Raw genomic sequence first — 141,515 nt, 5'->3', positions numbered from 1 at the left:
CTCAGGGATGGGTTTGGCCCGTGTCCCTGGAAGGAGCCACTGCCCAAGCAGCTGTGCTGTCCCCCGGGCTCTGCTCCCGGCCTTCTGGGCTTTGCTGGGTGGCACAGCCTGTGCCAAGGGCCAACAAGGTGCCTGCAGGCCCCAGCTCTGGGGGAAACAGAGAACATCCTGGACATACCCACCATGCTGCCAGCTCAGCAGCGCAGCACAGCACGGGCTCTCACTGCCCATTGCTCCCACAGATGCAGCCAGCACCACAACACGTGTTCCCAATTCCCAGAAGGACATCAGAAGAGGTTTCTGTCAGGGAACACGCTGTTGGCCAGAATTAATGGCAGGCCTGATTTGTTTGGTGCATGTACTCGTTTTATGTGGTGTTGGAATCTGGTATTGCTGGAAGACAAAACGGTGAGTGTTTTGTTCATCTTTCCCTCAAACAGCTTCTTTTGAAAGTCTATTGTAGAATAGAAACATTCCCAGTGAGGCTGCTGTGGACCTGTAGATAGTCAGTGGTTGTCCAAATAACTCTGCCAAAAGTTCTGCTGCTGCCCAGGCTTTTAATTGGTCTCTTAATTGCTGGGCCTTGTCCTGGGGAGCCCGCTGGGGCTGCAGCCAGTGCTGGCTCCCACTGAGGCTGCCTGGCCAAGAGCAGCCCCAGGAGCAGCGGGCAGAGGCAAAGCAAGGTGGGCAGGAGAAAGAGCGGGGACGAGATTGCCCTTGAAAGGCAGAGGCGCTCTGGGGCCCGCTCCTGGCCAGGGACCCTGCCCAGAGCCATCCCCTGCTCGCCGGGGCCTTGAGGGGCAGCTGTCCAGCTGGGCCAAGCTGTGCCAGCAGCTCCAGCCGTGCTGGGGAGCCTTGGCCGCTCTGGGCCCTGCTGTGCAGGAGGGTCCCTGCGTGCCAGCGGCAGCTGGGGGCCTCAGCCACCTCCTCTCTCCACAGGAGCACCTCTGCACCTCCAGATGTCCTGCCAAACACGTTAGTCTGGGAGACCTGCACCTGTCATTCTCCATCTCCAAGCCAGTGTCCGTTGTCCCTGCCACAGTTGCATTATCAGTTTATTGCTGTGCCGCCACCACCCAGAACAGGACCCTCTGTCCCTGCAGGTGCTGGCCCTGGTGCCTGGCCAGGCCTGAATGTGGGCCCCTCCTGCCAGGGAAGGGCTTGAGCAACACCTTTGGGCTTCTGCTCTGGGCTCTGGCTGGTACCACCAGCACTGGCACAGCTGCTTGGCTGGCCACAGCCTTGGCTGGGCAGGCAGCAGCCGGGCATGGGGCACCATGTTGACTTTGTTTTTCATTTGTAGAAATTAGAAATTTTTAGAACCCTTTAGAGATATTGTTGGTAGCAAGTAATCCCCAAATGTTTCTTCCCAATATTCACAGTTGTTTAGGATTCTTCAAATTAGTTTTAGAATTCTGAAAAGGCGACCTCGTTTTGCCTTTGCTTTTCATTTTTAGAAATTTGAAATTTTTAGAAATATTTAGAAATATTTTTTGTAGAAAGAAATCTACAATTATAGATTATTATTTCCATAGTAGTTCTGTATTTTTCAAGGTAGTTTTAGAATTCAGAAAATCTCGGAACATTTTTACACATCTAGAATAAAAACTGAAATTGCAGTCAATTGGTAATCTTTATTCTAGGAAGAACTAAGACACCCCAAAACACCCAGCCTACTGGAGAGGCTCTTTTCCCGCTGGAGATTTGTACCTCGTCTCAACAACTAACCTAAGACCTTTCCCCAGATATTTTTCGGGACTTCTGACAAGCTCCCCTCCTAGTCTTCAGAGGGAATCTTTGAGCACAGTGAGAATCTCCCGCTGTGCAGGAGGGTCCCTGTGTGCCAGCTGCAGCTGGGACCTCAGCCATCTCCTCTCTCAATAGGTGCCCCTCTGCAGCTTCACAAGAACGACCAAGCACCTCCCTCAGGGACACCTGCACCACACATTTCACATCTCCATGCCCATGCCCACTGTCCCTGGCACAGCTGCATTACCAGCTTGCTGCTGTGCAGATGCTGCCACCACCCACAGCAAGGCCCTGTGTCCCTGAAGGGACCCGCCCTGCTCTGTGGCCTGGACTGAAGGTGGGTCCCTCCTGCCAGGGCAGGGCCCAGCACAGCTCTTCTGCTCCAATAAAGAGATGGAGCTCTCACCCCAGTGTCCGGCTGGTACCACCAGCAAAGCCCACACAGCACCAGCCCTGGCTGAGCCCCATGTCCAGGAGCAGGCAGGGCTGACCAGAGTGTGGGTGGCAGGAGCCAGGCAGGGGCTGCTGTGACCAGCAGCGGGGCACTGAGGGGCTGGGGGAGTCCGTGTTGAGCGTCCCTGGGATGAGGGCACATTTCCTTCAGTGGCATCACCTGGGCCTGGACCTCCTCCAGTGCCATGACCAGGAAAAGGGGAAACCATCAAGAGCATCTCCCGGGACACTGCCTGACCAGCAATGTCAGCAGGCAAAACCAAGGTTTTGTTTAGCAATGACCCTTTGAAGAAGTCAAAGATTGACAGTCAGGGCAGTCCAGTAGTACAGATGGGAGTACCTCCCTCTGGGAAGGGGCTCCTGTCATTTCATAGTCTCCATCCCCCGCTGGGAACCGCAGAATTCTGGCCAGCCCTGCTCCCCCTGTGCCCTTGTCAGACCTGGGGGGAGGAGGCTGAACCGGAGCCCTGTGACCTCTTCAAAAGCCAGAAACCAAAGAGAAAGAGAAATTCCCGGGATTAAGTTTTAAAGGGTGGTGTTCACAGGTTGATGTCACTTTTCAATGGGCAAAACTACTGTCAGAATTTCGAAGTCTTAAACAGCAGATGAACTGAAGAACCTGCCCTAGCCCTTCCAAACAGGGAAAAAGAATTTGAATTTTATGTGGGTGTTGAACAGAAGCAGGCCAAAGGAGTTCTAGTGCAAAACACTACAGGGCAGTTCTTGAAGACCAATGGCCCCTTTTTCTAAAATGTTAGACCACTTGGCGAGAGGTGGCCCCATTGTTTACAAACTTGTGCAGCCACGGCTTTAATGGTAAGTGAGGAGAGTAGGGGAGGCTCTCTAATCCTTAAAGCCTCACAGCAAGTTAAGGCTGTGGCAACCAAGAAAGTCCCTCACAGAATGGGATGATCCAGATTTAACAAGTGGGAAAGAGTTTAACCCCACTGTCTTTTAACTGGTCCTGAGGGTGAAGACCTGAAGGAAACTCATGACTGGATTCAGGTAATAGATCTCCAGATGCCAAGGAGATATTAAATTATCCTCCCTGGAATTAAAGTTGGGAATTTTTTCTTTCCCTAGAGCAGTAAATTAGGATGTTGGTGGAGGTTTCTGGTTCTGTTCCCAACAGGGCAGCCATTTGGCACAGCCCATGAACACAGCATTGCAGTCCACGTGGCTGTAGGACAGATCCTTGTGTTCCGCTTCTTTCCTCTCCCACTCCCCACTGCCACCAGCTCCCCCCGGGCAATGAGGGGGTTCCCGGCTGAGAGAGGGCAGCACAAACGTGCAGCAGCTCAAGGATCCGCTCCCTGCCCACTTGCTGGGACAGGGCTGCCCTGGGCCCTGCCATGGACAGAAGCTCCCCGTTCTCTGCTCGCTCTGACCCTGCTGCCCCAGCCTCGCTCACTTCCATTCACGTTCCTCCTGTCAGGGACACTCTCCACACGGATCATGGCTCTGATTCCTTGGATCCTCAGCACTGTTTATCCTGGATTTTAGCCAGGGCTTCCCCTGGGTTTGGGGCTGGGCTATGAAGGCTGCAGTGTGTGGAGCTTTCCCCAGCCACCGTTCGGGGTGCATGTCTCCCTTTTCCCCAACAATTTCACTCTGTCTTCTCCTTCCCAACGTTTCCCCTCAGCAGGGCTGAGCCTTTTGCCGCCCTTTTTCCCCTCAGCGCTGGCCCCGCCCCCCGCTCAGGCCTCGCCCCCTCGGCTCGGAGCGGCTCCCCGCCCTCCCCTCCCTAATGAACGCCGTTCCTTCCTCCCTCATTAAAACCTCGCTAATTAATGTCCTGGCGGGCAGGAGCAGGGCTTTGCAGGAGCTCTGTGGGACAGCCTGGCTGCGTGGGGCAGGGCAGAGATGCCCGCTCTAGGCCCTCCCCTTTCAGGGCAGGGATCCAGGGCACCGTGAGCTCCCCCAGAAAAATGCTCCGTCCCGGCCCACAGCTACACGAAAGGGAGAGGAGGAAAGCAGGGTGCCAGTGACACAGCAGCCCTCAAGAGTTCCCCAGCTGTGTGTTCTGCCCCCGCCCCACCTCTTCCAGCTCCATGCCATGAGGACAGGAGCTCAGAAAGAGCAGGAAAACAGAAACAAGCTCCACAGCGAATTCCTGGGAGAAAAATCCATGGATGGCCAGGAGGCTGCTGTGGCTCCTTCCTGAAAATCGGGGCTGTTGGGAGCACGGCACAGGGTGAACCAGGACTTAGAGCTGGACACTGAACCCTCCTGGATCTCCTTGACACCCGTCCCAGGCAAGGACTGTCCTGGATATCCTCCTGCATCTGCCCCAGGAAGGTCCCCGCTCCCTGGTGCGGGATGGGACGGGTAGAGGACAAGGAATGAAGGTCAGAAGAAGAATACAGAGATGCTTCTTGCCACTGTAGCAAGAAATTTGGTGCAGTGAAAGCTCAGCTGGAGACGAAGGTGGCCAAAAATGTGAGGCACAAGAAAAATTGACTTGTTAAATGCATTTATTAAAAAAATACAGAAATTACGTCATCCCCTTCCTGGATGTGGATGGTCACCTGATAAACACAGACACCGTACAGGTTTTCTAATGCATTCTTTCCATCCCTCTTTGCATCTCACCCATCCCTTCCCAGTGGAAAACATGCATTATACCAAGGGACACTGCAAAGTCCTGGAAAAGGGCAAGCCCTCCTCAGCAGAAAACAAACCACCCCTGACTGAACCACAGCATTCCCATCTTGAATCCAAACGCAGCATGTGCCAGCTATTGGGAAGAAAGGAACCCTATGGCAGTCAAAACCAGAGCAGTGGGACAAGAATGAGTGCTCTTTGGAATATCCTGATTGATTTACAACAGAGGCTCTGCAGAAGTTGGTGAGCTGCTAAGAAAAAACTCTTGCAGTCCTCGCCAGCCATTTCAGGAGATCTCCCCAGAGACAGAGGAACTTCACCTCCCTTTGTCTCTGGGGGATCTTCTCTGGCACAGGGTAGTGGTTGTTTGAAGTTGGTGCCGCTGCAGCATTCTGGGAGCTGGGGCTTGACACAGGTGGCAGCAGCACTCTTCCTGATGTGCTGCCACTTGCTCCAGGGAAGGATTCATTGCAAGGGGCTGAGCTCCGGTTCTTATTTCCAGGCTTTTCCCGGCCATGTTCATGTTCAGGGATGAGCCGGTTGTGTGATCCCTGAATTGGGTGGGGCATTGATGTCACAAAGGGGCTGAGCGCTGGGGTGATGCAGGGCCATGATGTCACACAGCTGTCCTGGCCACAGCATTGTGACATCACCACGCCAGCCCTATATAAACAGGGCCAGCCCCTGCAGCTGCCAGTGCAGTCACCATGGGACGTGCCGTAGCCATGTGTGACGGTGGCATCCTGATGCCTGCACTTGTCCTGCTGCTGGTTGCTGTGGCTGGTGGGCCATTGGCCACTGGAAACCACGGAGGCAGCAGATGAGGAGGAGATGGAAGCGCCCCAGGGTTAGGCCCAGAGGCTCATGGAGGAACCGAGCAGCCCCTGCAGCTCCCAGGTTCTCCAGGCCTTGGGCGACCCTTCACAAGTGGCCAGGTGCTCCCGCAAGCCCTCTGGAGAGCTCCTGCAGCTGCAGTCCCTGCGTGGCAGTGGCCCAAGAGCTGCAGGAAGTGATGATCCAGCACTGGGCACACAATGGGACATTAGTGCCGCTCTTCTTTGGGATGTGGCAGGCGATGTAGAAAGAACTGGAGAAGCTAATGAAGAGAGGCCACATGTCCTGCTGTGGCTCGCCCAGCTTCTCCAGAAGCCGCCATCCCTTCAGGAGGCTGCTCCCAGCAAGATTCACCATCCCTGGGAGAGCATCAACCCTTGCAAGGATGGCACAGCAGAAAACACCTGCCACCCATGCAAGAAGCTCAGGCTGTCAGAGAATGCCCATCGTGCACGGAGCCTCCGCTATCTCTGACAGCCTCCATCCCTCGGAGAGGCTCAGCCAGACCTGTCAGCCTGCAGAAGGTGCAGAGCCCAGGGACAGGTCTCCCAGCTCACTTGGACCCTTGGACCTCAAGAACACGGGTGCAGCCCTGACCACTGACATGGCCAGGGAAAGCCCACAGGTCGAAGTGGGAGCCCAGCTCGATCCAGGGGAGCCATCTCAGGAGCAGGTGGAGGAGCAGCAAGTGTCCTGGAGCCAGGCTTGAGCTCAGCCCCCCTCTCTCCATGGCTTGCAGGTGGCCATCAAGTGCGTGGCCCAGGACACGGTCCTGCCGTGGGACGAGCTGGTGAGTGAGCGGGGACAGCGGGACAGAGCGGGCCGTGGCAAGCAGGGATATGGCCGGGGCTGAGGGTGGGATGTGGCTGTGGGCAGCGGGCGTGGGCTCAGCGTGCGAGGCCCAGCACGGCGGGCCCGGATATGCCAAACAGTGGTGGTGGGTCCAGGCAGGGGCCACCTCCCAATCAAGGCCACGGCTTATCCTGCCGTGCCGCTCTCCCGCCCAGGGCAGCTCCCAGCACACACAGCGTGGCCCGGCTTCTGCAGGCGCCGGGAGCAGCTGGGCAGGAGCCTTCTGCAAGTGAGCGCTGCTTTCTGCCTTCTCTCCCCAGAGTGCCAACACCTGATCCACTGGTGTTTGTCCAAGCACCCCATGGACCGGCCAGTGCTGGAGCAGATCTTCTACCACCCTTGGGTGTTGGGTGGGCATTTCTGATGCCTTGCCGCAGCCTCTGCAGCACCCAGTTCCCGTGTCCCACGCAGCACTGAGGGCCCAGGAAATAAAACAACCCAAAAGCCACTGTGGGCTGGCGAGTCTGGTCCTTGTTAGCAACTTCAGCTAAGGGAACCTCTTGGCAAATGGGGTAATCAGAGCATTCCCTTCAGCCTTTGTCAAGCTTTTGATGCCTTTCCTCCAGGTTGTCCCTCAAAATCAGAGGGGGGTGGAGCCTGCACCAGTCCCCCCAAATCGGTGAGAGGCAGAGACTACTCCCAGGCCCCTCAAAACTGGAGGAGGATGGAGACGATCCCTGGGCCCCCCAAACTGAAGGGAGATAAATACCCAGCCCCCCCAAAATAAGAGATTAATGGAGCCCAGAGTAGCCCCCAAGTGCGAGTGGGAAGGGGAGACTGCCAGCCCCCCCAAAGAGGAGGGGAATTGTGCCTGTGCCAGCCCCGCAAATTGCAACGGGACAGAGAACACCCTTGGTCTGGAAAAGGTCAAAGAGTGGTTTGGGGCTGCCAGGATGGTGACAACACTGGCACCCCCCAAATCAGAGGGGGACAAAGAGCCCGCACAGGCTTCCCAGAAGCAGAAAGGGGGCAGCAAATATCCCCTGTCCCCCTAAGTCGGAGGGGCACAGACACAACTCGAGCCCCCCCATAGTGGAGGGGGACAGACACAAAAGGCCCCACAAAAAGAGCATGGGGAACCAAGACCTCTACCGGCCCTGCAAAGGTAAGGAAGATGGAGAAACTCCCCATCTGTCTTTGTTTTGGAAGACAGGTGTGTCATGGGGTGACTTTACCTTTAAGACAGCTTTGGGAGCTGGGAGGAAGTTGGAGCTGCGAGAGGCTGATGGGAGTCTTTTCTTGTGACCAATTATTGGTCATTTCTAAGAACTGAGAGCAGTTTTGACCATTGAAAAGTGAGATCAACAACACCTTGAGATGTAAAGCCGGGGCTCTCTTGTTCTCTTTGGTTTCTGGCTTCTGACGAGGTAACAGGCTCTGTCTCGGCCTCCTCCCCCCTCCAGGCCGGACAAGGCCGCAGAGGGCGGGGGGGGAGAAACGGAGCCAGCCGGCCTGGCTTGGTTTGCAGTTTCTGCTGCTGAACTGAAACCTGACACCATCAACATCTGCAGCTTTCCAAGACTTTAACTCTTTTACTACCTGGATGAGACTTGCAGATGACTCTTTTTCTGAGAGAGAGAGAAGGATGAGAGAGAGAGAGAGATAACATGAAGAAGACATGATAAAACCATCAAAAACAGTGAAGAAAAGAGTTAAGTTTTAGATGGGGAAGAGAGAATAAGGAGATGCTTTAATTAAACTGAAATATTTTTCTGTTAAAGCTATGGAGATGGACAATAGTGTTCTGAAAAAGAGCTCCTTTAATTCATGACAGAGTATATTGGGAGGAATGGAGTGTTCAAAGTGTGGATTTTGAGCAAAAGGTGGAGTAATTGTGATGCTGTGAGATACTGAAACAGAGGGAAAAGTAATAGTTGAAGATTTGTAGCCTTTTGAGAGGCAAAGAGCAAACTTCTCTTTCCAGAGAAGCTCACAGAGACAGATGAAGAGAACTTTTGCCCTTGAATAACTCATCCTTAAAAATGACACCGCTAGACTCATTGACCCATACACACCTCAGAGTGATGTGAAATGGGAGGAGTGAACTGGTGACAGATTTCTGGGCAGCTGGCATCAGGAAAATAGAAAACTATAACAGAAATGGTTTTCGTGTGAAAAACTCCATAGATTAGCAGAAGAAGACTTCTGTTTCTCTACAAGTTCTGATGAAAAGACTCTAACAAGAATTGGGACTGATTTAAACACCAAAGTTCCAAGTTTTTTGTCTCTATGTGATGAGTTCGGTGGGAGAAATGCAGCACTCAATATGAATGATCAGCAAGTCTCGTTTATTGATAACTCTAACACCACTTATATAGCATCAATAATTAGGCTCATACATAGTGCAAAAAGCAAGCTCATTATTGGATACTTCATTTAAGGTCAACTCCACCTAATTCTACATTCCTGTGATCGCTCATCTATGCTGAATTCACATTCTTCTGATCACAGCGTCCTGCTCTCAGTTAACAGCTATCACCAAGGCCTTCCTGACTTTGCAACATCTCACACCAACTGTACTCTATTGTCTAATTCTTTCCCAGCTAACTGCTGCATGGGAATATGACCTTTGCTCTCTAGCCATTCCTCTATAATTCCCCTGTTTTCTTTTTGTACTAACAAAACTGTAGAAGTAGCCTTTTTTACCATGTTTTGCAAGCATTGCAGTATGCAAGGAATAAACAATAACACAATCACAATGATCAATATAACAACAATTGCCATTTGTGCCAAATTTTTTAACCATCCTGTGAGACCTAGGGATTGAAACCATTCCTCTAAAGGATTTGTTTCTATGGTTAATTTTTTCATATTGCTCTGTAGTTGTTGAAGACGAGCATAAATAGACATTGAATGGTCAGAAAGATTCATGCAACACATCCCATCAAAATCCTCACAGCCATGGCCTTGTGCTAATAGCAAAAAATCAATAGCAGCTCTATTCTGCAATACAGCATGCCTAACACTGTTCATATCCGAAAGCAAATCAGACAAAACCTTTGATGTAATATTAAACTGTTTTCCTGTCCAGCATGCCAGTCGTCGTAACTGTGTTAAGGCTTGAGCACTAGATACTCCAGGTGTAAAAATAGATGACACAATCACTGTAGGACGTTCCCAAAGTTCAACCTTATCTTTGCATTCTGGTCCCAATTGAAACACACTTCTCTTTGTTCGTAACTTGGTTCTATTGGTTTCTAAGAGCTGCTGTATAGTGGGTGCAAACAATGTCAATTTCCCAAAATAACAAGGCCCACCATAAAGGTTTGCTGGCAATCCTTGCCATGCACGATCTCCACAGATTAGAAAAATACCAGGTGGTAATTGTAGAGGTGAACTGCTAGAATTTACCTTGTGAGACTAATTACCACAGTATGCATCATTATTTTGCAAATATAGCAAATTTTGTGGAGAAACATTTGTACCATTTGGCCCATGAAACCTTTTTGCATAATTGTTCCTAGCCCAATTGACAAAAACCAAACAGTAGTTGCTAGGGGCTGAACCTAACAGTCTTAACTCTTGTGGTTCTGACCCAGTAACATTTAAACCTGTAGCAATGTACCAATTTTGAGCACCAATGGGATTTGCTGAGATTAAACCTGTGTCACAGATATTGATCATTAATTTACCTGATGGAATTTCACATAATGTTTTGTTAGCTTCCTTGGGTGTTTTCCAATTCTTTGTCCAGTTTTTAAACATTGTGGCATTGAATGAATTATCCAAAGGTGCGCCCACTAAACAAGTTCGAAAAGGATCCGAAGGGGTAGCCATTGAAAGGCAAAAAGTATCCTGTCCAGTTTGATTAGCCCACGTTACCCACATATTTTGTCTTTCATCCATGTCAATCAAAAATCCTTCATTTCCCTCTATTATAGTAAACCACAACAACAACCTGATCAGAGGTAGTCCTTTAAGGACTTCAAAAGGATTGCGGCAGTTCAGCCAGCATCTTGGCTGGATCCCATGTGAGATCTTGCTTCCCTTTTCTTTTACCCCTCTGCCTCGCCCGTCGATTCGGTTGCTTCGAACCACGGGGTGTTCCATCTTCTCGGCAGCAGGGATAACTTTCAGGGAAAGACCCCTTTTCTCGAGACTGCCGTTTTAAGAATTGCTCCCAATTTTTATTTTTTACCCCTGGAATATCACACCTCACCTGTGTCAGTGTCTTGCGACAACGTATTGTGATTATCTCAATAATATATGGTAAAGGGGTATTAGGATGATAACAATAATTTTCTGGATTTATGCCAAAAGCAAAAATCTCCCACCATCTATCAGATCCTTAAACTGCACCAAAACCCAAACAACAGCAACTAATTCCAGAGTTTGTAATGTGTCCTCCTTTTGAGCTGGAATAATGTGATGATTCCATTGTCCTTCTGAATTTTGCCATGTAGCAGCAGCTGTACGAGATTTCTTTCCAGCATCAGTGAACACAGTTGATGCCTCTGGTAATGGCACAAATGATCGTTTGGGCTTTTCGATCCAATTCTGCTGGCCTATCCATCGTAGTGGTATTCGAGGCACTTCCTCAGTACTGACCACACTACTATTGTTAAGCAATGCTTCCTGCAGTGTGGAGCTGTGAATTAAGTACCAATCCAAAGTGTCCTTTTTTATTGGTATCTGAATTTCAGCTGGATCTGTGCCCATAATTTGCCACAATCGCTTCCGACCTTGTTTTATCAAGTTTGCTAAAATTTCAATTTTTTGAATCAAGGTATGTCTCTGATGTAGTGGTGGCAACAACCACTCTAATACCCATATCTCCCCTGTTTTCTTTTGTTGCTGCGTTAAGGCACCGATAAGATATTGAGGGCCAAACCATACAGTAAGATTAATGTCCAAGTCTGGATCTCGCCTACGAATAACACCTGTTTGGATACAGTCTATTATTTTATTGAGAGCTTCTTGTTGTTCACTGGTGACCTGTATAGGTGCTGTAGGATCAGTTCCTTTTAACAAAGGTCGTAAGTATTGTAAAAGTTCATTAGGAATACCCACAACAGGTTTAAGCCATTGTAAATCTCCAAGCAATCGCTGAGCATCATGAACAGTATGAAGTGACATGTTAAGTGACAGTTTCTGAGGGGCAACATACTGTTCAGTTAAAGTCCACCCGAGATATTTCCATGGGGATGACTGCTGTATTTTCTCAGGTGCAACAACCAGTCCATTCTGAAATAGTTGTGTTTGAATGTCCTTAACTTGTTTATCTGCAAAAGGTTGTGACTGAGCAAAAAGAATATCATCCATATAGTGATAAATAATAGTTGTAGGCCATCGAGCACGTAGTGGCTGCAAAGCGTTATCAACATAAAGTTGACACAAGGTAGGAGAATTACGCATACCTTGTGGTAAAACTGTCCATTCAAACCTCTTGTCTGGTTCTGCTCGATTTAATGAAGGCAAGGTAAAAGCAAATCTGCAAGTATCCTGTTCATGCAGTGAGATAGTGAAAAAACAGTCCTTTAAATCAATTATTAACAAGGGCCAATCTTTTGGTAACATTGCAGGATTGGGCAAACCAGGTTGTAGCGCCCCCATTGGCTCCATTTGTTCATTTACTGCACGTAAGTCATGCAGCAATCGATATTTCCCAGATTTCTTTTTTATAACAAAAATAGGAGTATTCCAAGGACTTGTTGACAACTTTAAATGCCCTTGTTGATATTGTTCTAGCACTAATTGATGAGCTTGTTGCAGACTTTCCCTTTTTAAAGGCCACTGTTCAACCCATACTGGTTCCTGGATTATCCATTTGAGTGGGATTGGGAAAGTCCAAACAATGGCCTCTATTCTAAAGGGTGCTCATTAGTCAAAACAACACCAAGTTGTGACAAAATATCTCGTCCAATTAGACATTGAACCTTGTCTGGTAATGGAACAATTGACAAAATAGAGCTGATGACCTTCCCATCTAATTGAATCTGGACTTGTGGAGACCTTTTTGCTAAAGTTAAACCTCCCACCCCTGTAACAGTAACCATACTAGGCAACATAGGCCATTCCTGGGGCCAATATTGTGGAGCAACAATACTTGAGTCTGCCCCAGTATCCAATAGTCCTTCTAATTGGTGGGATTCTCCATTATAATTGAGAACAACAGTTCGCTTGGGTCGAGTGTTTAAGTCTAGAGTAAGTAATGTAAGTCCTCCTGTAGAACCAAATCCACCCGTACCCCGTGATTGATTTTTCAATGGTGTCAATTGATGGGTATATTGCGGCAGCGGTACCAATTGTGCAATTCGCTGTCCCTTATCAATTCTGGCTGGTGGTGCCAGTGTATATGCCATGACATATATTTCACCAGAATAGTCCACATCAATTACTCCAGGTAAAATAAACAATCCAATTAAACTAGCAGATGAACGTCCCAACACTATTGCACCCATAGCTTTTCCATTTATTATCAGTGGTCCAATAATTCCTGTGGGAATCTTGTAGGGCTGTGATGTCAATAAATCCACAGTCACTGAGGCTGCCAGGTCAAGGCCGAGGCTCCCTGCTGTGGCAGGCTGGAGGGAAGTTGCACTGATGTTCCAGCAGCTGCTATTTGTGTCTTGGCGCGGCGGCTTCTCGCGCTGGCTTTCCCGTTTCCCGATCGCCGGTGGCAAGCACTATCAGCATGAGTATTGGACCGACACTGATTGCACCAAACAGATGACACAGTACATTCCTTTCGAACATGTCCAAGGTTGCCACAGCGAAAACATTTGAATCGGGAGGCTGGAATCCTGCCATTATTGGTTGTAGCCGCTTGTAGGGGTGCAAGAGCTGCTAAAACCTGACTCTGATTAGATGCAGCCTGCTTTTCCAACCCTTGTCCTAGTTCTTTAATTGCCTGGACTAACATTGCCTGTGAGCCCACTGGTATATTGGACATCCTCTCTAATGCCTCTTCAATAGTCCAGTTAGCATTTAGGGAATTTAGAACTGACCTGGTTGCTAGATTACAATTTTGTAATGCACATTGTTTTAACAATGCTCCCCTCATATATTCAGGAACACCTGCCCGCTCTATAGCTGAAGCTGCTTTATCAATAAATGCTCCAAATGGTTCATCTCGCCCTTGCTTAATACCCATATAAGATGGAATACCTCCTGGCTCCTTAATCCGATCAAATGCAGCTCGCGCTAACCGCATACCCTCTCTCAATTTATTTGGTCCCAAAATAGCTTGTGCTTCCACTGGACTATATGGTCCTAGTCCCATAAGTTCCTCCAAAGTTAGTCCATGCAGTGGATCACCTGCCTGTCTCTGCACATTTACACTTTCTTGACAATAAGCTTGCCAGTGTGCATTAAACAACAACTGCTGATGCTGACTAAGGATCAATTTCATAATACTCTTACAATCTGCAGGCAACAAAATCTGTGTACCCCACAAATAATCAATCATCTGTCTAACCGGTTCACTGGTCACTCCAAACTGACTGACTGTAGATCGCAACTGTGATAACCATTTCCAATCTAAAGCTGTAATTTGAGCTTGTATTCCTCCCCCTTGCATTGGTGCAAAGGTTACAGGACATGCTACTTCTAATACAGCGTCTGCTATTTCCTTATCTCCCTCTTGCAAAATATTCCGTGCTAGCGTAACCCATGTTTCTCTCCTTTCCCGTGCAATAGCCTCACTTAACTCACACCCCACCCCAGAGACAGATTTATTTCCCGTAGGGGAGGATGGTAACGGTGCTGAAGGCTCCGTTCCAGAATCAGGGTAAGTAGGTGAGGGAATTTGGGATAATACAAAAGAATCAGCAGCTGGAGCAGGAGTCAGTGGCTGAGCGGGGGAAGTCAGTGGTTGCGCGGGGGGGTTCAAAATTACTGTATTTGTGGCGGGTGGCAATGGACACTCATTTATTCCCTGTAAAAGTCTGTTTTTTGACATAGCTGTAGATGCTTGTGTGGCAGCTGCCTGTTCAGCCTGATACTGCAAAAGAACATTATGAACTGTCCGCCACAGTTTTCCCAGTTTTTTAGCAGCTTTATCATCATCTAAAGTAGCGTCCCACAATTTATCTCCAAGTTTTCGCCACTCACTTAATTCATGAACTGTATGGGGATTCTGAAAACAACCCTGAGCATACCCATAAGCAAGAAGTCCAGGAAGCTCCTTGCGCAAATCAAAATCTTTAACCTGTCGCTTTTCTAAAAAGCAGGTAAATAAATCATATGCTGCTTGCCTTTCCATCTTACCGTCAGCGCTGTTGCAGCCCCTACAAGGTTTCGGCAGCACGTTACGGCAGGACTCTCCTTTGAGGTCGCCTGGGCGCGGCAACCCTACTGTGTGATCAGGACCCTCCTCCGAGGTTGCCTGGAATGCAGCACAGCTGTTGCTTTTCGCCGTCCTTGCTGCGGAGGACCCGTCCCCTGTCACCGACTCTCGTGGCCAACTCCTTTAAAAGGTCCCAAAGGTTCCAAAGGTCCCAAAAAGCTCTGAATGTTCCAAAAAGTCCTTAAGGTCCCAAAGGTCCCAAAGGGGGTCCCTGTTCGGGCGCCATTTGATGAGTTCGGTGGGAGAAATGCAGCACTCAATATGAATGATCAGCAAGTCTCGTTTATTGATAACTCTAACACCACTTATATAGCATCAATAATTAGGCTCATACATAGTGCAAAAAGCAAGCTCATTATTGGATACTTCATTTAAGGTCAACTCCACCTAATTCTACATTCCTGTGATCGCTCATCTATGCTGAATTCACATTCTTCTGATCACAGCGTCCTGTTCTCAGTTAACAGCTATCACCAAGGCCTTCCTGACTTTGCAACATCTCACACCAACTGTACTCTATTGTCTAATTCTTTCCCAGCTAACTGCTGCATGGGAATATGACCTTTGCTCTCTAGCCATTCCTCTATATCTATGTTGTCATGTGAACAAAGGAATGGTTGGGTAGTGGGGGAGAAAGAGGTTTTCTGGAAGTTCTTCTGGTGTTCTTATTCTTGTAGTTCTGTTAATAAACTTTCTTTATTCCTTTTAAGTTTTAAGCCTGTTTTGACCTTGTTCTAATCCACATCTCACAGCAAGAAGTAAGTAAGTTTTCTAGTAATTTTTTAGCTACTGCTTTAAAACCATGACATTTATTTGGTGCGTTGGCCGGGAAACGAAATTAGCAAATCTAAACCACAACATTGTGCTGCACCCCAGGGCCAGGCTCTGCCTCTCTTGGCTCTGGCTGCTGCTTCCAAGCTGTCCTTTGTGATTTTTATTTGCAAGCCACCTCTCTGACCAGCTTCCACTTTGCTTGAAAAATTCAGCACCATGTTGGTGGCTGAACAAGTCCCAGAGCTGGGGAGAAGGATTTGAGATGCAATTTGCATCCCAGAGTTGTTACAGTGGGGAAAATGTCGCATCCCTCCTGTGCCTGGAGCTGCTAATCTTGTTGCAAACATTGAAAACCTCTTCAGCTTCTCTCATTCTACCTAAATTTGATGACTGCTTTGATTTCACACCTCTTCCATGCAGGTTTTTCCTCTGTCCTTGGCTAGAATTGTCAGGCCTGAGAAATTTTGTTGAGCCTTGGGACAGCTCCCATCATCTATCCCTGCTCCTAATGCTGCTTTGAATTCTCTTGGGAATGTGAGCATGAGGGAAACTGGGGGGACTTTAGTGAGAGGAAAAGTGAGGCACAGAGGCTGAAGTGCAAATGCAGAGTGTGCAGGGTCAGCACAGTCTGCAGTGTTGTGGGGATTTGGGCCATGCAAACAGATGTTTCTTCTCTGGGAATGGCTGATTCCTTTGGTGTGTCTCCTCCTGAAATTGCTGTGCACCAGGGCTGGTGCTGGAGCTGCAGCAGCACAAAGTTGCCAGGGAGCCGTGTGGGAGCCAGTGGGAATCATTTCTTTGCTGCTTTGGATGAAAAGTTGTGACATGAATCTCAGTGTCAGGGAGGTGCCACGTTCATGCTGCTGCAGTGCCCACACACTGTGTCTGGAGACAGCTCAGGAGAAAAGGAAGAAAAGCCAGGATGAAATCCCATGTGCCACTGAACTCTATCAGAAAGTGCTTGGAGTGAAGTGTGTGAAGTGACTGGGGAGAGCTGGATAGAAGGGACAGCTCTGAGCAGTGTGTGGTACATCATGACATCCTTGCAGTGATCTTTGCACAGAGATGAAAAAGTATCAGTTTGCATGGCCTGAATCTGTGGGTCTGGAAATTCTGCGTGTTGCACAAGCTGTGCTGAGCTCACCTGGCTCTGAAATAGCTGAAATATCATCTCTGCACCTTAGGCAGGAAGAGCATCACAGTTCTGAACAGATTAGTGAAAATCAGTCATAACTCAGAAGCAAACCTTGGCAATAGACGTGTGGCAGGTGAGGAGACAAAGCTTTCATTCTTGTCCTGGGAGAATGAATTCAGCAATAAAAAGTCCTCTCTCTTGGCATTAAAATACTTTAGTTTCAGCTCTGCCCCAGCCCATCAATGTCCCTGTGTGGTTGGGGGTTGTTCTCCCCCTGTAGCTCTCTGCAGGTTGGTGCTAATTCAAGATGTTCTGGCAGGTTCCAATGTTTTGGTGCCCGAGCAGGGAGTGCAGAACAGGGATTACAAGTGCTGACATTTGCTGGGCTAGAAAGTCCAAGGGACAAATTTGTGCCAATTAAGGTCTCCCCTTTAACTAGGAGGAACGATTGATGTTGTGCTTGTAGCAGAGTGTGGTGAGAGAGGGGGTTTCCAAAGGAAATCTTGGTGCATGTGGGCCAGAGGCCCCTGTGCTGAGGCTCCCTCCAGGCTGGCTCCAGCCGCTCAGGGTGCCCAGGAAGCAGGCTGCCCGCAGCCCAGTGCAGCCTCCTTAGCCCTGGGGCGAGCCAGGGTAGAGCCATGGATGAGGCTGAGCCCTGCTCCCATGTGGGATGCCATGGGTCAGGGCCCACTGGGATTTGCCCCTCCAGCTACTAAGTGTGTGCAGAGAAACTGCAAGGAGAGGGTGAGCTCTGACAGTGGGACCCCTGTGCACAGGGAGCCCACTCCTGGGGTGGCTGTGCCAGCTCCCGCAGGGACATCCAAGCCTTTGTAACAACAACAACAACAATGAACTATAGAACCTATTTACCTAAGAACATATCTAACAAAACTACATGAAACGTATTTACAGAACACTTAAGCAAACTCTAAAACGTCTATCAGAACACAACAACTGTAAAACGTATATACAGCAGGGTGGCATCTGTGTCTGGGATGTGCCTCAGTCCTGGAAGAAAAACAAGTAGCACGGTCAGTGCAGTCAGGCATGGAGGGGTGTTCCATGTGCTGCCAGGCTGGGACACTGGCACAGTGGGACTCTGCTGCCAGAAGTGAGGCTGGCTGGGGCTGGGGGCTGTGGCCCAGGCACTGGAACAGGGCTTGTGTGGCCCAAAGCAAGCCCAGGCCAAGCCAGGGATGGCCAGCAGAATCCAGTGCATGGGCTAGCGTGTCCCTGAGCAGGGAGTGCCCAGCCCAGCCCCAGCGTGGCAGCAGGGGACCCACTCTGCTTGTGGGGAGCACCTGCCTGTTCTGCTGCTGGCATCGCTCTTCATCCCAACACCATGTCCTCCTCCTCGTCTTCTACATCAATATCCCTCTCCTCAATATTGTCTTCCACGTCCACCTCCATTTCTTCCTCTCCCGTCTCCTGTCCATCCACTTCCATGTCCTCTTCTGTATCAATCTGTGTATCCACTTCCATCTCTTCCTCCATCTCTTTCACATCCATCTCCATCTCCTCCTCTGTGTCTGTGCCAGCCTGCAGAGGTAGCAAAATCTCCCAGTGGGTCCCTTTCCCACACTATCCCACAGAGCTCCAGCCCAGCCAGGCAGCTGCGGGGTGTCCACCTCCGTGGAATGGTACCATACCTTCTTTGGAGCAAATGCAGACATCCTGCAGGGATGGAGAGCAAAATGCACTCAACGGGGAGCTTTTGGGACTGCTGGGGGTATGAGGGAGCAGGTGACAACAAGGTGACAGGGGTAGGCCTGGAGCAGGGTGAAGAGCGTGCTGACACAAGGAGCCAAGGGTTGTGTTGTGGCCGTTGCTGGATGCTGGAAGTTCTAGCTGGAGCGTGCACTGTGACATCAGTGCCAGGAGCCCAGGCCCAGGCTGAAGTGGACAAGGGAGATGCTAGAATGATGGAATCCCTGGGTGCTTGGGCTTGGAAGGGAGCCTAAAGACCATCTTGTTCCAAGCTGAGCAATCTTCCCCCAGAACAGGTTGCTCAGAGCCCTGCTCCCAGCTGGCCTTGGATGTTGCCAAGGATGGAGCATCCCCAGCCTCTGTGCCCAGCCTGGGCCAGTGGCCCAGCAGCCTGAGTGGAAAAGAGCAGCTGCATTAGATCCAACTTCAAGCTCACTCCTGCAGTTGAAAGCCTTCTCCTCTCTGTGCCCATCTTTCCTAGAGCTGCAGGGAGGCCTCCCCAGCCCCTTCTCTTTCCAGGCTGAGCATCCCCAGCCCCACATGGACAGCACTCAGATCCGTGGGGGTCGAGGCTAAAGGGTGGCAAACGGCATCAGGAAGTGAGAGATGGAAGCTCTTGGAGATGGAAGGTTTGCCTCTAAATGGAGAAAAGAAATGAAAGTGGAGGGGAAAATGGTGGGACTGTGGCTCTGTTCTAACTGGGGAAGATTTTCTTTTCCTCTTTTCTGTCTTGCTGCCCCAAGTTTTGTTGTTTGAAAGGAGACTTGGCAAAATATCCATTCTCTTCTCCATTAATAAAAAAATACCACAGAATTCCAGTAAAATCTGACAAAATATCTACAAAAATCCCACAAAATGGCAGAAAAACACCACAAAATTCCCTAAATTTTTTATTATTATTAAATGTTTTAATCCCACAAATTGCAGAAAAAATTCCACAAAACTGCAGAAAAAATTCACAAAATTCCAGAAAAATTCCACAAAAATTAATGAAAAATCTCATAATTCTTTAATTTTTCTTTAAATCCCACAACATTCTAGAAAAAATGCACAAAATTCCACAAAAAACCCAACAAAATTCCCTGAATCTCCTCAAATTCCCACAACTAAACTCCAAACTCCATCCAACAAAAATCCCTCAAAATTCTTGATATCTCCTGAAAATCCCACTAAATTTCAGAAATTTCCACAAATTTTCTGAAAACTTTCAAAAAATTCCACAAATAATCCACAAAATTCTACAAAAAGTAACTAAATTCTCTAAATTACCTCAAATTCCCACAAAATTGCAGAAAAGCTCCACAAAATTCCCTAAATCTACTCAAAATCTTACCAAATTCCAGAACTATACCACAAAATCTCCTCCAGTTTTCAAAGGCAGCCAGAAATAACCCTCAAAATTCCAGAAAAAATCCACAAAATTTCAGAAAAATCCCACGGTTTCCCAAATCACTTCAAAATTCCTCAAAATTCCCTAAATTTTCTCAAAATTGCTTAAAATTTAAAAAAAAATCCTACAAAATTCGACAAGAACTCCTCAAAAATATTAAATTTTCTCAAAATTCCACAAAATTCCAGAAAAATTCCACAAAAATCCCACAAAAGTCCACAAAAATCCAGGAAAATCTCACAGAATTCCTTAAGTCTCTTCAAAATCCCACAAAATTCCACAAAAAATGTTCAAAATTCCACCAAAAATTCACAAAACTCCAGTAAAATCTGATAAAATTCTACAAAAATCTCACAGAATTCAAGAAAAATTCCACAACATTGCAGTAAATTCTGATAAAATGACACAAAAATCCCAAGAATTCCACAAAATCCCATGTAATTCTACAAAAATGCCACAGAATTCTTCAAATTTTCTTAAAATCTACAAAAATCCAGAAAAAATCCCACAAAATACTTTACATTTTCTCAATATCCCACAAAATTCCAGAAAAAATCCACAAAATTCCATCAAAATCCAAAATAATTCCAGAGAAATTCCACAAAATTCCACAAAAATCCCACAAAATCATTTAAATATCCTCAAAATTTCCACAAAAATCTAGAAAATTTCCACAAAAATCTAGAAAAATTCCCAAAATCCCATAAGATTCCACAAAAATCTTACAAAATTCCCTAAACCTCTTCAAAATCCCACAAAATTATTTAAATCTCCCCAAAATCCTGCAAAATTCCAGATGGATCCCACAAAATTCCACAAAACTTCTACAAAATGCCATACACCTCCTCAAAATTCCAGAAAATTCCAGAATAATCCCACAAAATTATTTAAATCTCCTCAAAATCCTCTAGAATTCCAGAAAAATTCTACAAAATTACCTAAATCTCATCAAAATCCCACAAAATTCCAGAAAAAATCCACAAAATTCCACCAAAATCCCACAAAATTTCCTACATTTTCTCAAAATGCCACGTCTGATGAGTTGACGTTTCAGAAAACAAAGAGAAGCACCTAAGGAAGTTGAAGCTGCTGGAGGCTGAGAGGAGTTTTTCTCCTGGCCCATAAGAGGCCATTGCTGAGAATTGACAGCAGTTTTGACTCTGTCAAAAATCTCCAAAAATCCCACAAAATTCCACAAAAATCACACAAAATCATTTAAATCTCCACAAAATTTTACAAAAAATCTAGAAAATTTCCACAAAATTCTAGAAAAATTCCAAAAATGCCATACATTTCCTCAAAATCCCATAAGATTCCACAAAAATCTTACAAAATTCCCTAAACCTTTTCAAAATCACACAAAATTATTTAAATCACCCCAAAATCCTGCAAAATTCCCGATGGATCCCACAAAATTCCACAAAACTTCTACAAAATTCCATACATCTCCTCAAAATTCCAGAAAATTCCAGAATAATCCCACAAAATTATTTAAATCTCCTCAAAATCCTCTAGAATTCCAGAAAAATTCTACAAAATTACCTAAATCTCATCAAAATCCCACAAAATTCCACAAAAAATACACAAAATTCCAGAAAAATCCCACAAAATTTCCTACATTTTCCCAAAATGCCACGTCTGATGGGTTGACGTTTCAGGAAAGAAAGAGAAGCACCTAAGGAAGTTGAAGCTGCTGGAGGCTGAGAGGAGTTTTTCTCCTGGCCCATAAGAGGCCATTGCTGAGAAGTGCCAGCAGTTTTGCCCATTGCAAAGTGCCATCAAGCTGGGAACAGCACTTGAAGCCCTAAGGCCGGCAATTTCTCTTGGCTCTCTTTGCTTTGCGCCTTTTGAAGAGGTAGCAGGGCTCGGCTTCAGCCTCCTTCCCCCCAGGCCAGCCAAGGCCACGGGAGGGGAGCGGGGCTGGCCGCAGCTCTGCGCTTCCCGGGGAGGATGGAGACTGGCAAGTGCCAGGAGCCCCTTCTCAGAGGCTTGGCTGGGCCTTGCACAGCGGGGCTGCCGGGCCAGGCCGCTCCCTGCCTGGCCTGCACTTTGTGCCGCTGCTCAGTTTCACCACAGGCTGCCACTAAAGGCAGGGAAAGATAGCAGCTTGCAGCTTTGTGCTCAGATAATGGCCACACTCCCCACAGCAGCCATGGGGAAAAATCATCTGTGTTCCTGAATGCCAACAATTTCATCCGATTTTACTGGAATTTTGTGGGATTCTCTGGAATTTTGTGGGATTTGGAGGAGACTTAAAGAATTTTATGAGATTTTTCTTAGATTTTGTGGAAATTTGTTGAGCTTTTGTGGGATGTTTCTAGAATTTGGTAGGGTTTTGAGAAGATTTCAGGAATTTTGTGGGATTATTCTGGAGATTTGTGGGATTTTGAGAAAATTTAAAGAATTTTCTGGGATGCTTCTGGAATTTTGTGGGATTTTTTGGAATTTTGTGAAATTTTCTGAAATTTTGTAGGATTTTGAGGAAACTTGAAGATTTTTGAGAGATTTTTCTTAGATTTTGAAAAAATTGGAGATTTTGTGAGATTTTTCTGGAATTTTGTTTGATGTTTCTGGAATTTTGTGGGATATTGAGTAGATTTTGTAAGATAGTTACAGAATTTTGTGAGATTTTTTGTGGTATTTGTGGGATTTTGAGAAGACATGAAGAATTTTGAGGGATTTTTCTTAGATTTTGTGGAAATTGGTGGAGATTTTGTGGGATGTTTCTGGATTTTTGTGGGATACTGAGGAGATTTAGGGAACTTTGTGGGATTTTTCTGGAATTTTGTGGGGATTTTCAAGAATTTTGTGGGATTTTGAGGAGCTGTGGGAATTTCATGGGATTTTTATGGGATTTTGTGGTCATTTGTGTAGATTTTGTGGGATGTTTCTGGAATTTGGTAGGGGTTTGGGAAGATTTAGGGAATTTTGTGGGATTTTTTGTGGAATTTTGTGGGACGTTTGAAAAATTTTTTGGGGTTTTGAGGGAACTTGAAGAATTCTGAGGGATTTTTCTTGAATTTTGTGGAAATTTCTGGAGATTTTGCGGGATATTTCTGGAATTTGGTAGAATTTTGAAAAGATTTAAGGAATATTGTGGCATGTTTCTGGAATTTTGTGGGATAGTGAGAAAATTTAGGGAATTTTGTGGGATGTTTTTTGAATTTTGTGGAGATTTGTGTAGATTTTGTGGAATGTTTCTGGAATTTGGTAGTGTTGTGAGAAGATTTAGGGAATTTTGTGGGATTTTGAGGAGACTTGAAGAATTTTGACAGACTTAGATTTTGTGGAAATTTGTTGAGATTTTGTGAGATGTTTCTGGAATTTGTTTGATGTTTTCTGGAATTTTGTAGGATATTGAGTAGATTTTGTGGGATATTTATGGAATTTTGTGGAAATTTCTGTGGGATTTCTGAGATTTTGAGGAGACTTGAAAAATTTTGAGGGATTTTTCTTAGATTTTCTGGAAATTTGTGGACATTTTGTGGAATTTTGAGAAGAATTAGTGAATTTTGTGGGATTTTTCTGGAATTTTGTAGGAATTGGTGGAGATTTGGTGGGATGTCTCTGGAATTTGGTAGGGACTTCAGAACATTTAGGGAATAGTGTGGGATTTTTCTTCAATTTTCTGGAATTTTCTTAGATTTTTTGGAAATTGGAGGAGATTTTGTGGGATGTTTCTGGAATTTGGTAGGGTTTTGAGAAGATTTAGGGAATTTGGTGGGATTTTTCTGGAATTTTGAGGGATTTTTCTAAAATTTTGCGGGTTATTGGATATATTTTGTGGGATTTTTCTGTTCGATTTTGTGGGAATTGGTGGACATTTTATGAGATGTTGCTGGAATTTTGTGGGATATTGAGGAGATGTGAGGAAATTTGTGGGATTTTTTCCATAATTTTGTGGACATTTTTGGACATTTTGTAGGACGTTGCTGGAATTTGGAAGGGTTTTGAGAAGATTTAGGGAATTCTAAGGGATATTTCCCTAGATTTTTGTGTGGCTTTTCAATAATTTTGAGGGATTTTTCTTAGATTTTGTGAAAATTGGTGGAATTTTTGTGAGATGTTTCTAGAATTTTGAGCGATATTGAAAAGATTTAGGGAAATTTGTGGGATTTTTCCGAAATTGTGTGGACATTTGTGGACTTTTGTGGACATTTTGTGGGATGTTGCTGGAATTCGGCAGGGTTTTGAGAAGATTTAGGGAATTTTGTGGGATATTTTTTGTACTTTTGTGGGTCTTTTTAAGAATTTTGAGGGTTATTGTGGAAATTTGTGGACATTTTGTGAGAAATTGCAGGAATTTGGTAGGGTTTTGAGAAGATTTCAGGAATTCTGTGCTATTTTTTTAGAATGTTGTGGAATTTTCAGGAATTCTGTGGGATTTTGAGGAGATTTGAAGAATTTGAGGGATTCTTCCTAGTTTTTGTGGAAATTGGTGGAGATTTTCTGGGATATTTGTAGAATTTTGTGGATTTTTGTGGAATTTTGTGGGATTTTGATGAGACATTGACATGGTTTTAAAGCTGAAATTAAATAACTACTAGAAAACGTAGTTACTTTTTGCTGTGAGATAGGGATTAGAACAAGAGCAAAACAGGCTTAAAACTTCAAAGGAATAAAGAAAGTTTATTAACAAAACTACAAGAATAAGAACACCAGAATAAACCTCCAGAAAACCCCTTTATCCCCCACTACCCAACCATTCTCTTGTTCACATGATAACATAGGGACAAAAAACTTTGGAGCTTTGGTGTTTAAAACACTCCCAATTCCTGTTAGAGTCTTTTCATCAGACTTTGTAGAGAAACAGAAGTCTTCTGCTAATCTATGGAGTTTTTCACAAGAAAACCATTTCTGTTACAGTTTTCTATTTTCCTGATGCCAGCTGCCCAGAAATCTGTCACCAGTTCACTCCTCCCATTTCACATCACTCTTAGGTGTGTATGGGTCAATGAGTCTAGGGGTGTCATCTTAAGGATGAGTTATTCAAAGGCAAAAGTTCTCTTCATCTGTCTCTGTGAGCTTCCCTGGAAACAGAAGTTTTCCCTTTGCCTCTCAAGGCCTCAAATCTTCAACTATTACTTCTCCCCCCTCTGTTCTAGCACTTCACAGTATTGCAATTACTCCACCTTTTGCTCAAAATCCACCCTTTGAACACTCCATTCCTCACAATATACTCTATCATGAATTAAAGGAGTTTTTTTCAGATCACTATTGTCCATCTCCATAGCTTTAACAGAAAAATATTTCAGCTTAATTAAAGCATCTCCTTATTCTCTACCTCTTCTGAAGCTTAATTCTTTTCTTTACTGTCTCTTATAGTTTATGAAGTCTCTTTACATGTTGATTCCTCTCTTTTTCTCTCTCTGGGTAAAAGGATTAATCTGCAAGTCTCATCTGGGTAATGAAAAGGTTAAAATCTTGCCCAGGCTTTGTAGATGGTTCTGTGATCTCTGCCGGAGCAGCGGCTGGAGCTGTGTGCGCTGGAAGATTCTTCATGGCTGCTCTGGAGAGTGTGGTCACTGTCTCAGCCCGCCGCAGCTCAGGAGCTTTTTCTTTCTTTCCTGGGCAGTCTGTGGTGAATTCAGTCGCAGCAAAAAGTGCAGCCGAGCCAGGGAGCGGCCTGGCCCGGCCAGAGCCCGGGGCAAGCCCCGCAGGCCCCATCTCCCGGCCGGGAGCCGTGGCAGGCCCAGCCCAGCCCCTGCCCGGGCCGCATGGGCTGGGCCGGGGACGGGAAGCCAGCTGGAGCTCAGTTACCTTTCACAGCCAGCAAACCAAGAGACAAAGAAATTCCCAGCCTTAGGGCTTAAGCTGCTGTTCACAGCTTGATCTCACTTTGCAGTGCTTAAAACTGCTGTCAATTCTTAGAAATGGCCAGCTGTTGGCGAGGAGACAAACTCCCATCAGCCGCCAGCAGTTTGAACTTCCTTAGGTGTTTCTTTGTTTTCTTCAATGCCAGTCTATCACAAAACCCTACCAAATTCCAGAAACATCCCACAAAATCCCCACAAATGCCACAAAATGCCAGAAAAATCCCTCAAAATTCTTCAGCTCTTCTCAAAATCCCACAAAATCCCATAAAAATCCCACAAAATTCCCTAAATCTTCTCAAAAGTCTACCAAATTCCAGCAACATCCACCAAAATGTCCTCAAATGTCAAAAAAATTCAACAAAAATGCCCTAAAATTCCCTAAATATCCTCCTTATCCCCCAAAATTCATGAAACATCTCACAAAAACTCTTCAATTTTCCACAAAATTCCAGAAAAATCCCACAAAATTCTTGAAACATCCCACAAAATTCCCAAAGAACCCCAAAAAATTACCTAAATCTTTTCAAAACCCTTCCAAATTCCAGAGACATTCCACAAAACCTACACAAAAATCCACAAAATTTCAGAAAAATCCTACAAAATTCCCTAAATTTTCCCAATACCCTAACAAATTCAAAAAACATCCCACAAAATCTACACAAATGCCAACATTTTTGAAAAATCCTACAAAATTCCCACAGCTCCTCAAAATCCCAAGAAATTCTTGAAAAGTCTTAGAATATTCCAGAAAATCCTACAAAATTCCCTAAATCATCTCAATATCCCAGAAAATTCCAGAAACAACCCAGAAAATCTCCACAAATGTCAGAAAAATTCAAGAAAAATCCTACAAAATTCCTTAAATCTTCCCAGAACCATACCAAACTCCAGAAACATCCCACAAAATCTAAACCAACTCCCACCAAATCTAAGAAAAATGCCTCAAAAATCTTCAAGCCTCCTCAAAATCTCACAAAATTCTTGAAAAGCCCCCAAAAATTCCAGAAACATCCCACAAAACTCCCTAAATCATCGCAAAACCCAACCAAATTCCAGAAACATCCCACCCAATCTCCACAAATTTCCACAAAATCTAAGAAAATAGCACAAAATTCTTCATGTCTCCTCAAAATCCCTCAAGATTCCAGAAAAAGTCCCACAAAATTCCCTAAATCTTCTAAAAAACTTTCCAAATTCCAGAAACATCCCACAAAATCCCAACAAATTTCCACAAAATTCAACAAAAATCCCAGAAAATTTTTCAAGTCTCCTCAAAATCCCACAAAATAGCAGAAAATTACACAACATTACAAAAAAAATCCCACAAAATTCCAGCAACATCTCACAAAATCTCCACCAATTTCCACAATATTCAAGAAAAATCCCTCAAATTCTTCAAGTCTCCTCAAAATCCTACAAAATTTTGGAAAAGCCCCACAAAATTCCAGAAACATCCCACCCAATCTCCACAAATTTCCACAAAATCTAAGAAAATACCTCAAAATTCTTCATGTCTCCCCAAAAACCCTGAAAATTCCAGAAACATCCCACAAAATCTCCTCCATTTTCCAAAAAATCTAAGAAAATCCTACAAAATTGAGGAAAAAACCCACACTATTCTCTAAATGTTCTGAAGTCCCTACCAAATTCCAGAGACATCCCACAAAATCCCCACAAATTTCCACCAAATCTAAGAAAAATCCCACAAAATGCTTCAAGTCTCCTCAAAATGTTTCAAGATTCCAGAAAAAGTCCCACAAAATTCCCTAAATCTTCTCAAAACCCTGCCAAATTCCAGAAACATCCCACAAAATCTCCACAAATCTCCAGAAAATTCAAGGTAATCCATCAAAAATCTTCACGTCTCCTCAAAATCCCACAAACATCCCACCAAAATCCCACAAAATCTCCTCAGTATCCCACAAAATTTTAGAAAAATTCCACAAAATTCCAGAAAAATCCCACAAAATTCCCTCAATCTTCTCAAAACCCAACCAAATCCCTGCAACATCTCACAAAATCTCCACCAGTTTCCACAAAATTCAAGAAAAATCAATCAAAATTCTTCACATCTCCTCCAAATTCCACAAAATTAAAAAGAAATTCTGCAAAATCTAAGAAAAATCCCACAGAATTCTTCAAGTCTCCTCAAAATCTCACAAAATAGCAGAAAATTCCACAACATTAGAATAAAATATCACACAAAATTCAAGAAACATCCCACCAGCACTCCACAAAATTCCACAAAATCTAAGAAAAATCCCACAAAATTCTTCGTCTCCACAAAATCCTTCAAGATTCCAGAAAATTCACACAAAATTTTCTAAATCTTCTCAAAACCCTTCCAAATTTTAGGAACATCCCACAAAATCCCCACAAATTTCCACAAAATTCAAGGAAAATTCATCAAAATTCTTAAAGTCTCCTCAAAATCCCACAAACATCCCAAAAACATCCTACCAAAATCTGACAAAATATATCCAATAACCCACAAAATTTTTTCCTGCAATCTTCTCAAAACCCTACCAAATTCCAGAAACGTCCCACAAAATTTCCTCCAATTTCCAAAAAATCTAAGAAAATTCCAGAAAATTGAAGAAAAACCCCACACTATTCCCTAAATGTTCTGAAGTCCCTAGCAAATTCCAGAAACATCCCACAAAATCCCCACAAATCTCCACAAAATTCACAGAAAATCCATCAAAATTCTTCACATCTCCTCCAAATCGCACAAAATAGCAGAAAATTGCACAGCATTACAAAAAAAAATTCCACAAAATTCCAGAGACATCCCACAAAATCTCCACAAAATCTAAGAAAATAGCACAAAATTCTTCATGTCTCCTCAAAATCCCAGAAAATTCCAGAAACATCCCACAAAATCTCCTCCAATTTCCAAAAAATCTAAGAAAATTCCAGAAAATTGAAGAAAAATCCCACACTATTCCCTAAATGTTCTGAAGTCCCTACCAAATTCCAGAGTCATCCCACAAAATCTCCACCAATTCCTACAAAATTCCAGAAAAATCCCACAAAATTCACTAATTTTTCTCAAAATTCCACAAAATGTCCCCAAATTTCCACAAAATCTAAGAAAAATCCCTCAAAATTTTTCAAGTCTCCTCAAAATCCCAGAAATCCCACAGAAATTTCCACAAAATTCCATAAATATCCCACAAAATCTACTCAATATCCTACAAAATTCCAGAAAACATCAAACAAATTCCAGAAACATCTCACAAAATCTCCACAAATTTCCACAAAATCTAAGAAAAGTCCGTCAAAATTCTTCAGGTGTCCTCCAAATCCCACAGAATTCCAGAGAATCCCACAAAATTCCAGTAAAATCGGATGAAATTGTTGGCATTCAGGAACACAGATGATTTTTCCCCATGGCTGCTGTGGGGAGTGTGGCCATTATCTGAGCACAAAGCTGCAAGCTGCTATCTTTCCCTGCCTTTAGTGGCAGCCTGTGGTGAAACTGAGCAGCGGCACAAAGTGCAGGCCAGGCAGGGAGCGGCCTGGCCCGGCAGCCCCGCTGTGCAAGGCCCAGCCAAGCCTCTGAGAAGGGGCTCCTGGCACTTGCCAGTCTCCATCCTCCCCGGGAAGCGCAGAGCTGCGGCCAGCCCCGCTCCCCTCCCGTGGCCTTGGCTGGCCTGGGGGGAAGGAGGCTGAAGCCGAGCCCTGCTACCTCTTCAAAAGGCGCAAAGCAAAGAGAGCCAAGAGAAATTGCCGGCCTTAGGGCTTCAAGTGCTGTTCCCAGCTTGATGGCACTTTGCAATGGGCAAAACTGCTGGCACTTCTCAGCAATGGCCTCTTATGGGCCAGGAGAAAAACTCCTCTCGGCCTCCAGCAGCTTCAACTTCCTTAGGTGCTTCTCTTGGTTTTCTGAAACGTCAACCCATCAGACGTGGCATTTTGGGAAAATGTAGGAAATTTTGTGGGATTTTGGTGGAATTTTGTGGATTTTTTCTGGAATTTTGTGGGATTTTGATGAGATTTAGGTAATTTTGTAGAATTTTTCTGGAATTCTAGAGGATTTTGAGGAGATTTAAATAATTTTGTGGGATTATTCTGGAATTTTCTGGAATTTTGAGGAGATGTATGGAATTTTGTAGAAGTTTTGCGGAATTTTGTGGGATCCATCTGGAATTTTGCAGGATTTTGGGGAGATTTAAATCATTTTGTGTGATTTTGAAGAGGTTTAGAGAATTTTGTAAGATTTTTGTGGAATCTTATGGGATATTGAGGAAATGTATGGAATTTTGGGAATTTTTCCAGATTTTTGTGGAAATTTTCTAGATTTTTGTGGAAATTCTGAGGATATTTCAATGATTTTGTGGGATTTTTGTGGAATTTTGTGGAATTTCTCTGGAATTATTTCGGATTTTGATGGAATTTTGTGGATTTTTTCTGGAATTTTGTGAGATATTGAGAAAATGTAAAGTATTTTGTTGGATTTTTTCTGGATTTTTGTAGATTTTATGAAAATTTGAAGAATTCTGTGGCATTTTTGTAGAATTACGTGGGATTTTGTGGAATTCTTGGGATTTTTGTGTCATTTTATCAGATTTTACTGTAATTTTTGTGCAATTTTTCTTGAATTCTGTGGGATTTTTGTGTATTTCTGTCAGATTTTACTGCAATTTTGTGGATTTTTTTGTGGAATTTTGAACAATTTTTGTGGAATTTTGTCGGAATTTGAAGAGACTTAAGGAATTCTGTGAGATTTTCCTGGATTTTTGTGGACTTTTGTGGGATTTTTGTGGAATTTTTCTGGAATTTTGTGGAATTTTGAGAAAATTTAAATATTTTTGTGGAATTCTTTTGGAATTTTGTAGGGTTTTTTTGAATTTTATGCAATTTTGAGAAAATTTAGGGAATATCAAGGAATTTTGAAGTGATTTGGGAAACCGTGAGATTTTTCTGAAATTTTGTAAGGATTTTGAGGAGATTTAGGGAATTTCATGGAATTTTTTCTGGAATTTTGTGGGATTTTGTAAAGATTTGGGGAATTTAGTGGGATTTTTGTGGGATTTTTGTGAAACTTTGAAGGATTTTTCAGGAATTTTGTGGAATTTTCTGGAATTTTGTGGGTTATTTCTGGCCATCTGTGGAAACTGGAGGAGATTTTGTGGTATAGTTTTGTGGAATTTGGTGGAATTTTGAGTAGATTTAGGGAATTTTGTGGGATTTTTTCTAGATTTTGGTAGATTTTATGAAAATTTGAGGAATTCTGTGGGATTTTTGTAGAATTACATGGGATTATTGGGATTTTTGTGTCATTTTATCAGAATTTACTGCAATCTTGTGGAATTTTTCTTGAATTCAGTGAGATTTTTGTAGAATTTTCTCAGATTTTACTGGAGTTTTGTGAATTTTTGGTGGAATTTGGAACATTTTTTGTGGAATTTTGTGGGATTTTGAAGAGACTTAAGGAATTCTGTGAGATTTTCCTGGATTTTTGTGGACTTTGGTGGGATTTTTGTGGAATTTTTCTGGAATTTTGTGGATTTTTGAGAGAATTTCAATATTTTTGTGGAATTCTTTTGGAATTTTGTAGGGTTTTTTTGAATTTTATGCGATTTTGAGAAAATTTAGGGAATTTTGAGGAATTTTGAAGTGATTTGGGAAACCGTGGGATTTTTCTGAAATTTTGTGGATTTTTTCTGGAATTTTGAGGGTTATTTCTGGCTGTCTTTGAAAACTGGAGGAGATTTTGTGGTATAGTTCTGGAATTTGGTGGAATTTTGAGTAGATTTAGGGAATTTTGTGGGATTTTTTCTAGATTTTGGTAGATTTTATGAAAATTTGAGGAATTCTGTGGGATTTTTGTAGAATTACGTGGGATTATTGGGATTTTTGTGTCACTTTAGCAATTTTTACTGCAATTTTGTGGAATTTTTCTTGAATTCTCTGAGATTTTTGTAGAATTTTATCAGATTTTACTGGAGTTTTGTGAATTTTTGGTGGAATTTTGAACATTTTTTGTGGAATTTTGTGGGATTTTGAAGAGACTTAAGGAATTCTGTGAGATTTTCCTGGATTTTTGTGGACTTTTGTGGGATTTTTGTGGAATTTTTCTGGAATTTTGTAGAATTTTGAGAAAATTTCAATATTTTTGTGGAATTCTTTTGGAATCTTGTAGGGGTTTTTTGAATTTTATGCAATTTTGAGAAAATTTAGGGAATTTCCAGGCAATTTGGGAAACCGTGAGATTTTTCTGAAATTTTGTAAGGATTTTGAGGAGATTTAGGGAATTTCATGGAATTTTTTCTGGAATTTTGTGGGATTTTGTAAAGATTTGGGGAATTTAGTGGGATTTTTGTGGGATTTTTGTGGAACTTTGAAGGATTTTTCTGAAATTTGGTGGATTTTTTTCTGGAATTTTGTGGGTTATTTCTGGCCATCTGTGGAAACTGGAGGAGATTTTGTGATATAGTTCTGGAATTTGCTGGGATTTTGAATTGATTTATGGAATTTTGTGGGATTTTTTCTGGATTTTTGTCAGATTTTATGAAAATTTGAAGAATTCTGTGGCATTTTTGTAGAATTACGTGGGATTTTGTGGAATTCTTGGGATTTTTGTGTCATTTTATCAGATTTTACTGCAATTTTGTGCAATTTTTCTTGAATTCTGTGAGATTTTTGTAGAATTTTATCAGATTTTACTGGAGTTTTGTAAATTTTTGGTGGAATTTTGAACATTTTTTTGTGGAATTTTGTGGGATTTTGAAGAGACTTAAGGAATTCTGTGAGATTTTCCTGGATTTTTGTGGACTTTTGTGAGATTTTTGTGGAATTTTTCTGGAATTCTGTGGAATTTTGAGAAAATTTAAATATTTTTGTGGAATTTATTGGAATTTTGTAGGGTTTTTTTGAATTTTAAGCAATTTTGAGAAAATTTAGGGAATTTTGAGGAATTTTGAAGTGATTTGGGAAACCGTGAGATTTTTCTGAAATTTTGTAGGATTTTGAGGAGATTTAGGGAATTTCATGGAATTTTTTCTGGAATTTTGTGGGATTTTGTAAAGATTTGGGGAATTTAGTGGGATTTTTGTGGGATTTTTCTGGAACTTTGAAGGATTTTTCTGCAATTTTGTGGTTTTTTTCTGGAATATTGAGGGTTATTTCTGGCCGTCTGTGGAAACTGGAGGAGATTTTGTGGTATAGTTCTGGAATTTGGTGGGATTTTGAGTAGATTTAGGGAATTTTGTGGGATTTTTTCTGGATTTTTGTAGATTTTATGAAAATTTGAAGAATTCTGTGGGATTTTTGTAGAATTACGTGGGATTATTGGGATTTTTGTGTCACTTTATCAATTTTTACTGCAATTTTGTGGAATTTTTCTTTAATTCTGTGAGATTTTTGTGTAATTTTATCAGATTTTACAGGAGTTTTGTGGATTTTTTTTGTGGAATTTTGAACATTTTTTGTGGAATTTTGTGGGCTTTTGAAGTGACTTGAGGAATTCTGTGAGATTTTCCTGGATTTTTGTGGACTTTTGTGGGATTTTTGCGGAATTTTTCTGGAATTTTGTGGAATTTTGAGAAAATTTAAATATTTTTGAGGAGTTCTTGTAGAATTTTGTAGGATTTTTTTTTTAAATTTTAAGCAATTTTGAGAAAATTTAGGGAATTTTGAGGAATTTTGAAGTGATTTGGGAAACCGTGGGATTTTTCTGGAATTTTGTGGATTTTTTCTGGAATTTTGAGGGTTATTTCTGGCTGTCTTTGAAAACTGGAGAAGATTTTGTGGTATAGTTCTGGAATTTGCTGGGATTTTGAGTAGATTTAGGGAATTTTGTGGGATTTTTTCTGGATTTTTGTAGATTTTATGAAAATTTGAAGAATTCTGTGGGATTTTTGTAGAATTACGTGGGATTTTTGTGGAATTCTTGGGATTTTTGTGTCATTTTATCAGATTTTACTGATATTGTGTGGAATTTTTCTTGAATTCAGTGAGATTTTTGTAGAATTTTATCAGATTTTACTGGAGTTTTGTGAATTTTTGGTGGAATTTTGAACATTTTTTGTGGAATTTTGTGGGATTTTGAAGAGACTTAAGGAATTCTGTGAGATTTTCCTAGATTTTTGTGGACTTTTGTGGGATTTTTGTGGCATTTTTCTGGAATTTTGTGGAATTTTGAGAAAATTTAAATATTTTTGTGGAATTCTTGTGGAATTTTGCAGGGGTTTTTTTAATTTTACGCAATTTTGAGAAAATTTAGGGAATATCGAGGAATTTTGAGGTGATTTGGGAAACCGTGAGATTTTTCTGAAATTTTGTGGATTTTTTCTGGAATTTTGTGAGATTTTGAGAAAATGTAAAGTATTTTGTGGGATTTTTTCTGGATTTTTGTAGATTTTATGAAAATTTGAAGAATTCTGTGGCATTTTTGTAGAATTATGTGGGATTTTTGTGGAATGCTTGGGATTTTGGTGTCATTTTATCAGATTTTGCTGCAATTTTGTAAAATTTTTCTTGAATTCTGTGGGATTTTTGAGTAATTCTGTCAGATTTTACTGCAATTTTGTGGATTTTTTGTGGAATTTTGAACAATTTTTGTGGAATTTTGTCGGAATTTGAAGAGACTTAAGGAATTCTGTGAGATTTTCCTGGATTTTTGTGGACTTTTGTGGGATTTTTGTGGAATTTCTCTGGAATTTTGTGGAATTTTGAGAAAATTTCAATATTTTTGTGGAATTCTTTTGGAATTTTGTAGGGTTTTTTTGAATTTTATGCAATTTTGAGAAAATTTAGGGAATATCGAGAAATTTTGAGGTGATTTGGGAAACCGTGAGATTTTTCTGAAATTTTGTAAGGACTTAGAGGAGATTTAGGGAATTTCATGGAATTTTTTCTGGAATTTTGTGGGATTTTGTAAAGATTTGGGGAATTTAGTGGGATTTTTGTGGGATTTTTGTGGGATTTTTGTGGAACTTTGAAGGATTTTTCTGGAATATTGAGGGTTATTTCTGGCCGTATGTGGATACTGGAGGAGATTTTGTGGTATAGTTCTGGAATTTGCTGGGATTTTGAGTAGATTTAGGGAATTTTGTGGAGTTTTTCTGGGATTCTGTAGTATTTTGAGGAGATTTCAAGAATTTTGAGGGATTTCGGTTCGATTTTGTGGGAATTTGAGGAGATTTACGGAATTTTCTTGGGTTTTTTGTGGAATTTTGTGCATTTTTTCTAGAATGTTGAGGGATTTAAAGAAAAATTAAAGAATAGTGGGATTTTCCAGTACTTTTTGTGGAATTCTTCTGGAATTTTGTGGATTTTTTCTGCAGTTCTGTGCATTTTTTCTGCAATTTGTGGGATTTTTGTAGGAATTTTATCAGATTTTACTGGAATTTTGTGGGTTTTCTTTATTAATGGAGAAGACAGTGAATATTTTGCCAAACCTCCTTTCAAACAACAAAACTTGGGGCAGCACGACAGAAAAGTAGAAGAGAAAATCTTCCCCAGTTAGAACAGAGCCAGAGTCCCACCATTTTCCCCTCCACTTTTATTTCTTTTCTACATTTAGAGGCAAACCTTCCATCTCCAAAAGCTTCCATCTCTCACTTCCTGATGCCGTTTGCCACCCTTTAGCCTCAACCCCCACGGATCTGAGTGCTGTCCATGTGGGGCTGGGGATGCTCAGCCTGGAAAGAGAAGGGGCTGGGGAGGCCTCCCTGCAGCTCTAGGAAAGATGGGCACAGAGAGGAGAAGGCTTTCAACTGCAGGAGTGAGCTTGAAGTTGGATCTAATGCAGCTGCTCTTTTCCACTCAGGCTGCTGGGCCACTGGCCCAGGCTGGGCACAGAGGCTGGGGATGCTCCATCCTTGGCAACATCCAAGGCCAGCTGGGAGCAGGGCTCTGAGCAACCTGTTCTGGGGGAAGATTGCTCAGCTTGGAACAAGATGGTCTTTAGGGTCCCTTCCAAGCCCAAGCACCCAGGGATTCCATCATTCTGGCATCTCCCTTGTCCACTTCAGCCTGGGCCTGGGCTCCTGGCACTGATGTCACAGTGCACGCTCCAGCTAGAACTTCCAGCATCCAGCAACGGCCACAACACAACCCTTGGCTCCTTGTGTCAGCACGCTCTTCACCCTGCTCCAGGCCTACCCCTGTCACCTTGTTGTCACCTGCTCCCTCATACCCCCAGCAGTCCCAAAAGCTCCCCAGTGTGTGCATTTTGCTCTCCATCCCTGCAGGATGTCTGCATTTGCTCCAAAGAAGGTATGCTACTATTCCACGGAGGTGGACACCCCGCAGCTGCATGGCTGGGCTGGAGCTCTGTGGGATAGTGTGAGAAAGGGACCCCACTGGGAGATTTTGCTACCTCTGCAGGCTGGCACAGACACAGAAGAGGAGATGGAGGTGGATACACAGATGGATACCGAAGAGAAAATGGAAGTGGATGGAGAGGAGACGGGAGAGGAAGAGATGGATGTGGATGTGACAGAGGAAGAAATGGAGGTGGATGTGGAAGACAGTATTGAGGAGATGGAGATTGATATGGAAGATGAGGAGGAGGACATGGTGTTGGGATGAAGACCCATGCCAGCAGCAGAACAGGCAGGTGCTCCCCACAGGCAGAGTGGGTCCCCTGCTGCCAGCCTGGGGCTGGGCTGGGCACTCCCTGCTCAGGGACACGCTAGCCCATGCACTGGATTCTGCTGGCCATCCCTGGCCTGGCCTGGGCTTGCTTTGGGCCACACAAGCCCTGTTCCCATGCCTGGGCCACAGCCCCCAGCCCCAGCCAGCCTCACTTCTGGCAGCAGAGTCCCACTGTGCCAGTGTCCCAGCCTGGCAGCACATGGAACACCCCTCCATGCCTGACTGCACTGACCGTGCTACTTGTTTTTCTTCCAGGACTGAGGCACATCCCGGACACAGATGCCACCCTGCTGTATATACGTTTTACAGTTGTTGTGTTCTGATAGACGTTTTGGAGTTTGCTTAAGTGTTCTGTAAATACGTTTCATGTAGTTTTGTTAGATATGTTCTTAGGTAAATAGGTTCTATAGTTTATTGTTGTTGTTGTTACCAAGGTTTGGATGTCCCTGCGGGAGCTGGCACAGCCACCCCAGGAGTGGGCTCCCTGTGCACAGGGGGTCCCACTGACAGAGCTCACCCTCTCCTTGCAGTTTCTCTGCACACACTTGGTAGCTGGACGGGCAAATCCCAGTGGGCCCTGTCCCATGGCATCCCACATGGGAGCAGGGCTCAGCCTCATCCATGGCTCTTCCCTGGCTAGCCCCAGGGCTAAGGAGGCTGCACTGGGCTGCGGGCAGCCTGCTTCCTGGGCACCCTGAGGGGCTGGAGCCAGCCTGGAGGGAGCCTCAGCACAGGGGCCTCTGGCCCACATGCACCAAGATTTCCTTTGGAAACCCCCTCTGTCACCACACTCTGCTACAAGCACAACATCAATTGTTCCTCCTAGTTAAAGGGGAGACCTTAATTGGCACAAATTTGTCCCTTGGACTTTCTAGCCCAGCAAATGTCAGCACTTGTAATCCCTGTTCTGCACTCCCTGCTCGGGCACCAAAACATTGGAACCTGCCAGAACATCTTGAATTAGCACCAACCTGCAGAGAGCTACAGGGGGAGAACCTACCCCCAACCACACAGGGACATTGATGGGCTGGGGCAGAGCTGAAACTAAAGTATTTTAATGCCAAGAGACAGGATTTCTTATTGCTGAATTCATTCTCCCAGGACAAGAATGAAAGCTTTGTCTCCTCACCTGCCACACATGTCTATTGCCAAGGTTTGCTTCTGAGTTATGACTGATTTTTATTCATCTCTTCAGAACTCTGATGCTCTTCCTGCCTAAGGTGCAGAGATGATATTTCAGCTATTTCAGAGCCAGGTGAGCTCAGCACAGCTTGGGCAACACGCAGAATTTCCAGACCCACAGATTCAGGCCATGCAAACTGATACTTTTTCATCTCTGTGCAAAGATCACTGCAAGGATGTCATGATGTACCACACACTGCTCAGAGCTGTCCCGTCTATCCAGCTCTCCCCAGTCACTTCACACACTACACTCCAAGCACTTTCTGATAGAGTTCAGTAGCACATGGGATTTCATCCTGGCTTTTCTTCCTTTTCTCCTGAGCTGTCTCCAGACACCGTGTGTGGGCACTGCAGCAGCATGAACGTGGCACCTCCCTGACACTGAGATTCATGTCACAACTTTTCATCCAAAGCAGCAAAGAAATGATTCCCACTGGCTCCCACACGGCTCCCTGGCAACTTTGTGCTGCTGCAGCTCCAACACCAGCCCTGGTGCACAGCAATTTCAGGAGGAGACACACCAAAGGAATCAGCCATTCCCAGAGAAGAAACATCTGTTTGCATGGCCCAAATCCCCACAACACTGCAGACTGTGCTGACCCTGCACACTCTGCATTTGCACTTCAGCCTCTGTGCCTCACTTTTCCTCTCACTAAAGTCCCCCCGGTTTCCCTCATGCTCACATTCCCAAGAGAATTCAAAGCAGCATTAGGAGCAGGGATAGATGATGGGAGCTGTCCCAAGGCTCAACAAAATTTCTCAGGCCTGACAATTCTAGCCAAGGACAGAGGAAAAACCTGCATGGAAGAGGTGTGAAATCAAAGCAGTCATCAAATTTAGGTAGAATGAGAGAAGCTAAAGAGGTTTTCAATATTTGCAACAAGATTAGCAGCTCCAGGCACAGGAGGGATGTGACATTTTCCCCACTGTAACAACTCTGGGATGCAAATTGCATCTCAAATCCTTCTCCCCAGCTCTGGGACTTGTTCAGCCCCCAACATGGTGCTGAATTTTTCAAGCAAAGTGGAAGCTGGTCAGAGAGGTGGCTTGCAAATCCAAATCACAGAGGACAGCTTGGAAGCAGCAGCCAGAGCCAAGAGAGGCAGAGCCTGGCCCTGGGGTGCAGCACAATGTTGTGGTTTAGATTTGCTAATTTCGTTTCCCGGCCAACGCACCAAATAAATGTCATGGTTTTAAAGCAGTAGCTAAAAAATTACAAGAAAACTTACTTATTTCTTGCTGTGAGATATACATTAGAACAAGAGCAAAAGAGACTTAAAAGGAATAAAGAAAGTTTTTTAACAGAACTACAAGAATAAGAAAACCAGAATAACTTCCAGAAAACCTCTTTCTCCCCCACTACCCAACCATTCCTTTGTTCACATGAAAACATAGAGACAAAAAACTTGGAACTTTGGTGTTTAAAACACTCCCAATTACTGCTAGAGTCTTTTCATCAGCTTTGTAGAGAAACAGAAGTCTTCTGCTAATCTATGGAGTTTTCGCAAGAAAACCATTTCTGTTATAGTTTTCTATTTCTCTGATGCCAGCTGCCTGGAAAAAATCTGTCAGCAGTTCACTCCTCCCATTTCACATCACTCTGAGGTGTGTATGGGTCAATGAGTCTTGGGATGTCATTTTTAAGGATGAGTTATTCAAGGGCAAAAGTTCTCGTCATCTGTCTCTGTGAGCCTCCCTGGAAAGAGAAGTTTTCTCTTTGCCTCTCAAAAGGCCACAAATCTTCAACTATTACTTCTCCCTCTGTTTCAGTATCTCACAGCATCACAATCGCTTCACTATTTGCTCAAAATCCACACTTTGAACACTCCATTCCTCCCAATATACTCTGTCATGAATTAAAGGAGCTCTTTTTCAGAACACTATTGTCCATCTCCATAGCTTTAACAGAAAAATATTTCAGTTTAATTAAAGCATCTCCTTATTCTCTCTTCCGCATCTAAAACTTAACTCCTTTCATCACTGTTTTTGATGGTTTTATGATGTCGTCTTTATGTTGATTGTCTCTCTCTCTCTGTCTCTCTGGGAAAAAGGAGTAATCTGTACGTTTTATCCAGGTAGTAAAAGAGTTAAAGTCTTGGAAAGCTGCAGATGTTGATGGTGTCAGGTTTCAGTCCAGCAGCAGAAACTGCAAACCAAGCCAGGCCGGCCGGCTCTGTTTCTCCCCCCCCGCCCTCTGCGGCCTTGTCCGGCCTGGAGGGGGGAGGAGGCCGAGACAGAGCCTGTTACCTCGTCAGAAGCCAGAAACCAAAGAGAACAAGAGAGCTGTCATAGGGTAGCTTTACTTTTAAGACAGCTTAGAAAGAAGAGAAGTTGAAGCTGCTAGTGGCTGATGGGAGTTTTTCCTCCTGACCAATTATGAGTCATTTCCAAGAATTGACAGCAGATCTGACTATTAAAAAGTGAATTCAACTTGTAAACACCCCCTTAAGAAGTACAGACAGAATTCTCTTATTCTCTTTGGTTTCCGGCTTCTGAGGAGGTAACAAGGCTCTGTCTCGGCCTCCTCCCTCCCTCTCCAGGCCGACAAGGCCGCGGGGTGGAGGAGGGGAGAGGGAAGAGAAGCAGCGCTCGTCAGCCAAGCTTGGTTTTCAGTTTTAGCTGCTAGACTGAAACTTAACACCATGAACTCTTGCAGTTTTCCTAAAGTTTTTAATTCTTTTACTACCTGGATAAACATACAGATTACTCCTTTTCTCAGAAAAACAGAGAGAGACAATCAACATAGAGAAGACATCATAGAACCACCAAAAACAGTGAAGAAAAGAGTTAAGTTTAAATAAGAAAGAGAGAATAAGGAGATGCTTTACAGCTGAAATATCTTTCTGTTAAAGCTATGGAGATAGACAATAATAGTATAAAAAGACTCCTTTAATTCATGATGAGTGTTGGGAAGAATAGAGTATTCAAAGTGTAACTTTTGAGCAAAAGACAGAGAGTACTTGTGATACTGTGAGTTGCTGGAATTGAGTTGAGTGAAGATTTTGAAGCTTTGGGGGGCAAAGAGAAAACTGTTTTCCAGGAAAGCTCACAGAGACAGATGAAGAAGACTTCTGCCTTTGAATGACTTATCCTTAAAAATAAAATCCCTAAGCTCAGTGACCAATACACACCTCGGAGAGATGTGAAATGGGAGGAGAAGATCTAATGACAGATTTCTGGGCAGCAGGCATTAGAGAAATAGAAAACTATGACAAAAAATAGTTTTCTTGTGAGAAACTCCGTAAGTTAACAGAAAGAGACTTCTGTTTCTCTACAAAGACTGATGAAAAGACTGTAGCAAGAATTAAGACTGTTTTTAACCACCAAAGTCCTAAAGTTATTTGTCTCTATGTTGTCATGTGTACAGAAGAATAGTTAAGATGTGGAAGATAAGGGGGTTTTCTGAAAGTTTATTCTGGTGTTCTTATTCTTGTAGTTTGTTAATAAACTGTCTTTATTCTTTTTAAGTTTTAAGCCTGTTTTGCTCTTGTTCTAATCCATATCTCACAACAAGAAATAAGTAATTTTTTACTTACTGGTTTAAAACCACGACACCTGGCAGCCTCAGTGACTGTGGATTTATTGACATCTCAGCCCTACAAGATTCCCATGGGAATTATGGGACCAGTGATAATAAATGGAAAAGCTGTGGGCGCAATAGTGTTGGGACATTCATCTGCTAGTCTAATGGGACTGTTTATTTTACCTGGAGTAATTGATGTGGACTATTCTGGTGAAATATATATCATGGCATATACACTGGCACCACCAGTCAGAATTGATAAGGGACAGCGAATTGCACAACTGGTGCCAGTACCACAATATACCCATCAATTGACACCATTGCAAAATCAATTACAGGGTACAGGTGGATTTGGTTCTACAGGAGGACTTACATTGCTTACCCTGGGCTTAAACACTCGACCCAAGTGAACAGTTGTTCCCAATTATAACGGAGAATCCCACCAATTAGAAGGACTATTGGATACTGGGACAGACTCAAGTATTGTTGCTCCACAGTATTGGCCCCAGGAATGGCCTTTGTTGTCCAGTATGGTTACTGTTACAGGGGTGGGAGGCTTAACTTTGGCAAAAAGGTCTCCACAAATCCAGATTCAATTAGATGGGAAGGTCATCAATTCTGTTTTGTCAATTGTTACATTACCAGACAAGGTTCAATGTCTAATAGGGCGAGATATTTTGTCCCAACTTGGTGTTATTTTGACCAATGAGCACCCTTTAGAATAGAGGCCATTGTTTGGACTTTCCCACTCCCACGTAAATGGATAATTCAGGAACCAGTATGGGTTGAACAGTGGCCTTTAAAAAGGGAAAGTCTGCAACAAGCTCATCAATTAGTGCTGGAACAATATCAACAAGGACATTTAAAGTTGTCAACAAGTCCTTGGAATGCCCCTATTTTTGTTATAAAAAAAAAATCTGGAAAATATCGATTGCTGCATGACTTACGTGCACTAAATGAACAAATGGAGCCAATGGGGGCGCTACAACCTGGTTTGCCCAATCCTGCAATGTTTCCAAAAGATTGGCCCTTGTTAATAATTGATTTAAAGGATTGTTTTTACACTATCTCACTGCATGAACAGGATACTTGCAGATTTGCTTTTACCTTGCCCTCATTAAATCGAGCAGAACCAGACAAGAGATTTGAATGGACAGTTTTACCACAGGGTATACGTAATTCTCCTACCTTGTGCCAGCTTTATGTTGATAATGCTTTGCAGCCACTACGTGTTCAGTGGCCTACAACTATTATTTATCATTATATGGATGATATTCTTTTTGCTCAGTCACAACCTTTTGCAGATTAACAAGTTAAAGACATTCAAACACAACTACTTCAGAATGGACTGACTGTTGCACCTGAGAAAATACAGCAGTCATCCCCATGGAAATATCTCGGGGGGACTTTAACTGAGCAGTATGTTGCCCCTCAGAAACTGTCATTGAACATGTCACTTCATACTGTTCATGATGCTCAGCGATTGCTGGGGGATTTGCAATGCCTTAAACCTGTTGTGGGTATTCCTAATGAACTTTTACAACCCTTATGACCTTTGTTGAAAGGTACTGATCCTACAGCACCTATACAGGTCACCAGTGAACAACAAGAAGCTCTCAATAAAATAATGGACGGTATCCAGACAGGTGTTGTTCGTAGGCGAGATCCAGACTTGGACATCAACCTTTCTGTATGGTTTCGACCTCAACATCTCATCGGTGCTTTAACACAGCAACAAAAGAAAACAGGGGAGATATGGGTACTAGCGTGGTTGTTGCCACCACTACAACAGAGACATACCTTAATTCAAAAAATTGAAATTTTAGCAGATTTAATAAAACAAAGGTAGAAGCGATTGTGACAAATTATGGGTGCAGATCCAGCTGTAATTCAGATACCAATAAAAAAGGACACTTTAGACTGGTATTTAATTCACAGCTCCACACTGCAAGAAGCATTGCTTGACAACAGCAGTGTGGTCAGTACTGAGGAGGTGCCTCGAATACCACTACGATGGATAGGCCAGCAGAATTGGATTGAAAAGTCCAAACGATCATTTGTGCTGTTACCAGGGGCATCAACGGTGTTCACTGATGCTGGAAAGAAATCTCCCACAGCTGCTGCTACATGGCAAAATTCAGAAGGACAATGGAATCATCACATTATTCCAGCTCAAAAGGAGGACACATTACAAACTCTGGAATTAGTCGCTGTTGTTTGGGTTTTGGTGAAGTTTAAGGGTCCTGTTAATGTGGTAACTGATTCTTTATATGTTGCAGGAGTGAGTGAACGTATTGAAAAAGCAGACATAAAGGAAGTAAAAAATCCTTGTTTATATGAACTGTTTTTGCAGCTTCAAAGAGCAGTAAAGTTGAGGACTGCTGCCTTTGCTATTATCCATATTTGTAGTCACAAATGGGATGTGGGTTTAGGAGAAAGAAATGCTAGGGCAAACCGATTGGTCTATAAAGATCCAAAAACAGGACTGTGGGGAGGTCCCAGCAAGGTACTGTATTGGGGACGTGGTTATCTTTGTGTGTCTACCCCCACAGGGCCTGTCTGGGTGCCGAGCCGATGGACTAAACCTGCTGATCCCAGGGATTTACCTTCATCTGATCCAGAAAATTCTGCAGATACTTCTCGCTCTCTACCATCAACATAGAGTCGGGATCTGATGGACTCTCACATGCAAATCTTGTGTACAGTACCAGAGTGTGAATGTTATCCTTTTGTATGTTACATTTGTAAAGTGTGTAAAGAAAAGTGGTGGGCACATTCTAAGTGGGGTCGATCCCCAAGAGGGATTTGTACAGAGTGTTACAACTTTGAAAGAAATTTCACTGAGGTTGCATTACAGGAAAGTGTGCAAACAGGACAATTTGAAAAAGGATCTGATAGATGGTGGGAGATTTTTGCTTTTGGGGTAAACCCAGAAAATTATTGTTATCATCCTAATACCCCTTTGCCGTATATTATTGAAATAACCACAATACGCTGTCATAAAACACTGACACAGGTCAGGTGTGATATTCCAGGGGTAAAAAATAAAAATTGGGAGCAATTCTTAAAACGGCAGTCTCGAGAGAAAGGGTCTTTCCCTGAAAGTTATCCCTGCTGCTGAGAAGATGGAACACCCCGTGGTTCGAAGCAACTGAATCGACGCGCGAGGCAGAGGGGTAACAGAAAAGGGAAGCAAGATCTCACATGGGATCCAGCCAAGATGCTGGCTGAACTGCCTACAATCTTTTTAAAGTCCTTAAGTGACTATCTCTGATCAGGTTGTTGTTGTGGTTTACCATGATAAAGGGAAATGAAGGGCTCTTGATTGACATAGATGAGAGACAAAATATGTGGATAATGTGGGCCAATCAAACTGGACAAGATAATTTTTGCCTTTCAATGGCTACCCCTTCAGATCCTTTTCGAACTTGTTTAGTGGGTGCACCTTTAGGCGATTCACTCAATGCCACAATGTTTAAAAACTGGACAAAGAATTGGAAAACGCCCGAAGAAGCAAACAAAACATTATGTGAAATTCCATCAGGTAAATTCAGGATCAATATCTGTGACACAGGTTTAATTCAGGCAAATCCCACTGATGCTCAAATTTGGTACATTGCTACAGGTTTAAATGTTACCGGGTCAGAAGCACAAGAGTTAAGACTGTTAGGCTCAGCCCCTAGCAATTATTGTTTAACTTTTGTCAATTGGGCTAGGAACAATCATGCAAAAAGGTCTCATGGGCCAAATGGTACAAATGTTTCTCCACAAAATTTGCTGTATTTGCAAAATAATGATGCATACTGTGGCAATTGGTCTCACAAGGTAAATTCTAGCAGTTCACCTCTACAATTACCACCTGGTATTTTTTTAATCTGTGGAGATCGTGCATGGCAAGGACTGCCAGCAAACATTTATGGAGGGCCTTGTTATTTTGGGAAATTGACATTGTTTGCACCCACTATACAGCAACTATTAGGAGCCAATAGAACCAGGTTACGAACAAAGAGAAGTGTGTTCCAATTGGGGCCAGAATGCAAGGATCAGGTTGAACTTTGGGAACGTCCTACAGTGATTGTGTCATCTGTTTTTACACCTGGAGTATCTAGTGCTCAAGCCTTAACACAGTTACGACGACTGGCATGTTGGACAGGAAAACAGTTTAATATTACATCAAAGGTTTTATCTGATTTGCTTTTGGAAATGAAGAGTGTTAGGCATGCTGTATTGCAGAATAGAGCTGCTATTGATTTTTTACTATTAGCACAGGGCCATGGTTGTGAAGACTTTGAGGGGATGTGTTGCATGAATCTTTCTGACCATTCAGTGTCTATTCATGCTCATCTCCGACAACTACAGAACAATATGAAAATATTAACCATGGAAACAAATCCATTAGAGGAATGGTTTCAATCCCTAGGTCTCACAGCATGGTTAAAATATTTGGCACAAATGGCAATTGTTGTTATATTGATCATTGTGATTGTGCTACTGTTTATTCCTTGCATACTGCAATGCTTGCAAAACATGATGAAAAGGGCTACTTCTACAGTTTTGTTAGTACAAAAAGAAAACAGGGGAATTGTAGAGGAATGGCTAGAGAGCAAAGGTCATGTTCCCATGCAGCAGTTAGCTGGGAAAGAATTAGATAATAGAGTACAGTTGGTGTGAGATGTTGCAAGGTCAGGAAGGTCTTAGTGATAACTGTTAACAGAGACCAGGACGCTGTGATCAGAAGAATGTGAATTCAGCATAGAAGAACGATCACAGGAATGTGGAATTAGGTGGAGTTGACCTTAAATAAAAATATCCAATAATGAGCTTGTTTTTACACTTTGTATGAGCCTAATTATTGATGCTATATAAGTGGTTTTAGAGTTACCAATAAATGAGACTTGCTGATCATTCATATTGAGTGCTGCATTTCTCCCGCCGAACTCATCATTTAGGTCCAAGTTCCAAACTGCAAATTTTTACACTCAAGACACAGTCATGAAGAACATGTATTTCAATTTCCTATTCCTTTAACTGCAGTGTAAAATATCTTAATATTGGAAAACATCCATAAAATCTCTCAAGGAAGGCAGCTAATGGATCCTTTTCACTAGCACGGGTACAAACTAAGAACTAAAATCAAAGCTGAGTTCTCTTTTTCAAAAGATCAGTTACCTCTTTCTTACTCCAGTGTTATAGAAGATTCTTCACTACACTTTTGGGGGTAATTTTTATCTTTCATATTTTTTTTGGGTTTTTTTTGTTTGCTTTTGTTGGTTTTGTTGGTTTTTTTTACAGAAAACATGTCCTAGAAAAGGCATGTCCTTTGCTCCTGGTTCCCGTGTGGAGCAGCTCCCTTCCCACTGGCTGAGCTGCTCAGGCAGAGCCCGGCAGCTCCTGGCCCTGGGCTGAGGCTTTTCCCCGTTGCTGGGCACAGACTGATGGAGCAGCAGTGCTGAACACGGGCACACGCAGAGGGAGCAGAGCAGCTGCCTTTGCCCACCTGAAGCTCCAAGGCCAAACTCTGAGCAGGCACGGCTGCAAGAGACTCGCAGGCTCCCTGTTGGCTCTGCTGCCCCACTTGTGCCCGGCCCAGCTCTGCGGGAGGCAGAGGGAGAACAAGGGGCAGCTCCCTCCCAGCCCCAGCCCAGGGACCCCTCCAGCCCCGGGCCTTGGGCCACTGTCAGCACCCGCTACTCCAGCCACGGCTTCTGCTGGCACTGACAGCAACAACCAAACTGGGGCTGGTCCCGAGGGAGCAGCAGCAGTGCCTGGATCTGATCCCTCAGTCTGGGGCAGCCCCCTGGGGGAACAGAGGGCACAGCAAGAGGGACAAAACCAGTCAAGGTCAGAGACTGGGAAGAGCCAGAGCTGGGAGCAGGAACAGCTGCTTCATTGAATCCTGGAGAAAGCTCTTGGCTGGGTCAAAGCACTGAAAGGTGTGAAGGGCAGAGAGGAGGCCACACCAACAATGCTCCTGTTTTCACATTTCCCCTCTCCGTGTCCCAGAAGGAATTGAATGAACTTATTCTTCTCTCCCAGTTGTCTCCTTCAGCTTGAGCTGCTCAGCACCAGGAGCTGAAGGAGCTGAAGCCTCAGGCCACAAGAGCTGAGCAAGAGGGGGCTTTTGGACTAAAGTAATGCTGCTAAGTAATGGACCTAGCTGAATGCAGCAGATAGAATCCTGGTATTATAGAATCCATTCTGCTGGAAAAGACCTCTGAGTTCATCCAGTCCAGCCAGTCACCCAGCAGTGTCAAGCCCCCCACTAACCCTCGTTTCTGAAGTGCCAAGGTCTGCACAACAGGCCCTGAGTGAGGCCTGAACAACAGGCCCTGAGCCAAAGGTGATCTCTGGATGAACCTTCCAGCCAAAGGTTACCTGTCCATCTGCTCATTACTGAAATATGCATGGTCATGAACGCTGTGATAGATGTATCCACTCATCAATGAAACATGGATTGACCTTTCTGTGTTTAGAAGCCAGACAAGGCCATGAAATCCGACATCTGGCCTTGTTTGGGGTGTATGGTCAGGGTTGACTCCCTTGGTTCCTCCTTGAGCCCTGGCCAGGCTTCTGTAGGGAACCAAGAGGAGGATGAAACCAGATGTTCCCACACCAGAAGTGCTGTCAGTTTGTTTATTCAGCACTATCAAAGCTGGGCCCTCTCTCACAGCGGGGTTGGAGCCTCACCTGTGGCTGGAGGCACCTGCAGCAATTCCCAGTGTCTGGAGTGGCTCTCCAGCCCTTGGCTGTGACAGCTTCCCCAGCTGATGGGTGGATCTGGGGATGGCAAAGTCTGAGGGGAACTGGTGCTGGATCCTTGTTAATCCCTGCAGGCAATCTTTGGCACTGATGATTGGATTCATTGCTGAGCTGCTCCTTTTGTCATCTTTTGCTGCTTGGAGTTGCAGTGACACTGATTCCTTCAGGTGGTGTTTGTGCCTTTGGTGCTGACTCTGCCTGCTGCTGAAACAAAACTGGCAAAGTCTAGCCAGATCACAACAAAATGTCACTTTTAAAATGTAAATGTAAGGAATCAGTCCCATCTGTAATTCCCAGAAGGGAAGCTCTCCCCAGAGTTCGCTGGCTCTGGAGTGGGGCTGAGGTCGGAGCACCGTGCGAGCAGTGGGGCAGTCGGTTAAAAGAGGCTGAACTGCTGGATGTCTTAAAATGCATCCAAACATTGCATATGGAAAAAGGAAAAGAACTCAAGGGTTTGGGAAGACAAGGAGGGATTTTGTTAACAGCACCAACAGAAGGAACAATTGTTTTTGGAATGCTCCCACGTGGAGTGGTTTTAGTCTTTAGCTCAGGTTTGTTTGTCCAAGTAAAATAATAATAACAATAACAATAATAATAGTAATAACAACACAATAATATATATTTATATATATAACTAAAAATCAAAAATGTGAAATAATGCTGACAATTCCAATTTGTTACCTTTGGCTGCTCACTGTAACACTAAAATACCCTACAAAAAAGGACTAGCAAAGACCCAAATGTCAACGGTAAACATTGTGAATTGTATACAAGGAATAAAGGAGGAAGGGATAAAACTGGCAATTTTTATAGGGTTTGGCAATGCTGTGATGTGGAATGCTTTGTCTGTTCCTGTGAAAAACACAGTGATTAAGACTGCTGGGTTTTTCATGTATCACACTATCTACAAGCTACAGGATTGGTTGAACAATTGTTAAAAGAGCAGTTGATAAAATGAGGAGATGGGAACCTGTCCCGGTGGAGAACCCATCTCCCAGATGGGCTCCATGCCCTTAACAATGGGCCCACTGGGAAATGGAAACCCCTGGGTGTGCACGGCTGCACCCAATTTGCAAACACAGCCATGGACAGTGAGACTTGGACTGCCTGGGAAATTGTTCTGGCTGTGATGGCCCCTGCCAGGGCCAGCCCACAGGCTGCAGGGCTGGACCTTCATGCACTGGAATTCATTAGGAGAAATCAGAAGCAAATGACAGTTTACAATACAGGAATAAGAATTCAGATTCCTCCAGGACACTTTGGTTTGATAACTGCTCACTGGAGCTTGGCATTGCAAAGGGTTCATGTCACGGGAGGAGGAATTGATGCAGATTATCAAGGAGAAATTGAAGTAAGTCTGTTAAACAATAGCGAACAAGATTTGATTGTTCAACCCCATGACAAGGTAGAAGAAATATTGATATCGCCATTTAAAAAATAATTGTGAAGAAAGGATATCCACTTCAAATTGCCTCCATTTGTGGATAAAAAGAGTTTGGACCCAGCAGTCCTAATAAAGGAGCCAGAGTGTGGGTCCAGAGGCCAAATGGCCCTCCCAAGCCAGCTGAAGGAACAGCTCTGGGCAAAGACAACATTGTTGGAATCCTGAGACCTGAGCAGGAACAATGGGAATATGTCCCTGCAGCCAAGTGTTCTCTGCCAGAACAAGTCAATGGGATGGGATATTGTTTTACAGACCCTGCCAGACCAAATCTCCCTGTTTGCCCCAACGGCCCCTTTGGAAAATGCTCAGATCCACGGGGCTCCATGTGAAGGCTGATGTGACCCTGAGGGACTTCCACACCAATTCCAGCCAGGAGCCTGGCTGTCCCTCAGGGACTGGGACCCGGCACCTCTCCAGCCGAAGGGGAAAGGACCCCAGCAAGCCTTGTTAGCCACAGACAGTGCGGTAAAGCTGAACAGCAAAGGACCTTGGGGACATTATTCTGGAATTCAAAAGGTGCCAGCTCCATGGACAACAGAATTATTGTTCCTAACGTGAATGAGAGTGAGGAAAAAGAATGAGTAGGCTTGTGATGGTAAAGCACAGAAATCCTTTCACATTGTGACCTCCAACTAGAACAGGGCTTGGTTTCTCCGGAAGGGAAATCTCAGTCAATCCTGTAAAACTGATAATTGCATTCCTGTGTTCCACAGCACAGTTTTCTCTGAGTGTCCCTGCACTGGATCCGTTACGAGTCAGAGCCCATTGACAGAGTTTCGGCCACCCCACAGGGTGAGCCCTCCGAGGGAACCCCATTCCTCCCAACCTGAGCTGAGAACATACCCAGCAATTAGTTACATTGAGTATTTTGGCTACTTTGATCTTTAAATTTTCAAAATAATTTTGATTACTAATGCCTTGATTAAATTAAGAGGTGTTTCTGGCAAACAAAGATCCTGGCTGACTCTCAAGATACAACTTACAGGTGTTGGGGGTTACGTGTCCTTTATTTTCTATTTAGTTCTGGCTTGCCTGTGGAATTTTTACTCATGACTTGCAGGGAAAACTTAACTGCGGGTACCTGGTGGGTGCTTGAGGAAAAACAAAGAGTTTGGCTGGGCCCAAGGGGGGAAGGGGGCAGGAAAAGGGGAGGGTGGGGACAGTTTGGTGGCTTCTTCAGCTTCGGAGAAGAACACTTTGGGTGCAGAGCTGTTGTGGTGGGGAGAAGGGAATTTCGCCATCACCCAGATGGAGCTGCTGCTTCTTCTCCTTCTTCCCTCTTCATTGGTGGCCTCACACCCCCTGTCCTGCCGGGACGTGTGGCAGTGCCAGCCACCGCCACGGAGCTGCTGATCCACCTCAGCCACTAGCCCGGGATCTCAGCTCATCCCTGCTGTTCCAGCTGAGTGTTCCTCAGAGCCCTGCAGGAGCACCAGCACTGACTGCCAACCCGAGGGGGTTTGTGAAACAAAGCCTCTCCTCCATCCTTTCCCGTCTCAGTCCAGAAAGCTGTCACGGGGTCCCTGGCTCTGTTTTCTTGCTAACGCTGTAGTTATTGTTGTTTGTTTGCCTGGTTATAAATATTAGTAAAGAACTGTCATTCCTATCCCCAGATCTCTGCCTGAGAGCCCCTTGATTTCAAGATTATCATAATTCGGAGGGAGGGGGTCTACGTTTTTCATTCCAAGGGAGGCTCCTGCCCTCCCTAGCAGACACATGTCTCCAAAAACCGAGACATTTGCATGAGAAAATTTTACAAAGTTTTCAATAAAATTCTTATTGATAAATTTGCCTCCATTTCATTTCTAACAAGCTGTTCCTAAAGATCCCGTCAGGCTGTCTTAGACACTTTGGGCAAGGGATTCCTTCCAAGCTGGGCCACTTGGGGGAGGGGATGGGGGCGGCCCCAGGGCGGAGGGCAGGGTGTGCAAGGGCCCTTTGTGACACGCTGCAGCACGGTCACCGTGGGATGGTGGCAACGGGAGCAGATGTCAAAGGGCCCTTTGTGACACGTGCTGCCATAGGAGCTGGCGGTGACAGGGCCACGCCACAGTGCTCGGTGCAGGCGACGGGTCAGGACGCGCCAGAGCGGTGCTGTGAGGAGCCCCCGCACAGCGCAATCCTTTGTGTCGGACCTGGAGCTTTTCTGAAGCACTATTACTACAGGTGACCTCGAGGCCAGACCACAGGTCTTGCTGACCTGTGGCCTTGCTGAGCCTTCCTTCTTAAGGTTCTCTTGAGGGCAGACCGTGGGACTTGGTGACCTGGAGCTTTTCCGACGTGTCGCCCATCCCTGCAGTCTCTGCCCTTGAGACCAGACCACAATCCCTGTCGAGGAGCCTCCTGTCCTTCTGGCACGAGCCCTCAAGACCCAAGTGCAGGACTCGCTGTCTTGCAATCTTGCCAGGACTTGAGTCTTGCAGGTGCCTTCCAGGCACGACTGCAGGACTTGCTGACTCTGAGCTTTTCTGAGCCATCTCTCCTGCAAGCAGCCATAAATCCAGTCACTGCCATGGAGCAGCGACCCCCAAGAGTGCCCAAGTTGGCCTGGCTTGAGGAGGTGGAAGAAGAAGGCTCTGGAGCTGTCCTGGCACAGGAGACTGAAGAGGTGCAGGAGTTCCAGGCACCACAGGAGGGTGAGTTGCAGAGCTCGGCCTTAGGGCTAGTGCCTGTTGCCAGCTTGGCCCCATCCCATTACATGCCATGCCATCCCCTGGTGCTGTTCCTATGGAAAGGATTGGAGAGTCTGGAGGAAGATATGGAGCAGCGACCCCCAAGAGTGCCCAAACTGGCCTGGGTGGAGGAGGAGGAAGAGGAGGTCGAGGAAGAAGGTCCTGGAGCTGCCCCAGCACCAGAGACCGAAGAGGTGCAGCAGTTGCAGCCGCTGGAGGAGGGTGAGTGGCAGAGCTGGGCCACAGGGCTGGTGCCTGCGGCCATCTTGGCCCCATCCCATCCCATTGCATCCCATCTCATCCCATCCCACACTGTCCTGTGGACACACACCCATGGACAGCACAAAAAAGGGGCTGGGGCTGCCCCCGCAGCAGTGGCCGTGCTGCATCCCCTGGGGCATCCCAGGACTGTCCCTGCCTGGGGAACGCAGGGCTGGGCTGTGCTCTCCGGCCTCTCCCGCAGCCCCTCAGCTCTGGCTGCTCTTTGCCAGATGCAGCCATGGACGGCACACAAGAGCAGGACACCGCCCGTGGCCGCTTCCGCAGAGCAGCGCAGGTACCTGCAGCCATCCCCACCTGCGCTGGGCCTGCTGGCACTGCTCAGCCCAGCACCGCACTTGGAGCACTCCATGCAACTTCCCTGCCTTCCTGCCCTTCTCCTACAGTTTCTTTACCAATTCATCACGAGAATTGGCAAGGAAGACACCAGACCTATGGACACTGAGGTCAAAGCATCCTCAGAGGTCTTGGTAGAACAGAGCAGCGCTGCCCAGCTGGATCTGCTTGTAGAGACGGCTCTTTTCAATCCAGAGCAAGTAAGCAGCCTGTGGCCAGCCTTTGATCCTCCAGCAATTGCTTGGCTTTCCCAAGCCACGCCTGCTGCTCACTTGGAGCTTTTGAGGCCATGGCAGCGTGCTGGAAGAGAAGCACTTGTCTGAGGAAGAAGCTGGGCACATTGCTGACTCCCTCTGCTGGCATTCCAAGTCTCCCTGTGCCTTCTCCAGGTGCCCGCCGTGGTGAGGTACATCCACCAGTGGCTCATGGCCAATGAGGCTGCTGAGCACAGGATGGACTGGGCCCTGATGCAAGTGGCCGAGGCAGAGCCCGATGATGTGGCCATCACTCTCCTGCGGGTGGCCCCAACGTGTGACAGGTATGGGGCCCAGCTGCCCCGAGGCCTCAGGGCTCCCCAGCCCACCACCCAGTACAGCCCGGCCCAGGGCTGTGAGCAATACAGACTTGCAGGGCCCTCTGGCTGCTCCCTTTGCCAGCCCTGCTACAAAGTCGGCCCCCGAGCCTGCTGCCGTGCTGCCAGCCTGCCCCTCAGGGGCCTGTCCCCACAGGGCTGGGCTGCCTGGCTGCTGCTGCCGCTCAGGGGCAGTGGGCACAGGCAGAGCTGGCGGCCAGCTCAGCTCCCCGCTGCTGCCCAGCCCACGGTGCTGTGTCTGACCCCGCAGAGCTGCTATGGCCATGTGGACGACCATCTTGCTCTCGCCCTGGATTTCAGAGGAAGTGACACCGCTCCTCGTCAATGTGGTGGGGAGCTGGCCGCAGAAAAACCTGGGCACCTCTGATGGGGACAAGACGGCTGTCTTTTCCCTGACTGTGAGTTTCTGGAGCTGGCCTTTGCTCACCGCAAGGCCGGCCGCCTCTCCAGCAGCTCTGTTGCCTCCTTCCCCCACTGCATCTCCCTGCTTCAGGCACTGGCCACAAACCTGGCCTAGGGGCAGCTTCAGGGCCACCAGGCCCGCTGCTCCCCCTGCGTCTGCCCCGGCCTCTCCCTGCCACGCTCAGGCCCTGCCACACGGACGCCCCGGCACTGAGCGCTGTCTCGGGCTGCTTTGTCCTCTGCAGGCAACTCTGGTGATGTGGAAGATCCTCCAGGGGCCCTGTTGCCCACAGATCCTCACAGTCTATTTCCCCCGCCTCTTTGTGCATCTCCTCTTCCAAACGTACTTCAGTACTTTGTATATGACAGAGGACGTCCATACCTTCTGGAAGGAATGCCAGGAGCAACACGGCCTCTCCACCAGCCCCAACAGGTGCTCCATGCCACTCCTCCTGTACCTGCCACTTCCCCAGCCTCACAGCCAGTGCTCCCAGCGTCACCTGGGCTTTGCTGTGCGCACAGGTTTGCAGTGCAGACCCTGAAGGCCCTGCTCTGCAGTCTCCACTTGGAGCATGTGGTGGTGGCAATGGAACGCAAGCGTGGCTGGGACACGCTGCTCTGTGCTGACACCCACCACTATGCCGTGGGTCTGCTGGCCAGGTGAGCCCCCCTTCTCCCCACTGCCTCTGACGTTTGTGCCCCCTGCCCGGGATGCCCCCCACAGTCCCCGTGGCCATGGGCCTGAGGACCTCGTCACCGAGGGATGGCCAAGGAGACTGCAAAAGGCTGTGAGAGGAGGGTGCCCAGGAGCAGCCACATCTCACGGGCCCAAATACCCTCACAGAGTGCTGGGGCAATAGAACAACTGTGTCCATCAGTCCTGGGAGAGGTTTTTCGCACCCTTGCTGAGACTCTTTCTGCCATTTTCTGCCTTCCAGGGTAATGCGCCGTGCATCCGCCCACTTGTGCAAAAGCATCTTAAGCTACCTGCTTGAGGTGCTCAGCAAACCGTTGCCACACTGGGATGTCTCTGCCATGGCATTCCTTGTGGAGGTGAGCCTGATGGCCAGCACTACCTCGCTCAGCTCCCTGCCAGCCCTGTCCCCTGGCATAGCCACAGCTGCCTGGGACGGCACCTGCGCCCTGTGCTACTGCCTGGGCCCAGCCCTGCGCACTTCCAGGCTCCTGCCCGCCGGCTCCCCTCTCACTGCCCTGTGCCTTTCAGCTCCTAGATTGCCTGGACTTGAGTGACTGTGGTGACAGCCTAATGGAGATCTTGTATAAGTACCTGTGGTACAACTCCACAGAGATGCATCACCAGGTTCTCAGGGCTCTCCTCCTGCTAAAGGACCGTCCCTCCATGGTGAGAAGGGGGCAGCAGCTGAAGCCGTGTGGGCAGCATGAGGCTGGGCAATGCTGTCCCTTGGCCTTGGCTGGCCTTTGCCTTGGGCGCTGAGGCAGCTCCTCGCAGCTCTCCTGCCTCCTGCTTCAGCTGCCCGAGTGCTTTGGGACAGCCCTTTGGCCTCTGGGCCCTGCGGCAGCTGCCCGGGCTTTCACACCCTTGTGTTCTGCACAGGCCGAAAGAATTCAGAGCCTGACAGGAAGACTAGTGCACCTCCTGTGGGACTTGGACAGTGATGTGGCCAGGATGAGCATTGCTCTCCTGAGCTATATTTTCCTGGATGAAGACACCCCAATATCCTGGCGCAGGGCCCTGCAGCTGGCTGAGCCGCTCCTGAAACTCCTGGACAATGTAAGGCTCTGTGCCCCAGCCACGGCCACTGCCTGCTGCCCGGACACTTTGTGCCCTGTGCATTTGCAGGCCTGCGCCAATGTGGGCCACAAGAAGCCAATGATGAGGTCATTTTTCCTTCCTTCCTTTCATACAGCCTGATAGCCACGTGCAGCTGCTCTCCATGTCTCTCCTTCGAAGAGTGATGTCTTCAGCAGAAGAAGAAGGAAGAAAGCCCCTGAAGGAACGACTGTACCAGAGCCTGCTCCCACTCTTTTTCCACTGCCAAGATGAGAATCGGCATGTGGCAGAGGTGAGGACTCCTGGGCTGCTGCTGCGCCTTGGCAGGGGGCTCAGCTGCCTCCTGCCCTGACGCAGGCTTGCAGGCTGCAGCCTCCTCCAGCCCTTGGCACTGGGACACTCCTGTGCCCTGCCTTGTGGGGCCATTTGCGGCTCTCTGCTGCTCCCCAGGCCTCTCGGACAACGCTCCTTCGCGCGGCTGGCTTTCTGAAGAGGCCAGACCTGGAGAAAGCTGTGAGGAAGGAGAAGCTGTGGAAGTTTGCCAAGCTCGTGGTAAGGGCGGGCTGCAAGTGCCAGCCAAAGGCTAGAGAAGCCCCCTGGCCCCGGTGCTCAGTGTGTGGGGCTGGCAGCTGTGCCCCTGCCTACTGCTGCAGCCGGGGGCCCCACGGCTTCTCAGGGCTGGCCGGGCACGGGAGGCCGGGGCGGGCCGCAGGCAGCAGCGCCCGGCCGAGGGACAGAGCCCGCGCCAAGCCTTCCCTCCTGCCGCTCTCTCCAGCTGGCCGACCACAGGATCCCCTTGGCCCAGCACCTGCGCCGGGCCCTGCAGTACCTGCAGGACCCACAGGAGACCCTGCGAGCGGCGGCCATCAGGGTCATCGGTGAGTCCCGAGCCCGGGCTCCCTCCCCGCCCCGCCGCAGCTCGGCCCCAGCCCCGGCTGCTGCCCCGGCAGCGGCACCCGGGCCCGGCGCCCTGGAGCCCCGGCTGCCCTCGGGGCTGCTGCTGCCGGCCTCTGGCAGCCGTGCCCTTGGGCTGGGTCAGGATGCGTCAAGGGCCCGGGCTGAGCCCTGCCGGGGCAGGAGGCCGTGTGGCCACAGGGCTGGCAGCGCCGCTGGCAGGGAGCTGTGCTGCTGGGACCCTGACAGGCTCTGTGTTCTCAGGGATGGCCGGGGAGCAGCTGAGGGGGCAGCACGCAGAGCTCCAGGTGTTGTGCAGAGGTGAGCCATGGCAGCGGGCTGACAGTGGTGGCTGTCGGGGGCAGCTGCAAGCCCTGGCCTGGCTGTGGAGGGCTCTGCTCCCTGTGCCGATGAGGGGCGGCGTGGGCAGAGCACAGTGAGATTTCAGGGCCACGTGGGGCATTTGTGGCCAGCAGCTTCGGGCTGACCCCCTTGGTCCCTGCTCCCTCCTGGCCAAGGCAAGAGCCGGCTGGCATGGCCCTGGCAGGGGGCTCTCGCTGGGCCCCCGCAGCTCTGGGATCTGACCGTGGCTCTGTTCGTCTCTCTTGCAGCCCTCGAACGCCTGACGGAGGACAGAAGCGGTGCCGTGTCAGACCTGGCACTTGAAACGCTGTATGTCCTCCGGGCCATCCAGAGTGCCCGATATTCCATTCTCCAGAGGATGGAAGACCAAATCCTCAGGGCATGGAGGACACGGCCTCGTCTGTCGGGCCTGGGCTGGCTGCGCTGCTGGAGATGTGCTCAGCGCTGACCTGAGAGGCTCTGTCTTCTGGGGCCACATGGGCCAGCCAGGATTTTTTATATCATAAGGGTTGTTCTTTTCCATTTTTCTCTTCTTTTTAGTATGTAAATAATGTAGGATATGTTAGGGCTGAGAGGCTCTATCTTCTGGGGCCACATGGGCCATCTGTTAGTTTTTGTTTCATAGAGATTGTTCTTTTCTTCGTTTCGTTTCCATCTAGTATGTAAATAATATAGGATATGTTATAAACCACAAGAGTCCCAAGACCTTTCTTTTGCTGCCCAGGGTGTGCGGGGCATAGGGGAAGAGAGGGAAAAGGGTTCTTGTGTTCAGCAACCTGCCGGGGAGTGCGGTGGTGCAGGGGAAATGGCCAGAAGCCCCTTGGCCTTTGGTGGTTGTGCTGAAGCCACAAGCCCTGTGGCAGGCAGGAAGCGCCATCTGTGTCCTGCTGCCCGTGTGTTGGTGCCGTGATGGCTGAGGAGCTGCTGGAGCTCCTGTGGGGCTGCGGCGCTGCTGCCGGGCCAGGCTGGGGGAGCCCCTGAGGGCACGGGGTGCTGGGAGGCCGTGAAGGGATGAGGGGCTGCGGAGTCCCAGACGGGACAAGGCAGTGGGAAGGCACGAGGGGGATGTGTGAGGGAGTGGGTGGCAGGAGGTTCCAAGGGGACAGAAGGCCCTGGAGGAGCCGGGGTGGTGGGAAGCCCTGAGGAATTGGGTGTCAGAGGCCATAAGCAGCCCCCGGGCAGCCGCCTGGTCCCTGACACCCGGCTGCTCCGGTGCTGTCCCAAAATATCCCCCAGGCCTGCAGCAGAAGGCCTGGATGCTGGGACACCACCCCAGCAGGAGGGTGGGGACAGCCCGAGGTGCCCAGGCTGGGCTGGCTGGGGACATGGAGGGCAGGGGGTGCTGCCAGGCCACGGCCACTGGGTGCCTCCAGGAAGGGGCAGTGGGCAGAGGCAGGGCTAACGGCCAGCCCGGGCCCTCGCGGCTGCCCAGGCCACGCTGCTGTGACCGAGGCCCCCCTGACACAGAGCTCGGGGCCCACAGAGCTGCTGCCACCATGGGGAGGGTGGCGATGTATCCTCCGGCAGGGCTGCCCAGTGGCTGCTGCCCAAGCGGCTCTGGAGCCCACAGAAACAGCAGCAGAGTGTGCCCCGGAACAGCAGCAGCCCCAACGTCGGCACCTGCGCACTGAGGCGTACGCAGCAGCCGGGTGCCAAACAGGGGGAAGCTGTGGGCACAATTGCCTTTGCTTTGGCAAAAGGCTTCAGCAGAGTTGGCCACAATGGCTTTCTCTTCACTTGCAGCCTCACAGCAACGCTTGCCAGCTTCAGCTGCAGCCTGTGCCCGTGACTGACTTGGATGGCCGTGCTTGAGGGCGAGCTCGCCTTCCACACTCAGGTGTCCCAAGGCAGCGGCATTGGCACCATCCTGAGTGAGAGAGAGAGAGAGAGAGAGAGAGAGAGAGTGTCTGATGGGGCAGCTGCCCTCCCTCTCATCTGTCCAGGCACCTTAAAGACACATGAAACCAAATTCTGGACTTGCTTGGAACAAAGGAAGAAGCAGCATGTGCTGAAAAAAGCAGGGACTTACACGGCTCAGTTTTGCTCTCCACTTGGGCAATCCCAGAATCCCTGAGCACTTGGTGTTGCAAAGTAGCATCAACATCATCCAGTCTCCAGCCACCCTGCCATGGGCACAGGTGGTGTGCAGGCACAGGTGTCACTAGAATTGGGAGAACACTTTTCCATGTTGACCTTTTCCTTTCCTGGATTTCAAGCAGAGATGAAAAAATCATCTGGTGAATGACAGGTGAATAGTGTAGCTCACAGAACTAGGAGTAGGAGTCTCCAGTGGCCCATGGTGTGTCCATTCAACCATTGTTAGATTGTCCAGTTGGAGCTCAGCGCGGTGCAGCCCGGGCACAGGCACCAGGCTGGTCCATTTCAGCATCCCAAAGTCTTGGTGGCTCCCTGTGCACCCATTGTCTCCTGAATCCATTCTTGAATTCCCAGTTACTGCTGTGCAGGACATGAGAACACAGGAACAGCTTGTTTGGCTCATTCTTGCCTTTGCTGCTCCTGCCTAAGGGAATCATCAGGACTATATGCTGATGGAATGGGATCGCCGAACAGCAGGGACTTTGTCTGTAGAGTCTAAAACTAAAACCTTGTCTGACTGTTCAGACACTCTAAAATCCAGGGTGAGAATGACAGCTTTGGTATGGAAGAATCCTAGAAATCTTGACTTGTGATTTTTCTAGTCAAGGATTTGAATGCCAATGTGGAAACTACCAAAATATTCAAACTTGTTTTCATTGGCAACCCCTTTGAAATGGCATCAGCACACCTCCAGGGGACAGGGCATGACAGTGGGGACAGTACTTGGCAACTCATGGCTTCAGATGTGGGAGGTAAATATTTTGCCTAGGTACACATTTAAGTTCAAGTTTTCCCAGGGTTTGGATTAACTCGTCATTGCAGGTAACTTTAATCAATGCAAAAGGATGTAAAAGCACCGTTCCTGGAGAATGTGCACTAGGGAGGAAATAGGGAGAAAACCTTGAACACAGCCAGCAGGCTCTGGAAAAATTTATAAAAATTAAAATTAAAAATAGATGTAGCACTGTGACTGTTCAGACAGGACTCTTTGTGTCTGGAGGTGATCGTAAAACATTTTAAAATCTTAGGAAATTCGGGATCTCAGAAAGAAAGTTAGGCTTGACAAGCCCTGGGAAAAGTAGGCCCTGGAAATGTTAGGCCTTGTGCTTGCTAAAGATCATGTGAATCTGCACCTGTGGAATCAATATATGATAAATGATAGAATTGTTAGATGTGATTAGATATAATTATTGTTTAAAAAACATGAGGAACAATGTTAGGGGGCTGGGGTGGGATCACGAGAAATCCATGCTTGGGTAAAAACAATGCATACAATAGAACAATGTAAGTTTAATAATTAATATCTAAGTTGTATAACGATAGAGTATAAAACATGTTCAACTCAAAAGCAAGATGGGTCAGATTTGGGTCTGTGTACCCCTGACACCCAGAGCTCTTCAATAAAGCACCTGCATATAATCATTGTGTGATGATGTGTGTTCCTGAACTCTAACATTTTGGTGACCCAGATGGGACCTTGTGAGTGCTGCTGAGCGAGCTCGCGACCCGATCCTGCTCCAGCCGGCACCGAGGGATTCTCGGGGAGCCCATCGGCCGCGACCGTCTGCGCTGCTCACAGCATCCCCAGGAGAAGAGGTAAGGTGCTTTCACTTTGGTTTGGGTGCCTGCCAATAAGACGCAGCAAAAGCTGCGCTTGGTTGGGCTAAAGGAATTCCTGTTGGGATTGCCTGGGCGCCGTCCGTCAGACGACTGCGAAAGCGTCGCAGGTTCGGCATTTGTGGTGTATTGTAGTTGTGACATAGAGAAGCTTAAAGGGGTTTTGGGCAGCAATGCTCTCATAGCAGGAACTTCTCCTTTGGTGTGCTTATTAGCACACTGGAAACAAGGTCACTTTGGGGAAGAATTACATAAGGCTAAATTAATTTTGGTGAGATCTCCCCACGGAAAAAGACCCCTGTGACACTGTCTCATCTGTTGGTAGCTATAACCTCTCTCTTTCTTTACTTTGTTTTCTTTCTCCTCTCTCTCTCTCTCACTCCCTCTCCTCTATCACATAACACTTGTTATCACTAAAATAAATGTACATTATTGCTGTTGTGATTTCAACTGAAATCCCTTGTGTCCTTTGTGCCCTCTGAGATCAAAGAAACTTCTCGCGACTCCCACTGGCGTTAGCGAATCGTGACATTTAAACTGGAGTCACGGACAGGATTTCTGACAGACAGAAGGGGCTGCAGGTTTGTTGTGCAGTCTGTATTAGGGGAAAGATGTTTTGCTCCAGCCGCACCCAGCCCGACACTCCCAAGAGAGTGAGCGGTGTCTAGAAAGCAAGGGGGGCAACTCGAATTTCCCACAAACTGCACACGCCGAGGTGAAAAGCACCCCACACTCACTTGAGGGCTCTGTCTGCAGAATTTCACAAAAGATCTCTTAGTGCAAAAGGGTGGGAATGTTTTTGTTGTTGTTGTGTGTATGAATTTTGAGTGCTTGGTGTAGCAAAGAGACAATCAGAATTTTAAACTGAAAGAGTGCCTCCCAAGCAGATTTGGTCTTTTTACCCACACAGGGAAGCAAAAAGCAGTGTGTGCGTGTGTGTGTGGGTGTGGGTGTGGGTGTGGGTGTGTGTATAATTGAAATTTATACCTCCCTGTAGTGGTTTTCCCTTTGTAAAAATGACTGAAAAGGGCAGTGCAGAAGTTAAAGCTGCATTTTATGCTCTGTTAGCAAAACACAATGCCAGACCTTCTCCGGGAGGGGAAAAGCAGGCGCTTAGTTACTGGTTTAATTTGGAAAATGTGATTGATAGAGTGTGTTCTTTACAAGATGAAAGAAAATTTAAATTGGTCAAAAATCAAACTCTACTCTGCTCAGTTTTGGGAGCTTGTTTTACAGCAGCTCCAAAAACTGGCTTTAAGCAAAGAAGTGAGGAAAGAAGAGGGGGAAACCTCTCTCCTGAATCAAATTTACCCTCCAAAAGAGCTAATTCATTCCAGTAGAAATGATGGACCTGTAAAAATGGCAGAAGAAAAATCAGAGAAAGCAAAGGTGTTAGATGCATTGGTTCTCTTAAGGAAAACCCAGACAAGAGAAAAGAAATCTCTCACTGCCAGTATTGGTGGTCACTGGAGATAAAGAAGGGGGTCCCCAGCAAGGTAATAGATGGCTTCTCACTTCAAAGTTGAGTGAAGTTGTTTCTAATTGGCACTGTCCCAAGTTCATTGTATGGAATGCCCCATTGGATAACCCAGCACAGCTCCACAGGCTCTGGGCTGTGAGCCAAAGCCGTCTCCTTCTCAGCTTCTGGGAGTGGAGCCCAAAGAGCCTCAGAATCAGGGAAACTGGGAACTCTGCCTCTCATGGGTGAGCAGAGAGGCAGAGGTTGCTTTTATTTCAAGTGCTCACTAGAGATAACAAAACTGGAGACATACTGATTACAGCAATAGTGTGTAGAGAATATTTGAACACAAGGTGGGCATGATATTTTAGTAAAGGCCTGTCTGCACAAACCAGCCTTTGGTATAAGTCGTGATATTAAAGGCTCATGTCCTTGAAACTTTCCTGAAGCAGAGAGAATGAAGCAAAACAACATCCTTGCGTATAAGAGAAATAATGTAAACCTGTGTGGATTAATCAAGAGTAACTTGCTTAGCCCGGGGACCCTGTAAAACCCTATAAAAGTGTGCTGAAGATAGAAATAAACGATGTTCTCCATACTTCTGTGAAGACTAGACTGAATAGTCTGAGCGGTTTTTCAATAATAGTGGGTCCTATACATCCACTTTTTACTTTTGTAGTTAACACTGTAGCCCAAATTTCTGTGTTGACCAATAAAGACTAGTGCAGGATTTGAGAGTAATAAATGGAATAACTAAAGATATTTACCCAGTGGTAGCTAATCCTTGCACATTGTTAGCATCTATAAAAATGAAATAGAAATGGTTTACTGTACTTGATTTAAAAGATGCCTTTTTCTGCATACCCCTTGACAAAAAAAGCAGGAAACTGTTTACCTTTGAATGGGAAAATCCAGAAATAGGAAGGAAAACTCAGCTCACTTGAACATGACTCCCACAAGGATACAAGAACAGTCCAACCCTATTTGGAAGCCAGCTGGGGAAGGAGCTGGAGATTTGGACCGAGAACGGGCAAGTACCGAGAAAACAATACCTGCTGTTACAGTATGTTGATGGTGTACTGATAGCTACAGAAGAGAGAACAACCTGCATAAAGGTAACAATTGAAATTTGAAATCAGCTGGGAATGGGAGGATATAAGGAGTCTAAAGAAAAGGCACAAATTGCCTGGCAGAGTGTGATTTCCCTGGGATGTGAAATCTCACCAGGGCAATGTAAGCTGGGTACTAATTGTATTCAAGCTATTTGTGCTATTCCAGAACCCCAGAACGTGCATGAGCTGCGAGTCTTCCTTGGGATGACAGGGTGGTGCTGCCTGTGGATCATGGACTATGGACTAATTGCAAAAGCCCTGGATGAGGCCCAGAAGACGCAGCCGTTTACCTGGGGCAGAGCACAGAAGGAGGCCTTCCTCAAACTGAAGGAGGCATTGACAACTGCTCCAGCGTTCGGATTGCCAGATTTGTCCAAAGATTTCCAGCTGTTTGTGCATGAAAGGCTACCCCTAGCACTGGGAGTGCTGAGCCAAGGTTTGGGAAGCTGGGAAAGGCCGGTAGGCTGCTTTTCCAAACAGCTTGACAAGGGGAGTGCTGGATGGCCTTCATGCCTGCGGGCAGTTGTAGCCAGCGTGATGCTGCCACAAGAAGCCAGGAAACTCACCATGGGTAGACACATAGATGTCTCTGTGCCACACATGGTGAGCACTGTTTTAGAACAAAAGAGGGGCCATTGGCTATCTCCAAGCAGGATGATGAAATTCCAGGTAATCCTGACTGTCGTTCCGATTGGGAACGGCTTTAAAGAACGACAATGGACTCTCAAGGGAGTCACAACACGAGAATTCCTTAGTTTATTGCTTTAGCCCTGTCGTATAGACAGATACGTGGAAAGTACAGAAAGGAAACTCTTATTGGTTAACAAAGTGCTACATCACCATCATTGGTCAGGGGCACTTTGCCCCCCCTGACTCTCTCCTGCAAGGAGAAACAACAGGCTGCAAAACAACACCTGCAAGGCTGTTTAGTATCTCTGAGAATTGTTTTAATTTCTTCTCATGAATTTCTCAGGCTAGGCTTCAGTCAGGCCTGAGAGCTATGTGGCCTGTAATAACTACAGGCACTCTGGTTCAGATTTAGCATCCATAATTCACCTTTTTCGCTTAGGAAAAAAAAAAAAAAAATGTAGCGTGTTTGTAATTTCCTGTTGGGCCCTTCAGGAAAAGAAACAAACACAGCACAAGAGGTTTATTTTACTAGAAATTAGAATGGATGCTGATGTAGAATTAATTTAGAATTTTGGTTTATGTTTTGGTATTTAGGATTTGTTCTCTTTGCAAGGACTTGATGGTTGAGTCTAATATTTCTAATTCAGTGAATTAATACACACACTATACAAAACTATATACAACATTGTTAGTCTGTTCGAATTGACAGTCTAACATGTCAATAGAGTAGTTAGAAAGAATACTAAAATGATAAAAACAATGCACAATGCAATTTATATGCAATTTATGCTGCTTGATCCCCTCTTCTTATCCGGCTTTTTTTTTTTTTTTTTTTTTTCCTTTTCTTTTTTTCAAATACAATTGAGGGATTTTTGAGGGATTTATAAAGTTTTCATGGTTGCTGTTATTGTTCATCGGGTTTGAACAGTAGTTCATGAATTTCAGGAAGGTTTAGGGAATTTGAAGTTACCATCTCTTCACGGCTGTTTGTCAGTTCTGTAAACACAAAATTTAAAAGATACAAAGTGAGTTAGTTTTGGGTCCCGCAGGGACTGCAGGACACTGGCACGGCTCAGGCCGCTGGAGCCGACGGACTCATTGAGGCATCTCCTCGGGTCGATGCAGAAGGTCCCGGTGGAGTGGCCCGCCGTTGTCTTTCTCTCCCCCCGCCACCTTTATGGGTGCGGGGGGGCCGCTGTTAGAGTTCAGATCGGGAGCGCAGCACGGCAAGCGCTCTCTCTCTCTCCCGCGCCTCCCCGCTGGAGCGCGGGGGGAGCGAAGTGGGTGCAGGGCTAGCGCCTCCCGCGCACGCGCGGGGAGAGCGAGGTTCGCTGGCCCCCCCCGCCTGCGCTTTCTCGCCGGTGCTTCGGACGCGCGGGGGGGGCGATGCCTGCCACGGGCCTGGCCCCGGCCCCAGATCTGGGCTTGAGTTCGGGTTTTTCGGGGTTCTCGCGGCCGGCGCCGGCGGGCAGGCGCAGGGGGAAGGTGAGGTTGCTGTTTCCCCTCTCCCCGCCGCTCCTCTGCTCACGGTCGGCCGGCGGCTGGCTGGACCACGGCTGGTGGTGGCGGGCAGGCGCAGGGGGAACGCGGTTGCTGTTTCCCCTCCCCCCGCCTCGGCGGCGGCGGCCCGCCGTGTTCTGGATTTGCGCTCGGACTCCTCCGCGGCGGTGGCCCGCACGCCGGGCGCGGGGGAGTTGAGCGCTGACTCTCTCCCCCTCTCCCGCCGCGCTGACGGGCCCCAGCGGGGATGTCTGCGCTTTTGTTAGCGGCACAGAAGGAAGAAGCTCGGACAGCGCGGAGGCGCTGGAGAAAGGGGTTCTGCGGCGGCCGGCGGTGGCGCTTTTGGCGCCGGCGGAGGCTCTGCGGGTGGCACAGGCGGAGGCGGGCAGTCTCCTGTTGGCAAAGCCCGCGCGCCCAGCTCCGCGGATGGCGGCCGCTCAAACCTCTCTGGAGAGGGAGATCTTTGGGCTGCGGGTTGCTCTCGCTCGCCGCCACAGTCCTCCGAGGGTCTGGGCAGAGCTAAAAGAGCACTATGCAGCTCATCCACGGTTTCACTGTCCTCAGACTGGCTCCATTTCAGCGTTTTAAAAAGCACTCCCCAGGTGGCTGCCAGGCTACACACGCTGATATCTCCGTTAATGAATTCCGACCATAAATGGTCCTCTATCGACAGTCAAAGTTCGAGATCAAAGGCATTGTCCATAGTTATAACAAAACCTTGCTCTTTCACCCACTGGAATAAATCACGCATGGCATCTTCAGAAACACTGAGTCTCATGCGGGGCAGGGCATCCTGCCATGCAAGGTAGGCCAGCTGTTCATAAGCTGAAGTGCAGTTCCCCATTATGAGGACTTTATCTTGGCGGCTCTGCGAATGCAGTAATGCAGACGCTGATGGCTCAGACCCGGGGATTTTGAGCTCTGCTTCGCCAAGACGAGCCGTTCCAAACCCACTCACTGGCAGGCTCCACTATCCCGTTGGTTTCCAGAACCAGCTTCCTCTTGGAAAGCCCGGGAGAATTCCACTTACCCCTCTAGGGGGAAGGGCTGGCTTTTTCCCGCTCGCTGCTTACCCTCAGGGGATTAGCAGATCACGTCGGTTGCTCTCTGACCTCGGGGGTCGGCTGCAGTTTATGTCGGGTTACCGGACCTCAGGGGTCGGTGTAGCATCACGTCGGGCGGTCACCAGATGTCGCTCCGATTGGGAACGGCTTTAAAGAACGACAATGGACTCTCAAAGGAGTCACAACAGGAGAATTCCCTAGTTTATTGCTTCAGCCCTGTCTTAATAGACAGATACGTGGAAAAGTACAGAAAAGAAACTCTTATTGGTTAACAAAGTACTACACCACCATCATTGGTCAGGGGCACTTGCCCCCCCTGACTGTCTCCTGCAAGGAGAAACAACAGGCTGCAAAACAACACCTGCAAGGCTGTTTAGTATCTCTGAGAATTGTTTTAATTCCTTCTCATGAATTTCTCAGGCTAGTTCTCAGTCAGGCCTGAGAGCTATGTGGCCTGTAATAACTACAGGCACTCTGGTTCAGATTTAGCATCCACATACAGGATTGACTGAGATTTCCCTTCCGGAGAAACCAAGCCCTGTTCTAGTTGGAGGCCACAATGTGAAAGGATTTCTGTGCTTTACCATCACAAGCCTACTCATTCTTTTTCCTCACCCTCATTCACGTTAGGAACAATAATTCTGTTGTCCATGGAGCTGGCACCTTTTGAATTCCAGAATAATGTCCCCAAGGTCCTTTGCTGTTCAGCTTTACTGCGCTGTCTGTGGCTAACAAGGCTTGCTGGGGTCCTTTTCCCTTCGGCTGGAGAGGTGCCGGGTCCCAGTCCCTGAGGGACAGCCAGGCTCCTGGCTGGAATTGGTGTGGAAGTCCCTCAGGGTCACATCAGCCTTCACATGGAGCCCCGTGGATCTGAGCATTTTCCAAAGGGGCCGTTGGGGCAAACAGGGAGATTTGGTCTGGCAGGGTCTGTAAAACAATATCCCATCGACTTGTTCTGGCAGAGAACACTTGGCTGCAGGGACATATTCCCATTGTTCCTGCCCAGGTCTCAGGATTCCAACAGTGTTGTCTTTGCCCAGAGCTGTTCCTTTGGCTGACTCGGGAGGGCCATTTGGCCTCTGGACCCACACTCTGGCTCCTTTATTAAGACTGCTGGATCCATACCTTTTATCTCCTCAAATGGAGGTGATTTGAGGTGGATGTCCTTTTTTTACAATTGTTTTTAATACTGCAATATTGATAACTGTATTACCCTGCATTGTGGTGGAAAACCAAATCTTGTTCACTATTGTTTAACAGACTTACTTCAATTTCTCCTTGATAATCTGCATCAATTCCTCCTCCCGTGACATGAACACTTTGCAAGGCCAAGCTCCAGTGAGAAGTTATCAAACCAAAGTGTCCTGGAGGAATCTGAATTCTTATTCCTGTATTGTAAACTGTCATTTGCTTCTGATTTCTCCTAATGAATTCCAGTGCATGAAGGTCCAGCCCTGCAGCCTCTGGGGTGGCCCTGGCAGGGGCCATCACAGCCAGAACAATTTCCCAGGCAGTCCAAGTCTCACTGTCCATGGCTGTGTTTGCAAATTGGGTGCAGCCGTGCACACCCAGGGGTTTCCATTTCCCAGTGGGCCCATTGTTAAGGGCATGGAGCCCATCTGGGAGATGGGTTCTCCACCGGGACAGGTTCCCATCTCCTCATTTTATCAGCTGCTCTTTTAACAGCCTCTCCAGCCATGGAACCAATCCTGCCATTTGTGGATAGTGTGGTACATGAAAAACCCAGCAGTTTTAATCACTGTATTTTTCCCAGGAACAGACAAAGCATTCCACATCACAGCATCAGCAAACCATATAAAAACAGCCAACTTCACCCCTTCCTCCTTTATTCTGTGTATACAATTCACAAAACTTACCATTGACATTTGGGCCTTTGCTAGTCCTTTTTTATAGGGTATTTAGTGTTACAGTGAGCAACCAAAGCTCACAAATTAGTATTGTCAACATTATTGCACATTATCAATTTTTAATTTTGGATATAAATATATATTATTGATTATTATTATTATCATTATTATAATTATTATTATTACTATTATTATCATTATTATTATCATTATCATCATCATCATTGTTGTTTTTGTTGTTTCACTTGCACAAACAAACCTGAGCTCAAGACTAAAACCTGCTGTACCTTCACATGGGAGCATTCCAAAAACAATTGTTCCTTCTCTTGGTGCTGTTTCCAATGTGCTGTTAACAAAATCCATCCTCCTCTTCCCAAACCCACAAGTTCTTTTCCTTTTTCCACATGCAATTTTTGGCTGCATTCTAAGACTGATTTACTAAAATATGGATATGATCTAGTATCACTATCCAACTGAGACAGACAAAGACTCTTGAACTGGTTTAGGGTTAAAAAGTGTATGATTATTAGCAGCGCTGGGCCGATGTGTCAGATCACCCCTTAATACACACGGCCCCGAATACTGGTGAATACAGGCTTTTTATTTCCAGAAATATGGAACACAAATGCATATTCATAACCCCGTTGCCACCCACACTCTGCTTCCTATGCTAATTAGGAAAAAAGCAATTAAGCATGCGTAGTTTGTTCCTTGAAATGAGTTGGTGGTCCTTTTATGAGGAGGGGTGAGAGAAGGGAGGGAAGGGATATGGCTCTTCCTCCTTCTGACCTTTCTACCTTTTCAATGCAAAGTGACAAATGGACCCTTGGCTGGGCTCCTAGTTTCATGTCTTCCAGGAGTTTCTGATTTGCAATTCTCTTCTGTTCTTCAAGTTCCTTACCAGATTCATTGCTTCTCATTATAAGCCCAGCTGAACAAGCATAGAGTTGACAGACAATTAGTTATTAGCCAATGATTAACCTCTAATTTTAGCAAAGCTTCTCTAGCTCCCTCTAATTTTAGCAAGGCCCATCTATTTATTTTGTTTAGATTTAGCAAGGCTTCTTTCTAATTAAGGCCTCAGCTTGTCTAAATTCTTAAATTCTTCAAAGTTTATGTCTCAGAGTTTTGACTGCTTTACGGATCCAATGGAACCTCCATAGCCCCTGGCACCCCCAGAGTTCTGGCTGAGATGAAAAGATGAATGGGGAAATAAAGAAACACCTTCTGAAGCTGGTGATAGAAACTAAGATGCCAGCTCTTGCCACTGGCTTGGGCAAGAAGAAGGGCCAGACCCAGTGGGGATACTCAATTATCTCCCTTTGAACTGATGTTTAGAATTCCTTATCCTGGTAATCCTCAGCCTTGAGAATTACCTGGGGGTAGGGATAAAGGATATCTATTGGAAACAATATGTAGCCTGGATAGTGTCTCTTGTAAAAGCTCTTTGACAAGAAGCTCAGCTAGCACAGAGCCTGCCTTTAGACTTTGCTGTTCACAACATCCAGCCAGGAGATTGAGTCCTAGTGAAGGAGTAGAGAGAAGCAGCAGCAGCAGCAGCAAAGTAGTGTAGACCTGTGCAAGTGTTGCTGAGCACAGAAACAGCCGTCAGGAGAGCTGAACACGGGTAGAGCCATCCCTCTCGAGTCAAGGTCTCTAAGGCCCCAGAAATTCAGACATCTCAGCTAGAGGAGAAGCTCGGCAGGCTGCCACTGATGCTCCACAAGAGGGGACTGGAGCAGTAGCCAGGCCATCAACATCAGGGGAAGCCCCGTGTGCCTCCCACAGCCTGGCTGCTGAAATAGTTTGTGTGGGCATCCCTTCTCTCAAATCTCCAGTCATTAGAGGCCAATCCTCACTGTCATTGTTTTCTTTATGTTAAAGCTCTTTCTGTGCCTTCACTCGCCTTTACAGGTCGTGTAAAGACAACAGGAAAGTAAAAGTTAAGTTAGGAAATTAAATTACACCATTAAAATGTTTGCCTTAATAATCTTACCTTGATATTGTCAGCCACTTGAAGTTGAAGCCAAAAGTAGAAAAGTAATTTTTAACCATAAGAGAAGAAGTAGCAAATCCTTTTACCTGAAAAATTGTGAAGTCTGTGGAAGGCCAGGAAGATCTGAAGACTGGCTGTGGGTGGCCAGCCCAGTCAAACCTAACCAGTGAGTTAAGTCCATAATAAACAAGATTTTGAGATGAAGAAGGAAGTCTATGGTGGCTTCATTCTTCTGAAAAAAAGCATTTATTGTCTAAATAGAACAAGAAGCACATACGTGGGAAAAAGCATTTCTGACTAGACTTTAGGTTCAGAGTGTTAGACCCCCAGCTTCCCTCCTTATAATTGTTTCAGATATCAAGGCAAATAGAATCAAATGTTTGTTAAGTTCACTACCAGCAGCTAAGCAAGGTGTTCCTTCCATAATTACCAAAAAGATTTTGAAGGCTATAAAGCAGAGGGGAAAGAGAAGGTTTTTTTGAGCCCTTATTTTTAAGCTGCCCCCAAAACAATTCCACAAGCAGGACACGTGTTGTCCGTGATGATCAGTAGAAGTAGCAACTCTGAAACAAAACTCAAATCCTTTGTAATAGGTTCTGGTCCAGATCCAACAAAACAGATTTAAATGGAACTGCAGGTAGAAGCCTCGTGTGAGAGCTTAGAAATGCAAACGCTGTCAGCAGAAGAAGAGAGAGTGTGGCAAATTAAATGATAGCTAAAAGGTGGTGAAACAAATTACAAAAGCAATAGGAAAGTTAACTCATGTATCAGTCCAAACATGGAAAGAATGAGAATAAGACGTGTTTTCGTGGTTATCTAGTAAACTGTGGGTTTAACAAATGCTTTTCTTGTGCTGTAGCAACTCTAATCTTTTTAGCATGCATGATCCCTTGCTTAGTACAATTTCTGCAACATTTGATAAAGAGAATGCAGGTAGTAGCCATAGCTACTAATCCAGGAATAGCTACAAAAGGACAGAAATTGATGTCACTGCAAATAATTGCAAAACAAAAAAAAAATCGAGGAAAAGGAAATAAAGTCAATGATAACTAAAGTTTGTACAGACAATTAGTAAGAAATTTTTTTTAAAAAGAGAGGTTGAGAGGAATGAGAGATTTGTCTTTAGAAACAAGCTGTGGGTCTGCTGGTAAATAAAACTAGCACTGAGAGATAAAAGAAACAATGGGAAGGATTCCTCTGATTGATGAATGGAAAAAAGATATTTGCCTTTACAAACAAACTGTAAGTTTGCTGATAAATGAAATTTGATATTGAAAGATGAAAGAAACAATGGGGGAAAACCATAAATTCCATAAGAATTAAAAATGAAGAAGGAGGGTTATACATTAGAGGGGAATCTTAGGTATCAGGCAGTCCAGGGAGTCTGGACCTCTCAAGTACCTCAGCCAATGGGGAAAGAGACAGGGACGTGGCTGGGAAATTCGGATAAAAAGGAGGCTGTGTCCTCCAAAAATTTGAGAGACCCCAGGAGAATGGCCCATGGCCTCTCCCTTTATTCAAATCAAGTAAAAGGACTCCACTGTCTCCTTTTTAGACATAAACCTCTGGTGTTTGTAGATGAATTTTCCTGACAAGGCCAACAACAGACTGGAATGGAAAAATCAGCATCAGAAACGTGTGAGATGGAAAACTTTTGGCTGTTTGAGATAAAAAATGCGGACTAAAAATCTCTATGGCAAAGAACGACCTTTCTCACAAGGATTACTGTAGAAAAAGTGATGCAGGTGTTGGAATGACAGCCAGTGCCCTCAGCAAAGACAATTCCCTGTCCTGTGGACTCCAGAAACCACACGTGAACGTGGCACTCATCCTGATTAATCCCAAAGCACTTCTCTGCAAGAAGCACTAGAGAAGTGCATGGGGCAAGAGTTCTGCAAGTGCCAGGTTCTCGTGCAGCAGAAAAGTTGTAAAATCGGAAAGATTCTAGCAACCACAAAAAATCCATCATTTATGGCTTGTAAATATTCCAGTGAATCTCAGTTACTTCTGGGTAAAATCAAACACCAAGTAGGTTTCATAACAAAATCCCAGTTTGTCTGTTCCTGTTTGTGGCAGAGGATGAGGTTACAAGCCGGCCAGCTGAAGAAGCCAAGGAGGATTTCCACTTCCCTGTCATATTTTCCTACTGACACAGGAATGAAGACCAAGAATTTGGCTCAATGGAGCGGTAAAACCAGAGGATGGATGAGGGTTTGCATCCTAAGACTTCCTTTGCTAGAGTACAAAGAGTTTAGCTGTGCGTGGATCTCCTTGCTAAACCTCTTTGTTTTCAAACTCCATTCCTCCGTGGCAGAACTGAACAAGCTCCGTATGTCAGAGCTTCAAGTTCCAAGCTGTGTGCTGAGTTAATTGTAATGGATCCATTAGCAGTGCGTGGGGTTGCTGCCATGAGGAGCTCAGGTGGCTTCTTGAGATGAAAATCAATGTGCCATTTGTCCCAGCTCCATGTGTCCTGGGACAGCCCTGGCTCCACGGGAGCACACGGAGTGTTCTCGTGCCATTTCTAAATGAAAATTGAACCTCCTCAAGAAGCCAGGCCAAAGTCACCAGACAGCAGTCACAAAAAGGAATTTAGGCAGTTTGCTGGGTGTTGATCTAACAGCTACCACCTTCCCAAAGTCCAGGCTCCACTAAACAAGGCTCTTTCCTCTGTCAGCAGCCTTGCACTTGGTTGTGTTTGATACACGTACAGAAGAAGAAAAAGCCACTTGCACTGTGGAAACTTGAGCTGCAGCTGTGCAGTAAGTTGTGCTCAGTAGCTGACCAGCTGATTTAATTCTGAGTGGGTATTAGACAGAAGATACTACAATAAAATTTCACAGGACAGCTATCAAGTATCTAAAAGATACAGTATTCTGTTATTTTCTACCTCCAGTATTGCCAGCACACAGCTTAAGGAAGAAAGGTATTTACCAACCAGCACAAAAGAAAAAAATAAAAATGAACAAAGGATTTTTAAGGGTATCACAGCAATGGCCACCAGGCATTTTCCAGCTTTGCAGGATATCAGTTCAAAGTCAATCTAAACAAGCCAGCATATGTCTAGCAAGAAAGAAATCACAGTTCTTGTGTGTTCCTAAACCCAAGCTTTGCTATATCAAACATGGATGGTATCATTTTCCAGCTCTCAATAGAAATGTCATAATTTATAAAGTAACAAAACCTCATGCATAGAAATAGATTAGTAAGGTAGGTAGGTAGGTGGGTAGGTAGGTGGATAGATAGATAGATAGATAGATAGATAGATAGATAGATAGATAGATAGATAAATAGATAGACAGATAGATAGATAGACAGATAGATATCGAAAGAAAAATACGTTGACAATGCAGATAGAGATATTTGAATGCACTTGCCTGCATAACTTTGTATAGAAAGGGATGAGGAAGTGAGAGGTTATTCTTTTCCACACATGGAAAACCCTCTTTTTTCCAGTAGAATCAGCTTCCTCCCTCAATGACCACCAGGCTCCCTGAAGACCCCACCAAGAAGGCCCTGTGATCCCTATGGCCTGTGCATGCAGCACTTCAAGAAAGCAATGCCTGCCTCTTAATACTACAAGGGTGTTCAAGAGATTTATTCCCAGCCATGGTGACAAGGTGAACAAACTGAAGTCAGTTACTGTAAAAGGCCTGAACCAGCAGCACCACAAATCACAGCCAAAAGTAGCAGGTCCCACACGGTGTCCCACAATCATGGCCCGAGCGGCCGCAGATCCTCCTTCAACCCCGGCTGCATTGCAGTCCCACTGAGCACCAAGAAGAAAAGGGCCTTTGTGAGAGCAAGCAAACTTAACCCTCTTCCAGGACACAAATTCAGAGGGCAAAAAATTGAAAAACCCCACAGCATCAGCCACACTTCCCAATGAGAAGGGTTGGAACTCTCTGCCCCTCCACACTTCCCCAGCAGGTTTACAAAGGGAACTGGGATCTAAGCTGTGCCCTCCAAACCAAGAGAGCCATCCTCCCTTCAGGGTGAGAAGCCATGGCCTCAGTTCCAGCCCTGGGTGCCTCCTGTGCCCCAGAGAATGGCTGTGGCTGTAAATGTGTGTTTGGCCGCAGCACAGGGCCAGGGTGAAGCTCGGCAGCCTCATCAGAGCCCACGGCCACGGCCCTTCCCTGCCGGGGCCCTCACCTGGCCCGGCCCGGCCTGGCCTGAGCAGCCCGGACTGGCCTCAAGGGATGGGCTCTGCCTGCCCGCTGTGCCCACAGGCCGGGCCCAAGGGCTCGCAAGAGGCTTCCTCCCAGCTCTGCAAAACCTCAGCCAAGAGTGTCCCCTTTGCTGTGCTGAGAAGAGGAAAAAACCCTCTCAATTTAACCCCGCTGCACACCTCATGGGGGATCCCTGCACACCTTAGCAGAGAGCCCAAATTAGCCCTGGGTGCCTCATGAGGTGCAGGCCCAGGTGATGCCACTGAAGGAAATGTGCCCTCACAACCCAGAGACGCTCAGCATGGGCTCCCCCAGCCCCTCGTGGCCCCACCACTGGTCATGGCAGCCCCTGCCTGGCTCCTGCCTGCCCACACTGTGGACACCCCCGGCTGCTCCTGGACATGGAGCTCAGCAGGGGCTGGTGCCATGAGGGCTTTGCTGGTGGTACCATCCAGACACTGAGATGAAAGCTCCATCTCTTTATTGGAACAAAAACCATGGGCCAAGCCCTGCTCTGGTGGACAGGGGCTGCCCAATTTCAGTCCTGGCCAGGGACCAGGGCCAGGAGGCTCAGGGGCAGAGGGTCTCACTTTGCAGGTGTGGGTCTTGGGACGCACTCAAGACGGGGATGGAGCCACAGCAGAGCAGAGGGAGACAGAGGTGAAGAGTGGGGATGAGAGGTCAGCTTCTCAGCGATTAAAGTCTTTGGCTGCTGTTCTGAAGGTGCAGAGGTGCTCCTGTGGAGAGAGGAGGTGGCTGAGGCCCCCAGCTGCCGCTGGCACGCAGGGACCCTCCTGCACAGCAGGGCCCAGAGCGGCCAAGGCTCCCCAGCACAGCTGGAGCTGCTGGCACAGCTTGGCCCAGCTGGACAGCTGCCCCTCAAGGCCCCGGCAAGCAGGGGATGGCTCTGGGCAGGGTCCCTGGCCAGGAGCGGGCCCCAGAGCGCCTCTGCCTTTCAAGGGCAATCTCGTCCCCGCTCTTTCTCCTGCCCACCTTGCTTTGCCTCTGCCCGCTGCTCCTGGGGCTGCTCTTGGCCAGGCAGCCTCAGTGGGAGCCAGCACTGGCTGCAGCCCCAGCGGGCTCCCCAGGACAAGGCCCAGCAATTAAGAGGCCAATTAAAAGCCTGGGCAGCAGCAGAACTCTCGGCAGAGCTATTTGGACAACCAAGGACTAGCCACAAGTGCACAGCAGCCTCACTGGGAATGTTTCCCGACTATGAGCAGCCTTTCAAGAAGCTGTTGGAGGCCGAGATCAGCAAAACACTCACTGTTTTATCTTCCAGCAGTACCAGATTCCAGCATAGCACATCATCAGGAAAATTGCTCCACCAGCCACAATGGCCATTAACTTAATCAAACCATGTGTTCCCTGGTAGAAAACTCTTCTCATGCTCTCCCAGATATTCTGAGCATGTCTTGTGGTGCCGGCTGCATCTGTGGAGCAATGGGCAGCGTGAGCCTGTGCTGTGCTCCACCGCTGAGCTGGCAGCACGCTGGATACGGCCAGGACGTTCTCTGTTTCCCCCAGAGCTGGGGCCTGCAGGCACTTTGCCACCCCTTGGCACAGGCTGTGCCCCCCAACAAAGCCCAGAAGGCCGGGAGCAGAGCCCGGGGGCAGCACAGCTGCTTGGGCAGTGGCTCCTTCCAGGGCCACGGGCCAAACCCATCCCTGAGCAGCCACTGCCACCCCTGACCCTCCCTTCCCTGTGACAGCTCCCCCAGCCCAAGGAGAATAAAAAACTGTTCAAAAGTTCCTTTGTTTATTCCCATTACCTGGAGGGTCCTGTATATAGTAATGGTCTTGAGGATCTGATTATTTTCAATGGTGTTTGGTTTTGGGTTTTTTTTGTTATTGAGACAGATGAGGCAGCCTTATTGTTTTTAGATTTGGTAGGTCTATTTTTTCTTAGTATGATTGTTTTCTTATAAATCCACATGTTAACTTATTTTTATTTAGATATTTTTGTTTCCCAAGCTATTATTTTGACAATCTCTTATTCACTTCTTAGTTAATGTTCTATCTATAAACAATTTTGACTCTGTTTTTATAGGAATAAAAAGATCTCAGAAAGCTGTATTTTTAATTTTGTTCACATTCTCTCCCCACTCCCAACATTTACTGTGATACTTTTGGAAACATCCCTGACGATAGCTAGAGTTATTTGGGAAATGCTTGGCTTAACCTGGGAAATGGATTATTATTTTTGCTGCTCTAAACCTACATTGTTCCAAGTTTCACAGCCACTGTCCTGATGGATACCTATGTGAAATAAAACAATGTTTGTGAGGCAGCTGAAGAGCTCAGACTTCAGGGATTAAAATACCTTGGAGAAGGAGGAGGAGGAAAGGATAGAACAGCCTGTTTCCATGGCTGTTTTTTCATTTCTAGTATGCCAGAAGTATGGTAGGCTACAGCTGTCTCCAAATGTCATTGAATTAGAGAAAAACTCTCTCCAGGGCAAATGATGCAACACTTTGCCTCACAATCCATCAGCCTTAATTACAGTGAGAGGTAGGTCTTAATTATAATCTGATTAGTGCAAATCAACATTGTGTGAATGGCAAGAAGAATTTGCTTGTCAACAGATGAATATGTCCCACTGAAGAATGAACAAAATCTGCCTTTACTTGGAAGAAAGGAGACATGGAGCAATGTAGTATTTGGATTTTATCCAGTGGTAAATGGGGCAAGAAGCTGTAACAACTCACCTGTTTTACAGAACACAAGCACTGATACAGCCAATAGTGCACCCACACTGAAGGGATCTTCAGAACATTGCTTTATTTCTTAACGAGAAATGGGCAGCAAAATGCATTTATCTGAGCTGGAAGCCCTGTTCCTCTCCTGTTTCTCCTTGAGCACACTGTTCTCTGCAGACTTCACTGTGCAGCCCATCAATCCTCTCTTGGCCAACAGCTAAATGGCACAACTACCAAAACACAGGTGCCAGCATCATCACCCCAGCATTATTCCAGCACTGCTCTGCTGGTGCACAGCAGCACAGAATGGCTTGGCTTGGAAGGGACATTTAAAGGCCATCTAGTGCAGTGCCCTGCAGTGAGCAGGGACACCTTTGGATCAGGTTGCTCAGAGCATGAGCTTGAATGTCAGCAGGGATGGATGCCCACCTCTCTGGGCAACCTGTGCCAGGGTTTCAAAACCCACAGTGTGAAAAACATCTTCATTAGGTCTAGTCTGAATTTACTGTCTTTTAGATTGAAAACATTCCCCCTCAGTCTTGTCACAACAGGCCCTACTAAAAATTCTGTCCTGTCTTTTCTAAAAGCTCCCTTAAAGTACTGAAAGGTAGCAATCAGGTCTGCGTGGAGCCTTCCCTCTTCCAGGCTGAACACCCCCAGCTATCCCAGCCTGTCTCCAAAGCAGAGGGGCTCCAGCCCTCAGAGCATTCTGTCCCTCCTCTGGACTAGCTCCAACAGGACCATGTCCTTTCTGTGCTGGGCACCCAGAGGTGGATGCAGTACTCCAGGTGGGCTCACACCAGAGCAGAGGGGTGGTGGAATCACCTCCTTCAAGCTGCTGGGCAGCCTCCTTTAGAGGCACATGGCTGGCTCATGTCCAGCCTCTCTCCTTGCAGCAGCCACAAATCCTTCTCAGCAGGGCTGCTCTCCATCCCTTCATCCCCCAGCCTGTGGGATCAGCTGGGCTGGGACCCTGTCATAGCCCTTGGGCAGAGCTGCTGGGCAGGATGAGCTCCCTGGTGAAGAAGGCAGATCCCACTCCCCACACAATTCCACGCTGGCCATGAGGTCACAGCAGCCTGTGGGGTGACAGCAGGCTGAGGTGACAGCAGGCTCTGAGGTCACAGAGGTCCCAGAGCCCCGTGGTTGCACAGCACCACGAGGACCGAGCAGTCAGTCCTTGACCACGACTGTTGCGGCAGCAGCGGCGGCGGCAGCAGCGGTGCTGACATTGGGACAGCGGTGTCAGGACAGCGGTGGCAGCAAGAGCTGCAGGACTGGCAGAGGGCAAGGCACCATGGCCTTTGCTCTGCGCCTCCTCCTCCTGCTCCTCCTGGCAGTGGCCCTGCCTGACAGGGCTGCCCAGGCTGCTCCGCAGCGAGCACAGGGAGCAGGTGAGCCCGCGGCCTGGCTTCCCTTTCCTGGGACAGCACTTCCTTCTCCTGGGAAGAGTTGGGGATGGTTTTCCACAGGGCTTTAGGGAGGATTTCCTCTGTGGGAGGGAGAGAGTCTCCAGGGGCCATGGGCTGGTCCTGCTGCCTCTCCAGGGATGTTGCACAGGGCCTGCAAAGAGGGTGGAGAGTGACCAGAGCCAGCCCAGAGCTCCCCAGGCCCTTCTGCAGCTTTGGCCATGTCCATTGACATCTGGCTCCCACAGCCTTACCCAAACCCCTTGCAGTGCCCAGTTCCCTAAGGCAGAAGGGGATCCCAGCGCACCATGGACATGGTTCTAATCTGTGCTTCCTTCTAGATTGGGAACATGACTTGAATTATTTGGGATCACTGGTGAATGAGACTTTGAAAATCTCGGAGAATGCTGGAGGTAAGTTCTGAATTGCCACTTGTACTGACAGAATAATCTGTCAAGGTGGAAAGTGCTCACTTATGTGCCGTTTCTGTTAAGGTCGTGTGAGGGTTAAAGGATTCTGGAAATTTTTCTCTGCTCCCTTCTGGAGCCCTGAGTGATCCCACAGCATCGCTGTCAGTGGGAGGAAGGAGCATTTAGCTGTCCATCTTCTACCTGTGTGCAATGCCAGTGTCTCCTTCCATGTGCTCTGTGCAGCCACGGAGAGGAGCAGAGAGGGAAGGGGCTGTGCCCAGGGCTGTGCCTTGCGCAGCTCCTTTGCCAGCCCCAGGGAGCCTGAGGATCTCCTACAGAGCCACAGGAGCTCTTCAGTCCTGCCTTTCCTTGCAGCCAAGCCTCTTGCTGAAGGTGATCTGGCTTCCCAACCCACATCCAGGACTGAGGCTCTGGGAGATGGCGAGGGTAGGTGAAGGCCTTTCCCCCTGGGAGAGCTGCCAGCTCAGAGCCCAAAGCTCAGCCAGGGCAGCATCGCTGCAGGTGTCAGGACAGAGCCGTGCACGTGTGTGCCCTCACCCTGCGCCATCCCCTCACCTCTCCCGTGGCTCAGTGCTGCCTGTGCAGATGAGCAGAGGTGACAGAAGCTTCTGTGGCTGTTGAGTTACAGGTGTGTCTGCAGGCAGGACTTTCCCAGCTCCTGGGTTGGTAACTGTACGCAAGCCCGGCTCCCATCGCAGGGGTGAGTGGTGTGTCCCTCCTGACCCCACAGGCTGAGCACTGGTTTTCTGGGATCCATTCCTGCAAAGGGGAACTATTTTCACTTAAGGGCCTCCAAGTGGAAAGAACAAAGCTGCAGGACACCAGAAACTCCATGTGCCATCCAAAATCACTCCGCAAATGCTGAAGGAAATGCTGCAGGGAGGACAAGGTGGGTCCATGTCCCTCAGCCTTCTCCTGAGACTCAGCAGCCAGGGGCTTTCTTTGCACAGCGGGAAGCGGATCCATGGCAGCCTCGCTGCCCCACTGTTGCTTTCCTGGCCTGCAGGGCTGTTTCCCAGCCTGGCCTGGCTGCAGCTTCTCCCCAGCCTCTGCAGGAAGGCATTTGGCATCAGCAGGCAGGGAGCCCAAAGTGCAGCAAGGGTCATGCTCACACTGAGATCCCCTGCAATTTCTCGGTCCCCAGGTAGATCAGAAAGGGCAGCTGTTTTGATGAGTGTAGGCCCTGGCCAATGCCAAAAAATTTTCAGGGATTCTTGATCCTTAACCATGCCTTTGACAAGCATTGCCTCCTGAAGTTTCCCCAGTGGGGAATGGTTCCATCTGATCCAGCTGCCCCTTTCTGCAGAAGTGGACAGAGCGGCTGTGCTGAAGGCGGCGTTTCCCGGAGGAAGCAGTGGCCCATGGGCAGCCTCTGCTGCAGGAAGGGAGGCCATGCCAGGCACAGTCACAGGAGGTAATTGCTGTGCCTCTGGGCCTGAGCCCTGCTGAGGCTTGAGCTGCCATCTCTGCTGCTTGGCAGTGCAGGCACAGCCCGGCCAAGACCGGCACAGCCCAGAGGAATTATCCCCAGCAGGCTCAGGGCACTCGGCTACTGAGCAGTCCTGCTGGGGTCCATCCATGGGAGACACGTCCCAAAACCTGGCAGGGGCTGCAAAGGGGTGCCCAGGGTGGGGAAAAGGCCGAAGGGGCAGGAGGAATGGAGGGAGTTTTGTCTGAGAGAACCCACAGGACCCCTGCTCTGGCCCTGTCACCCCCCACCAGGGATGTTGCACAGGGACTGCAAAGAGGGTGGAGAGTGACCAGAGCCAGCCCAGAGCTCCCCAGGCCCCTCTGCAGCTTTGGCCATGTCCACTGACATCTGGTACTCATGATCTAACCCAAACCCCTTGCAGTGCCCAGTTCTCTAAGGCAGAAGGGGACCCCAGCGCACCATGGACGTGGTTCTGATCTGTACTGGCTTCTAGACTGGGATCAGGACATGGATTATCTGGAAGCCCGGCTAGATGACAGCTGGCAAGACTTGGAGAATGCTCGAGGCAAGTTCTCAATGTGCTTTTCCTGATGGAATAATGTCAAGGTGGCAAGAGCTCACTCATGTGCCATATCCCTTAACATAATCTCAGGGCTGAAGGATTCTGGAAGCCTTGCCCTGCTCCCTTCTGGAGCCCTGAGTGATCCCCCAGCATCGCTGTCAGTGGGAGGAAAGAGCATTTAGCTGTCAATCTTCTTCCCATGTGCAATGCCAGTGTCTCCTTCCATGTGCTCTGTGCAGCCACGGAGAGGAGCAGAGAGGGAAGGGGCTGTGCCCCAGGGCTGTGCCTTGTGCAGCTCCTTTGCCAGCCCCAGGGAGCCTGAGGATGTCCTACAGAGCCACGGGAGCTCTTCTGTCCTGCCTTTCCTTGCAGCCAAGCCTCTTGGTGAAGGTGATCTGGCTTCCCAACCCACGTCCAGGACTGAGGCTCTGGGAGATGGCGAGGGTAGGTGAAGGCCTTTCCCCCTGGGAGAGCTGCCAGCTCAGAGCCCAAAGCTCAGCCAGGGCAGCATCGCTGCAGGTGTCAGGACAGAGCCGTGCACGTGTGTGCCCTCACCCTGCACGATCCCCTCACTACTGCTCAGAATTGGCAGCTTTTTGGAGGAGGGAGGGCCCTGGCCCTGGCCCAAAAGCCAAGGCATTTTTTGAACCTTATCCCCGTATTTGACAAGCATGAGGTCCTGAAAATGCCAGCACCCAAATCAAGAACTTCTCCATCTGGTTCAGCTGTGCCTCTTCCTTTCTCAAGGGATGGACCAAAAGACCATGCAGGTGGAGACGTTTCCCAGAGGAAGCAGTGGCTCATTGGCAGGAAAGAAGGTGATGCCAGGCACAGGCCCAGACACAGGAGGTAATTGCTGTGCTGGGCTCAGCCCTTGGCGGGGCTGTGTGCCAGCAGCTCTTCCCCTAGGGCTGGCCCTTGCATGACCCAGCAGCAGCCAAAGCTGGAGGCACCTCGGCTTCCAGGCCTCTGGAGCTCGTTTCCAGCTCCTGGGAAATGGGACTCATGCACCAACATCTATCCCAGTGCAGCTGCTCCCAGAGGTAGCCGTGAGCGCCCAGAGGCCCGAGGCACAGGAGCAGCCCCGAGCGGGAGCCCTGCCACGAGCCCAGGGCCACAGCCAGCCCTGGCTCCCAACTGGGCAGGGGCTGCACTGGCCCCTGACAGGGCCTGGCTCTGTCCCCTTGGGCTGGGGGAGATGTCATGGAGAAGGGAGGCTCAGGGGTGGCAGTGGCTGCTCAGGGATGGGTTTGGCCCGTGTCCCTGGAAGGAGCCACTGCCCAAGCAGCTGTGCTGTCCCCCGGGCTCTGCTCCCGGCCTTCTGGGCTTTGTTGGGTGGCACAGCCTGTGCCAAGGGCCAACAAGGTGCCTGCAGGTCCCAGCTCTGGGGGAAACAGAGAACATCCTGGACATTCCCACCATGCTGCCAGCTCAGCAGCGCAGCACAGCACGGGCTCTCACTGCCCATTGCTCCCACAGATGCAGCCAGCACCACAACACGTGTTCCCAATTCCCAGAAGGACATCAGAAGAGGTTTCTGTCAGGGAACACGCTGTTGGCCAGAAGTAATGGCAGGCCTGATTTGTTTGGTGCATTTCTTCGTTTTATGTGGTGTTGGAATCTGGTATTGCTGGAAGACAAAACGGTGAGTGTTTTGTTCATCTTTCCCTCAAACAGCTTCTTTTGAAAGTCTATTGTAGAATAGAAACATTCCCAGTGAGGCTGCTGTGGACCTGTAGATGGTCAGTGGTCCAAATAACTCTGCCAAGAGTTCTGCTGCTGCCCAGGCCTTTAACTGGCCTCTTAATTGCTGGGCCTTGTCCTGGGGAGCCCGCTGGGGCTGCAGCCAGTGCTGGCTCCCACTGAGGCTGCCTGGCCAAGAGCAGCCCCAGGAGCAGCGGGCAGAGGCAAAGCAAGGTGGGCAGGAGAAAGAGCGGGGACGAGATTGCCCTTGAAAGGCAGAGGCGCTCTGGGGCCCGCTCCTGGCCAGGGACCCTGCCCAGAGCCATCCCCTGCTCGCCGGGGCCTTGAGGGGCAGCTGTCCAGCTGGGCCAAGCTGTGCCAGCAGCTCCAGCCGTGCTGGGGAGCCTTGGCCGCTCTGGGCCCTGCTGTGCAGGAGGGTCCCTGCGTGCCAGCGGCAGCTGGGGGCCTCAGCCACCTCCTCTCTCCACAGGAGCACCTCTGCACCTTCAGATGTCCTGCCAAACACGTTAGTCTGGGAGACCTGCACCTGTCATCCTCCATCTCCAAGCCAGTGTCCATTGTCCCTGCCACAGCTCCATTATCAGCTTATTGCTGTGCCGCCACCACCCAGAACAGGACCCTCTGTCCCTGCAGGTGCTGGCCCTGGTGCCTGGCCAGGCCTGAATGTGGGCCCCTCCTGCCAGGGAAGGGCTTGAGCAACACCTTTGGGCTTCTGCTCTGGGCTCTGGCTGGTACCACCAGCACTGGCACAGCTGCTTGGCTGGCCACAGCCTTGGCTGGGCAGGCAGCAGCCGGGCATGGGGCACCATGTTGTCTATGTTTTTCATTTGTAGAGATTAGAAATTTTTAGAACTCTTTAGAATTATTATTGATAGAAAGTAAACCCCAAATATTTCTTCCCAATTTCCATAGTTGTTTAGTATTTTTCAAATTAGTTTTAGAATTCTGAAAAGGCAACCACGTTTTGTCTCTGCTTTTCATTCTTAGAAATTTGAAACTTTTAGAAATATTTAGAAATATTTTTTGTAGAAAGAAATCTACAAATATTTTTTTTCTTATTTCCATAGTAGTTCAGGATTTTTTAAGGTAGTTTTAGAATTCAGAAAAACTTGGAACATTTTTACACTTCTAGAATAAAAACTGAAATTGCATTAAATTGGTGATCTTTATTCTAGGAAGAACTAAGACACCCCAAAACACCCAGCCTACTGGAGAGGCTCTTTTCCTGCTGGAGATTTGTACCTAGTCTCAACAACTAACCTAAGACCTTTCCCCAGATATTTTTTGGGACTTCTGACAAGCTCCCCTCTTAGGCTTCAGAGGGAATCTTTGAGCACAGTGAAAATCTCCCGCTGTGCAGGAGGGTCCCTGTGTGCCAGCTGCAGCTGGGACCTCAGCCATCTCCTCTCTCAATAGGTGCCCCTCTGCAGCTTCACAAGAAAGGCCAAACACCTCCCTCAGGGACACCTGCACCACACATTTCACATCTCCATGCCCTTGCCCAATGTCCCTGGCACAGCTGCATTACCAGCTTGCTGCTGTGCAGATGCTGCCAGCACCCACAGCAAGGCCCTGTGTCCCTGAAGGGACCCGCCCTGCTCTGTGGCCTGGACTGAAGGTGGGTCCCTCCTGCCAGGGCAGGGCCCAGCACAGCTCTTCTGTTCCAATAAAGAGATGGAGCTCTCACCCCAGTGTCCAGCTGGTGCCACCAGCAAAGCCCACACAGCACCAGCCCTGGCTGAGCCCCATGTCCAGGAGCAGGCAGGGCTGACCAGAGTGTGGGTGGCAGGAGCCAGGCAGGGGCTGCTGTGACCAGCAGCGGGGCACTGAGGGGCTGGGGGAGTCCGTGTTGAGCGTCCCTGGGATGAGGGCACATTTCCTTCAGTGACATCACCTGGGCCTGGACCTCCTCCAGTGCCATGACCAGGAAAAGAGGAAACCATCAAGAGCATCTCCCGGGACACTGCCTGACCAGCAATGTCAGCAGGCAAAACCAAGGTTTTGTTTAGCAATGACCCTTTGAAGAAGTCAAAGACTGACAGTCAGGGCAGTCCAGTAGTACAGATGGGAGTACTTCCCTCTGGGAAGGGGCTCCTGTCACTTCACAGTCTCCATCCCCCGCCGGGAACCACAGAACTCCGGCCAGCCCTGCTCCCCCCGTGCCCTTGTCAGACCTGGGGGGAGGAGGCTGAACCGGAGCCCTGTGACCTCTTCAAAAGCCAGAAACCAAAGAGAAAGAGAAATTCCTGGGATTAAGGTTTAAAGGGTGGTGTTCACAGGTTGATGTCACTCTTCAATGGTTAAAACTACTGTCAGTTCTCAGAAATGGCCAGGTACTGGCCAGGAGGAAAAACTCCCATCAGCCTCCAGCAACCTTAACTTCCATAGCTGTTTCTCTTTTTTTTTAAATGTCAATATATCAAACACCACAGCAGTAACAGCCCCAGTGTTCCACTCTCTCTGACACCACAGCAGTGACAGCCCCAATTTCCTCCTCCCTGTTACACCTGTCGTGGTTTTAAAGCATTAGTTCAAAAATCACTGGAAAACTTATTCATTTCTTGCTGTGAGATGTGGATTATGAGAAGGGCAAAAGATGCTTATAAGGAATAGAGTAAGTGTCATGGTTTCAAAGCTGTAACTAAAAGAAATTACTAGAAAACTCACTTATTTCTTCCTATGAGATATGGATTAGAACAAGAGCAAAACAGGCTTAAAACTTCAAAGGAATAAATAAAGTTTATTAATAAAACTACAAGAATAAGAACACCAGAAAAAACTTCCAGAAAACACTTTTAACCCCCACTACCCAACCATTCTCTTGTTCACATGACAACATAGAGACAAAAAACTTTGGAACTTTGGTGTTTAAAACAGTCCCAATTCCTGTTAGAGTCTTTTCATCAGACTTTGTATAGTAAAAGAAGTCTTCTGCTAATCTATGGAGATTTTCACACGAAAACCATTTCTGTTATAGTTTTCTATTTTCCTGATGCCAGCTGCCCAGAAATCTGTCACCAGTTCACTCCTCCCATTTCACATCACTCTGAGGTGTGTATGGGTCAATGAGTCTAGGGATGTCATTTTAAGGATGAGTTATTCAAAGGCAAAAGTTCTTTTCATCTGTCTCTGTGAGCTTCTCTGGAAACAGAAGTTTTCTCTTTGCCTCTCAAAATGCATCAAATCTTCAACTATTACTTCTCCCCACTCTGTTCCAGCACCTCACTGTATCACAATTACTCCACCTCTTGGTGAAAATCCACCCTTTGAACACTCCATTCCTCCCTATATACTCTGTCATGAATTAAAGGAGTTTTTTCAGGACACTATTATCCATCCCCATAGCTTTAACAGAAAAATATTTCAGTTTAATTAAAGCATCTCCTTATTCTCTCTTCCCCATCTAAAACTTAAACTAAACTTAACTCTAAATCTAAAACTTAACTCTTTTCCTCACCGTCTTTGGTAGTTTTATGATGTCTTCTTCATGTTGATTGTCTCTCTCTCTCTGTCTCTCTGGGAAAAAGGAGTAATCTGTACGTTTTATCCAGGTAGTAAAAGAGTTAAAATCTTGGAGACCTGCAGATGTTGATGGTGTCAGGTTTCAGTCCAGCAGCAGAAACTGCAAACCAAGCCAGGCCGGCCGGCTCCGTTTCTCCCCCCCCGCCCTCTGCGGCCTTGTCCGGCCTGGAGGGGGGAGGAGGCCGAGACAGAGCCTGTTACCTCGTCAGAAGCCAGAAACCAAAGAGAACAAGAGAGCCCTGGCTTTACAGCTCAAGGTGGTGTTCACAAGTTGATCTCACTTTTCAATGGTCAAAACTGCTCTCAGTTCTTAGAAATGACCAATAATTGGTCAGGTGGAAAGACTCCCATCAGACACCAGCAGCTTCAACTTCCTTAGCCCCCAAAGCTATCTTAAAGGTAAAGTCACCCCAAGACACCCAACCAAATTCCTTCAACGTCTCACAAAATCTCCACCAATTTCCACAAAATCTAAGAAAAATTCCTCAAAATTCTTCAAGTCTCCTCCAAATTCCGCAAAATACTGGAAAAGCACCACACAATTCCTTCAATCTTCTCAAAACATTACCAAATTCCTGCAGCATCCCACAAAATGTCCACAAATGTCCACAAAATTCAAGAAAAATCCCTCAAAATTCTTCAAGTCTCCTCAAAACCTTACAGAATCCCACAAACATCCCAGAAAATCCCACAAAATTTCCGCAATATCCCACAAAATTCTAGAAAAATTCCACAAAAATTCCAGAAAAATCCCACAGAATTCCCTAAATCTTCTCATAACCCAACCAAAATTCTGCAACCTCTAAAAAATCTCCACCAATTTTCATAAAATATAAGAAAAATCATCCTCAAAATTCTTCAAGTCTCCTAAAAATCCCACAAAATCCTAAAAAAGCCCCTCAAAATTCCAGAAAAATGCCACAGAATTCCTTCAATCTTCTCAAAACTAAACCAAATTCCAGCAACATCCAACAAAATGTCCACAAATGCCCACAAAATTCAAGAAAATCTCTCAGAATTCTTCAAGTCTCCTCAAAATCCCACAAAATCCCAAAACATTGCACAAACATCCCAAAGTCTCCTCAATGTCCCACAAAATTCCAGAGAAATCCCACAAAATTCTTTCAATTTTCTCTATACCCCACAAAATTTCAGCAACATCCCATAACATCTCCTCAATATCCCACAAAATTCCCGAATAATCCCGCAAAATTCACTAATTTTTTTCAAAAACCTACCAAATTCCATAAAGATCGCACAAAATCTACACAAATCTCCACAAAATTCAAGAAAAATCCCACAAAATTCCTTAAATCACCTCAAAATTCCACAAAATTTTAGAAACATCCTACAAAATTTCCACAAAATTCAAGAAACATCCCACAAAATTCTTAAAAAGACCCACAAAATTCCAGAAAAATCCCACAGACTTCCCTAAATCTTCTCAAAACCTTACCGAATTCTGGCAAGATCTCACTAAATCTCCACCAATTTCCTCAAAATCAAAGTAAACCCTCCAAAATTCTTTAAATCTCCTCAAAATCCCTCAAAAATCCCACAAAATTCCAGAGAAATTCCACAAAAATCCAGAAAAGTCTCCACAAATTTCCACAAAATTCAAGAAAAATCCCACAAAATTCTTGAATGGCCCCACAAAATTCCAGAAAAAACCAAAAAAAATCCCTAAATTTTCTCAATATCCTAGAAAATTTCAGAAGCATCCCAAACATCCCCTCAATATCCCACAAAAATCTAGAGAAAGGCCACAAAATTCCAGAAAAATCCCACAAAATTCCCTAAACCTTCTCAAAACCCTACCAAATTCCAGAAACATCCCACAAAAAATCCACAGATGTCCACAAAAATCAAGAAAAATCCAACAAAATTCTTGAAAAGCCACACAAAATTCCAGGAAAATCCCACAAAATTCCCTAAATCTTCTCAAAACCCGACCAAATTCCTGAAACATCTCACAAAAATCTCCTCCAATTTCCAGATAATTCAAGAGAAATCCCTCAAAAATTCATTAAATTTCCTCAATATCCCAGAAAAACACACAAAAATCCCACAAATGTCCAGAAAGATCCCCACAAAATCTCCTCAATATTTCAAAAAATCTCACAAATTTCTACAACAATTCCAGAAAACTCCCACAAAAATACCTACATCTCCTCAATATTCCACAAAATTTCAGAAACATCCCACAAAAACTGTACAAATTTCCACAAAATTCAAAAAAATCCTACAGAATTCTTGAAAAGCCCCTCAAAATGTTAGAAAAATCCAACATAATTCCCTAAATCTTCTCAAAACATTACAAAATTCCACAGACATCTTGCAAAATCTCCACCAGTTTCCACATTATCTAAGAAAAATCCCTAAAAATTCTTCAAGTCTCCTCCAAATTCCAATAAATTCAAGAGAAATCCTCAAAACTCCAGGAAAATGTTACAAAATTCCTTCAATCTTCTCAAAACCCTACCAAACTTCAGCAACATCCCACAAAATGTCCACAAAATTCAAGAAAAATCCCTCAAAAATTCTTCAAGTCTCCTCAAAATCCCACAAACATCCCACAAAATCTCCTCAGTATCCCACAAAATTCTGGGAAACCCCACAAAATTACAGAAAAATTCCACAAAATTCCCTCAATCTTCTCAAAACCCAACCAAATTCCTGAAACATCTCACAAAATCTCCTCCAATTTCCAGAAAATTCAAGAAAAATACCTCAAAAATTCATTAAATTTCCTCAATATCCCACAAAATTCCAGAACCATCTCACAAAATCTCCACAAAGTTCCACAAAATTCAAGCAAAATCCCACAAAATTCATTAAATTTCCTCAATATCCCACAAAATTTAAGAACCATCTCACAAAATCTCATCAAATTTCCACAAAATTCAAGAAAAATCCCACAAAATTCTTGAAAAGCCCATCAAAATTCCAGAAAAATGCCACAAAATTCCCTAAATCTTCTCAAAACATTACAAAATTCCACAGATATCTCGCAAAATCTCCACCAATTTCCACAAAATCTAGGTAAAATCCCTCACAATCCTTCAAGTCTCCTGAAAATCTCACAAAAATCCCACAAAATTCCAGAAACATCCCACAAAATCTCCTCTATATCACAAAAAAATTCTGGAAAAGCCCCACAAAGTTGTAGAAAAATGGCACAAAATTCCCTCAATCTTCTCAAAACATTTCAAAATTCCAGAGACGTCGCAAAAAATCTTCACCAATTTCCACAAAATCTAGGAAAAATCCCTCAAAATTATTCAAGTCTCCTCCAAATCCCACAACATTCTGGAAAAACCACACAAAATTACCTCAATCTTCTCAAAACCCTACCAAATTACTGAAACATCTCACTAAATCTCCTCCAATTTCCACAAAATTCAAGAAAAATCCCTCAAAAATTCATGAAATTTCCTCAATATCCCACAAAAATCCAGAACCATCTCACAAAATCTCATCAAATTTCCACAAAATTCAAGAAAACTCCCACAAAATTCTTGAAAAGCCCCTCAAAATTCCAGAAAAGTGCCACAAAATTCCCACAATCTTCTCAAAACATTACAAAATTCCACAGGCATCTTGCAAAATCTCCACCAGTTTCCACCAAATCTAAGAAAATTCCCTCAAAATTCTTCAAGTCTCCTCAAAATCCCAGAAACATCTCACAAAATCTCCACAATAACCCAAAAAATTCTGGAAAACCCCACAAAATTGCAGAAAAATGCCACAAAATTCCCTCAGTCTTCTCAAAACCCCACCAAATTCCTGCAACATCTCACAAAATCTCCACCCATTTCCACAAAATCTAGGAAAAATCCCTCAAAATTCTTCAAGTCTCCTCCAAATCCCACAAATTCTGGAAAAGCCCCACACAATTCCCTAAATCTTCTCAAATTTCTACCAAATTCCTGCAACATCCCACAAAATCTCCACACATTTCCACAAAATTCAAGAAAACTCCCACAAAATTCTTGAAAAGCTCCTCAAAATTGCAGAAAAATGCCACAAAATTACCTAAATCTTCTCAAAACATTACAAAATTCCAAAGACATCTCCCAAAATCTCCACCAATTTCCACAAAATCTAAGAAAATTGCCTCAAAATTCTTCAAGTCTCCTCCAAATTCTAAGAAATTCAAGAGAAATCCTCAAAATTCAAGGAAAATGTTACCAAATTCCTTCAATCTTCTCAAAACCCTACCAAACTCCAGCAACATCCCACAAAATGTCCACAAAATTCAAGAAAAATCCATCAAAAATTCTTCAACTCTCCTCAAAATCCCACAAACATCTCACAAAATCATCTCAAAAAATCTCCTCAATATCCCACAAAATTCTGGAAAACCCCACAAAATTACAGAAAAATTCCACAAAATTCCCTGAATCTTCTCAAAACTGAACCAAATTCCTGCAACATCTCACAAAATCTCCACCAATTTCCACAAAATCTAGGAAAAATCCCGCAAAATTCTTCAAGTCTCCTCAAAATCCCACAAAAATCCCACAGAATTCCAGAAACATCCCACAAAATCTCCTCAATATCACAAAAAATTCTAGAAAACCCCCACCAAGTTGCAGAAAAATGGCACAAAATTCCCTCAGTCTTCTCAAAACATTACAAAATTCCAGAGATGTCGCAAAAAATCTCCACCAATTTGCACAAAATCTAGGAAAAATCCCTCAAAATTCTTCAAGTTTCCTCCAACTTCCACAGAATACTGGAAAAGCCCCACAAAATTCCTTAAATCTTCTCAAAAGATTACCGAATTGCAGCAACATCCCACAAAATGTCCACAAATATCCACAAAATTCAAGAAAAATCCCTCAAAATTCTTCAAGTCTCCTCAAAACCTTACAGAATCCCACAAACATCCCAGAAAATCCCACAAAATTTCCGCAATATCCCACAAAATTCTAGACAAATTCCACAAAAATTCCAGAAAAATCCCACAAAATTCCCTAAATCTTCTCATAACCCAACCAAAATTCTGCAACCTCTAAAAAATCTCCACCAATTTTCATAAAATATAAGAAAAATCATCCTCAAAATTCTTCAAGTCTCCTAAAAATCCCACAAAATCCTAAAAAAGCCCCTCAAAATTTCAGAAAAATGCCACAGAATTCCTTCAATCTTCTCAAAACTAATCCAAATTCCAGCAACATCCCACAAAATGTCCACAAATGCCCACAAAATTCAAGAAAATCTCTCAGAATTCTTCAAGTCTCCTCAAAATCCCACAAAATCCCAAAACATTGCACAAACATCCCACAAAGTCTCCTCAATGTCCCACAACATTCTAGAGAAATCACACAAAATTCTTTCAATTTTCTCAATACCCCACAAAATTTCAGCAACATCCCATAACATCTCCTCAATATCCCACAAAATTCTAGACAAATCCCACAAAATTCCCAGATAATCTTGCAAAATTCACTAAATTTTCTCTAGAACCTAACAAATTCCATAAAGATCCCACAAAATCTACACAAATGTCAAAAAAATTAAAGAAAAATCCCAGAAAATTCCTTAAATACCTCAAAATTCAACAAAATTTTAGAAACATCCTACAAATCTCCACAAAATTCAAGAAACATCCCACAAAATTCACTATATTTTCTCAAAACCCAACCAAATTCCAGCAACATCCCACAAAATCTCTAAAAATGTCCACAAAATTCAAGAACAATCACACAAATTTCCCTAATCTCCTCAAAATCCCACAAAATTCCAGAAAAATCCCACAAAATTCTTGAAAAGCATTACAAAATTTCAGAAAAATCCCACAAAATTCCCTAAATCTTCCCAAAACCCAAACAAATTCGAGAAACATCTCTCAAAATCTCTACCAATGACCACAAAATCTAAGAAAAATCCCTCAGAATTCTTCAAGTCTCCTCAATATCCCAGAAAAACACACAAAAATCCCACAAATGTCCAGAAAGATCCCACAAAATCCCCTCAATATCCCAATAAATCTCACAAACTTTTAAAAAATTCCAGGAAAACCCCACAGAATTCCCTAAATCTCCTCAACATCCCAAAAAATACCAGAAACATTCCACAAAATCTCTACAAATTTCCACAAAATCTAAGAAAATTCCCTCAAAATTCTTTACGTCCCCTCCAAATCCCACAAAATTTTGTAAAAGCTCCACAAAATTCCAGAAAAATCTTACAAAATGTCCTAAATCTTCTCACCACCCAATCTAATTCCTGCAACCTTCTGGAGATTTCTCACAAAATCTCCACCATTTCCCAAAAAATCTAAGAAAAATCCCACGAAATTCTTCAAGTCTCCTCAAAATCCCACAAAATCCCACAAAAATCCCATAAAATTCCAGAAACATCCCACAAAATCTCCTCAATATCCCACAAAATTCTGGAGAAATTTTTCAAAATTGCAGAAAAATCCCACAAAGTTCTTGAAAAGCCCCACAAAATTCCAGAAAAATTCCACCAAATTCCCTACATTTTCTCAAACCCCTACGAAATTCCAGCAACATCCACAAAATGTCCACAAATGTCCATAAAATTTCAGAAAAATCCCACAAAATTCCAGTAAAATCTGATGAAATTGTTAGAGTTCAGGAACACACATCATCACAGAATGATTATATGAAGGTGTTTTATTGAAGAGCTCTGGGTGTCAGGGGTACACAGACCCAAATCTGACCCATCTTGCTTTTGAGTTGAACATGTTTTATACTCCATCGTTATATAACTTACATATTAATTATTAAACTTACATTGTTCTATTGAATGCATTGTTTTTGCCAAAGCATGGATTTCTCGTGATCCCCCCCAGCCCCCTAACATTGTTCCTCATGTTCTTTAAACAATAATTATATCTAATCACATCTAACAATTCTATCATTTATCATATATTGATTCCACAGGTGCAGTTTCACATGATCTTTAGCAAGCACAAGGCCTAACATTTCCCAGGGCTTTCCAAACACAACTTCTTTCTAAGTCCCCACATTTTCTATGATTTTAAAACCGTTTACTATCATTCCCCCCTTTGAAAGCATTTTCACTTCACTATAAGTGCAAATGTTTGCACTTGATACAGTCCTTTGTTTCTGAGTTTACACTCGATGTTCTTCGAATCCTTGATTGATGTAAACGTTGTCCTGGATGCTGTCAGGAACTGGAGAACCAGAAGATGGTGGGGGTGGATCTCGTGTCCGTGCCTTTATTATTTTCTGGTTCCGGGATGTTTTCTTCTGTATTTCTCCCTTGAAGATGCTGTGAATTAACCAAATTGCTAAGAATACAATTAGTGAGATTATCACACTCTCAATGATAGATTTAATCCATGAACTCACATTCCACCCTAACCCTTTGAAGATTTTGCCTAACCAATTTATACTCAAATCCTTTTGCTCTTCCTGTGCTTTGTGCTCTATTTGTTGCAACTGATTGATGTCATATTCTACATCTGCAGTCACATTTGGGATGTGGACACAGCAATGATCAATCCATCCATTTAAAAACCCACACACTCCATGCTCTTTCAGGAGTAATAAATTGTAATTGTACATTTAGTTCTTTAAATCTTTCCCAGCTCACTCTTGCCAATTTCTCTACCTGACCTGTAGGTTTGTACAACATTTCTTTATTCTGATAGTTTGCTCTAGGACCGAGCAAAGACTCTAGGGCCCAGCCAAATTTCACTCTACAAGAGGGTTCTTGCCAAGTGTCATCCTGATTCTGTTCCTATCCTAATCTTCCCTAGCTATGCCTGTGTCTAGCCACTGAGTTGTTTTTAAGCACATTTCACATTTTGACATTACTGATTTTAGCATTGTTAGCATCTGTACCGAGATTAATTTTTGTTTCATCCATTTTACCAATGCCTCTGCACCCCAATGACATTTGTTATGTTTCATTTATAGAATGTCTCTCATTATCAAGGGGGTAAACACTATTTGTCTTTGTGCAGTTACATACCACTCTTCTGAATTCTTTTGTGCATTTAGAAAATGTCCCAATTTCTCATCTCCTATTGAATATTTCGGTTTTGGAGGCAAATTAAATTGAGATACATTAACTTTTAAAGATATCAATGCCATTGTTCTTTGCCCTTTTCAAGCAATCTGTCAAGCTGTCCAGTCTGCTTTCCGATTTTCTTCACAAATTTTGGAGTTTCCTGATTGGTGTCCTTTGCAGTGCATAATTGCTACTTGTTCAGGTTTTTGTATTGCTTTTATCAATTGCAGGACTGCATCTTGATGTTTAATGTGTGTACCTTGAGCAGACAGCAGTCTTCTTTCTTTCCACAGCACTCTGTGGACATGCACTACTCCAAAGCATACTCTGAGCCAGTCCAGATGTTTCCCCTTTTCCCTTTACTCAATTCTAGTGCTCTGCTTAAGGCAACCAGTTCTGCCCTCTGGGCAGATGCATTTGCTGATAATGCTTTTGCCTCCACCATTGCACTGACTGTTGTTACCGCATATCCAGCGTATCTGGTCCCGTTCTCCACCAAGCTGCTTCCATCTGTGAATAGCTCTCACTCTGCTTGCTCCAGTGGGATGTCTTTCAGGTCTTCTCTTGCCAAATAGGTGTCCTCTATTACTTCTACACAGTCATGCTCTAATGGGCCTTCTTCAGTTGTGGTACCCAGGAACAGAGCTGCATTCAAGAGGTCAGTTGTCTTTAGTGTGACATCATCCTGCTCAGTCAGGATTACCTGGAATTTCATCATCCTGCTTGGAGATAGCCAATGGCCCCTCTTTTGTTCTAAAACAGTGCTCACCATGTGTGGCACAGAGACATCTATGTGTCTACCCATGGTGAGTTTCCTGGCTTCTTGTGGCAGCATCACGCTGGCTGCAACTGCCCGCAGGCATGAAGGCCATCCAGCACTCCCCTTGTCAAGCTGTTTGGAAAAGCAGCCGACCGGCCTTTCCCAGCTTCCCAAACCTTGGCTCAGCACTCCCAGTGCTAGGTGTAGTCTTTCATGCACAAACAGCTGGAAATCTTTGGACAAATCTGGCAATCCGAACGCCGGAGCAGTTGTCAATGCCTCCTTCAGTTTGAGGAAGGCCTCCTTCTGTGCTCTGCCCCAGGTAAACGGCTGCGTCTTCTGGGCCTCATCCAGGGCTTTTGCAATTAGTCCATAGTCCATGATCCACAGGCAGCACCACCCTGTCATCCCAAGGAAGACTCGCAGCTCATGCACGTTCTGGGGTTCTGGAATAGCACAAATAGCTTGAATACAATTAGTACCCAGCTTACATTGCCCGTGTGAGATTTCACATCCCAGGGAAATCACACTCTGCCAGGCAATTTGTGCCTTTTCTTTAGACTCCTTATATCCTCCCATTCCCAGCTGATTTCAAATTTCAATTGGTACCTTTATGCAGGTTGTTTTCTCTTCTGTAGCTATCAGTACACCATCAATATACTGTAACAGCAGGTATTGTTTTCTCAGTACTTGCCCGTTCTCGGTCCAAATCTCCAGCTCCTTCCCCAGCTGCCTTCCAAATAGGGTTGGACTGTTCTTGTGTCCTTGTGGGAGTCATGTTCAGGTGAGCTGAGTTTTCCTTCCATTTTCTGGATTTTCCCATTCAAAGGCAAACAGTTTCCTACTTTTTTTGTCAAGGGGTGTGCAGAAAAAGGCATCTTTTAAATCAAGTACAGTAAACTATTTATATTTCTCTTTCACGGATGTTAAAAATGTGTAAGGATTAGCTACCACTGGGTAAATATCTTTAGTTCTTCCATTTATCGCTCTCAAATCCTGTACTAGTCTGTACTCACCATTTGGTTTCTTCACTGGAGATATTGGTGCATTAAATTCGGATTCACATTCTTCTAAAATTTGCTACTTCAAAAACTTTTCAATAATCTTTACTATTCCTTGCCGTGCTTCTGCCTTTATAGGATACTGTTTAACCTGGAAGGATTTTTTTTGCTCCTTCTTTTAATTCCACATGTACTGGTTGTGCCAATTTAGATTTTCCTGGTATGTCTGTTTCCCATACTGAGGGAATCACTGCATCCTCTACTTTCCAAGGGATAGCAGGGACTGGTTTTTCTTTTATCATTAAAAATTGTCCTGTCTTTGATTTGCGTATTTTCATTAAAAGTTCTCCGGTCTCAAAAGTTATCACTGCATCAAGTTTTACTAATAAATCTTGTCTTAAAAGTGGAATTGGACACTCAGGCATATATCAAAATTCATGTGTCAAAACTTTGTTTCCAAAACACAAATCCAGGGGTTGCAGGAATGGCCGATTCTCTTCCTTCCCTGTGGCCCCAACTCTTGTTGTTGTTTGGTCCCAAATTTGCCCTTTCAGGTAATTTAATACAGAATATGGAGCTCCCGTATCCACCAGGAATTTTACTTCTTTATCTCCCAATTGTAGAGTTACTAAAGGTTCCTGTACTGACTTTTGTTCCGATTCTAGTCAGCTCCTGTACTCTCCCAGTACCAGAGCCTTGGCAACATCTCCCTGCGGGAACTGATTGCCCTGGTTAAACCGGTTCTTCGCGTTGTTTGGGCATTCTTTTTTCCAATGCCCCTCCTGCTTGCAATATGCACATTGGTTTAACCCTGATCTTGGCAAAACCGATCCCCCTCGTCCTCTGCCGAGTCCGCCCCTCCCCAATCCACGACCACCCCTGCCGCGTCCTGGATTCTCTCTTCCTTGTATCACTGCCAAGAGATTTTGCTGCTGCTTCTTACTAGCTTCCCTTTCCCTGCTATTGTATACCTTCCACGCCACCTCAAGTAATTTATCCAAATTCCTTAATTCCTCTCCTTCTAACTTCTGTCATTTTCTCCTGATATCATCTTGCCACTGCCCAAGGAAAATAAGAGCAAGCTGAACTTTTGCTGGTTCTGTTTCTGTTTGCAGATCTGTACATTTTCTCACGGCTTCTCTGAGCCTTTCCAAAAACACAGTGGGGGATTCTTTCTTTTCCTGCCTTATCTCACACAATTTAGACCAATTCACAGTCTTAGGCACAGCATTCTGAACCCTTATCTGAACCCATTCTTGATATCTCTTCAGCCTCCGAATATCCCTAAATACATTAGGGTCCCACCCTGGATCCTCAGTCGGAAAGTTCTCATCTAAAGTCCCCGTCACCACCCCAGTCCTGAGATCTTCTCTCGCTCTCTCCTTGGCTCCTCTAAGCACCATCTCTTTTTCAACAGAATCCATTAAAGTATCTAATATTACTTGTATATCATCCCAACCCAGATTCTGAGTTTTCATAACCATTTTTACCACCCTTGCCACTTGGTCAGGATTCTCTCTATAAGTTCCAGCTGATTGTTTCCAAATTACCAAATCCGCAGGAGAGAAAGGTACCTTTACAAACACCGGCCCCTCTGCTCCTACTCCTTGTCTCAAGGGGGCAATCACAGTCTGCTTTTGCCTGTCCAAGCCTTTTTCCATTTTATACAGGACTGGGGCAAGCTTGGACCGTGTCCGGTGAGATACCAGTGTTACTATATAATAATGATTTATTATCATTACACCCACTACTGCTATTTTCCCCCCAGCATTTTTCACATTTCCTTGTATTAAAGTTAAATTTTGATCATCTCCTGGGGAAGAAGGATCTGGTGTAGGCGGGAGAGGAGGGTAAAGAGGGAAGGGTGAAGGAGGATTAAGTGGACTAGAATTAGGTGTAATAGGGTTAGGTGGAATAAGATTGGGTGAAGTGGGGGCAGACAAAACAGAGTCAGGTTCTTTTTGTTCTCTTAAAGCCACCTGTAAATCAACATCCATATCGTTCGTTGCCCCAACACAAACTTTCTTTAGTGCCAGGTGTTTTAAACATTTCTATTTTACACAAACCTCACACTTATCATTCGCAAATGCTTTAACCACCATCAATTCACACTCAGCCCGCCATTCTGGCTTATCTCACAGATAGAAAAACAAGTCAACATACGGAACGTTCATCCCATTTTCCCTCTCGCTTACAAAACAACATCAACTATAAAACAGTATTATATTGCAAAGATCCATTCTTCGGCCGCTTTTCTCCACTATCCAGGGCATATCCTGGCCACCATGTATTACAATAATCAATCAACTTAGCCTTATGTAATTCTTCCCCAAAGTGACCTTGTTTCCAATGTGCTAAGAAGCACCCCAAAGGAGAAGTACCTGCTATGAGAGCATTGCTGCCCAAAACCCCTTTAAGCTTCTCCATGTCACAACTACAATACACCACAAATGCCGAACCTGCAACGCTTTCGCAGTCGTCTGACGGACGGCGCCCAGGCAATCCCAACAGGAATTCCTTTAGCCCAACCAAGCGCAGCTTTTGCTGCGTCTTATTGGCAGGCACCCAAACCAAAGTGAAAGCACCTTACCTCTTCTCCTGGGGACGCTGTGAGCAGCACAGACGGTCGCGGCCGATGGGCTCCCCGAGAATCCCTCGGTGCCGGCTGGAGCAGGATCGGGTCGTGAGCTCGCTCAGCAGCACTCACAAGGTCCCATCTGGGTCACCAAAATGTTAGAGTTCAGGCACACACATCATCACACAATGATTATATGCAGGTGCTTTATTGAAGAGCTCTGGGTGTCAGGGGTACACAGACCCAAATCTGACCCGATTTGTTTTTGAGTTGAACATGTTTTATACTCTATCGTTATACAAATTACATATTAATTATGAAACTTACACTGTTCTACTGTATGCATTGTTTTTACCCTAGCATGGATTTCTCGTGATCCCACCTCAGCCCCCTAACATTGTTCCTCATGTTCTTTAAACAATAATTATATCTAATCACATCTAACAATTCTATCATTTATCATATATTGATTACACAGGTGCAGTTTCACATGATCTTTAGCAAGCACAAGGCCTAACATTTCCCTGGGCCTACTTTTCCCAGGGCTTGCCAAGCCTAAATTCTTTCTGAGTTCCTGAATTTCCTAAGATTTTAAAGCATCTTACGATCACCTCCAGACACAAAGAGTCTTGCCTGAACAGTCAGAGAGCTACATCTATTTTTAACTGTAACTTTTATAAATTTTTCCAGAGCCTGCTGGCTGTGTTCAAGGTTTTCTCCCTATTTCCTCCCTAGTGCACATTCTCCAGAAACTCTGCTTTTACATCCTTTTGCATTGATTAAAGTTACCTGCAATGACGAGTCAATCCAAACCCTGGGAAAACTCGAACTTAAATGTGTACCTAGGCAAAATATTTACCTCCCACATCTGAAGCCATGAGCTGCCAAGTACTGTCCCCACTGTCATACCCTGTCCCCTGGGGCTCTGCTGATGCCATTTCAAAGGGGTTGCCAATGAAAACAAGTTTGAATATTTTGGTAGTTTCCACATTGGCATTCAAATCCTTGACTAGATAAATCACAAGTCAAGATTTCTAGGATTCTTCCATGCCAAAGCTGTCATTCTCACCCTGGATTTTAGAGTGTCTGAGCAGTCAGACAAGGTTTTAGTTTTAGACCCTACAGACAAAGTCCCTGCTGTTCAGCGATCCCATTCCATCAGCATATAGTCCTGATGATTCCTTTAGGCAGGAGCAGCAAAGGCAAGAATGAGCCAAACAAGCTGTTCCTGTGTTCTCATGTCCTGCACAGCAGTAACTGGGAATTCAAGAATGGATTCGGGAGACAGTGGGTGCACAGGGAGCCACCAAGACTTTGGGATGCTGAAATGGACCAGCCTGGTGCCTGTGCCCGGGCTGCACCGCGCTGAGCTCCAACTGGACAATCTAACAATGGTTGAATGGACACACCATGGGCCACTGGAGACTCCTACTCCTAGTTCTGTGAGCTACACTATTCACCTGTCATTCACCAGATGATTTTTTCATCTTTGCTTGAAATCCAGGAGAGGAAAAGGTCAACATGGAAAAGTGTTCTCCCAGTTCTAGTGACAGCTGTGCCTGCACACCACCTGTGCCCATGGAAGTGTGCTTGGAGACTGGATGATGTTGATGCTACTTTGCAACACCAAGTGCTCAGGGATTCTGGGATTGCCCAAGTGGAGAGCAAAACTGAGCCGTGTAAGTCCCTGCTTTTTTTCAGCGCATGCTGCTTCTTCCTTTGTTCCAAGCAAGTCCAGGATTTGGTTTCATGTATCTTTAAGGTGCTTGGACAGAAGAGAGGGAGGGCAGCTGCAGCACAGGCCTCCTGCCCCATCAGACTCTCTCTCTCTATCTCTCTCTCTCTCTCTCTCTCTTTCTCAGGATGGCGCCAATGCCGCTGCCTTGGGACACCTGAGTGTGGAAGGCGAGCTCGGCCTCAAGCACGGCCATCCAAATCAGTCACGGGCACAGGCTGCAGCTGAAACTGGCAAGCGTTGTTGTAAGGCTGCAAGTGAAGAGAAAGCCATTGTGGCCAACTCTGCTGAAGCCTTTTGCCAAAGCAAAGGCAATTGTGCCCACAGCCTCCCCCTGTTTGGCACCCGGCTGCTGCGGACGCCTCAGTGCGCAGGTGCCAACGTTGGGGCTGCTGCTGTTCCTGGGCACACTCTGCTGCTGTTTCTGTGGGCTCCAGAGCTGCTTGGGCAGCAGCCACTGGGCAGCCCTGCTGGAGGAGACATCGCCACCCTCCCCATGGTGGCAGAAGCTCTGTGGGCCCCGAGCTCTGTGTCAGGGGGGCCTCGGTCACAGCAGCGTGGCCTGGGCAGCCGCGAGGGCCCGGGTTGGCCGCCAGCCCTGCCTCTGCCCACTGCCCCTTCCTGGAGGCACCCAGTGGCCGTGGCCTGGCAGCACCCCCTGCCCTCCATGTCCCCAGCCAGCCCAGCCTGGGCACCTCGGGCTGTCCCCACCCTCCTGCTGGGGTGGTGTCCCAGCCTCCAGGCCTTCTGCTGCAGGCCTGGGGGACATTTTGGGGCAGCACCGGAGCAGCCGGGTGTCAGGGACCAGGCGGCTGCCCGGGGGCTGCTTATGGCCTCTGACACCCAATTCCTCAGTGCTTCCCACCACCCCGGCTCCTCCAGGGCCTTCTGTCCCCTTGGAACCTCCTGCCACCCACTCCCTCACACATCCCCCTCGTGCCTTCCCACTGCCTTGTCCCGTCTGGGCCTCCGCAGCCCCTCATCCCTTCACGGCCTCCCAGCACCCCGTGCCCTCAGGGGCTCCCCCAGCCTGGCCCGGCAGCAGCGCCGCAGCCCCACAGGAGCTCCAGCAGCTCCTCAGCCATCACGGCAGCAACACACGGGCAGCAGGACACAGATGGCGCTTCCTGCCTGCCACAGGGCTTGTGGCTTCAGCACAACCACCAAAGGCCAAGGGGCTTCTGGCCATTTCCCCTGCACACTGCACGCCCCGGCAGGTTGCTGAACACAAGAACCCTTTTCTCTCTCTTCCCCTATGCCCCACACAACCTGGGCAGCAAAAGAAAGGTCTTGGGACTCTTGTGGTTTATAACATATCCTATATTATTTACATACTAGATGGAAACGAAACGAAGAAAAGAATAATCTCTATGAAAAAAAAAATAACAGATGGCCCATGTGGCCCCAGAAGATAGAGCCTCTCAGCCCTAACATATCCTATATTATTTACATACTAAAAAGAAGAGAAAATAGGAAAATAACAACCCTTATGAAATAAACAATCCTGGCTGGCCCATGTGGCCCCAGAAGACAGAGCCTCTCAGGTCAGCGCTGACCACATCTCCAGCAGCGCAGCCAGCCCAAGCCCGACAGACGAGGCCGTGTCCTCCATGCCCTGAGGATTTGGTCTTGCATCCTCTGCAGGATGGAATATCGGGCACTCTGGATGGCCCGGAGGACATACAGCGTTTCAAGTGCCAGGTCTGACACGGCACAGCTTCTGTCCTCCGTCAGGCGTTCGAGGGCTGCAAGAGAGACGAACAGAGCTACGGTCAGACCCCAGAGCTGTGGGGGCCCAGCGAGAGCCCCCTGCCAGGGCCATGCCAGCCGGCTCTTGCCTTGGCCAGGAGGGAGCAGGGACCAAGGGGGTCAGCCCGAAGCTGCTGGCCACAAATGCCCCACGTGGCCCTGAAATCTCACTGTGCTCTGCCCACGCCGCCCCTCATCGGGACAGGGAGCAGAGCCCTCCACAGCCTGGCCAGGGCTGCAGCTGCCCCCGACAGCCAACACTGTCAGCCTGCTGCCGTGGCTCACCTCTGCACAACACCTGGAGCTCTGCGTGCTGCCCCCTCAGCTGCTCCCCGGCCATCCCTGAGAACACAGAGCCTGTCAGGGTCCCAGCAGCACAGCTCCCTGCCAGCGGCGCTGCCAGCCCTGTGGCCACACGGCCTCCTGCCCCGGCAGGGCTCAGCCCGGGCCCTTGCCGCACCCTGACTCAGCCCAAGGGCACGGCTGCCAGAGGCCGGCAGCAGCAGCCCCGAGGGCAGCCGGGGCTCCAGGGCGCCGGGCCCGGGTGCCGCTGCCGGGGCAGCAGCCGGGGCTGGGGCCGAGCTGCGGCGGGGCGGGGAGGGAGCCCGGGCTCGGGACTCACCGATGACCCTGATGGCCGCCGCTCGCAGGGTCTCCTGTGGGTCCTGCAGGTACTGCAGGGCCCGGCGCAGGTGCTCGGCCAAGGGGATCCTGTGGTCTGCCAGCTGGAGAGAGCGGCAGGAGGGAAGGGTTGGCGCGGGCTCTGCCCCTCGGCCGGGCGCTGCTGCCTGCGGCCAGTCCCGGCCTCCCGTGCCCGGCCAGCCCTGAGGCCCGGCCAGCAGCCGCTGGCGCCGGGCTCTGGAGGGGGCAGAGGGCCGGCTGCTGCCCGGGGAGCCGCGGTGCCGGCCCGGCCCGCAGCCCCGCTGGGCCAGGGCTCCATCGGCACCCGGCTCGGGGCCACAGGGGGCTGGAGAAGAAGCCGTGCGGACCCCGGGTGCAGCAGTGGGCAGGGGCACAGCTGCCAGCCCCACACACTGAGCACCGGGGCCAGGGGGCTTCTGTAGCTTGAGGCTGGGACTTCCAGGCTGTCCTTACCACGAGCTTGGCAAACTTCCACAGCTTCTCCTTCCTCACAGCTTTCTCCAGGTCTGGCCTCTTCAGGAAGTCAGCCGCGCGAAGGAGCGTTGTCCGAGAGGCCTGGGGAGCAGCAGAGAGCCGCAAATGGCCCCACAAGGCAGGGCACAGGAGTGTCCCAGTGCCAAGGGCTGGAGGAGGCTGCAGCCTGCAAGCCTGCGTCAGGGCAGGAGGCAGCTGAGCCCCCTGCCAAGGCGCAGCAGCAGCCCAGGAGTCCTCACCTCTGCCACATGCCGATTCTCATCTTGGCAGTGGAAAAAGAGTGGGAGCAGGCTCTGGTACACTCGTTCCTTCAGGGGCTTTCTTCCTTCTTCTTCTGCTGAAGACATCACTCTTCGAAGGAGAGACATGGAGAGCAGCTGCACCTGGCTATCAGGCTGTATGAAAGGAAGGAAGGAAAAATGACCTTATCATTGGCTTCTTATGGCCCACATCGGCACAGGTCTGCAAATGCACAGGGCACAAAGTGTCCGGGCAGCAGGCAGTGGCTGTGGCTGGGGCACAGAGCCTTACATTGTCCAGGAGTTTCAGGAGCGGCTCAGCCAGCTGCAGGGCCCTGCGCCAGGATATTGGGATGTCTTCTTTCAGGAAAATATGGCTCAGAAGAGCAGTGCTCATCCTGGCCACGTCACTGTCCAAGTCCCACAGGAGGTGCACTAGTCTTCCTGTCAGGCTCTGAATTCTTTCGGCCTGTGCAGAACACATGTGTGTGAAAGCCCGGGCAGCTGCCGCAGGGCCCAGAGGCCAAAGGGCTGTCCCAAAGCACTCGGGCAGCTGAAGCAGGAGGCAGGAGAGCTGGGAGGAGCTGCCTCAGCGCCCAAGGCAAAGGCCAGCCAAGGCCAAGTGACAGCATTGCCCAGCCTCATGCTGCCCACACGGCCTCAGCTGCTGCCCCCTTCTCACCATGGAGGGACGGTCCTTTAGCAGGAGGAGAGCCCTGAGAACCTGGTGATGCATCTCTGTGGAATTGTACCACAGGTACTTATACAAGATCTCCATTAGGCTGTCACCACAGTCACTCAAGTCCAGGCAATCTAGGAGCTGAAAGGCACAGGGCAGTGAGAGGGGAGCCGGCCGGCAGGAGCCTGGAAGTGCGCAGGGCTGGGCCCAGGCAGCAGCACAGGGCGCGGGTGCCATCCCAGGCAGCTGTGGCTGTGCCAGGGGACAGGGCTGGCAGGGAGCTGAGCGAGGTAGTGCTGGCCATCAGGCTCACCTCCACAAGGAATGCCATGGCAGAGACATCCCAGAGTGGCAACGGTTTGCTGAGCACCTCAAGCAGGTAGCTTAAGATGCTTTTGCACAAGTGGGCAGATGCACGGCGCATTACCCTGGAAGGCGGAAAATGGCAGAAAGAGTCTCAGCAAGGGTGCGAAAAGCCTCTCCCAGGACTGATGGACACAGTTGTCCTATTGCCCCAGCACCCTGTGAGGCGATTTGGGCCCTTGAGATGTGGCTGCTCCTGGACAGGTTCCTCTCGCAGCCTTTTGCAGTCTCCTTGGCCATCCCTCGGTGACGAGGCCCTCAGGCCCATGGCCACGGGGACTGTGGGGGGGCATCCCGGGCAGGGGGCACAAATGCCAGAGGCAGTGGGGAGAAGGGGGGCTCACCTGGCCAGCAGACCCACGGCATAGTGGTGGGTGTCAGCACAGAGCAGCGTGTCCCAGCCACGCTTGCGTTCCATTGCCACCACCACATGCTCCAAGTGGAGACTGCAGAGCAGGGCCTTCAGGGTCTGCACTGCAAACCTGTGTGCACAGCAAAGCCCAGGTGACGCTGGGAGCGCTGGCTCCGAGGCTGGGGAAGTGGCAGGGACAGGAGGAGTGGCATGGAGCACCTGTTGGGGCTGGTGGAGAGGCCGTGTTGCTCCTGGCATTCCTTCCAGAAGGTATGGACGTCCTCTGTCATATACAAAGTACTGAAGTACATTTGGAAGAGCAGATGCACGAAGAGGCGGGGGAAATAGACTGTGAGGATCTGTGGGCAACAGGGCCCCTGGAGGATCTTCCACGTCACCAGAGTTGCCTGCAGAGGACAAAGCAGCCCGAGACAGCGCTCAGTGCCGGGGCGTCCGTGTGGCAGGGCCTGAGCGTGGCAGGGAGAGGCCGGGGCAGACGCAGGGGGAGCAGCGGGCCTGGTGGCCCTGAAGCTGCCCCTAGGCCAGGTTTGTGGCCAGTGCCTGAAGCAGGGAGATGCAGTGGGGGAAGGAGGCAACAGAGCTGCTGGAGAGGCGGCCGGCCTTGCGGTGAGCAAAGGCCAGCTCCAGAAACTCACAGTCAGGGAAAAGACAGCCGTCTTGTCCCCATCAGAGGTGCCCAGGTTTTTCTGCGGCCAGCTCCCCACCACATTGATGAGGAGCGGTGTCACTTCCTCTGAAATCCAGGGCGAGAGCAAGATGGTCGTCCACATGGCCATAGCAGCTCTGCGGGGTCAGACACAGCACCGTGGGCTGGGCAGCAGCGGGGAGCTGAGCTGGCCGCCAGCTCTGCCTGTGCCCACTGGCCCTGAGCGGCAGCAGCAGCCAGGCAGCCCAGCCCTGTGGGGACAGGCCCCTGAGGGGCAGGATGGCAGCACGGCAGCGGGCTCGGGGGCCAACTTTGTAGCAGGGCTGGCAAAGGGAGCAGCCAGAGGGCCCTGGAAGTCTGTGTTGCTCACAGCCCTGGGCCGGGCTGTACAGGGTGATGGGCTGGGGAGCCCTGAGGCCTCGGGGCAGCTGGGCCCCATACCTGTCACACGTTGGGGCCACCCGCAGGAGAGTGATGGCCACATCATCGGGCTCTGCCTCGGCCACTTGCATCAGGGCCCAGTCCATCCTGTGCTCAGCAGCCGCATTGGCCATGAGCCACTGGTGGATGTACCTCACCACGCCGGGCACCTGGAGAAGGCACAGGGAAACTTGGAATGCTAGCAGAGGGAGTCAGCAATGTGCCCAGCTTCTTCCCCAGACAAGTGCTTCTCTTCCAGCCCACTGCCATGGCCTCAAAAGCTTCAAGTGAGCAGCAGGCGTGGCTTGGGAAAGCCAAGCAATTGCTGGAGGATCAAAGGCTGGCCACAGGCTGCTTACTTGCTCTGGATTGAAAAGAGCCGACTCTACAAGCAGATCCAGCTGGGCAGCGCTGCTCTGTTCTACCAAGACCTCTGAGGATGTCTTGACCTCAGTGTCCATAGGTCTGGTGTCTTCCTTGCCAATTCTCTTGATGTATTGGTAAAGAAACTGTAGGAGAAGGGCAGGAAGGCAGGGAAGTTGCATGGAGTGCTCCAAGTGCGGTGCTGGGCTGAGCAGTGCCAGCAGGCCCAGCGCAGGTGGGGATGGCTGCAGGTACCTGCGCTGCTCTGCGGAAGCGGCCACGGGCGGTGTCCTGCTCTTGTGTGCCGTCCATGGCTGCATCTGGCAAAGAGCAGCCAGAGCTGAGGGGCTGCAGGAGAGGCCGGAGAGCACAGCCCAGCCCTGCGTTCCCCAGGCAGGGACAGTCCCGGGATGCCCCAGGGAATGCAGCACGGCCACTGCTGCGGGGGCAGCCCCAGCCCCTTTTTTGTGCTGTCCATGGGTGTGTCTCCACAGGACAGTGTGGGATGGGATGAGATGGGATGCAATGGGATGGGATGGGGCCAAGATGGCCGCAGGCACCAGCCCTGTGGCCCAGCTCTGCCACTCACCCTCCTCCAGCGGCTGCAACTGCTGCACCTCTTCGGTCTCTGGTGCTGGGGCAGCTCCAGGGCCTTCTTCCTCGACCTCCTCCTCCTCCTCCTCCACCCAGGCCAGCTTGGGGACTCTTGGGGGTCGCTGCTCCCTATCTTCTTTCGGACTCTCCAATCCTTTCCATAGGAACAGCACCAGGGGATGGCATGGCATGTAATGGGATGGGGCCAAGCTGGCAACAGGCACTAGCCCTAAGGCCGAGCTCTGCAACTCACCCTCCTGTGGTGCCTGGAAGTCCTGCACCTCTTCAGACTCCTGTGCCAGGACAGCTCCAGAGCCTTCTTCTTCCTCCTCCTCAAGCCAGGCCAACTTGGGCACTCTTGGGGGTCGCTGCTCCATGGCAGTGACTGGATTTATGGCTACTTGCAGGAGAGATGGCTCGGAAAAGCTCGGAGTCAGCAAGTCCTGCAGTCGTGCCTGGAAGGCACCTGCAAGACTCAAGTCCTGGCAAGATTGCAAGACAGCGAGTCCTGCACTTGGGTCTTGAGGGCTCCTGCCACAAGGACAGGAGGCTCCTCGACAGGGATTGTGGTCTGGTCTCAAGGGCAGAGACTGCAGGGATGGGCGACACCTCGGAAAAGCTCCGGGTCACCAAGTCCCACGGTCTGCCCTCAAGAGAACCTTAAGAAGGAAGGCTCAGCAAGGCCACAGGTCAGCAAGACCTGTGGTCTGGCCTCGAGGTCACCTGTAGGAACAGTGCTTCAGAAAAGCTCCAGGTCCGACACAAAGGAGTGCGCTGTGCGGGGGCTCCTCACAGCACCGCTCTGGCGCGTCCTGACCCGTCGCGTGCACCGAGCACTGTGGCGTGGCCCTGTCACCGCCAGCTCCTATGTCAGCACGTGTCACAAAGGGCCCTTTGACATCTGCTCCCGTTGCCACCATCCCACGGTGACCGTGCTGCAGCGTGTCACAAAGGGCCCTTGCACACCCTGCCCTCTGCCCTGGGGCCGCCCCCATCCCCCCCCCAAGTGGCCCAGCTTGGAAGGAATCCCTTGCCCAAAGTGTCTAAGACAGCCTAATGGGATCTTTAGGAACAGCTTGTTAGAAATGAAATGGAGGCAAATTTATCAATAGGAATTTTATTGAAAACTTTGTAAAATTTACTCATGGAAATGTCTCGGTGTTGAGAGACAGGTGTCTGCTAGGGAGGGCAGGAGCCTCCCTTGGAATGAAAAATGTAGACCCCCCTCCCTCCAAATTATGATAATCCTGAAATCAAGGGGCTCTCAGGCAGCGATCTGGGGATAGGAATGACAGTTCTTTACTAATATTTATAACCAGGCAAACAAACAACAATAACTACAGCGTTAGCAAGAAAACAGAACCAGGGACCCCGTGACAGCTTTCTGGGCTGAGACGGGAAATGATGGAGGAGAGGCTTTGTTTCACAAACCCCCTCAGGTTGGCAGTCAGTGCTGGTGCTCCTGCAGGGCTCTGAGGAACACTCAGCTGGAACAGCAGGGATGAGCTGAGATCCCGGGCCAGTGGCTGAGGTGGATCAGCAGCTCCGTGGTGGTGGCTGGCACTGCCACACGTCCCGGCAGGACAGGGGGTGCGAGGCCACCAACGAAGAGGGAAGAAGGAGAAGAAGCAGCAGCTCCATCTGGGTGATGGCGAAATTCCCATCTCCCCACCACAACAGCTCTGTACCCAAAGTGTTCTTCTCCGAAGCTGAAGAAGACACCAAACTGTCCCCACCCTCCCCTTTTCCTGCCCCCTTCCCCCCCTGGGCCCAGCCAAACTCTTTATCTTTCCTCAAGCACACACCAGGTACCCGCAGTTAAGTTTTCCCTGCAAGTCATGAGTAAAAATTCCACAGGCAAGCCAGAACTAAATAGAAAATAAAGGACACCTAACCCCCAACACCTGTAAGTTGTATCTTGAGAGTCAGCCAGGATCTTTGTTTGCCAGAAACACCTCTGAAGTTTAATCAAGGCATTAGTCATCAAAATTATTTTGAAAATTTAAAGATCAAAGTAGCCAAAATACTCAATGTAACTAATTGCTGGGTATGTTCTCAGCTCAGGTTGGGAGGAATGGGGTTCCCTCGGAGGGCTCACCCTGTGGGGTGGCCAAAACTCTGTCAATGGGCTCTGACTTGTAACGGATCCAGTGCATAGACACTGACAGAAAACTGTGCTGTGGAACACAGGAATGCAATTATCAGTTTTACAGGATTGACTGAGATTTCCCTTCAGGAGAAACCAAGCCCTGTTCTAGCTGGAGGCCACAATGTGAAAGGATTTCTGTGCTTTACCATCGCAAGCTTACTCATTCTTTTTCCTCACCCTCATTCACGTTAGGAACAATAATTCTGTTGTCCATGGAGCTGGCACCTTTTGAATTCCAGAATAATGTCCCCAAGGTCCTTTGCTGTTCAGCTTTACCGCGCTGTCTGTGGCTAACAAGGCTTGCTGGGGTCCTTTTCCCTTCGGCTGGAGAGGTGCCGGGTCCCAGTCCCTGAGGGACAGCCAGGCTCCTGTCTGGAATTGGTGTGGAAGTCCCTCAGGGTCACATCAGCCTTCACATGGAGCCCTGTGGATCTGAGCATTTTCCAAAGGGTCCGTTGGGGCAAACAGGGAGATTTGGTCTGGCAGGGTCTGTAAAACAATATCCCATCCCATCGACTTGTTCTGGCAGAGAACACTTGGCTGCAGGGACATATTCCCATTGTTCCTGCCCAGGTCTCAGGATTCCAACAGTGTTGTCTTTGCCCAGAGCTGTTCCTTCAGCTGGCTCGGGAGGGCCATTTGGCCTCTGGACCCACACTCTGGCTCCTTTATTAGGACTGCTGGGTCCATACCTTTTATCTCCACAAATGGAGGTGATTTGAGGTGGATGTCCTTTTTTTACAATTGTTTTTAAAACTGCAATATTGATAACTGTATTACCCTGCATTGTGGTGGAAAACCAAATCTTGTTCACTATTGTTTAACAGACTTACTTCAATTTCTCCTTGATAATCTGCATCAATTCCTCCTCCCATGACATGAACACTTTGCAAGGCCAAGCTCCAGTGAGAAGTTATCAAACCAAAGTGTCCTGGAGGAATCTGAATTCTTATTCCTGTATTGTAAATTGTCATTTGCTTCTGATTTCTCCTAATGAATTCCAGTGCATGAAGGTCCAGCCCTGCAGCCTCTGGGGTGGCCCTGGCAGGGGCCATCACAGCCAGAACAATTTCCCAGGCAGTCCAAGTCTCACTGTCCATGGCTGTGTTTGCAAATTGGGTGCAGCCGTGCACACCCAGGGGTTTCCATTTCCCAGTGGGCCCATTGTTAAGGGCATGGAGCCCATCTGGGAGATGGGTTCTCCACCGGGACAGGTTCCCATCTCCTCGTTTTATCAACTGCTCTTTTAAGAGCCTCTCCAGCCATGGAACCAATCCTGCAGCTTGTGGATAGTGTGGTACATGAAAAACCCAGCAGTTTTAATCTCTGTATTTTTCCCAGGAACAGACAAAGCATTCCACATCACAGCATCAGCAAACCATATAAAAACAGCCAACTTCACCCCTTCCTCCTTTATTCTGTGTATACAATTCACAAAGTTTACCATTGACATTTGGGTCTTTGCTAGTCCTTTTTTGTAGGGTATTTAGTGTTACAGTGAGCAACCAAAGCTCACAAATTAGTATTGTCAACATTATTTCACATTATCAATTTTTAATTTTGGATATAAATATATATTATTGATTATTATTATCATTTTTATAATTATTACTCTTATTATCATTATTATTACCATCATCATCATCATTGTTGTTTTTGTTGTTTCACTTGCACAAACAAACCTGAGCTCAAGACTAAAACCTGCTGTACCTTCACATGGGAGCATTCCAAAAACAATTGTTCCTTCTCTTGGTGCTGTTTCCAGTGTGCTGTTAACAAAATCCATCCTCATCTTCCCAAACCCACAAGTTCTTTTCCTTTTTCCACATGCAATTTTTGGCTGCATTCTAAGACTGATTTACTAAAATATGGATATGATCTAGTATTACTATCCAACTGAGACAGACAAAGACTCTTGAACTGGTTTAGGGTTAAAAAGTGTATGATTATTAGCAGCGCTGGGCCGACGTCAGATCACCCCTTAATACACATGGCCCCGAATACTGGTGAATACAGGCTTTTTATTTCCAGAAATATGGAACACAAATGCATATTCATAACCCCGTTGCCACCCACACTCTGCTTCCTATGCTAATTAGGAAAAAAGCAATTAAGCATGCGTAGTTTGTTCCTTGAAATGGGTTGGTGGTCCTTTTATGAGGAGGGGTGAGAGAAGGGAGGGAAGGGATATGGCTCTTCCTCCTTCTGACCTTTCTACCTTTTCAATGCAAAGTGACAAATGGACCCTTGGCTGGGCTCCTAGTTTCATGTCTTCCAGGAGTTTCTGATTTGCAATTCTCTTCTGTTCTTCAAGTTCCTTACCAGATTCATTGCTTCTCATTATAAGCCCAGCTGAACAAGCATAGAGTTGACAGACAATTAGTTATTAGCCAATGATTAACCTCTAATTTTAGCAAAGCTTCTCTAGCTCCCTTTAATTTTAGCAAGGCCCATCTATTTATTTTATTTAGATTTAGCAAGGCTTCTTTCTAATGAAGGCCTCAGCTTCTCTAAAATCTTAAATTCTTCAAAGTTTATGTCTCAGAGTTTTGACTGCTTTACGGATCCAATGGAACCTCCATAGCCCCTGGCACCCCCAGAGTTCTGGCTGAGATGAAAAGATGAATGGGGAAATAAAGAAACACCTTCTGAAGCTGGTGATAGAAACTAAGATGCCAGCTCTTGCCACTGGCTTGGGCAAGAAGAAGGGCCAGACCCAGTGGGGATACTCAATTATCTCCCTTTGAACTGCTGTTTAGAATTCCTTATCCTGGTAATCCTCAGCCTTGAGAATTACCTGGGGGTAGGGATAAAGGATATCTATTGGAAACAATATGTAGCCTGGATAGTGTCTCTTGTAAAAGCTCTTTGACAAGAAGCTCAGCTAGCACAGAGCCTGCCTTTAGACTTTGCTGTTCACAACATCCAGCCAGGAGATTGAGTCCTAGTGAAGGAGTAGAGAGAAGCAGCAGCAGCAGCAGCAAAGTAGTGTAGACCTGTGCAAGTGTTGCTGAGCACAGAAACAGCCGTCAGGAGAGCTGAACACGGGTAGAGCCATCCCTCTCGAGTCAAGGTCTCTAAGGCCCCAGAAATTCAGACATCTCAGCTAGAGGAGAAGCTCGGCAGGCTGCCACTGATGCTCCACAAGAGGGGACTGGAGCAGTAGCCAGGCCATCAACATCAGGGGAAGCCCCGTGTGCCTCCCACAGCCTGGCTGCTGAAATAGTTTGTGTGGGCATCCCTTCTCTCAAATCTCCAGTCATTAGAGGCCAATCCTCACTGTCATTGTTTTCTTTATGTTAAAGCTCTTTCTGTGCCTTCACTCACCTTTACAGGTCGTGTAAAGACAACATGAAAGTAAAAGTTAAGTTAGGAAATTAAATTACACCATTAAAATGTCTGCCTTAATAATCTTACCTTGATATTGTCAGCCAGTTGAAGTTGAAGCCAAAAGTAGAAAAGTAATTTTTAACCATAAGAGAAGAAGTAGCAAATCCTTTTACCTGAAAAATTGTGAAGTCTGTGGAAGGCCAGGAAGATCTGAAGACTGGCTGTGGGTGGCCAGCCCAGTCAAACCTAACCAGTGAGTTAAGTCCATAATAAACAAGATTTTGAGATGAAGAAGGAAGTCTATGGTGGCTTTATTCTTCTGAAAAAAAACATTTATTGTCTAAATAGAACAAGAAGCACATACGTGGGAAAAAGCATTTCTGACTAGACTTTAGGTTCAGAGTGTTAGACCCCCAGCTTCCCTCCTTATAATTGTTTCAGATATCAAGGCAAATAGAATCAAATGTTTGTTAAGTTCACTACCAGCAGCTAAGCAAGGTGTTCCTTCCATAATTACCAAAAAGATTTTGAAGGCTATAAAGCAGAGGGGAAAGAGAAGGTTTTTTGGAGCCCTTATTTTTAAGCTGCCCCCAAAACAATTCCACAAGCAGGACACGTGTTGTCCGTGATGATCAGTAGAAGTAGCAACACTGAAACAAAACTCAAATCCTTTGTAATAGGTTCTGGTCCAGATCCAACAAAACAGATTTAAATGGAACTGCAGGTAGAAGCTTCGTGTGAGAGCTTAGAAATGCAAACGCTGTCAGCAGAAGAAGGGAGAGTGTGGCAAATTAACTGATAGCTAAAAGGTGGTGAAACAAATTACAAAAGCAATAGGAAAGTTAACTCATGTATCAGTCCAAACATGGAAAGAATGAGAATAAGACGTGTTTTCGTGGTTATCTAGTAAACTGTGGGTTTAAGAAATGCTTTTCTTGTGCTGTAGCAACTCTTATCTTTTAGCATGCATGATCCCTTGCTTAATACAATTTCTGCAACATTTGATAAAGAGGATGCAGGTAGTAGCCATAGCTACTAATCCAGGAATAGCTACAAAAGGACAGAAATTGATGTCACTGCAAATAATTGCAAAACAAAAAAAAAAAAAATCGAGGAAAAGGAAATAAAGTCAATGATAACTAAAGTTTGTACAGACAATTAGTAAGAAATTTTTTTAAAAAAGAGAGGTTGAGAGGAATGAGAGATTTGTCTTTAGAAACAAGCTGTGGGTCTGCTGGTAAATAAAACTAGCACTGAGAGATAAAAGAAACAATGGGAAGGATTCCTCTGATTGATGAATGGAAAAAAGATATTTGCCTTTACAAACAAACTGTAAGTTTGCTGATAAATGAAATTTGATATTGAAAGATGAAAGAAACAATGGGGGAAAACCATAAATTCCATAAGAATTAAAAATGAAGAAGGAGGGTTATACATTAGAGGGGAATCTTAGGTATCAGGCAGTCCAGGGAGTCTGGACCTCTCAAGTACCTCAGCTAATGGGGAAAGAGACAGGGACGTGGCTGGGAAATTCGGATAAAAAGGAGGCTGTGTCCTCCAAAAATTTGAGAGACCCCAGGAGAATGGCCCATGGCCTCTCCCTTTATTCAAATCAAGTAAAAGGACTCCTCTGTCTCCTTTTTAGACATAAACCTCTGGTGTTTGTAGATGAATTTTCCTGACAAGGCCAACAACAGACTGGAATGGAAAAATCAGCATCAGAAACGTGTGAGATGGAAAACTTTTGGCTGTTTGAGATAAAAAATGTGGACTAAAAATCTCTATGGCAAAGAACAACCTTTCTCACGAGGATTACTGTAGAAAAAGTGATGCAGGTGTTGGAATGACAGCCAGTGCCCTCAGCAAAGACAATTCCCTGTCCTGTGGGCTCCATAAACCACACGTGAACGTGGCACTCATCCTGATTAATCCCAAAGCACTTCTCTGCAAGAAGCACTAGAGAAGTGCATGGGGCAAGAGTTCTGCAAGTGCCAGGTTCTCGTGCAGCAGAAAAGTTGTAAAATCGGAAAGATTCTAGCAACCACAAAAAATCCATCATTTATGGCTTGTAAATATTTCAGTGAATCTCAGTTACTTCTGGGTAAAATCAAACACCAAGTAGGTTTCATAACAAAATCCCAGTTTGTCTGTTCCTGTTTGTGGCAGAGGATGAAGTTACAAGCTGGCCAGCTGAAGAAGCCAAGGAGGATCTCCACTTCCCTGTCATATTTTCCTACTGACACAGGAATGAAGACCAAGAATTTGGCTCATTGGAGGGGTAAAACCAGAGGATGGGTGAGGGTTTACATCCTAAGACTTCCTTCGCTAGAGTACAAAGAGTTTAGCTGTGTGTGGATCTCCTTGCTAAACCTCTTTGTTTCCAAACTCCATTCCTCTGTGGCAGAACTGAACAAGCTCCGTATGTCAGAGCTTCAAGTTCCAAGCTGTGCGCTGAGTTAATTGTAATGGATCCATTAGCAGTGCGTGGGGTTGCTGCCATGAGGAGCTCAGGTGGCTTCTTGAGATGAAAATCAATGTGCCGTTTGTCCCAGCTCCATGTGTCCTGGGACAGCCCTGGCTCCACGGGAGCACACGGAGTGTTCTCGTGCCATTTCTAAATGAAAATTGAACCTCCTCAAGAAGCCAGGCCAAAGTCACCAGACAGCAGTCACAAAAAGGAATTTAGGCAGTTTGCTGGGTGTTGATCTAACAGCTACCACCTTCCCAAAGTCCAGGCTCCACTAAACAAGGCTCTTTCCTCTGTCAGCAGCCTTGCACTTGGTTGTGTTTGATACACGTACAGAAGAAGAAAAAGCCACTTGCACTGTGGAAACATGAGCTGCAGCTGTGCAGTAAGTTGTGCTCAGTAGCTGACCAGCTGATTTAATTCTGAGTGGGTATTAGACAGAAGATACTACAATAAAATTTCACAGGACAGCTATCAAGTATCCAAAAAATGCAGTATTATGTTATTTTCTACCTCCAGTATTGCCAGCACACAGCTTAAGGAAGAAAGGTATTTACCAACCAGCACAAAAGAAAAAAATAAAAATGAACAAAGGATTTTTAAGGATATCACACCAATGGCCACCAGGCATTTTCCAACTTTGCAGGCTATCAGTTCAAAGTCAATCTAAACAAGCCAGCATATGTCTAGCAAGAAAGAAATCACAGTTCATGTGTGCTCCTAAACCCAAGCTTTGCAATATCAAACATGGATGGTATCATTTTCCAGCTCTCAATAGAAGTGTCATAATTTATAAAGAAACAAAACCTCATGCATAGAAATAGATTAGTAAGGTAGGTAGGTGGGTAGGTAGGTGGATAGATAGATAGATAGATAGATAGATAGATAGATAGATAGATAGACAGATAGATATTGAAAGAAAAATACGCTGACAATGCAGAAAGAGATATTTGAATGCACTTGCCTGTATAACTTTGTACAGAAAGGGATGGGGAAGTGAGAGGTTATTCTTTTCCACACATGGAAAACCCTCTTTTTTCCAGTAGAATCAGCTTCCTCCCTCAATGACCACCAGGCTCCCTGAAGACCCCACCAAGAAGGCCCTGTGATCCCTATGGCCTGTGCATGCAGCACTTCAAGAAAGCAATGCCTGCCTCTTAATACTACAGGGGTGTTCAAGAGATTTATTCCCAGCCATGGTGACAAGATGAAGAAACTGAAGTCAGTTACTGCAAAAGGCCTGAACCAGCAGCACCACAAATCACAGCCAAAAGTAGCAGGTCCCACACGGTGTCCCACAATCATGGCCCAAGCGGTCGCAGATCCTCCTTCAACCCCGTCTGCATATCAGTCCCACTGAGCACCAAGAAGAAAAGGGCCTTTGTGAGAGCAAGCAAACTTAACCCTCTGCCAGGACACAAATTCAGAGGGCAAAAAATTGAAAAACCCCACAGCATCAGCCACACTTCCCAATGAGAAGGGTTGGAACTCTCTGCCCCTCCACACTTCCCCAGCAGGTTTACAAAGGGAACTGGGATCTAAGCTGTGCCCTCCAAACCAACAGAGCCAGCCTCCCTTCAGGGTGAGAAGCCATGGCCTCAGTTCCAGCCCCGGGTGCCTCCTGTGCCCCAGAGAATGGCTGTGGCTGTAAATGTGTGTTTGGCTGCAGCACAGGGCCAGGGTGAAGCTCGGCAGCCTCATCAGAGCCCACGGCCACGGCCCTTCCCTGCCGGGGCCCTCACCTGGCCCGGCCCGGCCCGGCCCGAGCAGCCCGGACTGGCCTCAAGGGATGGGCTCTGCCTGCCCGCTGTGCCCACAGGCCGGGCCCAAGGGCTCGCAAGAGGCTTCCTCCCAGCTCTGCAAAACCTCAGCCAAGAGTGTCCCCTTTGCTGTGCTGAGAAGAGGAAAAAACCCTCTCAATTTAACCCCACTGCACACCTCATGGGGGATCCCTGCACACCTTAGCAGAGAGCCCAAATTAGCCCTGGGTGCCTCATGAGGTGCAGGCCCAGGTGATGCCACTGAAGGAAATGTGCCCTCACAGCCCAGGGACGCTCAGCATGGGCTCCCCCAGCCCCTCATGGCCCCACCACTGGTCATGGCAGCCCCTGCCTGGCTCCTACCTGCCCACACTGTGGGCACACCCGGCTGCTCCTGGACATGGAGCTCAGCCAGGGCTGGTGCCATGAGGGCTTTGCTGGTGGTACCATCCAGACACTGAGATGAAATCTCCATCTCTTTATTGGAACAAAAACCATGGGCCAAGCCCTGCTCAGGTGGACAGGGGCTGCCCAATTTCAGTCCTGGCCAGGTACCAGGGCAAGGGGGTTCAGGAGCAGAGGCTCTCACTTTGCAGGTGTGGGTCTTGGGACGCCCTCAAGACAGGGATGGAGCCGCAGCAGAGCAGAGGGAGACAGAGGTGAAGAGTGGGGATGAGAGGTCAGCTTCTCGGTGATTAAAGTCTTTGGCTGCTCTTCTGAAGGTGCAGAGGTGCTCCTGTGGAGAGAGGAGGTGGCTGAGTCCCCCAGCTGCCGCTGGCACGCAGGGACCCTCCTGCACAGCAGGGCCCAGAGCGGCCAAGGCTCCCCAGCACGGCTGGAGCTGCTGGCACAGCTTGGCCCAGCTGGACAGCTGCCCCTCAAGGCCCCGGCGAGCAGGGGAGGGCTCTGGGCAGGGTCCCTGGCCAGGAGCGGGCCCCAGAGCGCCTCTGCCTTTCAAGGGCAATCTCGTCCCCGCTCTTTCTCCTGCCCACCTTGCTTTGCCTCTGCCCGCTGCTCCTGGGGCTGCTCTTGGCCAGGCAGCCTCAGTGGGAGCCAGCACTGGCTGCAGCCCCAGCGGGCTCCCCAGGACAAAGCCCAGCAATTAAGAGGCCAATTAAAGGCCTGGGCAGCAGCAGAACTCTTGGCAGAGTTATTTGGGCAACTAAGGACTAGTCACAAGTGCACAGCAGCCTCACTGGGAGTGCTTCCCGACTGCTTGAGGCCGAGATCAGCAAAACACTCACCGTTTTCTCTTCCAGCAATACCAGATTCCAGCATAGCACATCAGCAGGGAAAGTGCTCCACCAGCCACAGTGGCCATTAACTTAGTCAAACCATGTGTTCCCTGGTAGAAAACTCTTCTCATGCTCTCCCAGATCTTCTGAGCATGTCTTGTGGTGCCGGCTGCATCTGTGGGAGCAATGGGCAGCGTGAGCCTGTGCGGTGCTCCACTGCTGAGCTGGCAGCACGCTGGATACGGCCAGGACGTTCTCTGTTTCCCCCAGAGCTGGGGCCTGCAGGCACCTTGCCACCCCTTGGCACAAGACTGCTCAAGCCCTTGAGCTTGCATGGCACAATTTCTCTGTGCTGTGCTGGTCTTGTCCAGGCAATACTTTGCAAAAACATGGATAAGGATCAGGAAAATGCCCAGGCTTTTGAAGCTGCTCCACGGCCCTCCATCCTCCAAACAGCCCCTACACCTGATCTACCCTGAGACCGGGAAATTGCAGGGGATCTCAGGGTGTGCATGGCCTGTGCTGCTGTTTGGGCTCCCTGTCAGCTGATGCTAAATGCCTTCCTGCAGAGGCTGGGGAGAAGCTGCAGCCAGGCCAGGCTGGGAAAAAGCCTTGCAGGCCAGGAAAGCAGCAGTGGAGCAGTGAGGCTGCCATGGATCCCTTCCCGCTGTGCTGGGCATGGCATGTCCAGATGTGCAGAGAAAGCCCCCGGCTGCTGAGTCTCAGGAGAAGGCTGAGGGACATGGACCCACCATGGCATCTCTCCAGATCACTCAGGATTATGTCCAGATGTTTGAATTCCTCCATTGGTCTCCCAGAAGGAAAGGCTTTGACCTACCCTCATCATCTTCCTCATTATCAGGCTCAGTAACTGATATGGACTGGGAATCCAGATCATCTTCATCATCAAGTTCATCTGCAAAGAAAGGCAGGGCAGAACAGCTCCCGTGACACTGCTGAAAATTCTCCTTCAGGCTGGAGTGGCAGTGAGTGCACCTGGGTGACTGGTGCCCTCCAAGGCACTCCCTCATCTCTGCCTTGCACTCCGGAGCAGGAGCAGGGGGACCACGTGCCTGCAGTGGGCCCACACTGGGATGGAAAGAGCCCCTTGCATGGCAGTCAGGAGAGAAAGGACTCCCTGGAGCTGCCAGCAGCTCTGAACTGAGCCCCAGGCAGGGCCAGGGCTTGGCAGCAGCAGTGGGAGCAGCTCAGGCTCCCTGGGGCTGGCAAAGGAGCCACACAAGGCACAGCCCTGGGGCACAGCCCTGGGCCTGGCCCCTTCCCTCTCTGCTCCTCTCCGTGGCTGCACAGAGCACATGGAAGGAGACACTGGCATTGCACACGGGAAGAAAATTGACAGCTAAATGCTCCTTCCTCCCACTGACAGCAATGCTGTGGGATCACTCAGGGCTCCAGAAGGGAGCAGGGCGACATTTCCAGAATCCATCAACCTTCAGACTCTTAAGGGAAATGGAACGTGAGAGTGCTCTTGCCACATTGACACTGATTATTCTGTGTGGAAAGGGACATAGAGAACTTGCCTCCAGCGTCTGGCAAGGTCTTCAAACCACCATTAACCAGCACTTTCAGATAATCCATGTCATGGTCCCAATCTAGAAGGCAGCACACATCAGAACCATTCCATGGTGTGCTGAGATCCCCTTCTGCCTTAGGGAACTGGGCACTGCGAGGGGTTTGGGTAAGGCTGTGGGAGCCAGATGTCAATGGACATGGCCAAAGCTGCAGAGGGGCCTGGGGAGCTCTGGGCTGGCTCTGGTTACTCTCAATACCCTTTCCATGCTCTGTGCAACATCCCTGAAGGGCAGGCACAGCCAAGCAGCAGAGATGGCAGCTCAAGCCTCAGCAGGGCTCAGGCCCAGAGGCACAGCAATTACCTCCTGTGACCGTGCCTGGCATGGCCTCCCTTCCTGCAGCAGAGGCTGCCCATGGGCCACTGCTTCCTCCGGGAAACGCCGCCTTCAGCAGAGCTTTTTGATCGTTCTCTGGAGAAAGGAAAAGGCACAGGTGGATCAGATGGAACTGAGAGTAAAAGGTCTTAAAATCTTAGAAAATCTGGGGACTTAGAAAGTTGGGTTTGGAAAGACGTGGGACAAGTAGGCCCTGGGAAATGTTAGGCCTTGTGCTTGCTAAAGATCATGTGAAACTGCACCTGTGTAATCAATATATGATAAATGATAGAATTGTTAGATGTGATTAGATATAATTATTGTTTAAAGAACATGAGGAACAATGCTAGGAAGCTGGGGGGGATCACGAGAAATCCATGCTTGGGCAAAAACAATGCATACAATAGAACAATGTAAGTTTAATTGTTAATATCTAAGTTGTAGAATGATAGAGTATAAAACATGTTCAGCTCAAAAGCAAGATGGGTCAGATTTGGGTCTGTGTACCCCTGACACCTAGAGCTCTTCCATGAAGCACCTTCATATAATCATTGTGTGATGATGTGTGTTCCTGAGCACTAATTTCATCAGATTTTACTGGAATTTTGTGGATTTCTCTTGAATTTTGTGGACTTTTGTGGACATCGTGTGGGATATTTCCAGAATTTGGTAGAGTTTTGAGAAGATTTAGGGAATTTTGTGGGATTTTTTTCTGGAATTTTGAGGGGCTTTTCAAAAATTTTTTGGGGTATTGAGGAGATTTATGGAATTTTGTGGGATTTTTCTGGAATTTTGAGGGGCTTTTCAGGAATTTTGTGGGATATTGAAGAGATTTTTTGGGATGTTTCTGGAAATTTGTGGGATTTTTGTAAGATTTTGAGGAGACTTGAAGAATTTTGAAGGATTTTTCTTAGATTTTGAGGGAATTGGTGGAGATTTTGTGGCATGTTTCTGGAATTTGGCAGGGTTTTGAGAAGATTTAGGGAATTTTGTGGGATTTTTCATGAATTTTGTGGACATTTGTGGACATTTTGTGGGATGTTGCTGGAATTTTGAAGGGTTTTGGGAAGATTTAGGGATATTTTTTTATTCCTCTGTAATTTTTGGGATTTTGCTGGAATGTTGTGGAATTTTATGGAATGTTTTAGAATTTTCTGGAATTTTGTGGGATTTTGAAAAGAGTTGAAGAATTTTGAGGTATTTTTCTTAGATTTTGTGTTAATTTGTAAAGATTTTGTGGGATGTTTCCTGACTTTCGTGAAGTTTTGAGAAAATTTAAAAAATTTTTGGGGATTTTTCTGGTATTGTGTGGGGCTTTTTTTTTAATTTTGTGGAAATTTGTGGACACTTTGTGGGATGTTTGTGGAATTTTGTGGGATATTGAGAAGATTTAGGGAATTTTGTGGCATTTTCCTGGAATTTTGAGGATTTCTCTTGAATTTTGTGGGATTTGGAAGAGACTTAAAGAATTTTGAGGAATTTTTCTTAGATTTTGTGGAAATTGGTAGAGATTTTGTGAGATGTTGCAGGAATTTGGTTGGGTTTTGAGAAGATTGAGGGAATTTTGTGGGATTTTTCTGGAATTTTGTGGAAATTTGTGAGATTTTGTTGGATGTTTCTGAAATTTTGTGGGATATTGAGGTGATTTATTGAATTTTTTTGGATTATATTGGAATTTTGTGGAATTTATCTGGAATTTTGTGGGATATTGAGGAGATTTTGTGGGATGTTTCTGGAATTTTATGGGATTTTTGTGTGATTTTTGTGGATTTTGACGAGACTTGAAGAATTTTGAGGAATTTTTCTTAGATTTTGTGGGAATTGGAGATTTTGTTGGATGTTTCAGAAATTTGGTAGGGTTTTGAGAAGCCTTCGGGAATTTTGTGGGATTTTTCTTGAATTTTGTGGAAATTTGTGAGATTTTGTTGGATGTTTCTGGAATTTTGTGGGATATTGAGGAGATTTTGTGGGATGTTTCTGGAATTTTATGGGATTTTTGTGTGATTTTTGTGGATTTTGAAGAGACTTGAAGAATTTTGAGGAATTTTTCTTAGATTTTGTGGGAATTGGAGATTTTGTTGGATGTTTCAGAAATTTGGTAGGGTTTTGAGAAGACTCCGGGAATTTTGTGGGATTTTTCTTGAATTTTGCAGAAATTTGTGGGATGTTTCTGGTATTTTGTGGGATATTTGTTGTCTTTTAAGCAAGGCAGACACCCTGGTTCCAGGAACAGCACGGTGGCCAGCATCTTTGGCCACTCGGTCCATTACCCACGACACCAATGTGATGGATGGCAGAATGGCGTTTATTGCTGGAGAATTTGACATTTTATAACCGAGGGTCACTATGTCAGTCCCATCTGCTTTCATCACAGCCAGGTGCTGTTGGCCAATTGCAGGGAGCATTACCATGCTCTGTGGAGGAGGGGGGGTTACTGTCTTTCCGTTACATCCCGATATCTTCCGAGCGCTGGGCCTTAGCTTCCACACAACATCCCACAAAATATCCACAAATGTCCACCAAATTCAAGAAAAATCCCACAAAATTCACTAAATCTCCTCAATATCCCACAAAGTTCCGGAAACATACCACAAAATTCAACAGAAATTCTACGAAATTCAAAAAAACATCATACAAAATTCTGGAAAAGCCCCACAAAATTCCAGAAAAATCCAACAAAAATCCCTAAATCCCCTCAAAACCCAACCAAACTCCTGCAACATCTCACGAAATCTCCACCAATTCCCACAAAATCTAAGAAAAATCCCACAAAATTCTTCAAGTCTCCTCTAAATGCCACAAAATTCTAGAGAAACTCCACAAAATTCCAGGAAAATTCCACAAATTTCCAAGAAAATGTCACAATATTCCTTAAACCTTCTCAAAATTCTTTCAAATTCATGAAACATCCGACAAAATCTCCAATTCCCACAAAATCTAAGAAATATTCCGCAAAATTCTAGAGAAATTCCACAAAATTGCAGAAGAATCCCACAAAATTCCTTAAATCTCCGCAAAACATTACCAAATTCCAGAGACATCCCATAAAATGTCCACAAATGTCCACAAACTTCAAGAAAAATCCCACAAAATTCCATAAATCTACCCAATATCCAATAAAATTTCAGAAACATCCCACAAAATCTCCACAAACTTTTACAAAATTCCAGAAAAATTCCACAAAATTCAAGAAAAGCCCCACAGAATTCCAGAAAAATGCCACAAAATTCCCTAAATTTTTTCAAAACCCTTCCAAATTCCAGAAATGTCCAACGAAATCTCTAATTCTTATAAAATTCAAAAGAAATAAAAATAAACTTTTGAAAATCCTACAAAATTCCACAAAAATCTCACAAAATTCCCTAAATCTCCTAAAGACCCAACAAAATTCCCGCAACATCTTACAAAATATCCACAAATTTCCACAAAATCTAATAAAAATCCCTCAAAATTCTTCAAGTATCCTCCAAATATGAAAAAATTCGAGAGAAAATTCCTCAAAATTCTACAACAATCCCACAAAATTCCCTAAATCTTCTCAAAACCCAACAAATTCCAGAAACATCCCACAGAATATCCACAAATTTCCACAAAATTCAAGAAAAATGCCACAAAATTCTTGAAAAGCCCCACAAAATTCACGAAAATCTGCCTCAAAATTCCCTAAATCTCCTCAATATCACACAAAATTCCAGAAACCTCCCACAAAATCAGTACAAATTTCCACAAAATTCAAGAAAAATCACACAAAATTCCCTAAATATCCTCAAAACCAGACCAAATTCTAGAATCCTCCCACAAAATCTCCATAAAATCTAAGCGAAGTCCCTCAAAAGTCATTAAAAGCCCCACAAAATTCCAAAAAAAATCCCACAAAATCTCCTAAATCTTCTCAAAACCCTACCAAATTTCAGAGACATCCCATAATATCTAAACCAACTCCCACAAAATCTAAGAAATGTCCTTCAAAATTTTTCAAGTCTCCTCTAAATCCCACAAAATTCTTAAAAGCCCCACAAAATTCCATGAAAATCCCACAAAATTCCCTAAATCTTCTCAAAAACTGTCCAAATTCCAGAAATATCCCTCAAAATCTACAAAAATTTCCACAAAATCTAAGAAAAATCCTTCAAAATTCTTCCACTCTTTTCAAAATCCCTCAAAATTCTTGAAAAGCCTTAGAATATTCCAGAAAAAGAATCCCACAAAATTCCCTAAATCTTATTAAAACTCTACGAAAATCCGGAAACATCCCACGAAATGTCCTCAAATGTCCACAGAATTCCAGAAAAATCCCGCAAAGTCACCATCAATTCCCACAAAATCTAAGAAAAGTCTCAAAAAATTCTTCAAGTCTCCTCAAAATCCCACAAAATTCCAGAAACATACCACGGAATTCTTAAAATTTTCTTAAAATCCCACAAAATTCCAGAAACATCACACAAAATCACCACCAATTCCCCCAAAATCTAAGAAATATCCCACAAAATTCTTTTAATTTTCTCAAAATCCCACAAAATTCCAGAACCATCTCATAAAATCTCAACAAATTTCTACAAAATCTAAGAAATATCTCACAAAATTCTTCAAGTCTCCTTAAATCACACAAAATTCCTGAAAAGCCCAACAAAATTCCAGGAAAATCCCACAAAAGTCCCTAAATGTTCACAAAAACTTTCCAAATTCCAGAAACATACCTCAAAATCTACAAAAATTTCCATAAAATCTAAGAAAAATCCTTCAAAATGCTTCCACTCTTTTCAAAATCCCTCAAAATTCTTGAAAAGCCTCACAAAATCTCCAGAAAAATCCCACAAAATTCCCTAAATCTTCTCAAAACCTGACCAAATTCCAGAAGCATCCCACAAAATCTCTACAAATTTCCACAAAATCTAAGAAAAATCCCTCAATATTCTTCAACTCTTCTCAAAATCGCACACAAAATCCCCCAAAATTTCAGAGACATCCCACTGAATTCTTAAAATTTTCTCAAAATAACAAAAAATTCCAGACAAATCCCACAAAATTCACTAAATCTTCTCAAAATCCCACAAAATTCCAGAAACACGCACAAAATTCTGAAAATACCTCAAAATCTCACAAGTTTCTTGAAAAAACCCACAAAATTCCCTAAATCTTCTCAAATACCTATCAAATTTTAGAAACATCTCACAAAATCTCCATCAATTCCTACAAAATTCCAGAAAAATCCCTCAAAATTCTTCAAATCTCCTCAAAATCCCACAAATCTTAGAAAAATCTCACAAAATTCCGTAAATATCCCACAAAATCTACTCAATATCCCACAAAATTCCAGAAACAGCAAACAAAATTCCAGAAAAATCTCACAAAATCTCCAACTTTTTTCAAAATCTAAGAAAAATCTCTTAAAAATCTTCAAATTTCCTCAAAATCCTACAAAATTTCAGAAAATTTCACAAAATTCCAAAAAATCCCACAAAATTCCAGAAGCATCCCAGAAAATTCTTTAAATTTTCTCAAAGTCCCACAAATCTCCAGAATAATCCCACAAAATTCCTGAAATCTTCTCAAAACCCTACCAAATTCTAGAAGCATCCCACAAAAGCTCAACAAATTTCCACAAAATCTAAGAAAAATCGCTCAAAATTCTTCAAGTCTCCTCAAAATGCCACAAATCCCACAAAAATCTCACAAAATTCTGAAAATATCCCACAAAATCTACTCAATATCCCACAAAATTCCTAAAACATCAAACTGACTCTCCATAAATCTCACAAAATCTCCACCAATTCCCTCAAAATCTAAGAAAAATCCCTCCAAATTCTTCAAATTTCCTCAAAATCCTACAAAATTCCAGAAAATTTCACAAAATTCCAAAAAAAATCCCACAAAATTCCAGAAACATACCACAGAATTCTTAAAATTTTCTTAAAATACCAAAAATTCCAGAAACATCTCACAAAATCTCCAATTCCCTCAAAATTCTACCAAATTCCATAAACATCCCACAAAATCCACAAAAAATTCCTCAAAATCTAAGAAAAATCCCTCAAAATTTTTTTCAAATTTCCTCACAATCCCACAAAATTCCAGAAAAATCCCACAAAATCCCCAGAAATTCTCACTAAATCTAAGAAAAGTCTCACAAAATTCTTCAAGTCTCTTCACAAATCCCACAAAATTCCAGAAACATACCACAGAATTCTTAAAATTTCCTTAAAATCTCAAAAAGTCCAGAAACATCTCACAAAATCTCCACCAATTCCCCCAAAATCTAAGAAACATCCCTCAAAATTTTTCAAATTTCCTCAAAATCTTACAAAATTCCAGAAAATTTCCCAAAATTCCCAAAAAACCCAACAATTTCCAGAAGCATCCCAGAAAATTCTTTAAATTTTCTCAAAATCCAACTAAATTCCAGAATAATCCCACAAAATTCTTGACACAGCCCACAAAATCTCCACAAATTTCCACAAAATTCCAGAAAAATCTCACTAAATTCTTCAAGTCTCCTCTAAATCCCACAAAATTCTTGAAAAGCCCCACAAAATTCAAGAAAAAATCCCACAAAATTCCCTAAATGTTCTCAAAACCTGACCAAATTCCAGAAACATCCCACAAAATCACTAGAAATTTCCAGAAAATCTAAGAAAAAATCAATCAATATTCTTCAAGTCTTTCAAAATCCCACAAAATTCAAGTAAAAGCATCACAAAATTCCCTAAATCTTCTCAAAATCCCACCAAATTCCAGAAACATCCTGCAAATTGTCCACAAATTTCCACAAAATCTAAGAAAAATCCTTTAAAATTCCTCAAGTCTAGATAAAATTTCACAAAATTCTTAAAAACCCCACAAAATTCCACTATCCTCAAAATCCCACAAAAAATGCCAAAAAATTTCAGAAACAGCCCACTGAATTCTTAAAATTTTCTCAAAATATCAAAAAAATCCAGACTAATCTAACAAAATTCACTAGATCTTCTGAAAATCCCACAAAATTCCAGAAACACCCACAAAATTCTGAAAATCCCTCAAAATCTCACAGATTTCTTGAAAAATCCCTCAAAATTCCCTAAATCTTCTCAAATACCTATCAAATTTTAGAAACATCTCACAAAATCTCCACCAATTCCTAAAAATTTCCAGAAAAATCCCGCAAAATTCTTCAATTCTCCTCTAAATCCCACAAAATTCCTGAAAATACCCAAAAAATTCCAGAAAAATCCCTCAAAATTCTTCAATTCTCCTCTAAATCCCACAAAATTCCTGAAAATACCCAAAAATTTCCTCAAAATTCCTCAAAATTCTTCAATTCTCCTCTAAATCCCACAAAATTCCTGAAAATACCCAAAAAATTCCAGAAAAATCCCACATAATTCCCTAAATCTTCTCAAAATTCCACAAAATTCCAGAAATATCCCGCAAAATGTCCACAAATTTCCACAAAATCTAAGAAAAATCTCATAAAATTCTTCAAGTCTCCTCCAAATCCCACAAAATTCCAGTGAAATCGGATGAAATTGTTGGCATTCAGGAACACAGATGATTTTTCCCCATGGCTGCTGTGGGGAGTGTGGCCATTATCTGAGCACAAAGCTGCAAGCTGCTATCTTTCCCTGCCTTTAGTGGCAGCCTGTGGTGAAACTGAGCAGCGGCACAAAGTGCAGGCCAGGCAGGGAGCGGCCTGGCCCGGCAGCCCCGCTGTGCAAGGCCCAGCCAAGCCTCTGAGAAGGGGCTCCTGGCACTTGCCAGTCTCCATCCTCCCCGGGAAGCGCAGAGCTGCGGCCAGCCCCGCTCCCCTCCCGTGGCCTTGGCTGGCCTGGGGGGAAGGAGGCTGAAGCCGAGCCCTGCTACCTCTTCAAAAGGCGCAAAGCAAAGAGAGCCAAGAGAAATTGCCGGCCTTAGGGCTTCAAGTGCTGTTCCCAGCTTGATGGCACTTTGCAATGGGCAAAACTGCTGGCACTTCTCAGCAATGGCCTCTTATGGGCCAGGAGAAAAACTCCTCTCAGCCTCCAGCAGCTTCAACTTCCTTAGGTGCTTCTCTTTCTTTTCTGAAACATCAACCCATCAGACGTGGGATTTTGAGAAAATGTAGGAAATTTTGTGGGATTTTTCTGGAATTTTGTGGATTTTTTCTGGCATTTTGTGGGATTTTGATGAGATTTAGGTAATTTTGTAGAATTTTTCTGGAATTCTAGAGGATTTTGAGGAGATTTAAATAATTTTGTGGGATTATTCGGGAATTTTCTGGAATTTTGAGGAGATGTATGGAATTTTGTAGAAGTTTTGTGGAATTTTGTGGGATCCATCGGGAATTTTGCAGGATTTTGGGGAGATTTAAATAATTTTGTGGGATTTTGAAGAGGTTTAGAGAATTTTGTAAGATTTTTGGGGAATCTTATGGGATTTTGAGGAAATGTATGGAATTTTGGGAATTTTTCTAGAATTTTGTGGAAATTTTCTAGATTTTTTGTAAAATTTTGAGGAGATTTAAATTATTTTGTGGGATTTTTATGAGATTTAGGTAATTTTGTAGAATTTTTCTGGAATTCTAGAGGATTTTGAGGAGATTTAAATAATTTTGTGGGATTATTCTGGAATTTTCTGGAATTTTGAGGAGACGTATGGAATTTTGTAGAAGTTTTGTGGAATTTTGTGGGATCCATCTGGAATTTTGCAGGATTTTGGGGTGATTTAAATAATTTTGTGTGATTTTGAAAAGGTTTAGGGAATTTTGTAAGATTTTTGTGGAATCATGGGATTTTGAGGAAATGTATGGAATTTTTGAAACTTTTCTAGAATTTTGTGGAAATTTTCTAGATTTTTGTGGAAATTTTGAGGAGATTTAAATGATTTTGTGGGATTTTGATGAGATTTAGGTAATTTTGTAGAATTTTTCTGGAATTCTAGAGGATTTTGAGGAGATTTAAATAATTTTGTGGGATTATTCGGGAATTTTCTGGAATTTTGAGATGTATGGAATTTTGTAGAAGTTTTGTGGAATTTTGTGGGATCCATCGGTAATTTTGCAGGATTTTGGGGTAATTTAAATAATTTTGTGTGATTTTGAAGAGGTTTAGGGAATTCTGTAAGATTTTTGTGGAATCTTATGGGATTTTGAAGAAATGTATGGAATTTTGGGAATTTTTCTAGATTTTTGTGGAAATTCTGAGGATATTTCAATGATTTTGTGGGATTTTTGTGGAATTTTGTGTGATTTTGTGGAGATTTTTGACAGAGTCAAAACTGCTGGCACTTCTCAGCAATGGCCTCTTATGGGCCAGGAGAAAAACTCCTCTCGGCCTCCAGCAGCTTCAACTTCCTTAGGTGCTTCTCTTTCTTTTCTGAAATGTCAACCCATCAGACGTGGGATTTTGGGAAAATGTAGGAAATTTTGTGGGATTTTGGTGGAATTTTGTGAATTTTTTCTGGAATTTTGTGGGATTTTGATGAGATTTAGGTAATTTTGTAGAATTTTTCTGGAATTCTAGAGGATTTTGAGGAGATTTAAATAATTTTGTGGGATTATTCGGGAATTTTCTGGAATTTTGAGGAGATGTATGGAATTTTGTAGAAGTTTTGTGGAATTTTGTGGGATCCATCGGGAATTTTGCAGGATTTTGGGGTGATTTAAATAATTTTGTGTGATTTTGAAAAGGTTTAGGGAATTTTGTAAGATTTTTGTGGAATCATGGGATTTTGAGGAAATGTATGGAATTTTTGAAACTTTTCTAGAATTTTGTGGAAATTTTCTAGATTTTTGTGGAAATTTTGAGGAGATTTAAATGATTTTGTGGGATTTTGATGAGATTTAGGTAATTTTGTAGAATTTTTCTGGAATTCTAGAGGATTTTGAGGAGATTTCAATAATTTTGTGGGATTATTCTGGAATTTTCTGGAATTTTGAGGAGATGTATGGCATTTTTTAGAATTTTTGTGGAATTTTGTGGGATTCATCTGGAATTCTGCAGGATTTTGGGGTGATTAAAAAATTTCTGTGGGATTTTGAAGAGGTTTAGGGAATTTTGTAAGATTTTTGTGGAATCTTATGGGATTTTGAGGAAATGTATGGAATTTTGCGAATTTTTCTAGATTTTTGTGGAAATTTTCTAGATTTTTGTGGAAATTTTGAGGATATTTAAATGATTTTGTGGGATTTTTGTGGAATTTTGTGGAATTTCTCTGGAATTATTTCGGATTTTGATGGAATTTTGTGGATTTTTTCTGGAATTTTGTGAGATTTTGAGAAAATGTAAAGTATTTTGTGGGATTTTTTCTGGATTTTTGTAGATTTTATGAAAATTTGAAGAATTCTGTGGCATTTTTGTAGAATTATGTGGGATTTTTGTGGAATGCTTGGGATTTTGGTGTCATTTTATCAGATTTTGCTGCAATTTTGTAAAATTTTTCTTGAATTCTGTGGGATTTTTGAGTAATTCTGTCAGATTTTACTGCAATTTTGTGGATTTTTTTGTGGAATTTTGAACATTTTTTGTGGAATTTTGTGGGATTTTGAAGAGACTTAAAGAATTCTGTGAGATTTTCCTGGATTTTTGTGGACTTTTGTGGGATTTTTGTGGCATTTTTGTGGAATTTTGTGGAATTTTGAGAAAATTTCAATATTTTTGTGGAATTCTTGTGGAATTTTGTAGGGTTTTTTTTTAATTTTAAGCAATTTTGAGAAAAATTTAGGGAATTTCGAGGAAATTTGAAGTGATTTGGGAAACCGTGGGATTTTTCTGAAATTTTGTGGATTTTTTCTGGAATTTTGTGAGATATTGAGAAAATGTAAAGTATTTTGTGGGATTTTTTTCTGGATTTTTGTAGATTTTATGAAAATTTGAAGAATTCTGTGGCATTTTTGTAGAATTACGTGGGATTATTGGGATTTTTGTGTCACTTTATCAATTTTTACTGCAATTTTGCGGAATTTTTCTTGAATTCTGTGAAATTTTTGTAGAATTTTATCAGATTTTACTGGAGTTTTGTGAATTTTTGGTGGAATTTTGAACATTTTTTGTGGAATTTTGTGGGATTTTGAAGAGACTTAAGGAATTCTGTGAGATTTTCCTGGATTTTTGTGGACTTTTGTGGGATTTTTGTGGAATTTTTCTGGAATTTTGTGGAATTTTGAGAGAATTTCAATATTTTTGTGGAATTCTTTTGGAATTTTGTAGGGTTTTTTTGAATTTTATGCGATTTTGAGAAAATTTAGGGAATTTTGAGGAATTTTGAAGTGATTTGGGAAACCGTGAGATTTTTCTGAAATTTTTGTGGATTTTTTCTGGAATTTTGAGGGTTATTTCTGGCTGTCTTTGAAAACTGGAGGAGATTTTGTGGTATAGTTCTGGAATTTGGTAGGGTTATGAGTAGATTTAGGAAATTTTGTGGAGCTTTTCTGCAATTTTGTGGGAATTTGAGGGAATTTAGAGAATTTAGTTACTTTTTGTAGAATTTTGTGGATTATTTGTGGAATTTTCTGAAATTTTGTGGGATTTTCAGGAGATTTCAAGAATTTTGAGGGATTTTGGTTGGATGGAGTTTGAAGTTTAGTTGTGGGAATTTGAGGAGATTCAGGGAATTTTGTTGGGGTTTTTTGCTGAATTTTGTGCATTTTTTCTAGAATGTTGTGGGATTTAAATAAAAATTAAAGAATTATGAGATTTTTCATTAATTTTTATGGAATTCTTCAGGAATTTTGTGGATTTTTTCTGCAATTTTGTGGATTTTTTTCTGCAATTTGTGGGATTTTAACAAAATTTAGGGAATTTTGTGGGATTTTTCTGCCATTTTGTGGGATTTTTGTGGGAATTTTGTCAGATTTTACTGGAATTTGGTGGGATTTTTTTATTAGTGGAGAAGACAATGGATATTTTGCCAAACCTCCTTTCAAACAACAATACATCGATCAGCACAACAGAAAAGAGGAAAAGAAAATCTTCCCCAGTTAGAACAGAGCCAGAGTCCCACCATTTTCCCATCCACTTTCATTTCTTTTCTCCATTTAGAGGCAAACCTTCCATCTCCAAAAGCTTCCATCTCTCACTTCCTGATGCCGTTTGCCACCCTTTAGCCTCGACCCCCACGGATCTGAGTGCTGTCCATGTGGGGCTGGGGATGCTCAGCCTGGAAAGAGAAGGGGCTGGGGAGGCCTCCCTGCAGCTCTAGGAAAGATGGGCACAGAGAGGAGAAGGCTTTCAACTGCAGGAGTGAGATTGAAGTTGGATCTAATGCAGCTGCTCTTTTCCACTCCGGCTGCTGGGCCACTGGCCCAGGCTGGGCACAGAGGCTGGGGATGCTCCATCCTTGGCAACATCCAAGGCCAGCTGGGAGCGGGGCTCTGAGCAACCTGTTCTGGGGGAAGATTGCTCAGCTTGGAACAAGATGGTCTTTAGGGTCCCTTCCAAGCCCAAGCACCCAGGGATTCCATCATTCTAGCATCTCCCTTGTCCACTTCAGCCTGGGCCTGGGCTCCTGGCACTGATGTCACAGTGCACGCTCCAGCTAGAACTTCCAGCATCCAGCAACGGCCACAACACAACCCTTGGCTCCTTGTGTCAGCACGCTCTTCACCCTGCTCCAGGCCTACCCCTGTCACCTTGTTGTCACCTGCTCCCTCATACCCCCAGCAGTCCCAAAAGCTCCCCAGTGTGTGCATTTTGCTCTCCATCCCTGCAGGATGTGTGCATTTGCTCCAAAGAAGGTGTGGTACTATTCCACGGAGGTGGACACCCCGCAGCTGCCTGGCTGGGCTGGAGCTCTGTGGGATAGTGTGGGAAAGGGACCCCACTGGGAGATTTTGCTACCTCTGCAGGCTGGCACAGACACAGAGGAGGAGATGGAGGTGGATACACAAATGGATACGGACAAGGAAATGGAAGTGGATGGAGAGAACACCAGAGAGGAAGAGATGGATGTGGATGTGGATCAGACGGAAGTAGAAATGGAGGTGGACATGGAAGAGCACATTGAGGAGATGGATATTGATGTAGAAGACGAGGAGGAGGACATGGTGTTGGGTGAAGACCGATGCCAGCAGCAGAACAGGCAGGTGCTCCCCACAGGCAGAGTGGGTCCCCTGCTGCCAGCCTGGGGCTGGGCTGGGCACTCCCTGCTCAGGGACACGCTAGCCCATGCACTGGATTCTGCTGGCCATCCCTGGCCTGGCCTGGGCTTGCTTTGGGCCGCACAAGCCCTGTTCCCGTGCCTGGGCCACAGCCCCCAGCCCCAGCCGGGCTCACTTCTGGCAGCAGAGTCTCACTGTGCCAGTGTCCCAGCCTGGCAGCACATGGAACACCCCTCCATGCCTGACTGCACTGACCGTGCTACTTGTTTTTCTTCCAGGACTGAGGCACATCCCGGACAGAGATGCCACCCTGCTGTATATACGTTTTACAGTTGTTGTGTTCTGATAGACGTTTTAGGGTTTGCTTAAGTGTTCTGTAAATACGTTTCATGTAGTTTTGTTAGATATGTTCTTAGGTAAATAGGTTCTATAGTTTATTGTTGTTGTTACCAATATTCTTACAATGTAAATATGTTGTGTAGTTCATTCTTGTTCCTTTTCTTATACAAATAAACATTCTTTGTTTTTCACACCCCAGTTCTCTTTGCATTTGCCTCGGGCACATTTGCAAAGTTGTGCTTTCCACTCGCTCCAGGTTCCCAGGGCTGGATGTCCCTGCGGGAGCTGGCACAGCCACCCCAGGAGTGGGCTCCCTGTGCACAGGGGGTCCCACTGACAGAGCTCCCCCTCTCCTTGCAGTTTCTCTGCACACACTTGGTAGCTGGAGGGGCAAATCCCAGTGGGCCCTGTCCCATGGCATCCCACATGGGAGCAGGGCTCAGCCTCATCCATGGCTCTTCCCTGGCTAGCCCCAGGGCTAAGGAGGCTGCACTGGGCTGCGGGCAGCCTGCTTCCTGGGCACCCTGAGGGGCTGGAGCCAGCCTGGAGGGAGCCTCAGCACAGGGGCCTCTGGCCCACATGCACCAAGATTTCCTTTGGAAACCCCCTCTCTCACCACACTCTGCTACAAGCACAACATCAATTGTTCCTCCTAGTTAAAGGGGAGACCTTAATTGGCACAAATTTGTCCCTTGGATTTTCTAGCACAGCAAATGTCAGCACTTGTAATCCCTGTTCTGCACTCCCTGCTCGGGCACCAAAACATTGGAACCTGCCAGAACATCTTGAATTAGCACCAACCTGCAGAGAGCTACAGGGGGAGAACAACCCCCAACCACACAGGGACATTGATGGGCTCGGGCAGAGCTGAAACTAAAGTATTTTAATGCCAAGAGACAGGATTTTTTATTGCTGAATTCATTCTCCCAGGACAAGAATGAAAGCTTTCAGTCTCCTCAACTGCCACACATGTCTATTGCCAAGGTTTGCTTCTGGGTTACGACTGATTTTTATTCATCTCTTCACAACTCTGATGCTCTTCCTGCCTAAGGTGCAGAGATGATATTTCAGATATTTCAGAGCCAGATGAGCTCAGCACAGCTTGTGCAACACGCAGAATTTCCAGACCCAGAGAATCCTGAGATTCAGGCCATGCAAACTGATACTTTTTCATCTCTGTGCAAAGATCACTGCAAGGATGTCAGTGATGTGCCACACACTTCTCAGAGCTGTCCCTTCTATCCAGCTCTCCCCAGTCACTTCACACACTTCACTCCAAGCACTTTCTGATAGAGTTCAGTAGCACATGGGATTTCATCCTGGCTTTTCTTCCTTTTCTCCTGAGCTGTCTCCAGACACAGTGTGTGGGCACTGCAGCAGCATGAACGTGGCACCTCCCTGACACTGAGATTCATGTCACAACTTTTCATCCAAAGCAGCAAAAAAATTGTGATAGATAGAAACTCTTTTGTTCACCTAAATATATAGATATGATAGAATGCTTTGTGAAATTGTACTTTAGATATAAAGTTGAGAAAGGGGTTTGAAGGCCACTATCTCGCTGAAGTTGGCATAATTAATAACAGCCTAGCAGAAATTCCTGGAACACTAGGACAAGATAAACTTGGAGAGAGAAACAGTGAGAAAAGGTCAATGGAACAGGAGTGAGGAAGACTTGAAGCCTCCCTTCTACGACCACAAGAGGGGAGAGAAAGATCATCTAATGACCAGAGACGCATGCTCAGAAACGCCGGAGGAAAGCCACATCACCAGGAGGCCGAAACGAATAAAAAGGACAAACACAGAAGCGGGAAGCGCGGCAGCTCTGTGGGAAGAGGTTTCTCCTCCTCCTCCCTGCCGCCCGGCGCCGACTTTGCTTATTGCTGGCTTGCTATAATTAATAAAAACCTTTTCTTATATATCCTTTTTTAGTGTATTTATAACAGAAATGATTCCCACTGGCTCCCACACGGCTCCCTGGCAACTTTGTGCTGCTGCAGCTCCAGCACCAGCCCTGGTGCACAGCAATTTCTGGAGGAGACACACAGAAGGAATCAGCCATTCCCAGAGAAGAAACATCTGTTTGCATGGCCCAAATCCCCACAACACTGCAGACTGTGCTGACCCTGCAGACTCTGCATTTGTACTTCAGCCTCTGTGCCTCACTTTTCCTCTCACTAAAGTCCCCCCAGTTTCCCTCATGCTCACATTCCCAAGAGAATTCAAAGCAGCATTAGGAGCAGGGATAGATGATGGGAGCTGTCCCAAGGCTCAACAAAATTTCTCAGGCCTGACAATTCTAGCCAAGGACAGAGGAAAAACCTGCATGAATGAGGTGTGAAATCAAAGCAGTCATCAAATTTAGGTAGAATGAGAGAAGCTGAAGAGATTTTCAATGTTTGCAACAAGATTAGCAGCTCCAGGCACAGGAGGGATGCGACATTTTCCCCACTGTAACAACTCTGGGATGCAAATTGCATCTCAAATCCTTCTCCCCAGCTCTGGGACTTGTTCAGCCCCCAACATGGTGCTGAATTTTTCAAGCAAAGTGGAAGCTGGTCAGAGAGGTGGCTTGCAAATCCAAATCACAGAGGACAGCTTGGAAGCAGCAGCCAGAGCCAAGAGAGGCAGAGCCTGGCCCTGGGGTGCAGCACAGCCACACAACACATGCCTGAAACTCTGAGAAATGAAAGAATTTGCCACAGGAGATACAGAAGGTACTTGATGGAATCCCTGCCTCCTTCATGATGCATCAGCATGCAGGAGAACACAAGGATGAAGATGACAGCACCTTCTGCTGCTGCTGCTTCCATCTCCTGAGTCAAATCTCACCAAAATCTCTCACTCTTGGGCATTCCCAAAGCCTCAGATTCACTCAGTCCTTGCAGGATTTCAGTGCTGAGGAACATGATGGGAGATAAAGGCACTTGCAGACACCAGAGATGCATTTTCTGCCTGAGGTGCATTTCACTGCCCAGCGTAGCTCCTCTAAAACCATTCCAATCAGCCCCTTGGACAGCACCAAGCCAGCAGCAGAACATCAGCGCCTGAAAATGCTTGGAAATGCCATTCTTTGAGATTTCTCTCCAGCTCTCCCATTTCATGGTGCCATTGCAGGGCTTTATCCCATCACTCAGAACTTGCAGCAAGTCTTGGCAACCAGCTTCAAATGGATTTGTAGTGCTGAGCAAATAAGAGGCAATTTGACTTTGTCTCCAGTGAATGGAATTTCACCTCAATCAGATGAACTCCGTGTTCTGTGATTGGCCATGTATAGAGCAATGGCTAGCTAGCAAAGGTCATGTTCCCATGCAGCAATTAGCTGAGAAAGAATTAAATAACAATAGAGTACCGTTGGTTTGAGATGTTGGAAGGTCAGAAAGACCTTGGTGATAACTGTGAACTGAGAACAGGACACTGTGATCAGAAGAATGAGAATTCAGCACAGATGAGAGACCACAAGAATGTGGGACTAGGTGGAGTCAAGCTTAAATGAAATATCCAAGAATGAGCTTGCTTTTGCACTATGTATGAGCCTAATTATTGATGCTATATAAGTGGTTTTAGAGTTGCCAATAAATGAGACTTGCTGATCATTCATATTGAGTGCTGCATTTCTCCCGCCGAACTCATCAAATGGCGCCTGAACAGCAGGGACCTTTGGGACCTTTGGGACCTTTGGGACCTTTGTGACCTTTGGGACCTCTGGGACCTTTGGAACCTTTGGGACCTATGGGACCTTTGGGACATTTGGGACCTTTGGGACCTTAAAAAGGAGCTGGAGTGGCCAAGGGAGTTGGTGTCAGGGGATGGGTCCTCTGCAGCAAGGACGGTGAAACGCAACAGCTGTGCCGCGTTCCAGGCAACCTCACAGGAGAGTCCTGATCACACAGCAACGGTGCCGCGCCCCAGGCGACCTCAGAGGAGAGTCCTGCCGTAACGTGCTGCCGAAACCTTGTAGGGGCTGCAACAGCGCTGACGGTAAGATGGAAAGGCAAGCAGCATATGATTTATTTACCTGCTATTTAGAAAAGCGACAGGTTAAAGACTTTGATTTGCGCAAAGAGCTCCCTCGACTTCTTGCTTATGGGTATGCTCAGGGTTGTTTTCAGAATCCCCATACAGTCCATGAATTAAATGAGTGGCGAAAATTTGGAGATAAATTGTGGGAAGCTACTTTAGATGATGATAAAACTGCTAAAAAATTGGGAAAACTGTGGCGGACAGTTCATAATGTTCTTTTGCAGTATCAGGCTGAACAGGCAGCTGCCACAAAAGCATCTGCAGCTATGTCAAAAAATAGATTATTGGAGGGAATTAATGAGTGTCCATTGCCACCCGCCACGAACACAGTAATCTTGACCCCCCCCACGCAGTCACTGTCCTCTGCTGCAGCTGCTAATCCTTTTGTGCCATCTCAAATTCCTTCACCTACTAACCTTGATTCTGGAACGGAGCCTTCGGCACCATTACCATCCTCCCCTATGGGAAATAAATCTGTCCCTGGGGTAGGGCGTGAGTTAGGTGAGGCTATTGCACGGGAAAGAAGGGAGACATGGGCTACGTTGGCATGGAATATTTTGCAAGAGGGAGATCAGGAAATAGCAGATGTTGAATTGGAAGTAGCATGTCCCGTAACCTTTGCACCGATGCAAGGGGGAGGAATACAAGCTCAAATTACAGCTTTAGATTGGAAATGGTTATCACAGTTGCGATCTACAGTCAGTCAGTTTGGAGTGACCAGTGAACCGGTTAGACAGATGATTGATTATTTGTGGGGTACACAGATTTTGTTGCCTGCAGATTGTAGGAGTATTATGAAATTGATTCTTAGTCAGCATCAGCAGATGTTGTTTAATGCACACTGGCAAGCTTATTGCCAAGAAAGTGTAAATGTGCAAAGACAGGCAGGTGATCCACTGCATGGGCTAACTTTGGAAGAACTTATGGGATTAGGAGCATAGAGTCAAGTGGAAGCACAAGCTATTTTGGGACCAGATAAGTTGAGGGAAGGAATGCGGTTAGTGCGAGCTGCATTTGATCGGATTAAGGAGCCAGGAGGTATTCCATCTTATATGGGTATTAAACAAGGGCGAGATGAGCCATTTGGAGCATTTATTGATAAAGTGGCTTCAGCTATAGAGAGGGCAGGTGTTCCTGAGTATATGAGGGAAGCATTATTAAAACAATGTGCATTACAGAATTGTAATCCAGCAACCAGGTCAGTTTTAAATTCCCTAAATGCTAACTGGACTATTGAGGAGGCATTAGAGAGGATGTCTAATATACCGGTGGGGTCACAGGCAATGTTAGTCCAGGCAATTAAAGAACTGCGGCAAGGGTTAGAGAAGCAGGCTGCAGCTACTCAAAGTCAGGTTTTAGCAGCTCTTGCACCCCTACAAGCGGCTACAACCAACAATGGCAGGATTCCAGCCTCCCAACTCAAATGTTTTCGCTGTGGAAACCTTGGATGTATTCGGAAGGAATGTACTGTACCATCTGTTTGGTGCAATCAGTGTCGCTCCAATACCCACACTGATAGTGTTTGCCGCCGGAGATCGGGAAACGGGAAAGCCAGCGCAAGAAGCCGCCGCGCCAGGACACAAATAGCAGCTGCCAGAACATCAGTGCAACTTCCCTCCAGCCTGCCACAGCAGGGAGCCTCGGCCTGGACCTGGCAGCCTCAGTGACTGTGGATTTATTGACATCTCAGCCCTACAAGATTCCCACAGGAATTATGGGACCAGTGATAATAAATGGAAAAGCTGTGGGTGCAATAGTGTTGGGACGTTCATCTGCTAGTCTAATGGGATTGTTTATTTTACCTGGAGTAATTGATGTGGACTATTCTGGTGAAATATATATCATGGCATATACACTGGCACCACCAGCCAGAATTGATAAGGGACAGCGAATTGCACAGTTGGTGCCACTACCACAATATACCCATCAATTGACACCATTGCAAAATCAATTACAGGGTACAGGTGGATTTGGTTCTACAGGAGGACTTACATTGCTTACCCTGGGCTTAAACACTCGACCCAAGCGAAAAGTTGTTCCCAATTATAACGGAGAATCCCATCAATTAGAAGGACTATTGGATACTGGGGCAGACTCAAGTATTGTTGCTCCACAGTATTGGCCCCAGGAATGGCCTTTGTTGTCCAGTATGGTTACTGTTACAGGGGTGGGAGGCTTAACTTTGGCAAAAAGGTCTCCTCAAATCCAGATTCAATTAGATGGTAAGGTCATCAATTCTGTTTTGTCAATTGTTCCATTACCAGACAAGGTCCAATGTCTAATAGGGCGAGATATTTTGTCACAACTTGGTGTTATTTTGACCAATGAGCACCCTTTAGAGTAGAGGCCATTGTTTGGACTTTCCCACTCCCATTTAAATGGATAATTCAGGAACCAGTATGGGTTGAACAGTGGCCTTTAAAAAGGGAAAGTCTGCAGCAAGCTCATCAATTAGTGCTGGAACAATATCAACAAGGACATTTAAAGTTGTCAACAAGTCCTTGGAATGCCCCTATTTTTGTTACTAAAAAGAAATCTGGAAAATATTGATTATTGCACGACTTACGTGCAGTAAATGAACAAATGGAGCCAATGGGGGCACTGCAATCTGCTTTGCCCAATCCTGCAATGTTGCCAAGAGATTGGCCCTTGTTAATAATTGATTTAAAGGACTGTTTTTTCACTATCTCACTGCATGAACAGGATACTTGCAGATCTGCTTTTACCTTGCCCTTCATTAAATTGAGCAGAACCAGACAAGAGATTTGAATGGACAGTTTTACCACAGGGTATGTGTAATTCTCCTACCTTGTGCCAGCTTTATGTTGATAATGCTTTGCAGCCACTATGTGTTCAATGGCCTACAACCATTATTTATCACTATATGGATGATATTCTTTTTGCTCAGTCACAACCTTTTGCCGATAAACAAGTTAAAGACATTCAAACACAACTACTTCAGAATGGACTGGTTGTTGCACCTGAGAAAATACAGCAGTCATCCCCATGGAAATATCTCGGGGGGACTTTAACTGAGCAGTATGTTGCCCCTCAGAAACTGTCATTGAACATGTCACTTCATACTGTTCATGATGCTCAGCGATTGCTGGGGGATTTGCAATGCCTTAAACCTGTTGTGGGTATTCCTAATGAACTTTTACAACCCTTATGACCTTTGTTAAAAGGTACCGATCCTACAGCACCTATACAGGTCACCAGTGAACAACAAGAAGTTCTCAATAAAATAATGGACAGTATCCAGACAGGTGTTGTTCGTAGGCGAGATCCAGACTTGGACATCAACCTTACTGTATGGTTTGGACCTCAACATCTCATCGGTGCCCTGACACAGCAACAAAAGGAAACAGGGGAGATACGGGTATTAGAGTGGTTGTTGCCACCACTACAACAGAGACATACCTTAATTCAAAAAATTGAAATTTTAGCAGATTTAATAAAACAAAGGTAGAAGCGATTCTGACAAATTATGGGTGCAGATCCAGGTGTAATTCAGATACCAATAAAAAAGGACACTTTAGATTGGTATTTAATTCACAGCTCCACACTGCAAGAAGCACTGCTTGACAACAGCAGTGTGGTCAGTACTGAGGAGGTGCCTGGAATACCACTACGATGGATAGGCCAGCAGAATTGGATTGAGAAGCCCAAACGATCATTTGTGCCGTTACCAGGGGCATCAACGGTGTTCACTGATGCTGGAAAGAAATCTCGCACAGCTGCTGCTACATGGCAAAATTCACAAGGACAACGGAATCATCACATTATTCCAGCTCAAAAGGAGGACACATTACAAACTCTGGAATTAGTCCCTGTTGTTTGGGTTTTGGTGCAGTTTAAGGGTCCTGTTAATGTGGTAACTGATTCTTTATATGTTGCAGGAGTGAGTGAACGTATTGAAAAAGCAGACATAAAGGAAGTAAAAAATCCTTGTTTATATGAACTGTTTTTGCAGCTTCAAAGAGCAGTAAAGTTGAGGACTGCTGCCTTTGCTATTATCCATATTCATAGCCAGAAATGGGATGTGGGTTTAGGAGAAGGAAATGCTAGGGCAGATCAATTGGTTTCTTTGACACAAAATAGCCCTGTCCCACCACAGACATTAGCTAGAGAAGCTCATGCCATCTTTCATCAAAATGCAAATGGTCTCCATCGAGAGTTTCAGATACCTTTGGAGGAGGCTCAGGCTATCGTCAAAGCATGTCCTATTTGTAGTTTTCATAATCAAGGCAGTGGATTGGGTCTTGGGGTAAACCCTAGAGGATTACAGGCTAATGAGTTGTGGCAAATGGATATTACTCATGTTGCAGAATTTGGGAGAGTTATGTACATGTCACCATTGATACTTACAGTCATTACATCTGGGCCACAGCTCAATCTGGTAAGAAAGCACGGAATGTTGAGCGACATTTAGTAAGTTGTTTTGCAGTCATGGGAGTTCCATGTTCTATCAAAACAGACAACGGGCCTGCTTATTGTAGTAGTAGAATTAAGCAGGTGATGCAATCATGGGGAATCAGACACATAACAGGGATTCCACATTCTCCCACGAGTCAGGCAATAGTAGAACGAGCTAATGGTACTTTAAAGCAATATCTGAACAAATTTAGAGAGATCAAAGATCCACAAGAATGATTATTGCATTGTTTGTTTTAAAATTTCTGTGTATTTTCGGAAACAGTGATTTGCCTGCAGCAATACGTCATAGTGCACCTGAAGCAGAGAAAACTCAAAGTCCAATATGGGTTCGCTATAAGGATCCAAAAACAGGTCTGTGGGGAGGTCCCAGCAAGGTACTGTATTGGGGACGTGGTTATCTTTGTGTGTCTACCCCCACAGGGCCTGTCTGGGTGCCGAGCCGATGGACTAAACCTGCTGATCCCAGGGATTTACCTTCAGCTGATCCAGAAAATTCTGCAGATACTTCT

General features: G+C 46.1%; 5 protein-coding genes across 6 annotated transcripts in view; 3 read left to right on the top strand and 2 right to left on the bottom strand.

Annotated features, from left to right (window-relative positions):
* Nucleotides 1-1,619, top strand: part of LOC147646725 (uncharacterized) — a 10,353-nt gene extending 8,734 nt beyond the window's left edge. For both annotated transcript variants that reach the window (XM_086873062.1, XM_086873061.1), the window contains 2 exons: nucleotides 243-408; nucleotides 940-1,619. In XM_086873062.1, the coding sequence (XP_086729188.1) occupies nucleotides 243-408; nucleotides 940-1,165 (392 nt within the window). In that variant the 3' untranslated portion in view covers nucleotides 1,166-1,619. The remainder of the gene's footprint in view (nucleotides 1-242; nucleotides 409-939) is intronic.
* Nucleotides 1,620-10,968: 9,349 nt separating this feature from the next.
* On the bottom strand, nucleotides 10,969-14,401 carry LOC147646724 (endogenous retrovirus group K member 7 Gag polyprotein-like). Its single transcript, XM_086873084.1, has one exon. The coding sequence runs from the start codon at nucleotides 14,390-14,392 to the stop codon at nucleotides 12,971-12,973; it is 1,422 nt and encodes a 473-aa protein (XP_086729210.1). The 5' UTR covers nucleotides 14,393-14,401; the 3' UTR covers nucleotides 10,969-12,970.
* A 36,704-nt stretch (nucleotides 14,402-51,105) lies between these two features.
* LOC147646723 (maestro heat-like repeat-containing protein family member 7) lies at nucleotides 51,106-57,102 on the top strand. Its single transcript, XM_086873048.1, has 16 exons — nucleotides 51,106-51,753; nucleotides 51,853-52,011; nucleotides 52,281-52,345; nucleotides 52,455-52,604; nucleotides 52,794-52,942; nucleotides 53,247-53,394; nucleotides 53,644-53,831; nucleotides 53,921-54,058; nucleotides 54,337-54,451; nucleotides 54,624-54,761; nucleotides 54,975-55,151; nucleotides 55,288-55,443; nucleotides 55,602-55,703; nucleotides 55,927-56,029; nucleotides 56,310-56,366; nucleotides 56,657-57,102. The coding sequence occupies exons 1-16, from the start codon at nucleotides 51,630-51,632 to the stop codon at nucleotides 56,854-56,856; spliced, it is 2,169 nt and encodes a 722-aa protein (XP_086729174.1). The 5' UTR covers nucleotides 51,106-51,629; the 3' UTR covers nucleotides 56,857-57,102.
* A 20,695-nt stretch (nucleotides 57,103-77,797) lies between these two features.
* On the top strand, nucleotides 77,798-83,311 carry LOC147646722 (uncharacterized). Its single transcript, XM_086873063.1, has 10 exons — nucleotides 77,798-78,016; nucleotides 78,373-78,444; nucleotides 78,817-78,888; nucleotides 79,091-79,162; nucleotides 79,250-79,351; nucleotides 80,316-80,459; nucleotides 80,829-80,900; nucleotides 81,204-81,305; nucleotides 81,936-82,101; nucleotides 82,630-83,311. Exons 1-10 carry the CDS (start codon nucleotides 77,920-77,922, stop codon nucleotides 82,853-82,855), a joined length of 1,125 nt encoding a protein of 374 aa, XP_086729189.1. The 5' UTR covers nucleotides 77,798-77,919; the 3' UTR covers nucleotides 82,856-83,311.
* Nucleotides 83,312-101,068: 17,757 nt separating this feature from the next.
* Nucleotides 101,069-107,190, bottom strand: LOC147646721 (maestro heat-like repeat-containing protein family member 7). The gene is made up of 16 exons (XM_086873046.1): nucleotides 106,562-107,190; nucleotides 106,304-106,462; nucleotides 105,970-106,034; nucleotides 105,711-105,860; nucleotides 105,373-105,521; nucleotides 104,921-105,068; nucleotides 104,484-104,671; nucleotides 104,257-104,394; nucleotides 103,863-103,977; nucleotides 103,553-103,690; nucleotides 103,163-103,339; nucleotides 102,871-103,026; nucleotides 102,611-102,712; nucleotides 102,138-102,240; nucleotides 101,801-101,857; nucleotides 101,069-101,511 (listed from the first exon to the last, which is right to left on the bottom strand). The coding sequence occupies exons 1-16, from the start codon at nucleotides 106,683-106,685 to the stop codon at nucleotides 101,312-101,314; spliced, it is 2,169 nt and encodes a 722-aa protein (XP_086729172.1). The 5' UTR covers nucleotides 106,686-107,190; the 3' UTR covers nucleotides 101,069-101,311.
* Between the last annotated feature and the right edge of the window lie 34,325 nt (nucleotides 107,191-141,515).

Source organism: Cyanistes caeruleus, unplaced genomic scaffold (genome assembly GCF_971803275.1).
Source record: "Cyanistes caeruleus unplaced genomic scaffold, bCyaCae1.hap1.1 HAP1_SCAFFOLD_81, whole genome shotgun sequence".
Taxonomy (NCBI): domain Eukaryota; kingdom Metazoa; phylum Chordata; class Aves; order Passeriformes; family Paridae; genus Cyanistes; species Cyanistes caeruleus.
This window is presented reverse-complemented; position numbering and strand designations above follow the sequence as displayed.

Bases quoted from the DNA above. Each gene is read 5' to 3' on its own strand.
- LOC147646724 (XM_086873084.1), bottom strand. From the start codon at position 14,392: ATGTCAAAAAACAGACTTTTACAGGGAATAAATGAGTGTCCATTGCCA.
- LOC147646722 (XM_086873063.1), top strand. From the start codon at position 77,920: ATGGCCTTTGCTCTGCGCCTCCTCCTCCTGCTCCTCCTGGCAGTGGCC. The intron at 80,901-81,203 runs GTAGGTGAAGGC...TCCTTTCTCAAG, and splicing joins GGCTCTGGGAGATGGCGAGG to GGATGGACCAAAAGACCATG. The intron at 82,102-82,629 runs GTGAGTGTTTTG...CTCTCTCCACAG, and splicing joins TATTGCTGGAAGACAAAACG to GAGCACCTCTGCACCTTCAG.
- LOC147646721 (XM_086873046.1), bottom strand. From the start codon at position 106,685: ATGGAGCAGCGACCCCCAAGAGTGCCCAAGTTGGCCTGGCTTGAGGAG. The intron at 106,463-106,561 runs GTGAGTTGCAGA...TCCTATGGAAAG, and splicing joins CTTCCAGGCACCACAGGAGG to GATTGGAGAGTCCGAAAGAA. The intron at 103,027-103,162 runs GTAAGGCTCTGT...CCTTTCATACAG, and splicing joins TCCTGAAACTCCTGGACAAT to CCTGATAGCCAGGTGCAGCT.
- LOC147646723 (XM_086873048.1), top strand. From the start codon at position 51,630: ATGGAGCAGCGACCCCCAAGAGTGCCCAAGTTGGCCTGGCTTGAGGAG. The intron at 51,754-51,852 runs GTGAGTTGCAGA...TCCTATGGAAAG, and splicing joins GTTCCAGGCACCACAGGAGG to GATTGGAGAGTCTGGAGGAA. The intron at 52,605-52,793 runs GTAAGCAGCCTG...TGCCTTCTCCAG, and splicing joins CTCTTTTCAATCCAGAGCAA to GTGCCCGCCGTGGTGAGGTA.